The 141,604-nt window shown below is 51.7% G+C and overlaps 3 protein-coding genes and 1 long non-coding RNA gene across 8 annotated transcripts; 2 read left to right on the top strand and 2 right to left on the bottom strand.

Annotated features, from left to right (window-relative positions):
• Nucleotides 1-21,689: 21,689 nt before the first annotated feature.
• Nucleotides 21,690-49,238, top strand: MYBPH (myosin binding protein H). Of its 2 annotated transcripts, none has more exons than XM_005309954.4 (11): nucleotides 21,690-22,368; nucleotides 23,600-23,734; nucleotides 28,429-28,596; nucleotides 33,766-33,854; nucleotides 35,870-36,065; nucleotides 37,151-37,290; nucleotides 42,549-42,708; nucleotides 43,573-43,709; nucleotides 44,655-44,841; nucleotides 48,155-48,196; nucleotides 49,009-49,238. In XM_005309954.4, exons 1-10 carry the CDS (start codon nucleotides 22,197-22,199, stop codon nucleotides 48,163-48,165), a joined length of 1,395 nt encoding a protein of 464 aa, XP_005310011.2. In that variant the 5' UTR covers nucleotides 21,690-22,196; the 3' UTR covers nucleotides 48,166-48,196; nucleotides 49,009-49,238. The 2 variants fall into 2 exon arrangements, with proteins under 2 accessions (XP_005310011.2, XP_042698378.2); XM_042842444.2 differs by lacking the exon at nucleotides 21,690-22,368 and adding an exon at nucleotides 22,832-22,935.
• Nucleotides 28,334-29,798, bottom strand: LOC135983035 (uncharacterized). Its single transcript, XR_010600527.1, has 2 exons — nucleotides 29,320-29,798; nucleotides 28,334-28,651 (listed from the first exon to the last, which is right to left on the bottom strand). It is a non-coding gene; the product is annotated as an uncharacterized LOC135983035 (long non-coding RNA).
• Nucleotides 49,239-59,644: 10,406 nt separating the features above from the next.
• Nucleotides 59,645-136,080, bottom strand: LOC101939990 (adenosine receptor A1). 4 transcript variants are annotated; one of them, XM_005309933.4, is made up of 3 exons: nucleotides 135,792-136,080; nucleotides 134,391-134,771; nucleotides 59,645-62,358 (listed from the first exon to the last, which is right to left on the bottom strand). In XM_005309933.4, the coding sequence occupies exons 2-3, from the start codon at nucleotides 134,729-134,731 to the stop codon at nucleotides 61,665-61,667; spliced, it is 1,035 nt and encodes a 344-aa protein (XP_005309990.1). In that variant the 5' UTR covers nucleotides 134,732-134,771; nucleotides 135,792-136,080; the 3' UTR covers nucleotides 59,645-61,664. The 4 variants fall into 4 exon arrangements, with proteins under 4 accessions (XP_005309990.1, XP_005309991.1, XP_065448394.1 ...); XM_005309934.5 differs by lacking the exon at nucleotides 135,792-136,080 and adding an exon at nucleotides 135,190-135,729; XM_065592322.1 differs by lacking the exon at nucleotides 135,792-136,080 and adding an exon at nucleotides 134,864-134,932.
• Nucleotides 84,776-96,344, top strand: LOC135983034 (golgin subfamily A member 6-like protein 4). Its single transcript, XM_065592321.1, has 2 exons — nucleotides 84,776-84,900; nucleotides 86,713-96,344. The coding sequence occupies exon 2, from the start codon at nucleotides 90,800-90,802 to the stop codon at nucleotides 92,684-92,686; it is 1,887 nt and encodes a 628-aa protein (XP_065448393.1). The 5' UTR covers nucleotides 84,776-84,900; nucleotides 86,713-90,799; the 3' UTR covers nucleotides 92,687-96,344.
• Nucleotides 136,081-141,604: the final 5,524 nt, after the last annotated feature.

The following is a 141,604-nucleotide window of genomic DNA, read 5'->3' as shown; positions in this document are numbered from 1 at the left end:
TGGGCCGGGGGTGCTGAGCCGGGGGCCGGGGCTGGGGCGGTGGTGCTGGGCCGGGGGCCGGCGGTGCTGGGCCGGGGGCCGGGGCCGGGGCTGGGCCGGAGTGCTGGGCTGGGCCAGCGGTGCTGGGCGGGCCGGGGGTGCTCGGCCGGGGGCTGGCCCGGGGCCGGCACCCCAGGACCCGAGCCGACCCAGGCTGGAGACACCGGGGGGGCCAGACTGTGCCGCGCCTCCTCTCCTCCCCACCCCCCCTTACCTGCTTCAGGCTTTCCGCGAATCAAATGTTCGCGGGAAGCAGGGGAGGGGGCGGAGTTGGGGCGGGGACTTTGGGGAAGGGGTGGAGTTGGGGCGTGGGCGTGGGTGGGGCCCCGTGGAGTGTCCTCTTTTTGGACACTCAAAATATGGTAACCCTAGTAATGAGCAAGCACCTGGATTTGAACCAGGGAATCTCTTCAGCTGTCCTCAAATGCTGGATCACTGAACTATAGGCCGTCACTTTAATGGTGTTTGGATTTCATTGCATTGATTGTACTGTCAACAACTGGTTAGAGGCCTAGGTCGGCGTCTTGTTATTATTTTAAATCCACACACCTAAATAAACAGTAAAAGAATGATCAGACTGAACAAGGTAGTGTAAGAACAAGGCCTTTGTTGGCAGCCATATTGTAAGGCCTAAAGCCCCAGGCTTTCGTCTGCAGCCAGATTAAAAGAGCAGCCGAGCAGCAGCCATTAGCTGAGAAGCAGGAAGTCACCTCCTCACATTCCATCTAAATGACACGAAAACAATGGAATATCCGGCTGTTAAGAAGGAGACCCCGTCCTAATGGCCCCACTATCACCAGATAGAGAAACAGATTTTAAAATAGTTAAAGAAAATTTAATTTGACAGCATCCTGTCTGTCAAGAAATCACTTATTAATAGTTGTGGTTGTGAACTCCTCATTTCTTTATTGTTTTTGTCATTATGGTCCCCACTTCTCTATTGTTTATCTGTCTGGTCTCTGTCTGGTTCTTTGATTGTTTCTGTCTGTTCCATAATTAATTTTGCTAGGTGTAAATTAATGAAGGTGGTGGGGTAGGATTGGTTAGAGAATTTTGTTACACTATGTTAGGATTGGTTAGTAAAATGTTAGTATAATGATTGGTTAAGGTACAGCTAAGCAGGACTCAAGCTTCACTATATAAACTGGGGTCCAAAAAGAAGTTCTTTGGGAACCAACTCCAGGACACAGCCCCCAAGATCAGAGCTGCCAGACCTCAACACTCTGCCAATGACACTGTGCAGAAACTGGAGTCCCCCAGATGGACCTGATCCTGACTGGCCTTCAAGAAAAGTTCACCTGTTTTATTGGGAGTGGGGAGCACTGTATGTGTAGCGTGTACATTCTGTTTTTGGTGATTGTTAATAAATAGAGAACATGGATGTGTAAGGCTCTTTCACAGGTAAAAGGTCCTGCAAACCCGCAGGGCTATGCCTGAACCCTAGGAACAGGGTAAGAGTGGGTGCCCCTGAATGTAAGATTACGCCAGAGCCCTAGGAACGGGCTAAGGGTGGGTGCCCCTAGAGTGTGCGAGTTACAGAGAATTTTGTGCAGGGAACATTAGAAAAAAAGAGTTTGGTTACGAACAGAAAAGTTGGCTCTGTGTGTTGACTATATCATTCGTCACCAAGCATTCCCCCTGCTCTAGCAAATACAGATTTAGAAGCTGGTGAGTCAGGGAATGGAGCCTGGATGGCAGGGCCGCCAGGTCTCCTGCTACTTTGCGTAAAGCTTCATTGGCTGGAATCAGAAGACTGTATGATAATCTGAGCTTTTATTTTTTTTGTAAGTAAGTTTCTAGCTGTCGTGGTTGTGGAGAACAGCTTGACAATGTGCCCCCTGGTGTGTGGCCCTAAAGACTCAGAACCCGTAAAGGAAAGAAAAAGATCCCAGCAGTTAGAAAAGCCCACATGAGTTTTAAGCCAAGCTCAGGATTTTGGGCTGCCTTACTCATGATGTTTGAACACGTGCCTTGCCCACACTAGGCTAGCCCCAGGCACTGTTCAATGTCTTCATTAATGATCTGGATGATGGGATGGATTGCACCCTCAGCAAGTTTGTGGATTACACTAAAATGGGGGGAGAGGTAGATACACTGGAGGGTGGGGATAAGGTCCAAAGTGACCTAGACAAATTGGAGGATTGGGCCAAAAGAAATCTGATGAGGTTGAACAAGGACAAGTGCAGAGTCCTGCACTTAGGATGGAAGAATCCCATGCACCGCTACAGGGTGGGGACCAGTTCTGCAGAAAAGGACCTGGGGATTACAGTGGATGAGAAACTGGATATGAGTCAGCAGTGTGCCCTTGTTGCCAAGAAGGCTAATAGCATATTGGGCTGTATTAGTAGGAGCATTGTCAGCAGATCGAGGGAATGGGTTACGTAGGGAGGTGGTGGAATCTCCGGCCTAGTCTTCACTTACCGGCTGGTCCGGCGGCACGCCATCGATGTTCTGGGATCGATTTATCGCGTCTGGTTAAGACGCGATAAATCGATCCCGGATCGATCCCGGAAGTGCTCACAGTCGGCGCCAGTACTCCAGCTCGCCGAGAGGAGTACGCGGCGTCGACGGGGGGAGACTTCCGGCCGCGTCTGGACCGCGGTAAGTCCGGACTAAGGTACTTCGAATTCAGCTACGTTATTAACGTAGCTGAATTTGCGTACCTTAGTCCGAAGTCCGGACTAAGTGGGGACCAGCCCTAAATCCTTAGAGGTTTTTAAGGCCCAGCTTGACAAAGCCCTGGCTGGGATGCTTTAGTTGGGGTTGGTCCTGCTTTGAGCAGGGGGTTGGACTAGATGACCTCCGGAGGTCTCTTCCAACCGTAATCTTCTATGATTCTTGATTGATTGAATCATATGGGCCGTAAGCCTCTTTGCTGCCACATCACAGGTTCAGATCTAGCGTTGTGCTGTCATGAGTGAAGGCTGTTAGCAGACGGAGCTGGCAGTCTGAGCAGAGAGACCACGGACGGGGGCTGGACTCTTCCAGCTGCGTGCTGATCAGAGGCTCATAGAGTTTAAGGTTAGAAGGTACCATTAGATCCTCTAGTCCGCCCTCCTGCGTAATCCAGGCCCAAGAATTTCACCCACCTACCCCAGCACGGAGCCCAGTAACTTGTATTTGACTGACACATCTTCCAGAAAGGCACTCAGCCTTGATTGGAAAATATCAAGAGATGGAGAATCTCCAGTTTGCTCCAGTGGTTACTCACCCTCACTGTTTACCTGTGTGCCTCATTTCAAATTAGAATGTCTCTGACTTTAACGTCCAGCCCTTGGTTCTTGGTCTGCCTTTTTCCATTGGATTACAAAGCTTTTTAGTACCAATATTTTCTCCTCTTATTCTAGTCAATGACTCAGGGCACTATGACATTGCAGGGAGCAAGCCAGACCAGTGAGGGGCTGTGCCACCACTTGCTCTGTAACCTGGGGAGTCTCCCAATGCACCACTGCTGCAGCTCCCAACCAGGGCTCCTCACGAACAGCCAAACAGCATGCAGGTCCCATCCTGAGTGTCTGTATCCACAGCTCTGGTCAAGCAGCTGTCAGCAAATACCAGCCACACTTTGGTTCCCACCAGCCTGGGTTACTACCTGCAGGGTGATCCCAACACACTCCCATGCCCGGATTTCCCCCCAAAATCATGTGTTCTGCTCCGTCCAGCCCTCTCCTGGACAGTTCAGGTATATTAGGTCTGTTGCTCCTCTAAGGGGATCAACATATAACAGTCTGATGACTTAAGTGGAGTTCCCCAAACAGTTCACAACCCTGGATTAGTTTGAATTACAGAATAAAGCAAGTTTATTGAACTACAAAGAGAGAGATTTTCAGCGAGTACAACTAATGAGGCATTAAAGTCCGAAATGGTTACAAGACAAATGAAGATAAAATGCTTTCTAAACGTAACAAACTAGTCTCGGTTCAAAGTGAAGTCCCTTACTGCGTGTTTTCAGCACGTTGCTGGCCAAACTCTCAGGCCAGGATCGACTCCCAGTGGCTGTTTCTTTGTCGTCTTAGGTGAAAAAGAGAGAGATTAATCGGGAGTGATGACTTGGGGTGTTTTTGCCCCTTGCTTTTATAGTTCAATTACCCTTTGAAATGCATTGGCTTGAGGGCTACCCCTAATTGAAGTTCATTCAAACAGCAAAGAAGGTGACCTGGTGTCTGGTGGTGAAATAGGGTACAAGCTGTTTCTTCTCTCATCTGTTTTCTGGAATGCAGATTTTCCTTGTCTCCTGTCTTCCCCATCTTGACGTCTGGGGATCCTGTTTACAACTTAAATGTAAAGTGAGGTAAACACACATTCCTTTGTTTAGACCCTGCTTGACCAGACCTGCCTAATTGGGGCTATGTGGGTTTGAACATGTGCCACCAACATCATTCAGTGGGAATTTGTAACTTTACATTGAATGTTGCTACCCATGACATTATTGACCAGGCAGTTATTAGTTTTCAAATGATACCTCATGAGGCATATTTTATACAAGGATGATTACACTGGCGTATAGGGTGTGAACACCAGGGTGCGTTTGGCCACAGGCGCTAGTTCTCCTCTACAACTGCGCAAATCTTCTATCACCCAATAATTAGAGTGGAAAAACAGGTGGGCGCTGAGGAGCGTTGTGTCAACCTTTGACCCTTGAGAGAGACCATGAGGCAAGTTGGGGATGATTTGCGTCACACGGCGAATGCCGGAGGAAAAGGAGGCGTCATGGGAGTGGTGTGATGGGGACTGCGTGCTTCTGCGGGGCCACCACCTTCTCCCCTTTCACCAGCACGAAATTCCCATGGAAATATGAAGGAAAAAATACGGAGGACGCAACGGGGAATAAAGCAGCATTCCTGCTCCATCATGGGCCCACGGTGCCTCTGTTGCCTGACATGTTCTGCTCGACTGTTAGTCTGTATCTATGGGGTTTGGTTGGACATTCTGGGGTCCACCATCTTCCCCAGTTACCTTCAAGCTGGAAGGAATAAAGAGCAGTTACAATAAGGGCCCATGTTAGGGACTGTTCCCCATGGTGCCCTGGGCCGAGATGAAGGGATCAGCTGGGTAGTCCTCTGCCTGGGTTAGTTGTGGGAGGCTGAATCAGCCCCCAATCAGCTCCACGCTTCCCGCTGAGCCATTCCATACATTTTGATAATCCCTAAGTATTTGTTGGCATTCGGAGCACTGATTTACTGTGCATTTTGCCACAGCAAGTACTTTGCGAAAGGCCAGGCTAAGTTTACCCTGGAGCTGGGACAGGCTCAGATATCTGGCTGCGCCGGCTGCATTCACTCCTGAGCCTCAAAACAACACAACTTCCCAGAAACAGGGAGTGAGGAAGCAGCCCTGAGCTTCAGCCAGCAGCGCTCGGGAAAGAGGGGAAAGCAAAAGCCATGTCACACAATAGTGTGTGTGTGGTGGGGGGGGAGGGCTTTCAGTTTTATTCATAAATCATTAACAGCCATTCAGGAAAATATTAACACAGCATGCGGCCTTCACCTCCCTCTGCGAGTCACAGAACCTGGCACAGAAAATGAACCAGCCCCTCCCATTCCTCAGCAGCTGTGGCCCCACGGGAGCCTGATGGGCTGGATAGGCTGGGAAATGAAACTGGCTTCTCACGTTCTGTGGCCCTTCTCACCCCCTGGATCCTGCAGCGTCTCTAGGCTGGAGAGTCACCCAACTCCCTCCCGTTTCCACTGCGCTTCTCTCCCCCACAGGGTCCCTCAGGCTGCCTAATTCGACAGATCTCTTTCTGCCTCCAGCACCCTGCTCCCCAGAGAGCTTTGTAGTCTGGATAATAATTGCATCTGTCAAGTTCCACGTCCGGCTTGTAGGGGAGAAGTCATTGCCAGTTTGAGTCTGTAGATCCCTGCCTTGGACAGACACAGTCCCTGGGGTCTCTGGGTCCGGTGACGGCAGCGTATCCTCAGCTCCTTGCGGAAGTCTTCGCCCACATTGACTGGGAGGGGGAGGGAGTACAACCTGGAGGCCTGCAGGACTCGCTGAGGGGGAAGTTGGAATTTCACAGACAGGGAGGCGCAAACCTCCTATAGATTCATTCCTCCAGCCCCCAGGTCAGGAAACAGCACGGCATGGTCAGTTTTATCAAAAGCCATGACAGACCCTGCGGTGTCAGTGTGGCCACCTCGCTCTTGTCCATCCGTAGAAAGAGATCATGGGTCATCAATATCCACACAGCCTCTGCTTCCTCCCCAGCTGATAGAGACACCTGTTCACCGAGCCCCCAGAAGTGTGCTGAGAGCCAGGCAGAGCTCACAATTTGAATGACATTGTTGGATGCAGGGTCGCAGTCGCTGTGTCGATCCCAGGAGATTAGAGAGACGAGGTGGGTGAGGTGATATCTTTTATTGGACCAACTTCTGTTGATGAGAGAGACAAACTTTCCAGCTTACACAGACCCAAAGAAGAGCTCTGTGTAACCTCAAAAGCTTGTGTCTCTCACCGACAGAAGTTGGTCCAATAAAAGATATTACCTCACCCACCTTGTCAGTCTGAACTACAGACACTCAGACCTGTGTACTATCATCAGTCAGTGGGGTAGAGCTGGGGGGGGGGGGCGATGGGGGGTGGACACACACTACCAATCTAAGATCATGTAGCTACTTAGATGGTTAGGGTCCCTCTAAATAACAATATGCAAAAAGACACGTGCACGCGCACTGTGTGTCCGTGTGTGTGTAACAGAGGTGACAGCATACAGAAGGTAAAAAACAGTTGGAACTGGTTGCACCTACTTCCTCTCCCATTGCTGTTTCTCTGTAGGACTTCAAGGGAAGATAGACCAAAATAAATCTGGGATCTCTAAGTGTAGCTGGATCACCACTTCCCAGCAACCTTCCCTAGACAGGGAAGTTCAGCCCAAGGTGATGAGGGCAGAGTCTGTTCACCGCTAGATCTGTATATTAAGTCAGGGTTTAATTCCCACTTACTGTCCCTGTTCTCCCAAAGAAGGTATTAACCAGTTGTCAGTAATATCCACCCCCAAATCTCTCCATTTGCTTTAATCGGCATGAAGGACAGTCCGTTTGATAGGCCATGGGTGACAACTCCCCAAACGGACTGAAAACCAGGAAAGAAAATGCAGTTCTCCCCACGTTTTGCCCCGACACTGGTCAAAGCAGTCGGGATCCAATCACTCATAGCTTCTGTGCTTGGTCCAAAGCCACCCAGGTTAATGAGGCTGCCCGCAGATTGGACCAGTTCTTCTTCCCTTCAGGGATATGAATCAGCCTTTCTTCCTGAAATCCCAGAGAAGAATGTTGCCCGTTGTGCCTGGGTTTCACATCAGACAGGAGTGGTGCTGCTCTCTGCTTTTACCCACATCTCCCATACTATCAATGCTCACCCCCAGCAGTTCTCAACATTGTGTCATCCCCATACCCTGCAGTTCTTTGATGCCTTCGGGTTTGGCAATGCTTGTGGAGGGAGACTCTGAGTGTTCCAGATGGTTCTGTGTTCCAGATGGTTCTGTGTTCCAGCAATTCATGGGGCAGGGAGTTAGAGCAGCAGGCACGTGATCTACCCAGGTTGCATGTAATTGAACGACTGCTGGAACTCAACTGAACTGCCGTAATAGAACAGGCAAATTCTGAGTAGATCTGTAGATCCAGGAGACAGATTCCCCCATGACAAGTGAATCTTCTGGCGGCATAGAGGCACTAGAGTCGCTCCTACGGCCCCTGCCCCATGCATCCAGGCAAAGAGGGCATGGCTGGGACATAGCAGCATCTGGCTGAGACCCCTTGGAGCCATGGGCACCATTCTTCTGCGGCCAAAGGAGTCTTAAAGCGACCTTTGCTTTCCTCGGGCTCACGCCAAGCACAGCTCGGCTGGCCTAGAAGCTCTAGACCTGTGTGTAACACGCTGCTCATGCAGTTGCTGAAAATCAGGCCTTGTATCTCAGTGAAGGTTTTGGTTGATCCTTCTCCATCATAGGTCACATCCCTTGCCTCTGTTTGGAGGTGAATTCCTTTTGCAGCATGAGCCAAGCACTGACTGAAAAGAAGGAGCTTCCCTTAAGGGTATAGTCCATTGTTCTGCACCTTCCCCTGAAGCAGCTGGTGTTGGCTGCTGTCAGAGACAGGAGCCTGTGCTAGATATACTCCCAATCTGGCAACTCCTCCGTTCCCAGTGTAAGATGATTACACCCAGTGAATCCTACTCACTGCCCGTGAAATGGGTTACTGGGTAGATTGCCGAGAGAGAGAGAGCGTGGGGGTCGAAGAGGAGATGCAGATTAGTAACACCCCAGGGTATACAGTCCAATCAAGTGCCCAAATCACCCCTTTCCTGAGCATCCCTCCCCACACATGGAGGAAGAGCTCTCCATCCCCACATCCCTTCCAAAACAGGGCGAGGTGCCTGGGGATCTGCCAGGAACCAGTCTCTGGTTACTGCATGTTGATTCACCCTGAGCATTTCCAGGTGTCCTTGCCCCAATTCAGGAGGTCTCTAATTAGCTGTCCTCAGCCTTTCCCCTGGGACAGTCTGCTGTTTACAAATCCCCAACCACAAGACCCTGCAGTGGAGATTTCCTGGTGGAGAAGGGACGGTGATTTACTCTATCTGGGCTTCTCCTTGTTTCTGCAGACCCTGCTCTACCCTCCAGCCTCCTCTGCTTCTTTGGAGTGTTTTAAATAGTTAAAAGTGGAGGGGAGCAGAGAGGGGCTTAGTGTCTGGTCCCCTGCATAGCAGTGGTTGGTCTGAGGTTCACAGGGCAAGCCCCACAATGGTTGTACAGCTTGGAGCGTGTGCTGAGACCCAAGAGCCACTGCAAATTGCTCTGCAGAAGCAATATATCTAGGCTGAGATTTTCCAAATTGCTTAAGAGACTCAGAAGCACATGACCCATGGAGGGAGATCTCCAGTTTCTAGTAAGTATCCTTGTACCTTCCTTTCCCCTTGGACTTATTGCTTGGAACAGCTTGCAAAGGAGCACCCTGGATATGAGGATGGGTCATTGCCAAGTGAGTGTTTAGACTAGAGGGCAATGGCTAAGGAATCTGTGATTCTTGGATGCTGTGGTTGCTGATGCTGTTGCATTGATCCTTCCAGCCAGGACTGGACCGGTGTTGCTGTGTCTACTTCTTCAGATCTGACCTTGGGCACTAGGGAGCAGCTCAGCTGCTTAAGGGGAAATGATAGGGTCTCTCTGTCTTCAGGGTCCTTTAACTCATCTGCTCCTCCTTCTTCTTGTAACACCACCAAAAATGTACTTGTCGCTCTATGGGCAGAGTTCAAAGAGCTAGAGGCTGGCCACCTGCTGAGCTGACAGCTGTCCCATCCACACCAACATCATATATCAGGACTACCCAGCAGGCTCAGTCCCCAGGAGGAACAAAGCCAAGGAAGCTCGCTATGTCTTGGAGACATCCAGATGTGTCACTGACAGTGTTCCTGTGCAGGCAGAAATATTGTTAATGGGATCCAATGGCGGGAAGCTGAAGTGAGACAAATTCCTACCAGAAATAAAGTGCAAATTTGTAACAGTCAGTAATTAACCAAGGGAACAACCAAGAGGCGTGATGGATTCTCCATCGCTTGGAGTCTAAATCAAGACTAGAGCCAGACCTTCAAAGGCACTTAGACTCCTAACTCCCATGATTTAAATTGGAATTAGGGGCCTAAATACCTTTAAAAATCCGGGCCAAGTTAGTTGTCTAAAAGCTCTGCTCTAGCTCAGCCATGAGCTATGGGCTGGATGCTGAAATACCTGAGTGAGGTCCTCTGGGCAGCGCTATGTGGGAGGTCAAAATGGTCACAATTATGAACACAATCATGCCCGGGTGGTCACTGACAGTGAAAAACACCAGGAGCCAACACTGACCTATCTCAGCAGCCAAATAGGAACTGCTCTGAGAACAAGGGGCTAAATTCTCTGCTGAAGTAGTACAGCAGAGAAACTGGCCCAGCTAGCAACTAATAGAGTCCCCAGCTGCTATTTCAGGCTGGGAAGCCTTCAGGGCCTTAAATTTCAGCCTCTGGACTATATCAGGAGGGCAGGCCAGAGACTGAGAGGAACTGGCATAGGGCCCAAACACTACAGGCAGTGTGTGAAGATGTCACTTTCGCTAGGAAGGACCTTATGGGAAACCTTTGGAATTAGGGTGTCAGGAGCCCAATTTTCCGCTCACTTTCAAGGAGAGCCAGGTACCACACTCCCTTAGGAACTTTTTGAAAAACCCTCCCTAATGCACTAAAATTCAGTGCTGGAGGAACTACGTGGTAAATTCCTTTATCAGTAAATATACAAAACTAAATAACCAGAGTTAAAATTACATTATTTCGCCTGAAGAAGAGCTCCGTGAAGCTCAAAAGCTTGTCCCTTCTACCAACAGAAGTTGGCCCAATAAAAGATATTTCCTCACCTAACGTGTCTTTCTCGTTATTTCTTCATTAGCTCATCAGGCGCCTCTTTCACACTGTGCATCATCAGGGAGGGCAATTGTGAAGGTGTAACTGATTTTGGGAGCAGGATTAATCTTGTGTTTTTAAGTTTTGTCTTTTAAAAACCGTGTATCCATTTTACTGAGCTGTGCTGATTCTAAAGCATGTCTTTATTTTATATGCGGTATAGCCTAAGGCAAGGATGCAACATTAATAAACATTTGCTTTGATTTATCAATAAAGATCATCTTTGATATGTGAGCATCTGCCCAGCAATCACTAAAACTCCCCATTCTCCACTGTAATCCTAGGCTAGATTCATCAGTGGGCATCTCTTCTTCATCTGTGTCAAAGGCCAGGCCAGGATTCGAGAGGGGATATTCCCAGGAAGTTACAGTCCCCTCCCTATAGCTGTTTGGATAGCGCTGGCGGAAACTTGGAATTTCCAGTTCATGGAAAATCTCAACATTTCGAAATTTGGGTTCATTTCAGTTTGGACTGAAACCAACATTCTTTAAATTTCCTGCGAACCGGAAATGCTGAAAAGTTTTCATTTGGGAAACACCGACCCCTGGTGTTTCTGAAACAAAAAATGCAGAGCCTGTCAGCTTCTGAGTGAAATCGAGATGAGTCTCGTCAGTTTCACCGCTGCCAGACACTGCGTAGCCAGGATTCTTAGGGTTTCCTGGGAACCTGGAAACCTGGGGGTTCCCCCCATCCTTGGGGAGTCCACCAGTTGGGCTGCCCTGAGCCACGGGCCCTGGAAGCCCCGGCTACCCAGGAGTCTGCCAGGAAACCAGGCAGGGTTCGCACTCAAGATGTTTCCACAAAACATTTTGGGTTTGACAAATCAGCATTTTCCAGCTAAACTGTTTTGTCAGAAAGTTCCCGGCCTGCTCCAGCTTGGGCTGATCTGATTTCTGAAGGTCCCACAGTCTGTGCTGGTGTAACCAACTGGGCAGTGTGTATAATATGTCCCACTGGTGTCAGCTAACTTGGCATTTATCATACTGGGATGCTGGGAATAACTGTTCGCTGGACTGTTTTCTCTAATTCTCTTAACATGCCAGCCCAGGTGTGAGTTGTTCTGTTCTGTGGGTGGATCTTGGGGCCATTTCTACCTGAAGTTGCCAATTCCAGAAATGAAAAGCTGTGTTTTGTTTTTAGTGCTCTGGAAAGCTCAAATTGGGAGCTTTATCCAGGGCTGACCTCAGCAGGGCTGGCTCCAGGCACCAGCTTAACAAGCAGGTGCTTGGGGCGGCCAAAGGAGAGGGGCGGCACCTGCGGCAATTCGGGGGCGGCAGGTCCCTCACTCCCTCTAGGAGCAAAGGACTTGCCGCTGAACTGCCGCCGCCGATCGCAGCTTTTTTTTCCCCCCCCAATTGCCACCGCTGGTCGCGATCACGGCTTTTTTTGTTTGTTTTTTTTTGTTTTTTGTTTTGCTTGGGGCGGCAGAAATGCTGGAGCCGGCCCTGGACCTCAAACAGCTCTGCAAAAGTGACTGGTGATTTTGGGTACCTCACTCAAGGCCCCTGATTCTGATTATCAGAAAGCGCTGAGCACCCTCTCTCCTTCTGTCTGAAAATCAGCCTCCTTTCAGGTCCCTTAAATTGGGCATCCAAAATGATAAGTCACTTTTGAAAATCTAGGCCTCCCCCCCCCCATAGTCTCCATCTGCTGGCAGAAGGACTCATAGCAACTGTTGAAGCCAGTGTACAAAGGAGCTTGGAGATATGGAGCTGAGCATGTGAAATGGGTCCTTCTTTTTGACTGGATGCATTGTTCAGAAATAAAGGATCTATCCATAAAATTATAGAAGTAAACAAAACCAACGACTGTCCCAGATGAACGAATGCTGAGGGTGGACCTGGGTGCGCTGCACCACTGAGGTGCTGAAGAATAGGGCACAACAGAGAGGGACAAAGGTCAGGCAGAACCCTGATTCGTTGCTCACTCTCAAGAGGGCATGCCTGCCATCATTGCTTACAACTGAGGTAAATGTCTGTGCATGACGCACAAAATGGGAAGCTTCTCTGTGTACAAGTCCACCTGCTGTGTATCCAAGGGATTTGACTCAGCCTGCTGTGAATATCCTGATGATGTTAAGCCGGGAAATGCCTCTTCTGAGAGCCCAGGGAAACATGAAATGACAGGCACTTTGTTTGCCTTTAAGGGGCTTCTCTGAAGTGACAGTCGCTGCCAATCTCTGTGAGCCTTCTCCTTCCCCATGATCTCTCCATATGCGTGTAACCCTTCTGCCAGGCGGAGCCGGCAGCAACCAGGCCTGGGTTCAATATCTAGGGGTTCCTTTCCATCGATAAAACACAGAACTGGCTCACGCCCCCACCCAGTAACCTGGGAAAATTACACACCACCCCTGGGCGCCTCTGAGAGGCAATACTTCCCCCTCGTAAGCACAGAGTCTGAGTGTAGAAAAGAAACTTTTAATATATGGAGGAAAGTAACTCAGTGTTAATTTGGGAAAACACCACAGACAGGGTTCATAAACATAAACCATGAGCAACAGACCCACCCCCAAGTAAGTTGGGCAGTGTCCTTTTCCCCTCAGGTTCTTAAGTCCAGCAACCCCAAAGTCCCTTTAATGTGCCTGTCCTTTCTCTGCAACCCACTCACAGTTGCTGTTCTTGGTCAGTGCAGACCCAGAGTTCAGAGGTGCATCTGCAGAGTTCAGCTCTCACCCTGGGTAAAGGTAAGGAGGCCCCTTACTCGCTCCACTGCTCAGGCACTTGCTTGCCGCCCCTCTCCACCAGCCGCCCTGCTGGCCACTCACTGTGCCACCTGGCCACCCCGCCAACCGCTCGCTGTGCCACCTCACCAGCCACTTGTTCGCCAGCCGATTGTCAATCACCTTCTGCTGCTACCTGCCTCTCTGCTGTGACCTCTGTACATCAGTCTCAGTGATTTTCAGCTCCTTGCAGGCTGGGCAGAAACCCTGTCCCATCTTGAGTGATTTCAGCTCTCAGTCATTTTTAGCTCTTAGCAGGCATGGTAGAAACACCCTTTTACAACCACTGCTTTCAGCTCTGATTGAGATTTAAAGTAACCAAAAGACTCCTAATAAAGCCTATTTAGTTCTTTCTTGGAGAGTGGGGGGGTGGAGAGAGAGAAGAGAAGAGAAATGGGAAACAGGTTCCACCACTCCAGGGAAAACCGTTATGGAACATTCAGAGCCTTCTGGCTAACACTTGATCTTAGCCAAAAGGCCGAGAAGCAAAATTCTAATCTCACTCCCTTTACTTTCATAGGCCTCTTAACAAGGTTATTTCAACCGAGGGTGACCCCTGTATTTGGGACAGATTAAGCCCAGTCCTGCTTCCCTGTATTCCTACTATAATTACAACATTGGTAACCATATTTCATTACCCCTGCATTCAGTACTAAAGTGATTTATAACCAAACACCAGCCAAAGTTGATCATTTTGGCACCACTCTGTCTACTGAATATCTAACCAGAGCAGTAGCAAACTGTATTTACATAAACACACCCAAAGTCTCTCCCCCTCCCAGCTAGCTGTCAGGGGAGCATTCATTCAGCCCCTGCTTACATGTGTATAGCTCTGACTTGATCACTGATTATAAGAAAACACTAGCCAGAGTGGGGAATAAGCAATCAGAGTGAGGTGACTTTGAAGGTGTGCAGACTAAAGATATCAAGCTGCAAATATTCTCTGAACCTTCCCATCAGCTATCTGGGAATATCAGATTTCTACAGAACCATGCTTTGGTATTACACCTCCCATGGCCCTTAGTGAGATTGTGAACACTGGATTTAGACACGGGGTGCAAGTTGCGGATGACTTCTCTGTGTTGCAGATTGAAGTTAAACTCATCAGAACAGGACTGTGTTTTCGGCACACTTTACAGCTCCATGCACGGTGTCAATGTTTAACTAATAATAATCCCTCAGAACAACCCTACTTTCATAAGCCTCTCCCACAAGGACAAGAAAAGAGTCCTGAATTTATTTTGGGCCTTTGGTGTCACCACTTTGCTCCATGACATGAGGACACAAAGTCCTCCAGCATTTACATAATGTTATCATGACTGGTTGTCTAATTCTGGATCCATGTCAAGGTGCTGGTCTTAATCTCAGGAGCCTCCGGCTACAGCCCAGCTGTCTCAGAGATAGCTTCTATCTCCATGCACCAAGACAACAGCTGTGGTTAACAGAGATCTAAGTGCCTGATGGTCCTCAGAGTGAAAGTGCTGGTGGGCCCGGGCCAGATCTGGGGGAAGATCCTTTTCTATGTAATTTCCTATTGCTGAAAATCTGGATGAGCCTGAGTTTTACCACGTATAGGGTGCAGTTGGACTCATCCATTTGCGCGAGCCTTCTCTCAATACAGCGCTTTTGAAGACAAATTCTAAGGGCCTGGGAAAGTGGCAACGATGGGTGAAAAGTGAGGACTCTGATCCATTAAGAAAGGATTGGTGCTCTCCTTAATCATGCATCTGGCATCCAGCTGCTCTGGTGATAAGCGACATATATATGGACTGAGAGATAACACAAGTGTCACAATACTGGGTCACCATGTGATTATTTTATCTCATATGACAAATAGGAACGGTGATTTGTCCCCATAAGTGAAGGTCTTCAGAGGTATTTAGGTTTGGTATTTGGTTTCAATGGGAGTTAGGCACCTAAATACCTTTGAGGATCTGGGCCTAAGCACCTTAGGAAAAACTGAACCGCAGGAAACAATTTTCCCCCATTCTGCCCTAGTCCACTCTTGCCACCCTCTTAAATGAAGGGAAAATAGGAAAGCCAGAGTCGGTAGGTCATTTCCAAGATGTATTCCAGAGATTCTACCTGAGGGTGCTGTGAATTAGAGTGATATCTTATCAGTTAGATGGCACCTTTCATCTGAGACTTTCAAAGCAATTTCCAAGCAATAATTAATGAAGCCTCAAAACCTCCCTGGGAGGCAGGTATATATTGTTCTTAGGCCTGGCTGAAAAATTTCTTCCTAAACCATTTTTGTGAAAAATGTCCACAAGCCACAGAAAAGTACAATTTTTCATCAATAAACGGAATGCCTGAAAACTGAAATATTTCAAAATGTTTCAGTTTTCAGTCAAAATTTTTATTGCTTGACCCTACTTTGGTTTGTTATGAAATATACTTAAGCGAAAGAACCAACGTTAGTCAGGTTTATGAATATGGTACAGGAAAATGGGTTTATATTGTACCAGTCTCTGAAGAGCAGTTCTGTGCAGCGATGTTACATTTACCTCGTGCAGAAGGTGTGCTTCCCAAGTTACTCATTTTAGCTGGTATTATTTATATGATTTTACAAGTTACACATTTCTTTACATGTCACTAAAATTCAATCCATCAGCTTGTCCCAGTTGCCTAACTTGTTGTTCTGGTCTTTCCTTATCTTTGTTTTGGATACTAGCATTCCAGGTACTGATCCACGAAGGTCCTTCTCTAGCTTGTACTAAGACATAGAACGAATGTATCTTGATTTTGACAAGTTTCCTATCTGCTTATGTGATAAGCTTACTTCAGCAAATCTACGGTGTTATGGGATACTTAGCATAAGTGAATGGGATTTTGATATAGGCCGGTTTATGCTATATCACTGTTAGAATATTTGTGATTAATGTTGTTGGTGCTTAATGCATACTAATATGTATATATATGGTGCGGATAATATGTATTATTGATATCTATTTATAAGTTAGGCAGCATATATTAGTCAACAGGTCCCCTACTTGTCGCCTTGTTTGTTGTAGTCAAAGTGATACTTTTGCCAAATTAATATATGAATTAGTGGTGAGAACCCTTTATATGTGATTTAAAGTGTTTTAACAAACAGTGTAAGCGGCAATACATAATTACCACAGCTAAAACTAATCCACCTTGTAACACAAGCAAAGCCTTAAATGCAACTTCATCCAAATGCAAGAAATCAGCATGTCGAGATCCCCACTATGGACCAAGTTACTCAAGGCTTGTTTTGCCTTGTGCATGTTATTGCTAATGTGAATAATGTGTGTGGCTTTTTTGTCTAGAAATGTTTTAAAGTGATTAATATGCACATTAAAACTGGTAGGTAAGTGTTAACTTTGTTTTGGTATTGAGCTTACTTTGGATAACAGATTTGTTTTGAAAAACTGGGATAGGCGTTATTACAATGTGTTCCACAGTGCTATGCACATGAGGAGTAAAACAGCAATCTGGAGTAATGACATTACAAGTGACATTTCTTGTAATTAGTTACTACACAGTACTGTCCATTCATGTATCGGAGAAAAACCCAGAGTGCGAACTGTGTTTTTCTCCGACACATGTTATAGGTCACCTTCCTGCAGATTTTTACCATTTGGTAAGTTTTATTGGGCAGGAGACTGGAGCGGCTAGCTTCTCTGTCTCTGATGCTGGGCTGAGCCATTCTGGAGTTGTGATGTTAAAACATCCCTGGCATAAGAAACTGTGTGGGGTGTTTATCAGGTGCTCATTGCTGAATGATACACCAATAGTTGACGTAGATTCAGCTGTTTTTTGCCTTCAAGTTCAGTGTAGATACTGCTGAATGGACAGTAACCAATTTACCGGTATTAAATATTGTGGTGTTAGGATCCAATATTGGTAGTGATACACTGATACCATAAGAGAAGTGTACATGAAACCAGATCCTAAGCAAGATTGTTTTGAATAACATGTGCCTCAATTAGGATGTTGTGTTACTGACCTCAAATGGTTCTTAAAGGGACTTTGGTTACATACTTTAACACACTGCCAGCTAGCTATAGTTTTTGTTACCAGTTAGTTAACTGTTAATAAGGTTGGGCAATTTTCCTTTTTCAGTGTTTTCTAATGAGTTGGTTATGGGAGTTACCTGTAAGTGGTACATATAATTTTCCTACCAACATGATTTCCCCTTGCTTTTAGGTTGTTTACTGTAAATAATTTATTAATTTGTATGTGTGTTTTTACAGTTTAGCAATGGTATGCATATTGTAAATGGTGTACGGTTTCTTAGCGGCCAGGCCCTCAATACTATAATTTAGAAATGGTTTCCACTGCCTGGTGGTCAAAATAGTTCATGTGGTCTTTTTATATATATTACCCCTGTTTCAAGAAGATGTTTAGATTTAGATCATCTTGAAATGTAGCCAAGAATTTCATCTAGATTTTTGGAGTGTTCTTCAGTATTTTGAAAGATTCCAGACTGTGAAATAGTTTTTCGACCAGCCCTTGAGTTTTGTGGACATTCCTGAAAAGATGCCATCATATTAATTAACCAAGAAGTATGCAGTAATGATACATTTGTTTTTACACAGTAACCAAATTTCACCATATTTAATGAGAAAGATTTAAAACCACAGGTATATGCGTGAACTTACTTTGCTTAATAATATACAGTTTAAATAACAGTTAGACCTGGCCCGGCTAGTGGTTTTTATGTTTCTATTGTTCATTGCATACTCGTTTGTCCATGTATAGGAGGCAGAAGTGTAGTGGACCAGTCTGTTATTTATAACACACTTTAAAAAAATATTTTCAACATGGCGGTTTTTTCCACTGTGTACTGATATTTTCTGGTGTTTGTGGTCTGTGGGATGCACGCTTAAATAGCTTACGTTGATTAACAGTAAAAATTTTTTGTTTGTTTGGTGTTACATTTCCCCTGTTTTTAGTAACCCGCATGTATACATAGATTACCTTCGTTTATTTACAATACAATACGGATCAAGTCATTTGTAACACAAGCTGTGCTTTGGTACAGCATATGACAGAAAAATGACCTGGTTTTTCACTCTTTATCACCCCCCCCTTTGTTAAAATACATTTTTGCTTTTTGTCTGGTTTTTCAATTCTTTAGCATAACTATACATGTTTTAGGTGCTTTTGCAGTTTTTGCAAAGACATGTATTTTTACTTTTTTAACTTGTGCATTACTAGTGTTCCATAATAAACAGGGGTGCACTCTTCTTGGACATGATTTTGAGTTGTAGTCAAGGGAGGGGCACCAACCACCCTCAACAGCACCTTCTGTCCCAGCACTGGTACCCTAATCCTAGCCTGGTGAGCTGGGAGGCCCTGGGTGATGGTGGTGCTGGTCTGGAGAGCTAGCCCACTCCTCACTCACCCCACAGCAGCAGCTCCTGTCCCATGGGTCTAGGCTTAGCTCCCTGCACCCGGCGTTCTGACCAGGTGCATGGAGTCACAGCACCACTCAAGTTTGGCACCCTTGGTTTCATGATTTCTGAGTGGAAAGGGACCCATACTAAATCCACACTTGCATTTAACACAGAGAAAAATAGCAGAAATGCTGAAGGAAATCTGAGTCAGGCCCAGAGCCTCAATGGACATTATGAGCCTAAATACCCTTGAGGATCTATCTGGGCCTCAGACCCACATCCTTCCTAGCTTATGAAAGTGACTTGACAACAGCTAGGACTACTACTAACAGATATTGTCAATACCACTTTTCAGACGGGACTGTGTATGAGGTATCCAACTGGTACCCAAGAAGCCATCTCTTGATTTAACAGACATTACCTGCTACTGCCTGGTATCCTTCTACTTTTGAATATAGTAATAGAAAAACCAGCAAAGAGCCATTTACAATGACACCTGTGTCCTAGATCCCTCCAGGCTGGGGTGTGCAGTGAAAATAATGCTGGCCATGCTGCTGAATGGACAGAAGGAGAATGTCCCTGGACTGTGGCCAGAATGTCCATATCCATATTACTATATCTCTCGGTGGTTTTGGATGCTAATGATCAGGGCCGGCTCCAGGCACCAGCTTAACAAGCAGGTGCTTGGGGTGGCCAAGGGAGAGGGGCGGCACCTGAGGCAATTCGGGGGCGGCAGGTCCCTCACTCCCTCTAGGAGCGAAGGACCTGCCGCTGAACTGCTGCCCCCGATCGCGGCTTTTTTTTTTTTTCTAATTGCCGCCGCCAATCACGATCATTTTTTTTGTTTTGTTTTGCTTGGGGCGGCAGAAATGCTGGAGCCGGCCCTGCTAATGATCATGGTCAATTACTCTCCTGGCATGAAGCTATAGCAGGAGTTAACAGAAAAGTGCTGAGATGGGACCAACCCTTTCTTTCTGCAGTTCCTAGAGAATAGTGAATACCTTGTGGAGTTCCACCTGGTTCTGTTCTTTCCCTCATCCTATTTAACATCTCCATAAGGCCATGGGGGGGGGGGGTCTGGGATCACAAGAAATCATGGACTCATTGGCAGGTGAGCGCTGTACTTAAGAATGCAAATACTGGAAGTACTGGAAGTGCCGGCAGAACTGTTCCGGCTCTCCATAAAAGTGCCAGAATGACGTGCTGGAGGGTTTTGGCAGGACTCAAGGGTTGAGTCTCAAGTGCTGGCAACATGCAGATTACTCGTCGTTTAACATATCATTTACAGCTGCCACTGCGAATGCTACTATCTCTCAGCAGGCCCAGTGCCTGGTTGACATTGGCACCTGGATGGTCGCCGCTTGGCTGAAACTAAACCTGGTGACTGAAGAGGGAAACATTCGGAAGATCTGGCCACCCCTATAACTTTGCCCTGTATTGAGTCTGCTTTCAGATGGTCAGATCAATGTGCAGCCTGGGGCTTCTGGACCTTGCGCTGCTGATGTTGGATACTCAGATGACTACAGTGGCTAAAAATGTCTCCTCCACTGCGCAGTTCCTTGTTCCGCTCCTCGCAGACACTGACTAGGCCACGGTGTTCTACGCTTTCATGCCCTCCTCGTTGGATTACGGCAGCTCGCCCCACCTAGCAATGAGCACACCAACATTAAAAACGCTTTCATTAGTCCAGCATGCAGCAGCCCATCTCCTCAACCAGATGGGCGGCTGCAAGTACATCACCTTGGTGCACTGCTTACAGCAGTAGCCCCCTATACCCCAGAGTGGCCTAGATTCAGGCTGAGCACTAATCTTTAAAGCCCTCTAGGTAACTGGCCCAACCTGCCTCTCTGCAGCGATGAGCTCCCTAGGCAGGCAAGTTTCTCAGGAACTATGAAATCGTCTGCTCCAAGGGCAAAGCCCACCAGGGCAGCAGACAGAGCTTTCTCTGCAGCTGGCCTATGAGGATGGAAACAGACACCATACAACTTTTCCCTGGCCACAACATAAAGAACTACAAATGTGGAGAAAGAGGAGAAAACTTTCTGGCTGCCTCCGGGAAAGGTAGGGAGGAAAAGAGACCACATGGGGCCTTTATACAGTGGTGATGACACTTCTATTAGGCACTGGCATGCAGAGATGAGTGTGGTAAAAATGGAGAGAGAGAGAGAGAGAGAGAGAGCGAGAACCAAGAGTGCTTAATCCTTCAGTGCTATTCTTGCTTTGTGGGTGAATTTGATATAACCTGAGTGCACTTTATTCCTGTTAAAAGAACAAAGCCTCCTCCCCTCTTGGCCCAGGCAGCTGGACAGAGTAACCCCTGCTCCCATGTCCACTAGACCCTGTTGGGAAGGGGGGGGGGGGAAGGGAACGACACCTGCTCACCTTGTTTGCAACCAGGGTGACCAGACAGCAAGTGTGAAAAATTGGGACAGGGGTGTGGGGGGTAATAGGAGCCTATATAAGAAAAAGACCCAAAAATCGGAATTGTCCCTATAAATTCGGGACATCTGGTCACCCTATTTGCAACCCAAGATGACTAATATGGATGCCAGGGACCCAGGAAGTGCCAGGCGGGAGCAGATTAGTGACTCATGGAATTCAGTGTCCTGGAGTATGGCAGGTGACTCAGTGAGTGGTGGGGGTCGGGGGTGGGGGGAAATCACCAACTGGGTTAGTGAGTGGGGGGAATTAAGGGTAGGTCGGGGGGGGGGAAGTGGAGGGTGTTGGTGAGTGTGTCAGTGAATGGAGGCCAGGGGAGGTCAGGGGGGTGAGTCAGGGAGTGGGGGTCAGGGGGGGGTGACTCAGGGAGTGGCGGTCAGGGGAGATCATGGGGGATGGGTCAGGGAGAGGGGGTCAGGGAGGTCAGGGGGGTGGGTCAGGGAGTGGAGGCCAGGGGAGGTCAGGGGGGTGACTCAGGGAGTGGCAGTCAGGGGGGTCACAGGGGGTGACTCAGGGAATGGGGGTCAGGGGAGGTCAGGAGGTGACTCAGGGAGTGGGGGTCAGGGGAGCGGTACCCACAGCGGCTCAGTTTAGGAGACTCTGTGGCCATCGGGTTTGCGGAGCGCCCCGCTCTGCCCTGCCCTGGAGGCGCTGGGGGCCCGCTGCGGGGCGGCGGCGCACGGGGCCGGTCCCGGGCGGACGGAGTCAGGAGCCCCGCAGCTCCCGGCCTGGCCGGGGTGGCCGGGTGGGGGGAGTCGGGGACGCGCAGCTCTCGGGAGGCTATTCCTGGCGGCGGCCCCCGCCCGCGGCAGGGGGCTGCGGGGAGGTGACAGGTGGCAGCCGGAGCCTATAAAAATTCCCGAGCCTCCAGCGACTCACAGACCCGGTCCCTTCCCGCGGAGCCCCCCTGATCCGGAGCAGAGACCCGGTTCCAGCCGGAGCGGAGCCCCCCAGATCCGGAGCAAAGAGACACGGTCCCATCCGGAGCGGAGCCCCCCAGATCCGGAGCAGAGAGACCCGGTCCCATCCGGAGCGGTGCCCCCAGTTCCGGATCAAAGACCCGGTCCCATCCGGAGCGGTGCCCCCAGTTCCGGATCAAAGACCCGGTCCCATCCGGAGCGGTGCCCCCCAGATCCGGAGCAGAAACACGGTCCCATCCGGAGCAGAGCCCTCCTCCCCCTAGAGCGGAGCCCCCAGACCTTGCAGTCATGCCCGGCAAAGAACCAGACGGAGACCCAGAGCTGGCCCAGGCGACCCCAGCAGCCGAACCGGCGGAAGCCCGGGCAGCAGAAGCGGTTCCAGCCTCGCCAGCAGAGGGCGCCCTGCAGCCTGAGCCCCAGCCCCCGGCCGCTGCTCCGGAGCGCGGGGAGCCTAAAGCAGGTGAAGGGGAGGGGGGGGGGCGGACCATGAATCTGGTCAGAGAGGAGCGTCCGTGCACGGGGAGCCAGGCGGACCCGGGAGCCCATCCTCGGGGTTAGGGGTGGGCAGGGGGAGGCTGGAGGTGCATAGAGGGGAGGGGGCTAGGCTGGCGGGGGGAGGGGTGTATTTAGGGGAATGGAGTGGGCAGAGGGAGGCTGGGGGGGCATAAGGAGGGGAGAGGGTTAGTCTGACGGGTGGGGGAGGGGTGTATTTAGGGGATGAAGTGGACAATGGAAGGCTGAACTGGCCAAAAGTATGACAGGGTTCAAAAAGGAGCTAGATAAGTCCATGGAGGACAGGTCCATCAATGGCTATTAGCCAAGATTGTGAGGGATGCACTCCATGCTCTGGGTGTCCCAAAACCTCCAACTGGACAAACAGGGGATGGGTCACTCAGTAATTGCCCTGTTCTGCTCATTCTCTTTGAAGCACCTGCCCCTGTCTGCCAGAGACAGGATACTGGGCTAGATGGACCATTGGTCTGACCTGCTATGGCCGTTCTTATGTTGGGTATCTGGGAGTATGGAGGTGGGCAGTGTAGGCTGGGGTGGGTGTATTTGGGTCTGGGGGTGGGTGGAGAGGCTGGGGGTGTATCGGGAGGATGGGATAGGCTGGGATGTGTGTATCTGGGTGCATGGGTGTGGGCAAGGGGGCTGAGGAGGGTGTTTTGGGGGGCTGGGGTGGGCGGAGGGAATGGGGTGAGTGTTTGGGGCTGGGCTGGGTGTGTTTTGGGGCATGGGGAGGCTGGTGGGTGCATTTAGGAGGGAACAGATTGGGCAGAGGAGACTTGGGTAGATGTATTTGGGTGGATGGGGTGGGCAGGGGAGGCTGGAGTGAGTGTCTTGTGGGGGGTGTGCAGGGGAGGCTGGGGTGGGTGTCTGTGGGTGCATGGGGGCCAGGGGAGGCTGGGGTGGGTGTCTTGTGGGGGTATGAGTGGGGGAGGCTGGGGAGGGTGTCTGTGGGTGGATGGGGGCCAGGGGAGGCTGGGGTGGGTGTCTTGTGGGGGTATGAGTGGGGGAGGCTGAGGTGGGTGTCTGTGGGTGCATGGGGTGGGTGGGGGAGGCTGGGGTGGGAGCGTGGTAGGCCCTTGGGAAATGCATTGAGAGGCTGTGTGTGGCGAACAGGCCTAGCCGGAGGGGTTATGTCAGTGGGGGGGTTCTGTGTATTTCTAACGTGTCTATGTTTGTTACAGAGCCGCCCAGCTGCCCATTGCACCTGGCAGTGGGGGACGTGAATGATAACTCGGTGTCCCTGACATGGAAGGCCCCAGAGCAGGCGAGCTCCGCTGGCCTGGATGGATACCTGGTGGAGTGCTGCAAAGATGGAAGTAGGCTTGAGCTTTTCTCCTTTCTAAGCATGAAGAGCTGTGTCTTAATGGGGAAGATCATGTAACACACTAGCTGAGTGTGTCATGTCCCTGACTCGTGGCCAGGCCACACAGGGGAAGAGCTGGTTGAAAACCAGCTAAACATTTTTGTGTAAAATTTCTTTTTTCTTTGAAAGTTCCAAATAAATAAAAATTGACCAGCTCACCATAGAGGCTAGGAGCTTACTATTGCTGCCAGAGAATGGGTTGACTCCAATAACTCAACGGGAAGGGGGCCATAATTTTGGTGCTGAAGGCCACAGGTTTAATCTCCAGTGACGACCTGTGGTGGACACGTTGTTCCCATGGGATAAAAGGACTTGATTATGTCAATAAGTAGCTACACAGGGAACACATTTTTAATAATGGGCTCTTCAGTCTAGCAGAGGAAGGTCTAACATGATCCAATGGCTAGAAGTTGAAGCTAGACAAATTCAATTTGGAAATTAGGTGTATAGTTTTAATGGCAAGGGTAATTAAGCATTGGGACAATTTACTGAGGGTTGTGGTGGATTCTGCATCGCTGACCATTTTAAAATCACGATGGGATGTCTTTCTAAAAGCTCTGCTCTATGAATTATATTGGGGTCTCTGGCCTGTGTTTTACTGGAGGTCAGACAAGATGATCACAGTGGTCCCTTCTGGCCTTGAAATCTGTGACTATGAACCCAAGTCTCTCTTCCTGAGCCACTAGAGTTGGGAGACGGTGGTGGGAACAGCAGGGTGGCTCCTTGTCCTATGTTGGGGTCTCTGAACATCTGAATCACTACATATGAATGTAGATCTGGATGCCAGAAAGTCATAAAAACATCAGGAGGAGGAAAAAGTTTGCAGAGGAACAGCGGAGGGGTGGGGGGTTAGGGACAAACAGACAGGCACTAAGAAGGTCAGTCCCAAATTTTCAAACTTGTGTGCCGCACTTCAGGGCCCTGTGGCCCAAATCCTCCAAGGTGTTTAGGCATCTGACTCTCATTGATTTCAATGGACATTAGGTGCCTAAATCCTTTTGAGGCTCTAGGTCTGTGTTTCTATTTTGTCTCCTAAATAAGTGACCTGATTTTCAGCGGTCTATTGAAATCAGCAGGTATTGTGGCTGTTCAGTGCCTCAGAAAAGCAGTCCATATATTTAAGTGCCTATATAGAAATAGGCAACCAATTTTGAACATGTTGACGTTATGGTTGATTGGCAGGTGCAATATATTTTGGCTTCGGACTCAGGATGATTGGTGAGGGGGTGGAGCTGGGCAGGGAGAGGAGAAATATTTAATCCTCATGGACCTGAAAGGAAATGTAAGGATTAGGAAGAGACGGTTGGGGAGAGCTGGCAAGCCATGCTTGGCTGAAGCTGTAGGCATTGGTTCCTGGGTTGAGGACAGGTGGTGAGTTGGATGGTGGCAAACTGGATTGGACTAGGCTAGTGAAACTTGGTGGGCTGGTGGCAGCTGGCAGGTTCTGGTTGGCAAGTTGATGGTCTCTGATTAGTCCACTGGCTGCTTTGCTGGTTGATGGAACAGGGCAGGCGAGGGAGGGAGACCTTATTGGCTGGTGGCATTTGGCAAGTTCTCATTGGTGCCACTGGCAGGCATTGGTTGGCTGATTCTTTGGGGCTGATCCCTGGCTGCTGGCAGGATTTGCCCCATCGTGTTTTTCAGACTGGTGTTTGGGGGATGTCCTGTCTGCATTTGTTGGTGGGCTGAGGTTTGGAGGATGCTGGGGAGCTCTGGCTGGGTTTGTTGGTGGGAGATGAATGTTAGCTGGATGTGTGGGGTGATTCATGAGCCTGGCAGGGCTGCGTGGGCAGGATGCCATGTGAACCTTTGGTTGTTTAGTTGGATAATGGGGGTCCATGAGGTCAGGTTGCAGCAGGCCCACGGACTCTGGTTGGTGGGTTTGGGGCAGAGTGCTACTCGTGGCTGGCTGATAGGGAGAGGTTTAGGGGCACTGGCTGGCTTGGGGTAGACCATGAGCCTTGGTAGGATGGGACGCTGCCTTCATGTAGGTTACATCGCCACCAGCAGGCACCTAACACTGAACTGTGTAGTGAAGGAGGCAAAAGCGCTTCACAGCCTGACACTTCCAAGTCTGGTGCTAAACCAAGCACCTGTTTGGAGAGAGCTGGGCTAATATCCAGTCTGTTATGATCCTTGATTGTGTAGGGCCTGGTTAGTTGGTAAAGGAGCCCTGGCCATCTGGCAGTGGGTAGCTGTTGAGCCCTGGCTAGCTGGTTGGAGCTGGGCTGTTGGTTGGTTGGGGCCGGCATGAGGGTTTTGCCTGGTTGGAAAGTTTTGGCTGATGCACAAACCTTGCTGGTGGTTGGGGGTGGAAGGGGGCTTGTGACCCTTGCTTGTTTGGGTGCTGAGGCAAGCTTGTTCTGGGGGGCTGCTTTGGGGGGGACGGACTGGTGGATCTTGAGGGCTTCTTCCAAGGTGTGGATGTTTCTGGTTGGATGGCCTGGCTGGCAATCCTTACTTTGATTGGCTTTTGGAGGCTCCCAAGCCTTGGCCGTCTAGCATAGGTTAGGGGTTTAGACATAGGTTAGGGGTTTATGACATTAGTGGGTGGGTGAGATTCTGTGGCCTGCGTTGTGCAGGAGGTCAGACTAGACCATCATAATGGTCCCTTCTGACCTTAAAGTCTATGACTCTACGTTAGAGGCATTGTGCTCCCAAGCTGTGGCCGGTTGAAGGCAGCTTTTTAGCTCTGGCTGAGACTGGCCAGCAAGCCCTAGCTCGTGTTTAGCGGATGGTAGAGGAGTCCTAGCCCATTGCTTGTTTTGGGGCGGCTGTGATGCCCTGGTTAGTTGGCTTGGGGAGGCAAGGGCATGTAGATTGGTTTGTTGGGGTGGATGACAAGCCCTGCTATGTGGCTGTCAACTCACCAGCAACTAGTGGTGTTGCCTGCTACGCTACTGACTCCCCAGAGGCTCAGTGGAAATTCACAAAGCGGAGTAGGATGGAGCCTGAGGCTTGCAGCAGGATGGCTCCGTGGGGGAAGCAGCAATGCCCTAGATTCTGTGCAGCACCTGAATGTGCAAAGTTCCCCACTTGTGGGCCATTCCCCTTTTGGATGCTGAACAGCACACTAGTTTTCTTTCTGAGAGGTTGATAAGTACGAGTGAGCTGGCTGGTGGGGATGGCTAACGAGCCCTGGTTGGTTGGTGGATCCGAGGGGGTGGTGAGTGTTGGTTTGCTGGGGGCAAGCCCTGGATGAACATAGGGTGATCAGATGTCCCAATAAAATCAGGTGTACGATCGGGACCCCATTTGTCCTGATATTTGGGTAAGGAAGCAAGCGGGAGGGAGGCGCCGACTCCGTGGCTGTGGGTGCTCTGCACCCATTGGCAGCCAAGTTCCCCCTTCCTCGCCTCCTTCCCCCGCACTGCGCCGCGTCCCTGCTCCTCCCCCTCCCTTGCAGCGCTTCCCACCGCCTAACAGCTGTTTGGTGGCGCTTAGGACTTTCCGGGAGAGAGGGGGAGGAGTGGGGATGCGGCACGCTCAGGGGAGGAGGCGGAGAAGAGGCAGGGCAGGGGTGGGGACTTGTGGAAGGGGTGGAATGGGGGTGGGGCGAGGGCACTGCAGGGGTGGGAAGAGGCAGGGGACGGGCAGAGGGGAGGTCAGCACCGTAGTTTCAGGCATGTGGCGGGTGGGGTGTGTGTGAAGAGGCAAGCGGTGGGTGGGGGACTGAGGAGGGATGCAGCAAGCCAGTGGTGGGCCAGGGGATGAGGAAGGGCGCAGTGGCAGGGGGGCCCGAGCAGGGAGGGGGCGGGACCTGAGGCAGAGTGGGGGCGGAGCCTGGGAGGAGCAGGAGTGGACTGTGGGCAGGGCTGACAGCACCCCAATGTGTCCCAATATTTTACCGTTGTGATCTGGTCACCCTAGGTAAACAGTTCAGAATGAGCAATTTATTCAGTGAGTTTTGCCCCTTTTTCCGGTTTGCAAGTTGTTTGCTATTCCAGATTGTTTGATGGATATTTTATGTAGCAAATTTCAGCCTGCGCGAGCACTCCTTCGCGTATCTGATATTCACCAATCCATAGTCACGCTGTGCAAATGGTCCCCTCTAGCCGCATGGCATTGTTTCTGTTCCCTGACTGGATAACCTGACCTTTAGAACCTTCTGCTGCCTTTGCCTGAATCAAAGCTGGTGTTGCAAAGCAGTGGCTCTTGGCTCTGAGTCCAGCTCTGAGAAAGTTGCTCTCTGGGAACATTAGTCCAGTCACGAATGCTCAGGAAAAGTGAGGGAAAGAGAAAGTGAGCAGAGTCACACTGAAAGTCTGATCATAACTCACCAAACCAGCATTACTCACTCCTTAGCCAGCTGCGCTGGGGATGGAGGAGGCTGCACAGAGGTCTTTTGGGTTGCATTCTACTGGGAATGAAATTGACAACTTGCTAGCTAGGGATTTGATCGGTGGCACAGGCACAGTTCATGAGGGCTTGGCTGTGCATTGAAGTAGTTTTGGGAAACTCCCATATGGAGAGAGTTAGATTCTGTAGATGGGTGCATTGCACTACCACAAAACTGGTCCCATGTTGGGCCTATGAACGTTGTCAGAATCCATTTAACTTCCGTCCTTTACTTTATTTGGCAGTTAGCTTTTTTCCGCTTGTAACCTGCTGTCTTATTAAGGAAGATCTTTTGTTTGTTTGTTCCAGCTGCAGACTGGGTAGCTGCTAATAAAGAACTCTTTCTTTCTACCCGGTACACAATCCGCAACCTGACATCAGGAGATAGACTTCAGATTCGTGTGAAGGCAGTGAATGCTGGGGGCATGAGTGTTCCAGCTGTCTTGGAGCAGCCTGTTGTCATCAGAGAGATACTCGGTACGGTATTGTCCTCACTCTATGCAGCCTATACAGAAGCGACATGGGTGCAACACTATGGTAGAACAAAGAAGCACACAAGTCAGTATGTGCTCAGCTAAGGTTGAACTCTCACTAACCCTTAACTCTGTCCACTGATCCATTACAGTATGGCTTTCAATTGTGAGCAAATGCTATTTCTCAAATAATAGTTATTGGGTCAAATTCAGCCCTGATGTAAATGGGTGCAACATCCATTGATTTCAGGGCACTCTGTTTGGATGTCCCTGACCTTTGTCTAGACACTTCCTCTCATGGAATGCCCATGTATCACCAACCTCCAGCAAAAGGCGTTCATTTGAACATTCTAATAATTGAAATAAACATTTGCTGTGTTATTTCAGTGTGTGCACTTACACTCCTCTAGTTATACACTCATCATCTGTTGGCTCACTTGTCCTTTGCACACTCATGTGTTGTTGCACATTCACACACATGAATGCGACTGTCTGTGTGCTGGAATGATGCCTGCTTATTTTGCTCAGAAGAGGTAAGCACTGTCTGTGTGCAACATGGGAACGTGACTCACTTCAAACTGGCTAAAGAATCGTTATCCCCACACTTAGCAAGGCTCCCGTTCCTCTTGGAGGGCTATGAACACATCACTTGTGACACGGGAATACAAAGCTGTCCAAGAGCAGAAAGGACTAAGAAATTGTTAACTGTAGCAGGGCGAGGACTCACCGCTGCGGCGCCTCCTGTCAGTCGTCCTGGGAATTAGCTCTTCAGCTCCGGAGTGCCCTCTGCAGGCTGGTGCCTCGCTGCTGCTGGCCCCTGTGTCCCTCCCGGCCCTGGTGCCCCCTGTCCTCGGGCGCTGCCCCTGGTAGTACACCCGCCCTCAGGGTCTCCCTACCCAGGGGAACCCCCACCCAGCCTCAGTGGCTACTGCCAGTCACCATCTAGCTCCCTTTCACTGGGGCTGACTGCAGTCTGTATAAGCCAATCATCACAGGCCAGGGGGTTTTGGACCGGCTGCTTCTGCCTACCCTGGGCTGCACCCTGGCACCCTAGTACCTTTCTGGCCTTTGACAAGGCCACAGCCTGGGGCTTTTCTGGGCAGGAACTCCCCTCTCCCTTGCCCTATCCCCCAGCCCTGCTCCACTCAGGTACCCTATTCAGCTTCCCCGCAGCCAGGCCCTTCTCCGTCTAGACACAGAGAGACTGACTGCTCCTGCCCCACTGCCCTCTTATAAGGGCCAGCTGTGGCCTGATTGGGGCGTGGCCCAGCTGTGGCTGCTTCCCCAATCAGCCCAGGCTCGCTGCTTTGCCCTGCCACAGCCCTCTCCCAGGGCTGTTTTTAAGCCCTTCAGGGCAGGAGCGGGGTTCCTGCCCCGCTACATTAACCTGTACATTTTCATGTTTCTGTAACTCAAAGAGCTCAGTGGATTTTCTTTAAACACTCCCCCTGCTAAAAAATAAATAAAATAAATCGCTTCTGAGAAACGTTAACCCCGTAGGAAAACTCCAGTAAAGCTATCTGCAGCAGAAAAAAGGGATATAAAGCTTGAATGGCCATTGCTACTCCTGTCCTGCAGTATCGCCTGTGGGGTGTGGAATGCTGAGGCCCTGTACACCGTTAGCAGCAGGACTGTGCTTCCCATCAGCTCACATGGTTACAGCTCTCATGGTTTCTATGATCACTGTGGCGAGGGATTAGGATTAGACAGTTGTGCTGGTGGATGATGTTCTCTCGATGAGCCCCCCCTCCAGCATCGCAGTTGACAGCAGATGTAATGCAATTTGTAATCCCGTCAGGCAGGAGCACAAACTGTGTCTGTGTTCACACATCAGAGGGGTAGCCGTCACGCGTCTGACGAAGTGGGTATTCACTTCTGCTCCAATACATCTGTTAGTCTGTAAGGTGCCACAGGACTCTTTGTTGTGTTCACATGAGCATTCTTTGACGTATTTGACTGGATTTGAGGTATTTTGATGGCTACTGCTATCTTAGCTCCAGTGTGTTATTAGCATACACAGGGCTTCTGGCCTCTGCCAGGATGTTGCAGGCAGTGTTGTCTAAACCTGCTCAGAGCAAGTGTACACAAACCAATGTTTAATATGCCTGCAGCCATCAGCTCCTTGTCAACACTTGTGCTCCCAGAAGCAGATAATTTTAGCTGATGTCCTAGTACAGAGAAGGCCTGTCTTAGTTCACTCTGCAAGTGAATTAAATTAAATCGAATTAAGGCCATTTATTTCCAAATGAGTGTCCACATAGGCGTTTAATGTGGTGTCACTAATCCACTGTAAATTCATACCTTTAGTTAGTTCAGATTAATTTTCCTGAGTGTCCCTATGTAGACATGCCAGGGCTCATCTACATGGTGAGTTGCTGGCTGGGAAGCCAGGCATGTGAATCTAGAGCACGCCAATTTCCATGCGAACTAAGCCGCACTCTGGAACTTTCACTGCACTGTAGCAATGTGCAAATGATGAGTTACTGCACGGCAAGCTAGTGCGCTATAGAGTCACATGCCTGGCTTGCCACGCAGTAACTTCCTGTGCAGCCGAGCCCACAGAGTTTAAGGTCAGAAGAGATCAACATCTAGTCTGAACTCCTGTATCTCACAGGCCACTAACCGTCACCCAGCTGCTTTCTGAAAACACCGTCTCTTCCGAAAACACATGCTAAATGCAGAACACTGCACGACCGTGGGCAAATGTTTGAAATCAGGCAATTCAAAGATGGGTCCCGAATAGAGCAGGGTGAAATTTTGTTGGCGAATCAAGCCATTCTTTTGCTTTGGTTTTTGCTGAAAAATGCATTTTTCGGGGTCCGAAACATTTGTCCAATTTGAATTCGATGAATAGTTTCAACTGGAAATTATGTTTTCAAAAGAGGTGACGTTTTTTATTTCGACTGTTTTGTTTCAAAACATTTTGTTTGGATTTTTTTCATTCAAAACAGTGTTTCAGTTTTAAATCTGTCCAGTTTAAACACACACACACACACACACACACACACACACACACACACACACACACACACACCCAAAAGGCCAAAATTAGAATGAAAAACTAAAAAAATAGAATTTTGTTTTGAGTCGACCAACATTTTGATTCCAAATGAAATTTTTCCAAGTTATTTGATTAAAACATTTATTTCAGGATTTTTTGGTTCAGCCGCCAAGCCGAAAAATCCATTATTTGCTGAATGCTGCTCCTGAGCAAACTGTAACTTGGCCACCTTGCATGGTATTTTATTTTTCTGACTCTATGGTATGTTGGCCAGTTTGATGCCTTCATGCTTATGCCATGGGGCCAAGTTACAGTTTTGAGCTTCCTGGTTTCTGTTAAGCTAAAATCTCAACCAGAAAGTGGCATTAACCTAATTTTTGCATTTCATTCTAAATGTGCACCTGTCAGTGCTTTCCTCGCTGTGCTAGGAACAAAATACTGTGTATGGCTTATTAATGGTGCATGTTTGTTCTGCTAAACCCTACTGTGTGTACTTCACACTGCTCCATCTGTTATCTTCCATTTTCACTTATTTATTGATACAGTTTACTTGTTTCAACAAATCATGTGGAGTGCTCCGAAGAGATTTTAAATAGCCGCAGACCCCTAGACAGACGGTTAAAAGCAGGAATGGGGAATTGTGATGTATCTGTTGGACAGTCAACACAATGCACATTTCACATGTAACTAGGGCAGGAAGAAGGGTTTCACACCTGGGGAAACAATTATCATGAGGTCTGTACAAGGGTGAGTTACATCTGAAGATGTGTGTGTGTATAGGCGCTGAGACGGATACACATGAATTAACATTCTTTCGGGGGTGGGAGGGGTGAGATTTCTTTGTTCCACCAAGATTGATAAGTGCAAGCGTGGGCATCAGGAAAAGATTCCAGGACCAAATAGAAGCGTGCGAGGAGGAGATGCTAGCTCAGCTGTTGGGCACAGGCCATCTGGGAATGTCAGGCATTCCTTCACTACCCGCCCTACACTGCCTGTGTTTTACTCTCACAGCTGTTTAGGCATCATTCAACTCAGATTTAACTCTAGACACGGCCCCCGCATACAATATCCCTCCTAGAGGTAAGCTCCTGCATGGTTAATCCTGGGAGAGGCATACGCTTCTTTTATTATGTACTAGCATAAACCTTTTGCCTCCAAAGGAACTGCCAACAAATGCAGCCGTGGTAGAGTTACCCTGCTGCTATTTTGACTCTGGTAAAGGAGACAGAAAGTCCGTATACACTTGCAAACATTTTCTGCTTCTCTCTGTTATGTTCCCCAGGGAACACAGAAGTAAGTTTCCAGCACATGGTGTTAGCGCCAGAGGTCCCAGTTGGTACCCCTCATCATCCAGCCCATCTTCTCTCAGCTCACAGTCAAGCAGGGAACCCCAGCTGCGGCAGAAAATGGTGCTGCATGACTTTTAGACGTGCTCTCTCCCCTGAGTCAGTACAGAACCAATTTCCCCACTAGGAGGCGCTGTGCTACAGGGAAGGGTGTTGGATGACTCTGTAGGGGGCACTCTCTCCAGTGAGTTAGCACTGACCCCAATGACCCAGTGTGGTGCTAGGGGGTGCTGTGCTGCAGGGAGCAGCAAGGGTGACTCAGTAGGGGGCGCACTCTGCGGAGCGAGTTCCTGTCCCAGCAATAGAATCATAGAATATCAGGGTTGGAAGGGACCTCAGGAGGTCATCTAATCCAACCCCCTGCTCAAAGCAGGACCAATCCCCAACTGAATCAGTTTTTAGAGTTACTTAGTACTATGCTGCAGGAGGCACAGCCATTAAGATGCAATAAAAAACCAACACCACGACCACCTGTGGGCAGTAACAGCTCCGCAGCCCCTGTTCATTAGAGACGGGATGTTCTGGCCCAACAGCAGCCTGCCCAAGCTTCTGCTGGAGAAGTAATTCCCCGCTTGCTCCGTAATCCCTTTGTGTTGTGTTACTGGTGTGAGGTGGCAGCCATGCTCCAGCCAAGAGGTGGCTGCATTTCAGTGCCAAGTCAGCCAATCCTGTGCTGCCCAGGCAGGGAGTGGATGGGGATACCTGGGACAAGAAGTGCTCTGGAAGGCCCGAGAGCCTGCCGTAGGAACTCCCACTGAGAGTGCGGGGCGGTGATTTCCCGAAGCGCTCATGAAAATGACGGGTGTGTGACGTCTGCTTTGTCTAGAGCATCCGAAGATCCGAGTGCCGCGCCACCTGCGGCAGACGTACATCCGGCCCGCTGGGGAGGCGGTAAACCTGCTAATCCCTTTCCAGGTAGGCGGTCGATGTTTCCAGTGAATGGCTCTTGGGCTTGGCCTCTGTCTATACAACAAACCCCCTCACATGTGCGGAGATGCTGGGGGGGCCTCCTCCCTTGCAGCAGGGGGCTCAAGGGAGACCCCCCAGAACAGACAGTAGCAGACAAGTGGGGAGGAGACAGGAAGCTTGAACTTGGTGTGGTGAAACAGGGGGTGCTAGTGGAGGGCTCCGAGGGGCATGAGGAGAGCAAAGGGAAAAGAGTGGTTAGCCTGCAACTCAAGCGCCCCTGGTTCAATGCCTGGCTCTGCCACAGAGTCCCTGTGCGACCTTGGGCATGTCCCTTAGTATCTCTGTGCCTCAGTTCCCCAGCTGGCCAATGGGGACCAGCAGTGCCCTGCCTCCCAGGCCTGTGTGAGAGTAAGTATGGTAAAAGTCAGCAGATGCTCAGAGGCATAAGGTGAGGAGAGCCAGGAAAGCACCATAGAGAGGTGTCAGCAGCTGGGGGTCATGGCTGCAGTGACCCAGGTAGGAGACCTGGAGGGGAGTTTAGGCCCCCGAGACAGATCGGAAAGGACTCATGCTGGAGGAAGACGAGATGAGAATGGGATGCTGCCTGGCTCTGGAGGGTTGACGAGGGGGCCTGGGTGAGAGCCCAGGTGATGGGCTTGGGCGGTCAGCTGGGCCCATGCTACCCAGGAGAGGACAGAAAGCTGGGTGGAGATATAGGACAGGCTGGAGGGAGAAAGGAGCTCTGCCAATTACAAGGCATGGGGAAATGCCCTTTCTCCCCTCAGTCAAAGCCATTCACCCCTCCCCCAGCTCCTTGGCACCAGGTCTTGGGGGCAGCCCCCAGTGGGATTTTACCCCCAACCACATGGGAGGCACTGGGAACATATTTACTGCCCATTGACTGGGTGGGAGGGGCTACAGCTATGCTATTGGGGTCTCCACACCTGGCAGGAGTAGGGAGGATGATGCATCCCCAGGGCTATCCTCCATGCCCCCCCATCCCTACCCCACGGCAGAGAGAGGGGTTGGTGGGATCCCCTTGATCACCCTGCAGGGTGTGGGAGGGGGTTCCTGCCTGCTCCCAGGAGTGTGACTTGGGGGCTTGGATGCCACGTGCACCAGTGACTGGTTAGGAGAGGGCATCCTCCAACTCTCTTTGGCCCCAACGGTAGCTGTTGGCCCCAGGCCCCAATGCCACGTGACCAGCCTAGGGGCCCCAACGAGGGCCTAGGGTCCGCCCTGTCTGTTTACCTAACCAAGCAGCTGCAAAGGTCTATTCCGCATACCCTGCGATCCTCCCTCTCTGACTCTTGCTGGCAAGTAGGTGCCTGCAAAGTGCTGTGCATTCTCCAGCCAGGTGCCTGGTGCTGTGATCTGGGTATCATGCCAATTAAATCACGTAATTAACTGTCAGTGCCCTTCAGTAGGTGACACTCACTGCAAACACTGAGTGCTCCAGAGCGGCAAACCCCGCTGTCTGCACATTCTGGTCTCTCTAGCAAAGGCAAGAGAAAATGAGAATTTGACACTGCTGCAGCCAATTAGACTAGACTGTAAGAGCGAGTGGCCAGAGCCAGGGAAGTGGGGGGTGGGGATGGAGATGATCCTCTGTGGCCCCCACTGGAGGATCAGGCCACAGGCTATACGCTTTCTGATGGATGCTGTATTTTGATGTCACAGCTGATGCGCTAGCCGTAGTCTTAGCATGCGTGGGCCCAGCTGGCATTGTCCTCTTGAGGCTGTTGACTAGCAGCGACTGCTCCCAGATACCACAGCTGCAGGGGAAATAAGAAGACGGGCATTGGAAATGGAATCACAGCCAAGCCACAGATTCACCCACTAGGCAAAGCCACCCGCCCTCTAAAAATCTAACATCTCAAAGGTGCTCTCAAAAGGCGCGTCTCTGCATCGCCAGTAAAGACCGCACAAGGACCACTGGCATAGAGCTGGCTGGGCGGTGCTCGGCTGGTGGAATGGACCTGAACTGCTCTCCTGAGCTTTCTCCTCCGCCTTTGTCCTAGGGAAAGCCGAGGCCCCAGGTGAGCTGGAGCAAAGACGGCCAGCCTCTGGATCCCAAGAGGGTGACCGTGCGCAGTGGTGACAGGGACACCATTTTCTTCATTCGCAAGGCAGAGCGCAGTGACTCTGGCCAGTACCAGCTGAGCGTCAAGATAGACAGGCTGGAGGACAAAGCTACCATTGACATCCGCGTGATCGGTGAGAACGGTGCAAGCACTGGGCGCGGGTCATTGCCTGGATGGAGCTTTGCAGCCTCTGCCGGCTCTCATGGGCCTGCGGCCATCAAGCAAGATTCCCTGCAGCATGGGGCCCCTAGAATTCACTTCTGCCCCATGGCAGCTCCAGCTGGGATAGCCAAGCCCTGGTGTGGCTGGGGATGGAGTTGCCAGCCAAACTCCCTGCTGGCCAGCACTCAGCAATGGGGGGAGATCCCAGGGCAGAGCGGTGTGTGTGTTGTCCTTATGTGTGAGACGTTGGAAGCTCCTGCAGCACCTCCCAGAGCAGGGTGCTCGGCCCGCTGCATTAGGTGTGGTCAGGAGGAAAGGTCCGCATGAGGAGCACTGCAGGGTTTGGGAGCTTGCTACTGGGCATAAGGCTAAGATGCCCTAAAGGGATGAATTAGAGGGTACAAAATGGATGGAGAGTAGGGACAGTGGGAGGGTCATTATGGGCTCGGGAGCAGAACTGATGGGGGGGCTGGGGGACAGGGTGCATATTCTTTCCAGACTCCTGGATGCTGCTGTAGGCTCATGCAAACATGAATAACCCATGAAATCAGCCAGATGCACATGCACAGCTCTCCCTGCTCTGACACCATGGTGATGGACGCTATTAGGAAACACTATTTTGCTAGGAGGGTGGTGAAGCACTGGAATGGGTTACCTAGGTAGGTGGTGGAATCTCCATTCTTAGAGGTTTTAAGGCCCGGCTTGACAAAGCCCTGGCTGGGATGATTTAGTTGGTGTTGGTCCTGCTTTGAGCAGGGGGTTGGACTAGATGATCTCCTGAGGTCTCTTCCAACCCTGATCTTCTATGATTCTACTGATTCATAAGAGATGGGGCAGATTCTGGGTGAGAGACCACCAAGGGTTCCCCTAGTTACTCCCACCCTATACTGATCCACAGTGCCACACACAACCCATGGACTCAGCAAAGCAGCTGCCGTCTCTGCAGGCAGGTGGCTGCGTGAGCTCTCTGTCCACCGTTGTGAGCTGCCGTGCCTGCCCTGTACCTGCCAGGGGATGGCCTCAGTGGCTGGAATGAGCCTCTGGTTGTCATTGCAGAGCAACCGGGCCCTCCAGAGAACCTGAAGCTGGTTGACGTGTGGGGGTTTAACGTGGCGCTGGAGTGGAGCCCGCCGAAGGACAATGGGAACGCAGCACTCAAAGGGTACATGGTCCAGAAATCGGACAGGAAGAGTGGGGTGAGTCTGCGGCGTCTGCCCCGAGTACCTCTCTGAGCAGCAGGACCTGGGATGAGTGTGCAGCTTGAGCTGAGTCAGACGCTGTGGACTGTGATACAGTGCTTATGGCAGCAGGGTGTGGGGGGTTGGTGTCGATAGCCTCATAACCTCCCCCAGCAGGCAGAGCCATGGAGATGGAGCCCTCTCCTGACGTCCATTTGCACGGTGTAGGGAAGTCCTCACGTCGTGGTGCAGGAGAGGTTTGCACGGGACGTTCTTGGGTGCCCCCAAAATGGTTTGGTTCCCAGCTCTGCATGTGTTCGGTTATTTGCACAACAGCCCCAGGCGGGATCTGGGTCCCGTTGGGCCGGGTGCTGCACGGACAGGGCTTGTGGGCGAAGGCAAGACAAAGCAAGTGGCTGTAACAGACAGCTGGAAAGAATGGGGCGGGGGGTGGCTCAGGCCTTTACCCAGGCCAGATTTGTTTACAGTGAGGTGGTTTGAAATCAGCTATTTCTAAAAAAATAACAAAGCGAGCGAGAAATCAGGTCCCAGGTCCCTACAGACCCGACAGACTCAGCTGGGAGTCGCCCATAGGTGGCCCAGTGGGGTGAGCCTCGGAGAGGGGCTTGAAAGAGGTGAGGGCAGAGGTCGCTCCAGGGGGACGTTGCCCACCCCAGGGGGTGCGCCGAAGAAGATGCACTGGTGGGTTTGGGAGTGGAGGTTGGCGCTGTAGGGGCAGCAGAGGGGGGGAAGTCAGGGCCGTGTGGTGTGGATAAGCAGGGAGGCTCTAAGCAGTGTAGGACCTGAAAGGAAAGGAGCAGAAGCTTGTGTGTGATGAGATGGAGAAGGGGGAGCTGGTGGTGGGGAGTGGGGCTCGGGGGAGTGATGTGGTCAGAACCACCTGCCATGGAGATGGTCCGACAAGCAGAGTTTTCCCGGGGAAGCACTCTGAACCGGACACAGAGGTGCCGTGCCTATAGCAGTGAGTAGCCCGGCCCTGGGCCTAGGGCTGAGCAAGAGGTGGGTGCGCTTCCGATGTGAGCAGAGAGTCATGGCCAGGCCCCTCGCTACCCAGTGCTCAAGCCTCACGGTGCAACGGGGTGCAGACCCAGGCCATAAACTGTCTCAGTCGGGCACATAGTTAGTACCACTTGGGGACTGCCCCCAATTGGCTGCTTTCCCCATTTATCCACCTCCTGGGGAACAGCAGTCAATCAGATCTGTGCAGGTGGTAGACAGGGTTCTGTTCTCCCTCCCAATGACGTGACACCTTGTCAAGGGGGGTGAGGAGAGCAGAGAGCCCCCAGCAGCTCAGCGCAGCTCCACTTCTCCCATCCCCTCTTCCCTTTGTAAACAACGGGCTCTCCTTCTCTGCCCTTCCTGCATGCAACATCCTACCTGGAGCGGGGCCCCCACTGCAGCCCCTCCCCAGCCTTGGGAGAAGGGGGTGAAGAACCCCAGGAGCTGCAGGAGGAGAGATGTGGCAGAACAGATGCAGAGGTAGAGTTGATGGGGGGACAGGATTGATTTGGGTGTTGCGGGGTGGAATTAATTGCAGGGGAATGGGCAGATGTAGGGGTGATGGCAGCTCCCGCCACTTTTCCCCCAGACCTTTAAACACTGTTGCAGCTGGAGGAGGTCACAGAGGGACTGGTCCGAGGAGGCGTTTGGGGATACAGAAGAGGAAGGCAGGTGGGGTGGGAGGTGCGGAGGAGGCATGCCAGTTTCAGCACCTCTTGCTTTTCAGCCTTTAAAGTAGTGAGAGCCCCCTTGCCCATCCCCCACAGGCACCTGTTGAAAGCCCAGTCACTGCTGAATGATACTTGGGCGCAGGCGAAAGGGAGAAGGTCATGCAGGCAAGACCTGCTGAGCCAGGCACAAGGGCAACTGTTCTCTGTTGTGTCAACAACTGCAGCCTCTCCATGACCAAACTGCTTACCCTGTGCATTAAAGGCTCACGTCGGCTGAGGGCCGGCTGCCATGCCTCGTCTGTCTTGCTTGGGATGTTCAGGGGCTCGTACTTTTTGCAGCAGAGGGAAGATTCTCCACCACCACAACATCAAGGAGCAAGTCATTAGGCCGTGTAATGGGGCAATGCTCACCTCCAGGGCACCTCCTGCTGGCCTCCCAGGGAATTAGCTTACCAGCCTCCGCAACGCCCTCTGCTGGCTGGTGTCTCGCCTTTCATTGGCCCCCCGTGTCCCTCCCGGACCCCCTTTCTCTTGGAGGTTGCCCCCTGGTAGTACCCCTGCAGTATCTGGGAACCCCCACCCACTATCTCCACCTCGCCTCAGTATCAGGCTACTGCCAGTCATCATCTAGCCCCCGTTCACTGGGGCAGACTGCAGTGTACGAGCCACTCATCACAGGAAAGGGGGGTTTGGACCTGCTGCCTTGGCCTACCCCTGCCCTCTGCAACCCCAGTACCCTTCTGGGTCTTTACCAAGGCCTGTAGCCTGGGAGGTTTCCCAGCCCTGCTCCACTCTAGGTACCCTGTGAGCTCCTAAGCAGCCAGGCCCTTCCCTCTCTAGAGGCAGAGAAAGACTGACTCTGCGCCTGGCCCACTGCCCTCTTATAAGGGACAGCTGAGCCCTGATTGGGGCATGGCCACAGCTGAGCCTGCTTCCCCAATCAGCCTGGGAGCTGCTTGCTCCCAGCCACAGCCCTCTCCTGGGCTATTTTAAGCCCTTTACGGCTGGAGCGGGTGACCATCCCGCTACAGGCTGGTATCTCAGTAACTACCTAAGCTATCAAGAATGGCATCTTCTGTCAGTGCATTTTTTTCTGCAGCTCACCCAGCAAAATGCAGGGCCGCCCCGGGGGGGCAAGTGGGGCAATTTTCCCCGGGCCCCGCAGTGGCCCCCACGAGAGTTTTTCGGGGCCCCTGGAGCAGGGTCCTTCACCCGCTCAGGGGACCCCGGAAAACTCTCACGGGGCCCAGGCCCCCGGGGCTTCTTCCGCTCCGGGTCTTCGGCGGCAGTTTGGCGGTGGGGGGTCCTTCCACTCCGGGACCCGCCGCCAAAGTGCCCTGAAGACCCGCGGCGGGGGGTCCTTACGCCCCGGGACCCGCCACCAAAGTGCCAGGTCTTCGGCAGCGGGGGCCCCCTGCCGCCGAAGACCCCAGGCCCCCTGAATCCTCTGGGCGGCCCTGGCAAAACGTCCCCAAGTCGTTCTCGAGGTTATCCCAAGGGGAGGCAAATCTGCCCAGCTGTGTACCAGAGGTTTGCACAGAGAAGTCACCCACATGTCGCCTCCTGGCGGAAATCAGAGTTGTGGCCTGTGTTGGTTTTTGTTTTTCACCTGCCCTACGTGTAATTAATAGGCTAAAATAACAGTCGAGGGGGAAGGTATCAGGGTCCACCCACTTCAGAGTTGCCCAGATGAGGAATCTCTTTCAGTTCGTAGCGGGTGTCTACACTGCAGCTAGTCCCTCCCTGTTGCTCCCATTGCTTTGGCTACATGGCTTATTTTTGGCTGTAAGGGTGGTCCCAAGGCCTGAGTAATGGGACAAGCCCTGGATTCTCTACTGGGTGAGATAAACTGGCCATCAACAAGTTTAGGCTTGAAATTAGGCGAAGGTTTCTAACCATCAGAGGAGGGAAGTTCTGGAGCAGCCTCCCAAGCGGGGGGTGGGGGGGGAAGGCTGATAAGTTTCTGGTGGGGATGGTGTGAGGAGTCTGCTTAGAGTCGCATGGTGCTGATCTGTGACTGCTAGCAGCCAATATCTCCAAGGGCTGGAGATGGGCCACCAGATGGGAAAGGCTCTGAGTTACTACAGAGAATTCCTTCCCAGGTGTCTGGCTGGTGGGTCTTGCCCACATGCTCAGGGTCTAATCACCATGTTTGGGGTTGGGAAGGAATTTCCCCCCCAGGTCAGATCAGCCGAGACCCTGGGGGGTTTTCGCCTTCCTCTGCAGCGTGCGGCATGGGTCATTTGCAGGTTTAAACTAGTGTCAGTGGTGGATTCTCTTTAAGTTATGATTTGAGGACTCCAGTAACTCAGCCAGAAGTGATAGGACTATTGCAGGGGTGGGCGGGTGAGGGTTTGTGGCCTGCGGTGTGCAGGAGGTCAGATGAAATGATGGACCCTTTTGGCTTTTAAGTCCATGAGCTCTGTCTTTGCCATGCTGCCCTCCAGCTGGGGCACTGGAGCCGGGGCAGACATGACCCTGAATGGATGGGCTGAGGGAGCTTTGAGAAACGTCTGGGAGATGGCAGCTGAAGCCATCAGAGCACATAAGGTCACCCAGGACGAAGGGGGAAGAGGAGGAGCCCCAAGGAGAAGCCCCTAAGGGACACTCATGGACGGCGGTTGGGGGGAGACACAATAGGCGACACTGAGGGAGTGGCCAGAGAGGCGGGGGGAGAACCAGACATGCCTGGGGAGAGACAGCTGAGACGGGTGGTGCAATCAACAGGATCAGAGACGATGGGAAGGTCCAGGGAGATGAGGCTGGAGAAGGGGCCAGGTGGCCATTGGATGGCTGGTGTGAGATGTTAAAGCCGGACTGCCAAGGCTGTGTGTCTGAAGATCTTGGCTGTGAGGGACGGGTGGGGAGGCTCAAGGGAGGGATTATGAGAGGGGAGATGGAGTGATGTTAAAATCCGGAAAAAAAGAGCCCGTGGAGAGCGACAGGCTGATGGAGGGTGTCAGGAAGGTCTGGAGGGGCTGATATCAAGGGGCCAGCAGAGGTCTGAGGAGAGCAGAAGGGCCAGGCCACCATCAGGCCCTGGGGTGAGGAGAATTCGCTGAGGGAGGGAGGGATGGAGGGCAGGGGAGGGGGCTCACACTGAGTGGGGGACGATGCGAGTGGGTTTGAGGAGAGGGTGAAGGTGGAGCAGGACGATGGCTAGGAGTGGCGTCAAGCAGGGAGAGAGCTGTTAATGCAGAGATGAGGAGAAGAGAACAGATGGGGCAGCGCATCCATCTAAGGAACCTCAGCTCCTGCCTGGCGCCTCATGGGAGGGTGAAGGCCTCGGCCAAGCTGGGTTCGGCTCCTCAAGGCAGAGGGGCTGCAGTGGGGACGCTGCGCGGATGCAGGTGCGGAAAGACCGACTCGGAGCCTGGGTAGAGCCCGGTCCTATAGCTGGAGCGCCAGGGCCCAGGGCTCCCCCCAGGGTCTGGGCTGAGAGGCTGCCTGCCAACCTGTGCTGTAACCGTGGCGGGAGGTTGACCCCACTCTCCCAGCACTGGGGCTTGCAATGGGAAGAACGCCGGGGGCTAGGTGGTGTTCACCATGCCCCGCACTAACAGCCTGGCTCCCCTTGGCTTTCAGCAATGGTTCACCGTGCTGGAGCGCTGCCCCCGGCCCAGCTGCACCGTCTCCGACCTCATCATCGGCAACAGCTACTCCTTCCGGGTGTTCTCGGAGAACGCCTGCGGGCACAGCGCCACAGCGGCCTTCACCACGGAGCTGGCCCACATCCGGAAACCAGGTTGGTGCTGGGGATGCCCAACAGGGAGCAGCGGCCGGGCGGGGAGGAGGCGCTCTCCCTAAGAGGTGGCCAATGGCCAATGGGGGGCCAAACAGGTTGGCTGGGAAAGCTGCTGCTGGCGGCAGCTCTGCAAGGCTGATGTGAGTGACAGGAGGAGGCCCAGGGTTTTCTAGACATCGAAAGGTTGCAGCATTCGGGTCCAACGGCTCGTGCCCTGCCAGGCTCGAAACGGGAGCGCTCTCCCGTTAGAACAGGGGGAGTCTTAGCGCAGCCCTTGTTCCTGACCCCCAAGAGCCTGTGGTAGCGGACTGTACAGTGTGAAAGGCACATAGCTAGCTTAGAGCACTTTGGGGAGGCTCTGGGGCCCGATTTGGGGTCTGTAACATTGGATTCAGCCTCTAGCTTCAAAGGCGGAAGGATATGAAAAATTGTCCCAATAAATATTCTCTTAAACCTGTCTAAAATAGCTTTTTTCCCCAGGAGGGATGGTCTCCCTTGTAATTTCTCCCCCATCCGTAGCTTTCTCTCCTGTGATCTCCTGCCAGGTAGCATGGGGTGGCATGGCCTCAGAGCTCTCTCCCAGCATGTGATGTTGGTCGCCTGAGACAACACTGGTGGCTGTTGCGGTGGGGGGGGGGGGGGGGGGGGGGAAGGGGTTCTCCTGGGCTGGTACAGAGCACGGGGCGGGGACACATTCCAGTGACCAATTCTTGGCTGAGGCTCAGGGTTTGCTTCTGGTCCTGGGAGGAGGGTGTTCTGGAGTATTCAGTGCTTCTCTGCTAAGGACGCCCGAGCCCCACCGCTGCCTGGCCCGAGCGCCAGGGCACAGGCAGCCGCTGTTGTGACCTGCTGTTTGTTTCCTAGAAATTGCTTACAAGCCCGAGAAGTACTCGGGCTGGGACTTCTCCGAACCTCCCAAATTCACCCAGCCCTTGGCGGACAGGTCTACCACCAGAGGCTACAACACCCAGCTCTTCTGCTGCGTCCGGGCCTTCCCCAAGGTGAGACTCCACCCTTTCCTCACCCCGTCTTTCCTCTGCCCTCCCTCACACGTCTCTTCATGGAGTGGGTGCCTGAATGGCCGCCAGATCCTGCAGCGTTACTGTGCAGGGTGCTGGGTGGCACCAGGCGGCCAGGAAGGAGCGGGCTCGGAGGCTGCTCCATGAGTGGGGTCGGTGTCTGAATGGGCTGGAGGAGTTATCTGAGAGCATTGGGAATGCAGCGCCCCATTTTGGCAGGTCAGGGGAGTGTGCCAAGCCTGTGGGGGGGTGCAGAAACTCTGCCTGGGCTCTCCAGGCACATGCACCACCCTCCTTGCATAGACTTTCCTACTGCCTTAAAGAAGCAGCAACTGGACCGTAAGGCTACCAGCTAGGGGACCTGGGTTCTAATCCTGCTGGTGCTGTTTATTTACCATACAGCCTCAGGCAAGTCACGTCACCTCAGCCTTGATTTTTCCATCTCTTAAATGAGGCTAGTAATACTTGCCTGCTTGCCAGTGGGGCTGCAGAGGGCAAGTGTGTTAGTATCTAGGGTGTCCCTCTCCATGGCATCAGGGTGTTTTACCACCGCAAAGGGAATGGTGCCACCTGTGTGGTTAACCCAATCATCTGCTGCGCCAAAGCCCCATTACATGCACACACGGGGAGCTACCCCATTGCCCCATCAGCGATGGGCATGGGGCCCTGGATGGCTGTTCCCCCAAAGGCCCTGCTGCATGCCCTGAGCGTCCTATCTAGAAACTGACAGATCACACCAGCTGGGTGGCTTCTAATTCACCACGGCATAGGGGCTCTTCAAAGGTCTCACTGTCAGGACCAGTGCAGAAAAGCCATGAAGACGACCAGAGGCAGAGCACTGGCTACAGGAAGAAGCTTTGGGCTAGTGGGGTGCCTCCAGCTGCCCCGAGCTCATTTCTACAGCTAACGAAACCCTCTGACTTTCAGCCCAAAATTATCTGGCTGAAAAACCAGACGGAGATTCGGGAAGACCCCAAGTACATCGCAGTGATCAATGAGGGGGTTTGCTCGCTGGAAATCCGGAAACCCAGCCCCTTCGACGGCGGCGTGTACACCTGCAAAGCGGTCAATCCCCTCGGGGAAGCCTCAGTGGACTGTAGGCTTGATGTGAAAGGTAAGGCTGGCGGGCTGGCGGCCCTTGATGCTCTGTTCCTTGTCCCAGCACTGGGGTTGCTTGTCTTTGAAAATCACAGCCTGAGCTGTCCAGGTGCCTGGGTCCCACTCAGGGCCGGCTCCAGGCACCAGCCTGGCAAGCAGGTGCTTGGGGCGGCCACTCTGGAGGGGGGCGGCACATCCAGCTATTCGGCGGCAATTCGGCGGACGGTCCCTCACTCCTGCTCGGAGCGAAGGACCTCCCGCCGAATTGCCGCCGCAGATCGCGATTACGATCACGGCTTTTTTTTTTTTTTTTTGGCTGCTTGGGGCGGCCAAAACCCTGGAGCCGGCCCTGGTCCCACTGAGATCTGGGGCGTTAGACTTCTTTAAATCTCAACCCTGCATGTTTTACTGAAGCCCACTGCACTTCATTGGAATCTCCTCCTGCCTCACTGTATGTAGGGGACGTCTGACAGCTGCCATCTTGGGGGACAGCAGGGATTGAACTGGCACCCTCCAGAGCTAAAAGCATGAATGGCTCTAGTCTGAGCTACAGTCAAACCTCCCTGCCCCTCTACCAGTTTGGCACAGTGGGAGACCTGTAATACCCACTCCTCAGTGGGTGGCATGAATGTGTCATGGGGGAAGGGCTGTATCTGCCCCAGATTTAGGAAGATAGGCAGCAGGCTCTAGTTAGGACATTCCCAGCACCTTCTACAGCCCTAGAGACAGATGCTACCCTCGGTGCAGCACAGGCGGTGGATGAGCACCCCATGCCCATAGGGAAGGGGCCCCGGGCCAGCCCTTCATTAGTACTTTGGGACTGAGGGGGGCCATATAAGCACCTAGATGGGTTGGGTGGGGCATGCATCTTCCAGAGCCCATCGGGTGGAGACTGCTGGGTGGAGACGGTTAATAGGAGAGCCAGCGAGAGCCCATTCCCAAGGGCTCAGCATACTCAGCTGTGCCCTGGTTTTCCAAAGCGCTCAGCACCCCCCATGACCACGTGGCCAGAACTGTTGTGATGTGAAACCTGTCCACCAAAGTGGGGCCTAGGTCCCTTACTGAGCAGCTGCCAGTTGGTTGTGGCTCTCCGGGCCATGATCTCATTGCCATTCCCAGCTCGCTGCCCAGGGCGGGTAAGAGGGGAGTGCTCAGGCTGGAAGGCCTCAGGGTTTCCAGTAGAACATCCCTTTCCATCTCACGTTGCCTTTGTGCACAAGGCCCAGCGCCCAGATGCTACCGTGATGGGCGCCCCACGGCCGCGGCAACTGGGCCGGTTTTGTGCCTGGCTCCCCCAGACGCCGCTGGCTGGAATGAGGAATGGTCCCGTGGTGATCCCGATCATGTGCCCTCCCTCGGGAGTGCTGCAGCCTCGCCGTATTTCCCCACTGTGACCTCTTTAAGCTGAGCTCTGCGGCTGGGATATTAGGCTCCAGGGGTGGCAAAGAGCCTCCTGCTATACTGGGCTTTGTAACAGCTGCGCTAGGGCTTCAGGCAGGCGTGGTGACCAGCCAGCCAGAGCCCATCTGCTGAGCTGTTCCAGCGTGCAGGGAACCAGGAGCGCTGTCTGGAGACCAGGCAGTGGCACACTCGGGCATCTCCGTTGGGAAGGCTGAAAGTAGGAAGCTACTAGCCAGTTAGCCAGATCGCTGCTCTAGGCACCCCTCCTCCCCACCATATAAACTAGCAATCCAGCTGCTGGCCACACCCCTGCCCCCCCCCCCCCCAAGCAGCCCCCTAAGCCGCTAGCCTGGACAGACACACCTGGCTCTGTGGCCAAGGAGTCACCAAACTTGGCCTCTGCCGGGCCACGAGGGGGAGCGGTTTCAGGGCTGAGAGCCTGGTACCTTACCAGTGCCCCCAGGAGGTGAGCAAGCGCATTGCAGCTGTTCACAATGGAGTGGCAGTGAGGACAGGTGAAAGCAGCAAAGAGTCCTGTGGCACCTTATAGACTAACAGACGTATTGGAGCATGAGCTTTCGTGGGTGAATACTCACTTCATCAGATGCAGTGAGGACAGGTCGTCCTAGAGGGCTCTATTATTAACAGCTTGAATCACACCCGAGAGTGAAGCCTGGGTGGGCCTTGGGCACAGGTGTTAGGCGTTCCCACTGGCTTGCCCTGCCGACATCGGGCAGCCGTGCTGCACAACCTGCAGCTTTTGACGAGCCCTGCAGGGTAGCGCCAAGGGACGTGCATGACATAACCCTCCTGCACGGAGGTATGGGGCCTAGGACCCAGCAGTGCAGGGGTCAGCGGGGAAGAGGGACACAGCGTCTGGCCCAGTTGAAGATGGTAGAAGGCACCTGGGGACCTGCTATCGCCTGCGAATGGCTCTGCTAGTGAACCACCGCGGGGGGCTTAATCCCTTTCCTGGAATGAGCCGGCACAGCCCATCAGCCCCCCCTGGAGCTTGCCCTGCTGCCTGCTCTGGGGTGACCTCAAAACGGGTGCCATCCCCCAGCACTCTGGCTCAGCCCAGCACCAGCACCCACAGTCTATGAGACGACAACGGAGCCCGTCCTCATCAGTTGCCAGCTGGCGTAGGGATGCATATGCCCAGTAGCTGGCTGGCTCCCACCTGAGAGGACTCAGCGGAGACACCAGCCCTGGCAGGCCTCACAGCTGAGGGACGGTTCATGCCCCCTCAGTCCCCATCCACTATAGTGGCTCAGCATCACTGTAGCTGCAGCCTTGCTGGGCTAAGGGTAGTAATTCTGTTGGCGTAAATGCACCCGCAGAGACAGGACCCCAGTGAGCTGAGCCGGTGCGGACACTGTAGAAGAAGCTGGTACTAGTGACCGATCTATGCACGCTGCAGGGTGGGGGAGTCACACGCACCCTAGAGGAGCCAAGCCCTCAGGTGGGACCAGGCTGTTCAGGCTGGAAAAACTAGAGCACCACAAAGACAGGCAAGGAGATGACACCTGGGTTAGTGACTAGGAGCTGAGCGTACAGTCCAGCAAAGCAGAGAGACCATGAGTGCAGCCGCCAATACCTTCAGGGTAAGAGTAGAACCAACAGGAGAGCGCACAGCCTGGGAAGAGGGCCAGGGACCGATGGTGGTAGGGCAACAGGTGGTGGCTTGCAGCCAAGGCTGAGTGGACAGGGAAACATTCCTACATCAGACTAGTGGGTCTGGGTACTAGATTCCCTGAGGGTGGGGTTTGTGGCCTCCCCCCATGATGGCAGAGATTGAGGGGCAGGGCAAAGAAGACGTTGGTGGGAATGAGGGCTGGAGTCATCCTGCAGCACGAGTGGGAACGGCCCAAGGGGCGTTTTCCTGACTCCGCTATGGGATTGTTACAGGCTCTTGTGCTTTTTCACAGTACCCCAGTGAGGGCTGTGTGGCGGATCTGATGAAGAACAAGGTAGGTTGGCATCTAGCTGGGGCTATAATCAGGCCAGTTGGGGCAGGGGCATCTGTCCCCAAGGACCTAGACACGGTTGCTACATTTTAGGTTGCGTGATCAGTACCATCCCAGCTCACCCCATGTGGGCTGCCTGCTGGTGGTGAGAGGGCTGTTTGAGCGGTCGCGTGTATTCTGGCCAGAGCAGTGGGGGGGAACGGGGAGCAGAGACCCGGGCCTTGCTGTCACTGAGTGAGTCTGGTGACAAGACAAGCCCTGCGAGAGAAGCCACTTGTAATCCCGGGGCCTTGCTGGGCATGAGACAGGGGGTGAGGGTGGAGGTGTGTGGAGAGTCCTGTGTCATTAGTGGGCATGTGGGTGAGGGGAGCTCTGGCATGTCGGGGAGCACAGAATCTTTGGGAGATGTCAGTGGTCACAAACAGGGAAACGAGTATAGCATGACACATGGAGGGTAGGGGTGGGCATATACGGGGAGAGCCAAAGCACCGGTCGGATTCTGGGTTGGGAGCATCAGTATATGGGAGCCCAGGCCTGGGCCCTTGGTGCACATGCAGGGGGAATGGGCCGGGGCCAGCGGGGAGACAGATGAGTGGAGCTGGAGCCTGGACATACAGTGAGAGGGGTAAGGGGCAGGACATGTCTGTAGGAAGAGAGCTGCCTAGGCCAAAGCATGGGAGGACCCTAGGGGGGCGTCGGGAAGCAGCTCTGTGCCAGGATTTCCCTCTGCGGTTAGACAGATGGGCTGCACAGCCTCTCCTTGCCTGGAGGCTCCGTTCCCAGCAAGGCGCTGTCCTGATCTCTTTGCTCCCTAGACGGACGCTGCGGCTTGGAGTGAAGTTGCCACTGGGTAGCGTAGGCAGCAGAAATGCAGCGGACCGTGAAGCCTGCTGGCTTTGGCCCTGTCCCCAGATCTGTCAACGTCTTCAGCTCTGTCCCCCTCTGAAGCAACGTCCTGTGGTGGCAGCCCTGCCCCAGTGCTACAGTCCCCCAACGTGCCTTTCGCTGTGACAATAAAAAGATTCCCACGGAGCGTGCGTGAGGCGCTGCTGCTGCTGTGTGGTCTCTGTGGGTGAGGGAGGGTGGGGGCTGAGCCAGAGCCAGGCTCTCAGTGGGCAGGAGCCCAAGGGAGCTCAGTGGCCGTGTCCCCCCATTTCTGCACCCGGGAAGGAGGGGGTCCGTACTGGTCAGGGAGGGGTTAGCACTGGGCTGAGCCTAAGGGTCAGGCTGGAGAGAGCACAGGTCTGTTTAGGTTGTCGGGATTCTGGACCAGCCTCACAAGCTGGCAATTTGAGGTAGAGGGGTGTGTGTGTGTGTGTGTGTGTGTGTGTGTGTGTGACGAGAGTCTTTCCACCATGCATGGCAGTTGGGGGGCCCCCAGGAGCATCTGGTGCTGCAAGGGGGCAATTTGGGGGCAGGAACTGTGTGATAGGGAATGCAGCGCTTCTGGGCTCCGCCTTAGCGACTGGAACTGAGCACCCCTGCCCGTGGGACCAGGCAGGGCTTGGACTGTGTGTGGGCCCCCGGAAGGGCCCGTCACCCTCCTCTGGGGGAAGCTGCTGCTGGGTCCCTGTGCAAGGAGCGGCACGAGCAGGCAGCCAGGGTGCAGCGCGCAGGCGTTAGCAAAGCCATGAGGCAGAGGAAGTGCTGTGGGGCAGCTGATGAAATGGGATCCATGAGGATGATGGGGAGTGGACAGGGGACAGTCAGATGGGTGGGGGGAACCAGGGGTCGGCACCATCATGTTGCGCGATGGACGCTTGACAAAATTACCGGACTTAGTGACGGACATCGGGAGGGTTATGTCGTTCATTACCACGGACCTCAACATGTTTACCACGGACACTTGTGTCTTTGTACGGACACATTGCTGACCCCTGGGGGGAACGGGAGGGCAAGCACATGGGAGCAGATTTGCTAAAGATTTCAGCATGCAATGTGCCGTTTTACGGCCTTAGTCTTGGCTGCAGAGCAGTGGGGGGTCCGGTCCCGCTGTGCTGCAGGAAGTGGCCCGGCTGGCTCAGCTGATGCCGCTGTTCCTTAACTAGCTAACACCCCAACTGCGAGCTGGGGGCCACGCTGCTGCTTTCTTTCTGCAGAGCTGGGAAGCCGAGGGCCGGAGCATCTCAAGGCACGTTTTCAGGCACTGAAGGCCCACCTCCGGGGTCCGATTTTCCAAAGAACTCAGCACCCAACTGGCATCGATTGCACTGAGCGCTGGTGAAACGCTGGCCCTGGCCTGGTGGAAATGGAGTGTGTGGCAGGAGCAGGGCTGTCGACTGGTGACGCTGCTGCCTTCCCCTCCAAACTGCCCCTTCTGCACCCACCCTCACTGCAGAGAGAATTCCCTTTCCCCACCTCAGCCCTGCAGTCTCAGTGCAGAGCACGGCTGCCTCTCCACCCTCTGCCCCTTACCCGCTCTGCCCCCACCCCAGCTGCGTACAGCGTTATTCTTCACGTCCTACCCTACACTGTGGCGTAGCCTTGCTGGGCACTTTAAACCAGCAGCTGCCTCTTACCCTGGAGGGGTGCATTGCCCTGCTGTAGCTGGCTGGGGTCTCACACAGAGTCCAGCCCTGAACACTGATCTCTATACCCCTAACCCATCTCCAGGGGCTCCTAGACTCACCAAACATCTGCAACCCACCCGTGAAAGGCACAAAGCCTGGGAAGCAGAGACATTAGCTGGGTAACTCAGGGCTTGGTCTCACACAGACCCCTTCCTTCTGCCAGCTTCCCCCCATGCCTCCACTGATCTGCAGGGCCTCCTACCTCTGACCCCACCCTTCGTGATGGGACACTATGATACGATGATCACTCCCTCCCAGAACCTGGCAGCAGACGCTGCTGCTTCCCCCGGGTCTCAAGGAAGGATACCCAAGTACCCCATGCGCCACAGAGGTATTGCTCCCTTGAAGCGCTGTTGTGCCCTGGGATATCATGTTTGATATACAATAAGCGGCATTTCTAGGCGGCTGCTTTATGGTGCCCTAGAGGGGACGGGCCCCCCAGGGCAAAGGAAAGCCAGCAGACAGTGACACCTTTGGAGCGAGCGTAGGGCTGGGCGTCAGGAATCCTGGAAAGGGGAATGCGGCCGCAGATTTTACCTGAGCCCTCTTTCCATGCACGGGGGTCGATCGGTGGTGATGGCGGGGTCTCCTCCACGTCGGGATCTTGGGGGCACCATGTAGCCCAAGAGCATGGGGTTCACATTATGCTGCGGGTTTAATTCATAAAGGTCTCAGCAACATAAGCTATTGAACGTGATCCAAGCTGACTTTCCAAAGCAACCGAGCTCCCTGACACATTCATCATAGAATATCAGGGTTGGAAGGGACCTCAGGAGGTCATCTAATCCAACCCCCTGCTCAAAGCAGGACCAATCCCCAGACAGATTTTTGCTCAAACTCCTGAGCTATCCCTTCCCCAACTGCAATTGCTTCCTTCTAGTTTTAAAATTCCCAGCGGAATGAAACACAAAGGGTGCCCCTGCAGAAGCCAACTGGGTTCAGACATCAGCATCGCTGGGGCCAGGAACTCACCCCAAATCATTGCAAAGCTCATCCTGAACCCAGAGTAAGCTAGCATTTCCCTGCAGCGTGTCCTGCCTCCTAGAAATCCGAGAGCTGCGCATTCCCCTGTATTAAAAGTATATTTGCGGGCACCTCAGTTGTTATCTCTTGCAGGCTGCGTGGCTAATCCCTGAACCCGGATAGAATAACGCACAGCAGCGTCCCAAATGTTCTGTACCTTGAATAACACAAAATCCCCAGCAGAGTGCTCACTAAGCGGGTGCTGAAAAGGGCGATTCACATATGGCACAATATATAAAAGGAAAATAATATCCCTGCTACACAACAACTGGTGGCCCATAGCCCCTTTGTGAGTTAACAAGCCCCATCTATTCTTAGTAGCAAGAAGTGGGTATGATAAAATGCATCAATATGCTACAGGGAGATGGAATAAAACCCTTTAACTAACAATAACTCAATAACAGTGAGGAAGCTTCATTACTTACAGATCGGAGACTGCTCAGGTCAGATGTTGTTTATTAACATAAACCCTAGACTGATCCATCAGGTTAAAAAAAAATACTGGTAACTGCATGGCAGTGAAAGGGCTTTAATCTCCTTATGCAGTCGTCTCAACCCAATCATTTTTTCCCCATTCAGTCATTCAACAATCAAGCCAAGTCAGTGGTCACAGCCCTGCAGCCACACAGGCTGTATGTCAAGTCTCCGTTAACAATGGCTTGTGCCAGACACAAATCCACCAGACAGCGAAGCATGAATTCCTCTTGCTTACAGGAGAGTCACTGCATGCAGGCAGACAGAAACAATGGCCCTCCGGCCTTGTCCGAATAACGCAGGGAGGGAATCTGCTTGCATTGCACCTAGTGCCCTGGGTCCTGGTCCCTGACTGGGGCTGGTTGGTGTAAATCAGCAGCGTCAGCTGGCCAAACCAGCTCAGATATTTCAAACAGAATCGGGAGCAAACCTTGGATATTAGGTAATAATGTGGCAAAGCCGAGGAGTAATGCTCAGCATTTCTAGCACACTACACAGGTTCCGACATACCGAATCCCCACCACACATCAGACAAGCTGGGGATTAGTTTTCTTTCCGCCTGCTAAAATATGGTCTTGGTAGCAGGTTTGTGCAATGGCGCCGACAGCAGATCAAAGCTCACCTGTGTAGAGACTGTCTGTCTGAGGCTGGGGACAAATCACAAAGCAGCTGTCCGCTCCCCCCTCCCCTCCGGGTCAGTTTAATACCCGTTCAAGGCACACTGCCCCCCCAGGGGCAAGGTCAGCTTTACAGGCTGCTTTATCATGCACCCCTGCTGCCGTGTCCCTACAGGCTGCAGCACTGCAGAGGAGCTGGGGTTTAGGCATGTCCCAGCCCGGTCCCCAGCACACCTCCTGCAGGGGTTGTGTGGGACTGGTGGCATCAGCTCTGTCCCTGGCAGCGAGTCCATGCATGTGGGGAATCTCCCAGGGCAGGGACAGCTGGACAGCTGTTCTGGGGCTGCTTGGCGCTGGCATAGCTGCCATGAAGGGGCCGTATGGCACTGTTGAATTCCCGCATCTGTGGGAGCACTGGGGAATTGGGCTGCAGGCTCTTTCTAACCCTGGGTGTGTGGGAATGGCTGAAAGGCGCAGACTGAAGAGCTGGAGGACACGTCTGAACAAGGACCTTCCCCAGGGGCAAGTGCACTAGGGTGCCAGGCTGCTGGGCCGGACAGCTAGCCCTGACCCTGCCGCTCTGCCCCCGGCCTGCCACTGGAACATGGCCTCCCCAGGCCCAGCTGCATCCCTGGGATACACGCTAGGAAAGGGTTACAGCTAAGGGGCATCCTACTCCACCACCCTAAGCTCAGCAACGCCAGCCTCCAAGCTCAGCCCTGCTGTCCTGGGAAGGACTCGCAGCAGGACCCCAGCTAGGCTGTGTTGAAGACACCCCTCTTCACTGCTGTGGTCCATCCCACTGTCCTTGCAGCCCACCCCGATATAGGGGACCCCACTTCTGCTGACCCCCCCTTCCCACTGCCCCATTCCCAATGTCCACAGGCACCCTGGGAGCTGGGAACTGGCACAGGCAGCCTTCAGCCCTAGCCTGAGCATTCACCACCCTCACCAGCCCCACCCTGCACTCCAGAGCAGCGGTCACAGGGCAGGTCCCTCACGTTACTTCACCCACCAGAGGGCGCCATTGCACCAATTTCCCTCCCCCCATATCTGCAGGCAGGTGCATTAAACAGCTCGGATGACTGCCAGCGAGTGATGCCAGTGGAGCTGGGTGCATCAGCCACCTGGGCAGCACATTCGGGGGCCCCAGTGCCAAAGGGCATGGAGAGCACGCCTCTCCCTTGGCCATTTGTACTTGGCCTCTGATGCTGAACAGGGGAGCCAGGCCCGGGAGAATCTCCCCAGCCCACAGGCGCACAGTTCTGGGTGATGCACCCCACAGCCCGTGTCCCCAGGGTGGGCAGAGCAGGACAGCGAGGGGCTTGGTAGCTATACGCACTTGTCGGCCACATGCCATGGCCATCGGGTTCAGCGTCACCAACCTGGCAAGGTCAAAGCATCAGGCCCCCAGATATCCTGGGACTGGCTGAAAAATCATGAGCTGTTTTGTTTTTAAATGAACTCCTGGTTAGTTTGTGTTTTGTCTGCCTTCACCCTCGCCCACGATGTGTGCGCGCCAAACACGGTGTCGCCAGCTCTCGCCAGGCAGAGCGAGCCAGGTGATTTCAGCCCCCACTGCAGGAGCACTCATGAAATGACCCATCTTCAGTCAGAGTCATACCACACTGCAATCAAGGGATGTGACTGCAGCACGTGTAGACATCCCCGAGCTTTAATCTAGCTAAGCTCGGGTACCGATAGCGGGGAAGCTGCTTCATCCAGGGCTGTAGACACCTGCCTAGAATCCTGGGTACGTATTGATTAGCCTGTGCTGTCACGGACTCTCAGCACCCGAACTAGCTAGAGTAAAGCTGGCGTGAGTGTATCTACATTTGCTGCAGTGCAGACGTCACCTAAATCTAGTGGAAAGCCTGGAGGTGGGTTTGGGATGTGAACTGGGACCCACCAAACTCACATCATCATCATGACGGCAATCCCCAGGGGATGGCCACCTTGCAGCCCGAGCGCCACCCACATCGATCTATGCAAAGCACTTTGTATAGGAGCCACCAACTAGCTCTTAGATGAGAACAAAGAAATATAATTCCTGATGGTGCAGTCAAGCGCTGGGGGGGAACAGGGGTGTTGGATTCAGACTGGCGCCCTGCAGGTGAAAGGCTCTACTGCTCACTAGCAATGCCCTGTGCATCCAGCCTCGGCCCCGGTGCCTGTGTTGCACCTTCGGGAACACAGCTCCTTTCGGGAAAAAGCAAGATTAACAACTCACGTCCTGCCCCTTTAGAGCTCACATGGGCCGGGTCTCTCTTCTCCACCTCCCACGGGCTGCTCTCCATCTCAAACACACTGTCCGGCTGCGGCCTCCTGTGCTTAGCGGGGCAGCTCCTGTTCAGCACATACAAGTGCAGAAAATTCAACAGTAAAACCAGCCCACCCCTCCCCACAGTTCTAAAATCACCCCAGTAATTACACCAAGGCCCTTACCCTACTTTTGATACAGATCAGTATTCCCCATGGCACAGCTGTGTCCATGGATTGCCACTCGCACAAGAAAGAGGTGTATGGCATTGAGTGTATGGTGCTGTGTGTGGTCATCATCACACCTATCACCAAAGCCCCCTCACCATCCCCAAGTGTTCAGGAGCTGGGTGACCGTGTATCCTGCGTCCCGTGTGGAACCTTCCCCGTCATGGTAGCGTTGCTGGTTCTCACACTTATTTTAGCACAAGTCTCCTGACGTTAAAGCCCCAGCTCCTGGAGTCAGGGATTACATGGGAGGCTCATATTTCAGTTGTAAAACATTTCTAACCCCTTTTACCTAGGAGGCAGAAAAGCTGGAAAATGTGATCCCGAAAGGTTCCAACACCAGAAGGCAAAAGAAGAACCCCCCGGTCATTACTGTGTTTAATATACCATGATTTTTTTTGAACCAGTCTGATGGTTTTTGGGAGGGAGGGGCTGATTCATGAATTTTGAACATTATGATCCCTAGTTTTTTTACAGGACCTTTCATCATTACATCTCTAAGCACTTTACCAAAGAGGTCAGTATCATTATCTCCATTTTACAGATGGGAAAACTGAAGCACAGAGAAGGGCGGTGATGCGTCCAAGGTCACCCAGTAGCAGAGCCGGGGATAGAATCAAGGACTCCCGAGTCCCATTTCACTGCTGTATCCACTGGATCACCCAGCTTCCTCATTGTGCTTTAAAGATGAATACCACATTTTAGGAGCATAACTTTGATCTAGTTGCTATTATTGAAACCTATGACTGGTATCTTAAAATCAATTATTATAACCTATTTAGGAAGGATTGAGCAGGCAAAAGTGGCACTGTATGCCAAAAATGGCATTATCTGTTTCTGAGTCACAGATAGCTCAGAAAAAGATTATCCTGAATGCTTATGGATCAACGTCCTAAAGCACAAGATGGGATATTAGTTGGTGTCGGCACATGACCATCACATCACACTAGGGAGCAGGATAACTGGCTCCTTAAGCACCTATCTGTAGTGTGTAGGGAAAAAAGACTGCCTGATCATGGGGGACTTCAATTTGAGTGACATCTGCTGGAGGTCACATGCTGCCCGTGTTCAAACAGCCTCAGAATTTCTAAAAATTATAGATGACAAATTTCTAACTCACAGTGTAGCATTCAATCCGGGGGGAGGGGGGTGGAGGAGGAAGGGGGTTATATTAGACCTTCTCTTGACAAGTAAAGAGGAATTGATCACAGAACTAAAAATCAGTGCTGGCTTAGGTACAAGTGATCATGACATGCTCGTATTTATGTGCAAATAGAATAACGTCCAAACCAGTAATATATATTTAGTGATTTTAAAGGGCCAGTTGCAGAAAGTTGAAAATATTTATGAACCAAATCATCTGGGGGAAAATGTAATAAGAAAAATATGAAGGATAATTGGAAATTGTTTAAGACCACGTTACTAGATGCCCAAAAGCCACAATCCCACAATCAAGGAAGAAGGTCATACTAGTTTAAAAAAATGACCCGGTTTAGAGGGGAAGTGAAGACAGTTATAAAAAATTATATGTACAAATGGAAGAAAGGAGAAGTTGATAGTAATGAAGGGGGACTCTCAAATAGGTGCCACCGCTGCTGGAATCCTATGTCTGGTTCTGGTGTCCACAATTCGAGATGGATGTTGATCAATTGGAGAGGGGTCAGAGACAAGCCAGGAGAATGATTAAAGGATTAGAAATCATGCCTCAGAGTGATAGACTCCAGGAGCTCAATCTATTCAGCTTAAAAAAGAGACGGTTAACGGGTGACTTGATCACCGTCTAGGGTGACCAGACAGCAAATGTGAAAAACTGGGACGGGGGTGGGGGGTAATAGGAGCCTATATAAGAAAAAGACCCCAAAATCGGGACTGTCCCCATAAAATCGGGACATCTGGTCACTCTATCACCATCTATAAGCACCTACATGGAGAACAGATATTTAATAATGGGCTCTTCAGACTAGTAGACAAAGGTCTAACATGACCCAATGGGTGGAAGTTGAAGCCAGACAAGTTCAGAGTAGAAACAAGGTTTAAATTGTTAACAGGGAGGGTAATTAACCATTGGAACAATTTACCAAGGGTTGAGGTGGATTCTCCATCACTGACTATTTTTAAATCAAGACTGAATGTTTTTCTAAAAGATCTGCTCTAGGAATGATTATGGGGAAGTTCTCAGGCCTATGTTACGTAGGAGGTCAGACTTGACGATCAGAGTGGTGCCTTATGGCCTTGGAATCTATGACTCTGAAGGGTAACCGGTACTAAGTGAGTTCGCTGCAATGTGAGGCCATGGGTGAGGGCACTGACCTGCCTCCTCAAATACAGAGTTCTCTCCAGAGGTCACAGAGTGGAAAAATTTTGCAGAACTCTGCTGAGAACAATCATCAGAGTGGCCTTTCATTTATGAGCCTCCCAGCCCCAGGGCCTCTGGGCACCTTTGCAAGTCCTAGCTAAACACGTTGATTACAGGAACCTGGCCGCTTGGCTGAATATAATTCAAAGTGGGAACGAGACCCCATGATCTACAACGACATCAGCAATAAACTACAAACATCCTAGAGGCTGCCTGATGGGAACACGTCACCCAGTGCAGGTCATGTGCACTCATTCGTGCCACATTTTTGCTAAATTAAAGCCTTGGAAGACAGAGTTATAGAAGTGAATAAAGAGTGCTTGAGTTGAAACAACATTATTAGCATGGTGTTTTACAAACAAAGAGACGTGAAAATGAAGAGATTCTAAAACCAACCTCAAGTCTAACCCTAATTCTCAATTTACCCACTTATCCTGAAGGAGAGCATGTTTGTAGTTTGTGTAACGTTATCATTGAAAGTCAGCCATTTCAAATATTTCTAAAGCTGCAGTGGTTGATGCCAGCGAACCCTCCCACACCAATTAGGCAGACAGTGTGCAGGATTATGGGGGCAGAGTTAAGGTTAATTAACAAAGACTTTTTTAGGTCTGTGTATTTGTTTACTTGGTTATAGAGGCTGCATGGACGTTGAACGTTCTCCAGGTTGTTGGTCACTGGAGATTTTAAAGCAAGTGAGAGCACCGGGAGATAGCACGATATTGGAAGTTTCTGTCAAATACTGTGCTTGTGGAAATGATAACTCCTGGCATCTATGCCAGTGGAGAATGCAGCTACCATTAGGCCAGGCAAAGCCCATAACTGCTTGGAGGGTTCTCTTACAGCTCAAATGGGATAGGAGAGCAAATACAAGCCTAGGGAAATCTTATGTAACCCATTGGTTCGTGTGTTTTAGAGGTACCATTCTGTGCTGGATCCACAGAGGATGTGAGTTTGTTAGACAAGCTTGACCCTTTAACTCAAGGTGGAGCAGAGCATGCTTTTAGCTCTGGAGGTCCCTGGTGTGTCAGCCAAGATGAAAACAACTATGAGCCAAAACGGCTGGGAGAAAGAATTTAAACAGAAAAATGTGAATGATAATTGGGAGCTGGTCTTTACTAAATGCCCCAAAAGCCATAATCTCACAATGGAGAAAGAAGGCTACATTGATTGAAAAACCAAACTTCCTTAGAGGGGAAGTGAAAGCAGCTATAAAATATTATATATTATGTATACAAACAAATGGAAGAAAGGGGAAATTGATAGCAATGAATATAAATTAGAAAGAAGGAACTGTATAAAATTGATAAGGGAAGCAAAAAGATGCAAGGAGAAATCTATGGCCAATGGAGTTAAGGACAATAAGGAGTTTTTGAAATATATAAAGAACAAAAGGAATCCTAACCATGGCACTGGTCCATTACTAAATTAAAATGGTAGAATTATTAATAATAATGCAGAAAAGGCAGAAGTATTTCTGTTTTGTATTTGGGGGAAAAAGACAGATTGAAGTAGTCATATCATATAATGATAATGAAATACTTTCCCTCCCAACAGTAACTCAGGAGGATGTTAAACAGCAGTTACTAAAGTTAGACATTTTAAAATCAGCAGGTCTGGATAACATGCAGCCAAGAATTTTAAGACTCGTTTGAAGACTTTGCTGTACTGTTAATGTTGATTTTTTTCAGCTTGTCTTGGAACTCTGGGGAAGTTCCGGAGGAGTGGAAGAAAGCTAGTGCTGTGCCAATATTGAAAAAGTATAAATGGGACAACCTGGGTAATTATAGGCCTGTCAGTCTGACATCGATCCCGGGCAAGATAATGGGGCGGCTGATACAGGAGTCAATTAATAAAGAACTAAAGGAGGGGAATATAATTAGTACCAATCACCACGGGCTTATGGAAAACAGAGCCTGTCAAAGTAATTGCATATCTTTTTTTTGGATAAGATTACAAGTTTGCTGATAAAGGTAATAGTGTTAATGTAATATAGTTAGACTTCTGTAAGGCATTTGACTTGGTACTGAATGCAATTTCAATTAAGGAACTAGAATAATACAAAATCAACATAGCACATATTAAATGGATTAAAAACTGACTCACAGCTAGCTCTCAAAATGTAATTGTGAGCAGGGAATCATCACTGAGCGGGTCTATTTCCAGTGGGGGTCCCACAGGAATCGGTTCTTGACCCTACGCCATTTAACATCTGGAAGAAAACTTCAAAGAATGAGTGATAAAGTTTGCACAAGATAAAGTGATAAAGGACAGGTCACTGATACGGCACAATCTGGACCATCTAGTAAGCTGGGCGCAAGCAACAATGGCCACGTCTACATTACACACCACTGGCTGCAGCGTACATGTAGCTGCCCGTCACAGTGAAAAGCAGGCTGTGCCCACGCTGTGGTGGGTAGCTACATGTTGGCGAAAAGCCTGCCTGGGGCTGGGGATGTTGCAGCTCCAGGGCGCATGCTCTCCCTCGGGTGTAAGACTTTCATGGGGAGCTCAGAGCTCAGATCAGTGACTCACCATTCAAAGCACGTGAAGAGGCTGCAGCCCCCATGATACAAGCTCCTACCACAATGGAGTCTGGGGGCAGATGGCTTCTGCTTTGGCCAGCGCCACTAAAGGGCAGCCTGAATATCTGCCAGACTACAGATCATGGCCTGCTATGTCCTTCACCTGCCAGCACTGGCTAAGGCTGTCTGTGTATTGACACCATTGCGGCATCTACATACAGGCGCCATCTGGCTCCAGAGCTTCCAGAGCAACCAAGTCAGGCTTACGAACCTGAGGAAGCCAACCTCGCTTACCTCGGGAAGGCCTCCAGCTCAGCACGCAGACCAAGGCACAAGCGAGAGAAGCTGCAGCTAAAAGTAGTCCTGTGTCTCGTCAGGCCCTGTCTTAGCCTGGTTATGAAGCACGGTTAAGGTCTGGGCTAGGCTCCACATCTGTCCCAAGGTGTCCCAACTCCACTAGTGCAGGCAGGACAGGGTGGCCTCTGACACATCCCCAGAATACCAGGCATACCCTGCCGCCATGACCTGACATGAACCATTGTGACCTTGCATGCACTGTGCATATGAGGTTATTCTGCCGGGGGCAGAGCCACATCCGGTACTGGACAGGGACAAACCTTTCCAAAAATACGACTCTCTGGCTTCATACCGGATGCCTGACCTGCTAGACTTGGGCAACTTAGCCCCCGTGTTGTCTACCTAAATCTGGTTGGAAAATAAGGGTTTTTTCCCCTCAGAAAATTAACTTTTCAGCAAAATAATTTGGTCAAATTTTGAAATGTTTCTGTTCAATATGATGCCACGGTGCCTCATGGGAGTAATAGTTTGGATGCCTTATGCTCCCATTCTCTATTACAGACTGGACTCCTTGGTGGGACTACATCTCCCATGATGCACCACTCTCTCCCCCTTGATGATGGGAGGGGCTGCATCACAGGAATCCTTATGGGAGATGTAGGAGAGAGGGACATGGAGATATTTACAACTTGAAGCCACTTCCCCCTTGTCCCACTCTGTGCCCCTCTCTCGTCTCATAATCCTTTTAGTTTTGAGCAGTCTCTGGCTGTCCCAGTTCTAAGAATGAGCACCGCAGTGAGACCCTGGGAGTGAGAATCCGTCCATAATGCTGCAGAGCTGCTGTCTTCCTTTTTTATTTGAGTTAAAGATAAATCACATCCTTGTCTGTACAATTCCCCTTGAATACCTAGATACACTTCGCCCTAAAAAAAAAAGAACAGTGCAGGCTACAATATCAGAACAGTACAATGGCTGTGAATAAATAATGCCCTATGCTAGCTCAGGTAAACATCTGCTTGGTCTGACCATCTCAGGTCTCCTGGGTCACTGCTGCCCCCTCCCCATACTAGTCATTTACAATTGTGTGCGTGTGGAGGGGGTGAAGACAAGTTTGCTCTTTGGACATTAAAGGGACTTTTGTAAATCAAGGTACGGCACATCTGGGATGACCCTCTCTAGCTGCCAGTTGCCTAGCTCGGTGTTGTCCAAGTTGTTAGTGTTCTTGTCGGTTTCACAGCAGATGTACTGGTGCCAGATTTGCAGGAACGTGGTCCTGAATTTTTGGATCCGGAAGGCATAGACGATGGGGTTCATGGCCGAGTTGCCGTGAGTCAGGAAAATAGCAATGTACGTCAGGATGCTGGGAGTCTGGCAGGACGGGCAAAACAAGGTGATGCAGTTAAGCGTGTGCAGCGGGAGCCAGCTCAGTGCAAACAGGAAGAGGACCAATGCCAAGGACTTGGCGATCTTCAGCTCCTTCCCATAATATTTCTGAGGATCCGATGAGTTGGAGGAGACCTTCTTGTCGAGCTGCTTGCGGATCAGGTTGAAGACCTCCAGGTAGATGATGAGCATCAGCAGCAAGGGAGGCAGCACCCAGACAAAGAAGTTGAAATAGACCATGTACTCCATGCTGATGACATTCTCGAACTTGCACCCGATGACGAACGCCGTGTGGCTGGCGTTCGCCTCCTGAGTCCTCCTCATCTTGTTCAGGTTGTTCCAGCCAAACATGGGGGTCAGTCCCACGAGCAGGGAAATGATCCAGCAGCAAGCGATGGCCGCAGCTGCTCGTCTGGGGGTCACTACGCTCTTGTACCTGTGGAGGAGACAGAAAACACCACGCAGCGTTAGATATAGGTGGAATCGCAGCGTGGGTCACTTCTTAGCCCCATACTACAGCAAAAGGGGATTTTGAGAGATCAGCTCCCACAGAGTCACCCAAACAAGTGGCCCAATCTGCAGAAGAGCCCATGATGGGTGCATGCGGGATACTGAACGCTTTGGAAAATCTGGCCTCAGCATCCACCCATACAGTGAATACCTGAGGAGGGTGGTGAGAGTGCACCGGGAGAGGAGCTGAGATGAAATGGAGAGGCAGAGAGGCACTTGCAGGCTGGTCAGAGTCTGCAGAGGAGAAAGCTCCTGCGCTGGGGGTGAGACTTCGTGGGGGCAGAGAGAGGGATGGGGACTGAATCTGGTCTTCCAGCAGTTTTACATTGACCTCAGAGGCCAAAGGCAGTTTTAAGCCCAAAGAGGGTAGGGATCAGAGGGATAGCTCAGGGGTTTGAGCATTGGCCTGCTAAACCCAGGCTTGTGAGTTCAATCCTTGAGGGGGCCATTTAGGGATCTGGGGCAAAAATCTGTCTGGGGATTGGTCCTGCTTTGAGCAGGGGGGTTGGACTAGATGACCTCCTGAGGTCCCTTCCAACCCTGATATTCTATGATTCTAATTGCTATGGGCCATTCACTTCTAGGTTACCTGTTTGCAGCCCAGCCAAGTTAGCAGTGGCTGGAAGCAGAACACTCCACTCCCACCAGTGGGAGCATTTCACACTCACTTTGCACAGGTGTAAATGACACACAAGGGGCAGGGCAGGGCCCTGAGATCCTGTGACAAAGTTATCCCCTTGCTGTAGGTCAGGAGGGATTTTAAAGGGCCAGGACTGTAACTACAGTACAACAGCCTGTTATTTTGCATCACCGTGTGGCATAAATATCGGGTGACGCTGACATGGCAAAGTCAGGGTGTCCCAGCAGAATGACGTTATGGCTTTCTGGGGCTCTGCCCAAGGGAGCTCTCCAGCTCTGTACGGCTGTGTTCAGCTGGTGTGGAGTGACCTGGGAAGCCCCACAGAAAAGAGTCCTGACACCGAGGCAGCAATCATCAAAAAACTTCCTTCCGTACCAGCTGGTGGCTGGAGGAGAAATCAATCCGCCCCCTGCTGCCAGTAAGAGAAGCTTCTGGACAAGGGCTTTTTCATTTCCTAATGTGTCAGTTCCCCAGGACCACGCCTGCCTCTTCTTGTAGGCCTGGGCTGAGGGGCAGGAGAGACAGAGCATTGTCTAGGCTTAGGTGGTGCTCTGCACGGCGCAGCTCCCAGCACCTCTGTTTGTTCAGCTCTCCAACGCACCCACCTGCCACAGGAAAACATTCTGGGGTTGTTCCCCTTTTCAAAGTATCATCATGACTAATCAATAAAGCCTGGAAGGTTTTATTTCACCCCCCTAACAAAAGTTTTAGCATCAGAACAGCAGGCCTTGCCTTCCCTGCTTTTGCAGAAGATCTCCCAGGAGGGTGTGGAGGCGAGGAGCAAAAGTTTTAACAGTGCTTAACTGAAGGGATGGAGGTGTTGAAACTTTAACCAAGAATGCCTTTCTACCTACTGTTTGTTGGGCATTTCAATTGCATAGGTGTGAACACCAACAAACTAGAACGTAGCTCAGTCTGACTAAACCTCCCTCCCTCACCCATTGCTCAGGTTTCACTTCTGTGGTGCTGGTGGTATCATAATCCTGCCAGGTCTCCATAGAGTCTCCAAAGAAAAACTGGGGAGACAAGCCCAGTAGCTCGGATGCAAAAACCAAACCGAAAGGAATTGTACCACCCCGTCACTTCAGGGGGGGTTATACACGACAAAGCCAAGTAAGGGCTCAAACCCAATCTTTCCCCATTGCAGGTCACCTTGAACGTCAGCTCTCTGGGCTTTTGCTGTCCTAATACGCAGGATGTCAGAGGGTGGAGTGAGCCTAATGGAGTGTGTCATGGCCCACCAGAGCAGCGTGAGGATGGAAGGTGCGGAAGGAAAGGCTGCTAATCTCATTAGAGCACTGAGCATAAATTATTCAGTAACCATAAGCGCGCTCTGGTGTATCTACCATTGGAGAAGGGTTTGCTGCAGTCAATCCCCATTTGTTTCCCCTGCTAAGCACCTCTTGTCTGGGAAATGATTCCCATCAACCAGAGGGGCAGGCTGGCTCCCACGGGAAGGACGGCGGGCCTGAGAATTGCTCGCTGTTCCCTTTGTGAGCTGAGCCCGTGTTCTGAGTCGGTGATTTATACTCCAGGAAGGGAGCAGCCTCTGGGAAGCAGCGGGTGACTCAGGAGAAAGGCGCCATGTGGCTTGAACAGCGAGACAGGGGCCCCGGGAGCAGAGGGGACAAGGAAGGGCTGGCTGGTGGCAAGCACAGGGGAGCTTGGGCAGCATCGCTCTCTACTCGGAGTGGTCCTGTGAATTTGGACAGAGCAGGGAAAAGGGGGATATTCCTCACTCAGAGCGATGGGGGGGCAGGAGCCTCCAGGGCTAGAGAGAACTCCAGGGGATGGGAGCCCCTGGAAGGGCTGTGGACTGGAGGGGCAGTGAAGCTGGGATAGAGAGCTCCTTCAGGGAGCCAGGCAGGGGGCTGGGATGGGGAGCCCCTCAGGGGGAGCGGGGTAGGACATGCCCTGTATATGCCACATATTTTACAGATGTCTAAATACTGCCATTGGGACTATTTCTTGTATCCCTCTGCCTGGGAAGGCCAGTGCCCTCACCACCCTGAGTCCGGTGGTGCCAAGCTCAGGGGAAAGGGGAATTATAACTGACCGGTTTCAACCCCTCTCACAAGCACCTACCTACAGCCATGCCCACATGCAGCCTATTCTCTCCGGCCCTCGCCGGGCTAGGAGCGAGCCACTGGGAACCCCCGATCCAACGAGCTGCAGCTCCCATTTCTCAGCGCTAGACAGTGGATTTTCTGGGAGTGGAGTGCGCAGGCTCCTGTTGATTTGAGTGGGAGCAGAGTGGGCTCCGTACCAGTCCCTGGTGCAGGCCCCTCAGACCAGCGTCACTTTGCGGGGAGGGAATGGTGAGGAGGGGCTGAATCTCTGGCGAGGGGGATAGCTCAGAGATTGGGGCTCCTTTAATCTGCTGTGGGGCTTGGGGGGCGGGGCTGGAGGTAGTTGGGGAGCCGGGCCAGTGCGGCGAGCAGGGGGGTGGGGTGGGCAGAGGGCGTGATGCATTGACCGCCTCCGCATACTGTATTTTACAGCAGGAATTGGTGCTGTCTCGGTCTGATGAATGCGTCTCCAGTGCCCAGAGGCCCCTGGTGAGGAGCCCTTTCTGGGCTCGGACCCGGGACAGCAGCCAGGCAGCTGCTCAGATAGCATCTCTGCCATCTCCTGTTGAGAGCTTAGATATTTACAGCTTGTGTATTTGAACCCCAGCGGAGAGTGTGTCTATGGAAGGGAGCTCTGGCTGTGTCGCTCCTGCTTTCCACTAACCAGTGGCCATCTGGCTGGCATGGTATCCCAGAGGAGGGAGGGTGTTGGGTGGGGGGGGGGGGGGAGCTGCAGGGAACCTGCCTTTGCTGGATGCCTTCCCCACCCTGCACCAGAGCACTTTAGACAGCAGGAAATGATAATCACCTTGCAAAGCTCCGGGGTGTGTGTAAGCTAGTGCTGCCCAGAAGTGATGGGCCTCTATCCCCCTAGGCTCCCCTGTGTAACGGTTCACACAGCATGCACCCTAGCAGCACGCACAGACGCCCCCCCCTCTCACCCCCATGCCACCAAACCCCATTCCTTGTGCTCCCCTGTCTGTCTGTATCCACTTGGGGTCTTGTCTTCTCCTTAGATTGGAAGCTCCTTGGCGCGGGGGCTGTTATTTTGTTCCGTGTTTGTACAGCGCCTGGCACAACGGGGGCTGGGCCATGACAGGGGGTTCCTACGGGCTATGCTAACACAAATAACACCTAGCCCCATGGTCCCCCCTGTACTCCACTACACCGTCCCAGTGCCCACACCCCCACTTCCCCACATGGCCCAGCCACGTCATGCCCAGCTTGCTAAACCCACCCCCTCCGCATCCCACATCCCATTGGCGACACCCTCAGCACCCTCCCTACCTGTTGACACACCTAGATCACGCCCAGCCTCTCCATCCCCACCAACACAAAGATCCCGCCACACCCACTACCTATGCCCCAGGGAGACACCCCACCATACACCTTCTCCTGCCTGCACCTCCTCCCGACTCACACAGGTCCCTTGCACACCATCTCCCCTGATCACACACACAGAGTGTAACCACCCCTCCGCCCAACCCTCCCACAATCCTACCTCCAAAACCCCCCACCCACATACATCCTGCCCTAAAGCCCCCATCAGCCCTCCACACAACCCGTCTGATCCATCTTGGGCATTTGTAACGGCCACGCATCTGCACATCACCCACCATCCTGCCTGCTCCCCTGTCTCTGCATGTGCCCACAATTCAGTTCCCGGTACTGTACGGGTTTCACAAGCCATAGAGCACTCCCCTCCCTAAATTGCACTGGGGGAGAACAGACCTCAGGCTCAGGGACCCTCAGACAGCTCCTCCCCACAGCCTGTGGGTGGGAATACAAAAAAGTCGGCAGTGGCCTATGTCAGAGATGGGATCAGAATGTGCGTGTGTGCGTTTGCGTGTTTCTGTGTCTATGTGCGCACATGCATAGGCATGCGCGTGCCTGTGCGTAGGTGTGTGTGCGCGCTTCCCTCCCCTTTGTTACCATTATTGCTTTGTGCCTGAGAATGACACATTGTACCATGGATAATGGTGCACACGCCTCCCAAAGAGCATGCAAGAAGAGGCAGGAGGAGTCAGCGACACTGGGAGAAGGGTAGGACAAGACTTAGAACAGCACTAGTGTGAGCTCACTTGGGAGACACTAATGCCTTAGGCTGGGGTCGGTAAAGTTTATTTCCACCATAAGAACGATACACCCCACCCAGGTAGTGCCATCTACCGAACCCCTGACTTATCCAGATAAACAAACAAAGTTAAATAGTGGAATTAATAACACCTAACCAAATCAGAACCAAACATCCTACCCCAAGGATTGTCCCTGAAAACAGAGAAGCGTCAGAGATTCCAGAAAGTCCACTAGGGACTTGACTATTTTACATGGAAGGTGCCCAGGTCCTATTGTGATGGGCAACAGCATAAAACTCTGACAGATAGATAGATGTCATCCCCTTTTATGTCATCCCCTCAAGCCCTCTCTGCTCTGCCAATGCCCCCCGGGTACCCCTTTTGTCTTCTTCCTCATGCTTCTTCCATCTCCATGCCACTCCCTCACCTCATTGAAATCCCACCCAACACTCAACTCCAGCCCCGGAGCCCATGAGAAGTGAGGGACCATCGGGGTGTGAATGGACCTTCATCCTCCTTTGTCCTCCATCCATCTCCAGGACTGTTTTTATCTTCATTTATGTCATCCTGAAATTAGTCGTCCTCAGGGCAGGACTGTGGCTTTATGTGGTACCCGGCACTTGTTCAGGTGCTTGAAAAATCATATTAATAGCAAATACATTTGTTATTGTTATGCCTCATGGTTAGAAGTGGAGAACGGCAGAATAAGGAGAGACGGCTGGGAGTTAAAACCAGACTGATTCAAATTAGAAATCAGGGACAAATGTTTAACTGTGAGGATGACTGATCCTTGGAACAAACTCCCCAGGGAAGTGGCAGATTCTCCATCTCTTGATGTCTTCAGACCCAGACTGGAGCCTTTCTGGAAGAGAGACTTTAGCCAAACACACGTTATTGGGCTCAATACAGAGATAACTGGGTGAAATTTAATGGCCCGTGTTATGCTGGAAGCAAGACTAGCTGATGTAATGGTCCCTTCTGGCCTTCAACTCTATGAATTTACACTTTTATTACATCCCCTTCAGTATCTCATCATTGTGCTAATGGGTTTTTCTTCTCTCTTGGTTCTCAGCTCCACCTATCACCATGATAGGGGAGCTTCACACGGAACAGCACAACACTCAAGTTACAATTACAGTATTTTTTCAAAACAACGTCTGCTTTAAAGCTTAGCCTGATTCCATTTCCAGCAGCCGCCTCTTATTGCGAGTCGGAGTCGATGGCTGAGCGTGGCCCTGTTGACATTAGAGAAATTTGTACTCATGTATTATCTATAATGATTCCATTCTCCAGGGCAAACCACGAATGGAGCTGGAAGACATGTTTCTTCATCCGAAAGGGTTTTATTTCTTACAAAAAATGTTTTTCGAGCAGTACAAACGTTTTTACACAAAATGTCCAGGTCGTTTAGAATTTTTCAGTTTTATTTGGGTTTCATTTGAAACAAAATATTTTCAGGTTTTGGGCCCTTCCCATCCTTTTCCAGTGGAAAAAGGAGGGGGAGGGAGTGATGGGGGGAAATACCCTCAAAACTGCCCCCCCCCCAAATTATTAATTTAGATTCAAATCAAAATGAAATGTTTCCATTTTGTTTTGACAAAAAATGAAAAATTTCAGAGAAAATTTTCACATGAAACAAACATTTTTGGTTTCTTTGGATTTTTTGTTTGTAGAAAATAGCTATAATTTTCCAAGTAGCCCTAGCAGAGGCGCTGGACTCAAATAAAGTAATTCTTACAATGGTACATCTTAGTCCAGTAAGATCCCCACGGAAATAAATCAGTGAAAAGTTCTCTAAAGAAAACAGGGCTCAGCTAATCACATGAAGCTGGACAAAGTGAGTGGGAACGGGAAAGTACAACTGAAATGCGGCTTATCTGAGTTATGATTACGCAGAAATAAAAGCCAGAATGGCTGCTGATCTCACGGAACCTCCCCTGACAAAAAGGCTTTGATCTCTGGCGGTTTAGGTTTCTGTTCCTTTTTCCCTTGCCTATCTGTGCTTCAGATCTTGCAGACTCCTGGAGGCCGCTGCACAGAGACATGGAGGATGAGCGCTATGAAGAATTGTGAAACCTCAGATGTTTCTCCAGGAAGCGTTTAAAGGACACTTTGTAAAAAAGATAAACATTTATGAGGCTGAAGTTGGATACTTATTCCCAGCTGCTTGCTCACTGACTAGAGATAATCACTTATCACCAGAGGGAGTCATAACGTAAACTTGTTAATTTATCACTGTTCTTTTACTTCTATGGTGGCAGCCCCCAAAAGGGTTACTGGGTGCAGTCCACATACACTGGAAGTGAGCCCCGGGCCCAGGGCTATGTCTTATGTTCCTAAAAGCTCACGCTTCAAGGTTTCAACCAGCCACTCACAGGGGTCAGAAAGGGATGTCCCCCTGCAATGCGTTCTGTTTTTGGTTTTTTAAATCTCCTTTCTCTGAAGCATCCGGGATGGCCCCAGCTGGAGATGGGACATAGGACGAGGAGCGCCAGGGCTCTGTGGTGGCACTGAGCGGTCGCTCTCTCAGGTGCTTGGCTGGCTGTTTCTTGCTCACATGCCCCGGGTCTAACTGATCGCCAGATGTGGGGTTGGCAAGGAATTTCCCCCCAGGTCAGAGTGGCCGGGGCTCTGGGTTTTTTTTGCCTTCCTCCACAGCTAGGGTTGCCAACTTTCAATCACACAAAACCAAGCACCTTTGCCCTGCCCCCTCCCTGAGGCCCCGCCACCATTCACTCCATCCCTCCTTCACTGGGTTGGGGCAGGGGGTTGGGGTGCAGGAGGGAGTGAGGGCTCCAGTTGGGGGTTCAAGCTCTGCGGTGGGGCTGGGGATGGGGGGTTTGGGGTGTAGGAGGGGGTGAGGGATCTGGCTGGGGGTTCAAGCTCTGGGGTGGGGCCTGGGATAAGGGGTTTGGGGTACAGGAGGGGGTTCCGGGCTGGAGCCGAGGGGTGCGGGAGCAGGCTCAGGGCTGGGGCAGGGGGTTGGTGTATGGGTGGGGGTGCAGGCTCTGGGGGGGCAGGGATGAGGGGTTGGGGGTGCAGGAGAGGGCTCAGGGCTGGGGTAGGTGGTTGGGGTGCGGGAGGGGGTGTGGGTGCGGGTGGGGGCTCAGATGGGTGTGGGGTGTGGGAGGGGGTGCGGGGTGTGGGGTCTGGCTGGGTAGCGCTTACCTCAGGTGGTTCCCAGTCGGCAGTGCAATGGGGCTAAGACAGGTTCCCTGCCTGCCCTGGCTCCACGCAGCTCCGGGAAGCGGCCAGCATGTCTGGCTCCTAGGCACAGGGACAGCCAGGCAGCTCTGTGCAATGCGTGCTGCCTGTGCCCGCTGGCGCTGCCCCCGCAGCTTCCATTGTCCATAGTTCTCGGCCAATGGGAGCTGCGGAGCCGGCTCTTGGGCAGTGCGTGGAGCTTCCCTGATCACCTCTGCACTGCAGGGACATGCCGTCCGCTTCCGGGAGTTGTGCAGAGCCGGGCAGGGAGCCTGCCTTAGCCCCACTGCGCCGCTGACTGGACTTCTAGTAAAAAAACGGATGCCTGGCAATCCTATCTGCAGCATGTGGGGCGGGTCACTTGCCAGGATTATATGGGTCTCTCTCACGTAATCATTTCTTTGCCGTTGTGGGGGCCTTGGGCACTGGTGCACATCAGACCCTCCTTTTCTCTGCCTGTGGCCCACAATAGTCTAGTCTCCTGTGGGCTGTAAGACTTTGGTCTCATTTCAGTTGTGTGGTTTAGTATGTGGGTGCTGGGTGGGGTTGGTGTCCTGTGCAGGGCCGGTTCTACCTTTTTTGCCGCCCCAGGCAAAAAAAAAAAAGGCTGCTGAAGCAAAAAAAAACAAAAAAACAAAAAAAAACGGCAGCCGCAGGGAGCATGTGGAGGGCGGTCAAGGCGGCTCGGCGGCTCGCAAGGGGGTGAAGGGCAGCACCCGCCCACTCCCTCCGCCCATGGGCAGTCAGGCGCTGCAGCCTGCTTGCAGCCGGGCAAGAGTGGCTCTCCCCTCCGGCCTTGGGGTGCCTCTCCCGGCCGAGCAGGCAGAGCCCCCAGGGGCTGCAAGAGGTGCTGGCTCAGCCGCTCCTTTAAAGGCGGCAGCTGGGCCGGGCTCAGAGCGGTGCGGGAGGCAGAGGCCGGTGCAGGTGGCGGGGAGTGGTGCGTCGTGGGGAGCCCGGTGGCATGGTGAGCGGCGGGGATCACTAGTTCCTGCCCCCCCGGGTCGGGGTACGTGCCCCTTCAGGGCTGGGCTGGCCGCCCCAAGATTGGCCGGAATGCCGCCCCTTACAATGTGCCGCCCCGGGCACGTGCTTTCTCGTCTGGTGCCTGGAGCCGGCCCTGATCCTGTGATACATGAGAGGGCAGGCTGGATGATCTGCTGGTTCCTTCTGGCCTTAAACTCTGTAACTCCAGAAACCACAGCTCCTGCCCCAGAGAGCTCATGTGACGGCTGCCATCTTGGCTAGCCCCAGGGATTGATTCAGGGATCTCCACAGTTGATGAGTCAGCTCTCTATCTTAGAGCTGTAACAGACTCGCACCCTCTGGATTAGGCACAGAGGAGTACACAGCACACACCTCCAGAGGGTTCTGGGCCAAGGATGCTCATTTCAAATGTCTGAGAGCAGCAACCGTTCAGACCCTGGCTGAAACCCCCTACATGAGAGCCCTCATCAGGGCTAGCAGCCGGGGACCTCCAGAGCTAAAAGCACGAGCTGCTACAGCTTGAGCTCCAGAGGCTACCTCACTAGGTGGGACTGTACCAGACTACCAGCCCCTGCGGATAAGACACAGAAAGGGCTCTAACCCGGGAGTCACCCTTACAGACCTATGGCAGAAAACATGGGAAAGAAGAGAACTCGAGCTTGACTGATGGACAAGACAGTCTGGTACAGAGAGTCTCAGACACAAAGAATGTCTCCGAACTGACACCATTGCCAAGAAGGTGGGAAGAGTTCCAACTTCTCCACCAGACAGTCTGCAAAAACACAACCCACAGAACTCTGCATAAACTCAGCCACAGAGTCCAGCACCTCCTGCTGTCTTCTCACTTTGTAGAGAAGATCTGTTACATCGGGGACAGCTGCATGGGACACCGAGAGCAAGACCAGGTGCACAGCACCCTCCTCTGAAGCATTCATCCCAGTCACGCAATGAGTCCTGGATGTACTGATGGCAACCCGGGCCACCAGCTGTGACGCTGACCCCAGGCGTGTCTGGGTGGTATGGAGAACAGAGAACAGCTGGGACCCTGCTTCTAAAGAACCGTCAACATCTCCCATGAGTGGAATCTACCACCTACGCTACAGCATGCGGAAGCTTCACCTTAGACTTTGCAAATTACCCGGGTCTACACTCCCTCTTCTAAGCAAGCTTATAGAAAATCTAGCAAACAGTGTGCAGTGCTAACTGCCAGTATCCTGAATCTCTGTCAAGCTTCAGGTCAGGGGATGGTATGGAGACAGCACCTGTTGCTCTGGTGGGTGGCCTCCTCCTGTCCGTAGGCATGGGATGTCCATCCACACTCATCCTGCTGGGCCCCTCTGCAGCTTTTGATTCTAAATCCTCCTGTCTCACCTGTGGAATGGAAACTCCCAGAAATGGCTCAGGTCCTTCCTCTCAGGGTGAACCTGGACAATGTAAGTGAGGCGCCAGGGTGGTGAGCAGGGCTCAGGGACGCGACTGGCAGTGGGAGTAACACAACTAAGTGGATAGCTCCCAAGCAGTCAGGTCAGCACCACGGTGAAGCAGAAACATCCACAGATACAATGAGAGGTGTCGTTTCTTGGGTCAGTGTCCTTGTTTGTTTCATCACAGTGGATGACGAGGACAGGAAAGGGCTCTGCACATGCACATACAATGTTTCTTCTCCTGCCTTTTTTTAAATCTTAGGCCTGGCCTGCACTTCAAAGTTCAGCGGGAAGAACTCTGTCGGTCAGGGTGTAATTTTATTTACCAGTCTTGTCATACCAGGACCAGCTCCATTGTGGATGCAGTTACACCAGTGCCTTATCCTGGTACACATATGCCCTTCCCATGCAGAACTGCTGTACCAGCATAAAGCTTCTTTATACTGTTGTAAGTGAGCCCACACTAGGGTGTGGATGTGGGCGGTGGTACTGCTTTAGCTATACCAGTAGAGTTAACTCAGTGCAACTTACTAGTAGAGATAAGGCTCTAGCAGTGCCAGGAAGGTCAGCCTGAGCGTCCCCACTCTGTTGGATATGGAGAGGCTCCTGGCTATTTAATCTTAAACACAAAAGCTTTCCTTTCAGCTCTTTATTCAGGCGTTTGAGCATTAGCAAAAGCAACCTGAAACCACAGGCCCTGACCCCGGCCAGTATCCGAGCAGCTCAGGGGGCTGCAGCAGAGGTGGCTTTCAGTCCCTTTGCAGCTCCTTGATTCGTGGGCTGTCCAGGGCCCATCTTGCTACCTTATATAAGCTAGAGCAGTCGAGGGGGAAAAGGGCTCACCCACTTTCATAGAATCATAGAATATCAGGGTTGGAAGGGACCTCAGGAGGTCATCTAGTCCAACCCCCTGCTCAAAGCAGGACCAATTCCCAACTAAATCATCCCAGCCAGGGCTTTGTCAAGCCGGGCCTTAAAAACCTCTAAGGATGGCGATTCCACCACCTCCTTAGGTAACCCATTCCAGTGCTTCACCACCCTCCTAGTGAAAACGTTTTTCCTAATATCCAACCTAAACCTCCCCCACTGCAACTTGAGACCATTATTCCTTGCTCTGTCATCAGGTACCACTGAGAACAGTCTAGATCCATCCTCTTTAGAACTCCCTTTCAGGTAGTTGAAAGCAGCTATCAAATCCCCCCTCATTCTTCTCTTCTGTAGACTAAATAATCCCAGTTCCCTCAGCCTCTCCTCATAAGTCATGTGCTCCAGCCCCCTAATCATTTTTGTTGTCATCTGCTGGACTCTTTCCAATTTTTCCACATCCTTCTTGTAGTGTGGGGCCCAAAACTGGACACAGTACTCCAGATGAGGCCTCACCAATGTTGAATAGAGGGGAATGATCATGTCCCTCGATCTGCTGGTAATGCCCCTACTTATACAGTCCAAAATGCCGTTAGCCTTCTTGGCAACAAGGGCACACTGTCAACTCATATCCAGCTTCTCATCCACTGTAACCCCTAGGCCCTTTTCTGCAGAACTGCTTCCTAGCCATTCGGTCCCTAGTCTGTAGCCGTGCATGGGATTCTTCCGTCCTAAGTGCAGGACTCTGCACTTGTCCTTGTTGAACCTCATCAGGTTTCTTTTGGCCCAATCCTCTAATTTGTCTAGGTCCCTCTGTATCCTATCCCTACCCTCCAGCATATCTACCACTTCTCCCAGTTTAGTGTCATCTGCAAACTTGCTGAGAGTGCAGTCCACGCCAGCCTCCAGATCATTAAAGAAGATATTGAACAAAACCAGCCCCAGGACCGACCCTTGGGGCACTCAGCTTGAAACCGGCTGCCAACTAGACATGGAGCCATTGATCACTACCCGTTGAGCCCGACGATCTAGCCAGCTTTCTATCCACCTTGTAGTCCATTCATCCAGCCCATACTTCTTTAACTTGGCGGCAAGAATACTGTGGGAGACCGTATCAAAAGCTTTGCTAAAGTCAAGGAATAACACATCCACTGCTTTCCCCTCATCCACAAACCCAGTTATCTCCTCATAGAAGGCAATTAGGTTAGTCAGGCATGACTTGCCCATGGTGAATCCATGCTGACTGTTCCTGATCACTTTCCTCTCCTCTAAGTGCTTCAGAATTGATTCCTTGAGGACCTGCTCCATGATTTTTCCAGGGATTGAAGTGCGGCTGACTGGCCTGTAGTTCCCCGGATCCTCCTTCTTCCCTTTTTTAAAGATGGGCACTACATTAGCCTTTTCCCAGTCATCCGGGACCTCCCCCGATTGCCATGAGTTTTCAAAGACAATGGCTAATGGCTCTGCAATCACATCCGCCAACTCCTTTAGCACCCTCGGATGCAGCGCATCCAGCCCGATGGACTTGTGCTCGTCCAGTTTTTCTAAATAGTCCAGAACCACTTCTTTCTCCACAGAGAGCTGGTCACCTTCTCCCCATACTGTGCTGCCAAGTGCAGCAGTCTGGGAGCTGACCTTGTTTGTGAAGACAGAGGCAAAAAAAGCATTGAGTACATTTGCTTTTTCCACATCCTCTGTCACTAGGTTGCCTCCTTCATTCAGTAAGGGGCCCACACTTTCCTTGACTTTCTTCTTGTTGCTAACATATCTGAAGAAACCCTTCTTGTTACTCTTAACATCTCTTGCTAGCTGCAACTCCAAGTGTGATTTGGCCTTCCTGATTTCACTCCTGCATGCCTGAGCAATATTTTTATACTCCTCCCTGGTCATTTGTCCAATCTTCCACTTCTTGTAAGCTTCTTTTTTGCGTTTAAGATCAGCAAGGATTTCACTGATAAGCCAAGCTGGTCGCCTGCCATATTTACTGTTCTTTCTACACATTGGGATGTTTTTTTCCTGCAACCTCAATAAGGATTCTTTAAAATACAGCCAGCTCTCCTGGACTCCTTTCCCCCTCATGTTATTCTCCCAGGGGATCCTGCCCATCAGTTCCCTGAGGGAGTCAAAGTCTGCTTTTCTGAAGTCCAGGGTCCGTATTCTGCTGCTCTCCTTTTTTCCTTGTGTCAGGATCCTGAACTCGACCATCTCATGGTCACTGCCTCCCAGGTTCCCATCCACTTTTGCTTCCCCTACTAATTCTTCCCAGTTTGTGAGCAGCAGGTCTAGAAGAGCTCTGCCCCTAGTTGGTTCCTCCAGCACTTGCACCAGGAAGTTGTCCCCTACACTTTCCAAAAACTTCCTAAAAAAAACCTTTCTCTTACCTTAACCCCATCTCTGCTGCACAGATCCCCAGAGAGAAATGCTCTCGGGCCTTGTCTACACATAGGGGAACAATGCTGCTGGTTTTCAGGATCTCTGGGCATGTGCTCAAGTGGCTAATCCAGATTGGCATAACTTCCCTGCTCCTGGTGCAAACTAGCCAGATTAAAGCTGGCTCGAGCACATCTACACACGCAGGGGCGGCCAGTGGAGAAGAATGCCCTGTGGTTGCTACTAAATATGAATCGCGAACACAGCAAATTGCTAGCAGCCTGCCCTCTGTACACAAGCCGCCAACTGTACACGTGCTGCTATCACACTTTTACCTGCAGTGTAAACCCTTACATCCAGGGCCGCCCAGAGGATTCAGGGGGCATGGGGGCAAAGCAATTTTGGGGGCCCCTTCCATAAAAAAAAGTTGCAATATTATAGAATACTAGATTCTCGTGGGGGCCCTTCTGGGGCCAGGGGCACATTGCCCCACTTGCCCCTCCTCCCCCGGGCGGCCCTGCTTACACCAAGCAACATCCTGCTTCCTAGTCCTGCACTGCCCACTGATGCTGCATTGGCTTTACAGACACAAGCTGAACTAATTGAAGGCCACTGGAAACCAGGATTTTGTGTCCCCACCCTGGGTTTACTCTGGTTTAACTAAATTGTTTTTTAAACCGATTCTAGCAAAACCAATACAAGTCTGGTGTGTGTCCAGGGCCAGGAGTACAGCGTGTTATATTAATAAAGACACTCAGATGTTTACTGGTAGCTCTGCTGGCAGCAGTGTTCACGACCCCAGAAGTCACTGATTGCCAGTTTTGATGGAAATGTCCTAGCGACAGCGACGAAAAGGAATACAAGAGAAAAAAAATCCACGTTGCAGAAATTGACCAGTCCTTCCTTTTCCTGTCCACAGTGCCCTTTCAGCTTGTCAACTCGCTGTTTGTGTGTTTTCTTAGCGGCTCAATGAGTGGAGTCGGATCTGACTAGCATCCTTGTTGGAAAAGCACTAAACGTTGGATAAACAACAAACGGCGGCAAAAAATAAAAAATCAGCAGAAACATGACCGGTTCTGTGCTTCCAGCCTTGTCAAAGCGATGGGGAGAAACCGGGTCCAGGGAAAGCAAAATGCAAATGTGACAGCTGCATTTGCGTAGGCCTGATAATTAAAGCAGGAGAATGACCCTTCGGGACACCTGTATGGAAATGACTATGCCCAGGGGGGGAGGAGGAAAAGGCAGGGGTGAGAGGGAGAGAATTTATGAAGGCAAATGGGCCAAGTCGGCTGGAGAATAAATGGGTAAGTGAATCTGTCCTACTGTAGTGAGAGCAGGCAACATAAGACGAGCAAGAAAATGACAGTTTTGCAGAAAGCGCCCAGTAAGGGTAAATTAGGATGGCATAGTGGCTAACATTTTCAAAAGCATCTTGCCTACACATAGAAGTTATATCCCTTTAATTATACCTGTACAGTGAAAGCTGGGCAGATTCCCTGGGGCGGATGAAGTTATCTGGGTATAAAAGCAGACACCAGTGTAGATGATTCCCGTACAGGATGATCAAATTTACACTAGCCAGCACTAGGCTAACAGTGCCACTCCCCCCTCCCACCCCAACACTGGTACAATATCTGTGCGTAGTCCCAGCCTAATTGAATCCCAGCTGGCTTCTCTAACGAGGTGTTCCCCCACCTATCTCGCCTGTGGGGCCCAAGCCAGCCGTAATGCTCAGAGCAAGCTACTGGAGTTGGGTCCTGCACAAAAGGCAGCCCAGGGGGACCAGGTCAGGAATTCTTTGGTGCGGATTGCCGTGTATGTCCCATTATACCCAATAGTCCAGTGTTCTACCAAAATCTGCACAAATTCCAGGGAAAACAGGATACTTCCGAACTCATATCCCATCCAAGAGGCCATTCCTACAATATTTACGGTACATGCCCAAACTGCTCCAGCTTTCAGGCTGCAGGGGTCTGACTTTTCACCAGCTTTGCACCTTGTGTGTCATTGACAGGGTATGTTTACACTTCGAGCTGGAGATGTAGTTTCTCCCACATCTGGTACAGGGACAAAACCAGATGTGCTTTTGTCCAGTGTTAGACAGGAGACACCATTTTCAATAGTGCGCCGCTCTTTCTCCTCTGGCACGAACTGGAAAGCACCATGCGTGTGAGGTCATGCTGCTGGGGGCTGGGCAGTGCGCCCTTAAAGATGGTGCCCCCTCCAGCAGCATGTCGTCACACGCACTGTGCGTGCGAGGTCACGCCAGCAGGGGTGAGGCAGTGCACTCCTCAAAATGGCATCCCTTGCGGGGCGTGACCTCACACGCACTGCGCATGAGAAGTCACGCCGGCGAGGGCCGGCCCACGCTGCTTCCGGAAGTAATGTCCGGTGTTCTGGCAATGTATGTGAGGCTGCCGTAGTGTAGACGTATCCAGAGTGGTACACACCTTTCTGTTCTGATTTGGGTGCATTTCACGGATGTAAATGACGCATGGCTCAGGGCGGGGTTGACCCAGGCTCAGCTGCCCAGGGAGGCTCAACTGCACCTGCTCTAGGATCTTCAGTCTCCAGGCAGATGCTTTCAAGCAGGGCCGGCGCAACCCATTAGGCGACCTAGGCGGTCACCTAGGGCGCTACAATTTGGGGGGTGGCGACCGCGGCGGTATTTCGGTGGCGGGACCTTCCGCCGCCTCTGTGGGGGCAGCATTTCGGGGCAGGACCTTCTGCCGCCTAGGGCGGCAGAAAAGCTGGCAGCGCTCCTGCTTTCAAGTCAGCACTGAACCATGTATTAGGGTCCTTAATACAGAACGCCTATTTCCCCATCCCCTGTATGGCTCAGAGTGGAAAGCCCTGGGAATTAGGAAACACAATGCCCTCATAGCATGGATGGAGAGGAACCTGCCCGGCCTTCTCCCTGTTCCTCACACACCCACACCTGCCCAGCTGTGGGCTCGGAGAGTCACAGGGACCACGACAGGGACTCTGACTCCCTGTACAGGCCTGTCACCAAAGCAGAGCTTGCTGCGGATGTTAGCAAGTTCTCCTGGCTGTCTTTGCATGGCTGCCACGCATGGACATACGGCATTGATTCAAAGCCAGACCAAGCAGAGCAAGGCCGAGCAAATCAAGGTGAATCCCAGCACACGAGGCCAACAGATCTCCCCCGATAGATAAATGAGAGCGACAACAAACAGGGAGCCATCCGCACGAATTCGCTTTGTTCTACACTTGCTCCGTCACTTCGCCTAAGGCTTGAAGAGGAAGGGGATGAGAACGCTGCTCCCAGCGTTATCACAGCACAGCGCGTTTCATGTGCAAAGAGCAAGGCTGCTTGCAGGTGACGCTGAACCAGTGTGACTCCATTAACTCTGTGCACTGTTCTGTCCGTGTGGCTGAGCTGCTTCCAGTCTAACTCACCCGGTTCCCTGTGCATCTGGTGTCCCCACTCCTCCAGTCACAGTCCCTCCAGGGAACACGGGCCCTCTGACTCCAATTCCACCGACACAGCCTCAGTGCAGGGACTGGGGAGAAATGGGTCAGAACTGTCTGGGAAAAAATTCTGGGGCCAGGTCATGTTGTCAGTTGGGCACACTCAACTTGCAGCGTGACAGGGCCCAGGCTCAACTGGCTACTCCAGACTAGCCACAGCCATGGCCTGGCTTGGCCTGGTTTCCACTCCTTGCTGGGACTGTGGGTGAAGACACTTGTGTGGTAGAAGGGTGCCCAGCTAGAGATCTGGAGGGTGTTTTACAATGCCTGGCCTCCCTTTAGAGAGAGTCACCGGAATCATACAGAGTTGGCACTGCTCCCTGACTGGTTAACTGAAGTTGTTTAATCCGTTAGGACAATGAATGAGTAGTGAATACAAATCGGGGACCACTCTATGCAAACAAAAGCTCAGATGTCTAACAAGGGATATTGGCACAGTTAGACTGCACACCTGTTTGGACGCTGAACAAGTGTTCACAAGCACTGTGACTGCAGGCTCAGGCCAGCTCTAATGCATGTTAAGTAGAAGACACATTTAGCCCAGAACCTTCATAGATTCCAAGGCCAGAAGGGCCCACTGTGACCATCTGGCCGGACCTCCTGCATGGCACAGGCCAGAGACCTGCCCTGAGTTAATTCCTGTTGGAACTAGAGCAGATCTTCTAGAAAAACACCCAGTCTTGATTTAAAATGTCCCAGCGATGGCAAATCCACCTCAGCCCTTGGCAAGTTGGTCCAATGGTTAATTATCCTCACTTTAAAAACTGCGTCTTATTTCTTGTCTAACCCAGTCCAGCCATTGGAACTTGTTATACCTTTGCCTGCTAAACTGAAGAGCCCTCTCTTCGGACACTGCTGTTCCCCAGGACCTTAGAAATAGTCACAACAATACCCTGATTGGGGCGTGTTAATTGAGAGTTGATATTAGGCTCAGTGTAGGACGGCCTGTGTTATATAGGTAGGGCCCTACCAAATTCATAGCCATGAAAAATGTGCCATGGACCATGAAATCTGGTCTCCCCCTGTGAAATCTGGTCTTCTGTGTGCTTTTACTCTCTACTATACGGATTTCACGGGGCAGACCAGCGTTTCTCAAATTGGGGGTCCTGACCCAAAAGGGAGTTGCAGGGGCATCACGAGGTTATTTTAGGGGTTGATCATGGTATTGCCACCCTTACTTCTGTGCTGCCTTCAGAGCTGGGCAGCCGGAGAGCCAGGGCCGGCTCCAGGTCTTCTGCTGCCCCAAGCGGCGAAAAAAAAAAAAAAGCCGATCGGCGGCACTTCGGCAACAGCTCAATCGCGCCGCTCCATTCTTCGGTGACAGTTCGGCGGCGGGTCCTTCACTCCCTCTCTTCCTCTTCAGCGGCACTTCAGTGGCAGCTCAAAGAGAAAGAGAGGGACTGAGGGACCCGCCGCCGAATTCCTGCCGAAGACCCGGACTTGCCATCCCAATAGCGGATGGAGTGCCTCCCTTTTGTATTGGCCTTCTGAGCTGGGCGGCTGGAGAACTGTGGCTGCAGACAATGGTGGCTGCTGACAGCTCTGCAGGCAGCAGTGCAGAAGTAAGGGTGGCAATACCATACTATGCCATCCTTACTTCTTCACTGCTGCTGGCTGTGGCTCTGCCTTCAGAGCTGGGCTCCCGGCCAGCAGCCGCCGCTCTCCAGCTGCCCAGCTCTGAAGACAGCGCAGCTGCCAGCAGCAGCGCAGAAGTAAGGGAAGCAGTACTGCAACCCCCCTACAATAATCTTCCAAACCCCCCCACAAGTCCTTTTTGGGTCAGGACCCCTACAATTACAATAACGGGAAATTTCAGATTTAAGTAGCTGAAATCATGAAATTTACTCTTTTAAAAATCCTGTGAAATTGACCAAAATGGACTATGAATTTGGTAGGGCTCTATATATAGGAAGTCAAACTAGACGATCTGAAGGATTGTTCTGGCTTTAATGTAGGAATTTATGAAGAAAGGTCCACATTCCATCCTCCAGAAGCAAGCCACAGTCTTCCAGGAAGCTACAGCTCCCCTGCTAGGTGCCCTGCCCTCATCCAGTAGTACAGCAAAGTAACATTAGCACCAGATCCACCACAGACAACTTCCTACTCTCTACGACAACTGAACGGAACCAGCTAGCGAAAACAGAGAACAAAGAAGAAGTGCTGCAAATTACCGAGGCCTTTAGGAAATAACCACTGGGATGTGGGAAGTAAGGAGTAGGTGGGATCGCTATGTAAGATGTGTGGCGTGCATGGCAACCTCTCACCCCTTCTGCGTCTTTCGTACCATACGGCACTGCACAGGATGTAATGGATGTTGTCCAAAGAAGACAAAGAAATGGAAGTCACCAGTGATCAGTGTGTGGTATGTGCACATTCTCACATATTTCATGAAGTGTCCTTCAGCCAAGCAGTAAAAACAGTGATTTAATGTACATAAAGTTGATCCTCATCCTCTGTGAATGTTTTACCCACTGACTGACCCTCTTTGATTTGTCGCATTCAATCTGTTCCCGATGGGTTTAAAATAAACTCTCAAGTTATGAGCAATGATACCTCAGGAGGGCTGGGCTTACTGTCTCCAACATGCAGCGCTCGGGTGCTGTGAGGCGCGGCTCCAAACAGAATGGGGACGTTATCTCAGCGATATAATGCTGTTATTTAATAACGTGGACGGTGCAAACGAAATCCAGAAGGCCAGAAATGTATGGCTGGCGTCAGGAAAGTGCCGTGTGCTTTTCAAACAGCCTGTTTCCAATCAAAATTATTATTATTATTACTACTAATTATTTTTTTTTAGTCCTGCGGCTCCTAGGAGCCACTGTCATGGACCACGACTCTGTGGTGATAGGCTATGTACAACATACAGCAAAACGATGGTCCCTGGTTCAAAGAGCTTTTGTTGAACCCATCCACTCAAGCAAAGCCATGCTAGGAGGCAGCAGTGGCCCCGTCTACCAAAGCCAACTGCTAGCGTGGCATCAGCGGGGGTCCCTAAACCCCCAGGTTTGATCTGTCATGTCAGGCTCTATCCAGAGTCGGGCAGACGTCACTGCATGGCTTTCAAAGAGACCTCTGGGGAAAAAGCTAGAGACACCTTGTCATTGCTACGTTATTGTTCTATGCAAATCTTTTAGTGATCTAATTTGCATAAATGCATACACTGCATGTTTGCATCTGACCATAAACTTCAGTTTTAAAACACCGTGTCGTGGATTTAAGGCAGGTGATAGGTCTCGGATTGATACCCCTGGTGTTATACATAATCCATTTATCTACAGGGCAGCAGTAGGGGAAGCTACCCACACATATGGCCCTGCCAGCAGGCATCAACCCTGATCTGGGGGATTCCTCAGAGATAGCTCAGTCTTTATGGCCCATTCTATTCTTGGCCTCTCTGCTGAACCCGTCCATTAGTGAATGCCTGCCTGGGTCAGACCACTCCACGCTGCAGCCTTTATTCCCTGGATTTTCAGTGTGCTGCACTGTTTTTTTCTGCCCAGAGACCACAAGATCTTGCAAGGGACAATTTCACCATATTGCCAACCCAGAGCATTCACAAATAATAGCTGAGCCATGAAACAATGCAATTAGCTTAAAAATCTTAAGACAGTGAAAAATAAAAGTTGGGTTTTTGTTTGTTTGTTTGTTTTCTGGTTACTGAGCCTTTGGGTCCCACCCTGGTCACATTTTCAAGCTATTCTCTGCAACCACAAGGGTTAGAAACTTGCTTTCTTTAAAATGAAAGCCAAGGTTCTCACATAATAGCATGACTCCAGGAGCTGGGGCTTTAAGTAAAACACCAAATATCATGAGACTAGCAATAGTTGGCTACACTGATTTTTCTCACCAAGCCCTTGTGCATTACAAGACAAAAGAAAATATCTAGATAAAAGCCATTTCCAGCCTCACAACTGAACATCTGCTGTTTTGGTAAAGAACAGTACATTTTACTTACACTTTTGAGACTACAGACCAATATCATGATGATTGGCCACCCCTTCCTAGATTAAATCCGGACACGGGATGCTTTCTTTAAAATCTGTACTAACAATGAATTGGGGAAGGTGACTCTCCTATGATCTCACTCGACTCAAGCTTTTCTTCACAGCCATGAAGGCTAAAAACATAATTTTTTTAACTGAAAACTGAGATTCCGTCATTACCACCTGACACCAGAATCTGGAACTAGAAACATCCCAGTGTTGCCAGCTCTCATGGCTTTATCACGAGTCCCATGATATATTGCACTTTTCTTGAAGCCTCATCTCCTGGCATCACTCGATTAGAGAAGAATCTCAGCTTTCCTTTAAGAAAGAAAGTTCCCAGCCCTCCCGGTTGTGGAGAAGAGCTGGAAAATGTGACTCCTAATGATTTAGGACCCAGAAAGTGAAGAACAAGAACCCAACATTTATTATTTTTATAATCTCCTGACTTTTAAGTCAATCTTACCATTTTTTGGGAGGGTTACTCATGATTGTGAACGTTTGCGAATGGTATGGCTGAATTTTCTAGGTTTAACGCTGGTGAGAGGTCCAGTAAACTCCAACCTGAACATTCCCATCACAGTTCCTGGGACTGGCTGGGGTGGCAGTCCCCTGGTGCTCACCATAATTACCTCCACAGGGCTGACCTGGGCTCAGAACCTGCAGTTCTATTCCCTTCTCCAGGAGCAGTGCCAGTGGCTAGCAGGGACCAAACAGCCTTCTTCCCGCAAAGTATTACTGATCAGACCCACACGCTCCTGCTGCAGTGCCTCCCTCTGTGTCAGCCTATCTCCTTAGCCAGCGGCTGACCCCTGACCCCTTTCCACTCCTGACAACAGCTGGTTTAACCCTGGGGTGCTCTTTTGATCTCCAAGCTCCCAGCCTTGGCAACACTTGCAGCTTGTTGAAGATAAGATACAGGATCCTTGACACTAACTTGCCCCACTGTCTTTCAAGTGTGTGCTGGCATGTCCTTATCTAAACCGGTTGTGTGGCTTTCCTGTTTGCTCTTCCCCTATAAAGTCAAATGCATACATTGATAGAGGACATTCTAATCACACACCCACATTATACAGTAACCTTGTCTTGCTAGCCAGGTCATAATAGTCACACCAATATATGGGAGCTCCTTGTCTCTCACGTAATGATTAGCTGGTAGATGATGACACGGGCATGACTCATCAGCCAATCCAACCACTCACTTTCAGCAACCAATTGTATAATAAGGGGAAATGTAGTTCTGTGCCCAGGAAATACTAGAGGCCAGGGGTGAGACCAGGGTGCTCTGAGTTACCCCAGTGTAAATCCACGGACTGCAGGGGAATTGCTCTCGATAACGGAGAGAAGAATCTTAGACCTCAAGGTGAGCGCAATGGATGCTGGCGATGGAATGAACATTGTGTCATTCATTGTAAGCCATCAGCCTACTGATGATGCTGGCAATGAGGCCTGCACCAGGAACAATGGACAGACTTGACCTACAGGGGCCGGTTTTCCTCCGAGATGTAGCTGCTTCCCTACACATTTCCCTGTGATGCTCACGGGGCTGCCAGGGCTGCAGGCAGAAGAAGAGTGGAAGCAGGGCTGGTCTACAGGTAGAAATGTCACAGCATTACTATGGGTATAATTATACAGCTATAGATATACCAGTATAACTCCCCCGTGGGAATAAGAGTGACCCTGGTGGAGCAAGACAAGTATAACTATAGCCGTCTAGTTATCCTGCAAGAGTAATGCTAGGGCATTTCCCCGTGTAGACCAGTCCTAAATCTGCAAGGGCTGCTCCTCCCACTGCTGCTTCTGGACTGTGGGAAGGGAACATGTGGGGAGAAGCAGGAGGAAGAGTGGGAGGGCCACAGAGATGTCCAGCTAGTGATGGAGAAGAGGCACCGTGGGAGACACAGGGCTGCCCATTCTCAACCCCTCCCGCTGTGGAAGCATTCCCACTGCTGCCACCACGCCGAGGAGAGAGGAAAGCAGGCGGCGGCCCCTTGCATAGCCAGGGCCGGCTCTAGCTTTTTTGCTGCCCCAAGCAGCAAAAAAAAGCGCCGCGCCCAGCCCCCCCGCCGAGCACCGGAGCCCGTCCCCCCCCCTGCGCCGAGTGCCGCCAGACACCCCCCCCCCGAGCGCCGAGCCCCGCGCCGCCCCCCCCAGCGCCGCGCCGCTGGAGCCCGCCCCCGCCCCCAGCCGAGCGCCGCCAGAACCCCCCTCCAGCGCCGCGCCCGCGCCGCCCCCCTCGCCGAGCCCCTCACAACCGGAGCCCGCCCCCCCAGCGCCGCGCCGCCAGAGCGCCCCCCCCGCCGCCCCTTACCAGGTGCCGCTCCAAGCATGTGCCTGGGTGCCTGGTGCCTGGAGCCTGCCCTGTGCACAGCTGAGCACCTGCCTCTGAACGCTGCCACTCATTCACCGGCGATGTTGATTCAAACCGGGGGCAGTGAGTGAGTCCTCAGGCAGATTCTCCAGCACCAGTCAGGCTGGTATCGGAGCAGAAAACGAACACCACGAAAATAAAACCAGTGCCAAAATGGTTCTGAAGTGCCCGTTCTGGAGAGAGCACAGGACAGGGCTGGGACTTCCAGGGACACAGATGAGTCTCTCCTGCCAACTCCTCACAGAGCCAGGACAGCTCTCCTCTGTCTCACTATGGCGCTGCTCTCTGGCAGCGAGGCGTCCCGCTCAGGCAGAGCTGTCCTCGAGACAGATTGGGTCTGGCGCGGCACAGGTAACCAGCATGGGGGCACAGCATGCCCAGTCTCTGAGCACTAGAACTGGGATATGTGGGCCAGAAAAGGCCAGGGCTTGGGCCAGCTCCTCCTCAGGCTGGTGAAGCAAGGCTTGCATGGGAGGAGTGCCCTCGAAGCCCCATTCACTTTGGTCCATGCCAGCCTTAGACACGAAGCGCTTCTCCTCTGCCCTGTGCTTTGGGTGGCAAGTCACACCAGCGCAGGGCAAGGGCTGGGTCAATAGGGGTAGGTACAATGGACTGCTCTGCCTGGGAAGGTTTTGCTCCAGATTACCCAACAGATCAAGATGAATCAAACCACAAGAATTCGTGTCTTATGTGACTCACTAGCATCTTCCTGGTTTAAACTCTCAGCCAGGAGGGTCACAAAATAGTCACAGTTTCTCCTTGAAGGAAAAGCAGATGTTGATGCGGGTAAATATTCTCTCCCAGCGCAGGCACAGATGTCAAGCCAAAGACAGGAAGAAAGGAGAATGCAAACAACAGTGAGAACCCTCGCCGAAGCTGCACCCAGCTAGGAGCCCTGCAGGACACTTCTCCTTCAGCACCTCTGCAGTTGCTACGCTCATTTACCCAGGATGATTTCAAAGCTCCCACTCAACCCACCATCACAATCCATTGCCAGAACATCCCATATCTGCTCTGGTAATGCCAAAGAAAGGCTCTCTTTGTACAAGATATGGAGTCACACGGGTGAAATTCACCCCTAAGCAAAGGCCTGTGCATTAGTGAAGGGCGTTAAGGGAGGGGAGGACTTTTGCTGGCCCTCTGCATGGAGGGAATTCCACCCACACTAAACACTCTCTTTCTTTAATCTCTCCTCCCCGTCACATTCACTAGTCAGTTTTGCTGTCCTTCACCAGACCTTTCGTCTTTCTGCTCAATCACGGATAAGATGAGGTCTCCAGTAGTCAGGCAGGATTGCCCAGTGGCAAGAGCACTAGCCTAGGATTTGGAAGACCCGTGTTCAAGTCCCTGCTCTACCAGACTTCCTGTGTGACCCTGGTCATATCACTTTGCCTTTCTAAAGCTCAGTCGGCATGTGTCAATCAGGATAATAGCACTGCCTAGCCTCCTGGGGGTGTGATGAGGGTCAATCCATTGAAGACTGTGAGGTGCTCAGACAAAATGGCAGGGGAGTACCTTAGACAGCAGCGGGGTCAGTTGCACCATTTGGCTCTAGACTGACAGTGGCATTACTGTGCAGTTGTGCAGGCAAGCTACATATTTGCCCTGTGTGTCTTTCTGTTCCAGTCAGGGTCTCACTCTGTGCTCATTCCAGTAGTAGCTGGGCACGTTTGTCTGGATCTTGCAGTTTACAGCTAGGAAGTCAACTTTGCCTGATGGCAGGAGACAGCGGTTGGGGAAGATGGCTTTGGTTATCCAAAGAATAGACAGCAGCAGCCAGGAAGGGACTGGGGAAGAGGAGGGTGACAACTCCAGCGAGTCAGGAGGAAGAGGAGGAGGTGGGTCTGTGGAGGAATAGGTGAGGGACAGGCAGAGGAGAAGCAGGAGACAGCGTAAATGTTTGATCTGGTGAACAAAAGCACTGCCCTGTGACCTAAAGAAGAAACTCCATTAGCTGGTAGCAGTAGAAGGCTGTTGTACTCTCCGAGGCAGACACAATACATGTTGCCTGTGCTTTGCGGCAGCTCCAGATACTGTGGGAAGGTAGGTAGGAAGAGACTGGCCTGGGAGAGGAACTAGTTCCAGAGGGGCAGGGGTGGTGGGCGGGGCCTCCAGTTAACGAGTGAAGGCAATTTCCTCTGTTCTTTCATTTATGCTGCAGGCTTCTCAAACAGGTGAGTGCCGGGCATGTTAATGAGGACGGATTCACGGGCTCTGGGAATTTTCCACCTCCTTCTCCAGCTCCTATTTGCATAAAGATTTCATTAAAATAATCAAAAGTGCCAGCCAGCCACAAAGAAACTGGAGTTGGGTGCAGCATGCCCCAATTCTGTCAGCGGAGGGAATTGGGCTCTTGTTCACAGCTCCCTGGGAAACAAAAGCTAAGGGAGAGAAAAGGGAAGAGGAAGAGCTGGTGGGAGGCCGGGACTGATGCAGCATCTCGCATCACTACGAGTGGTTTAAGGATCCTGACCCCATTGGACCCAATGGCAAAAGTCCCATTGATTTTGATGGAGTCAGGATTTCACCCTACATGTACTGTGTCATTGCAATTTCATACACTTCTAAGGGAAAGCCACTCCCATGCTGATGGCCAGCACCCATAGCCACTCAAATCCCACCACTAGAGTCCCCTCCACTAAAATGGCACATAAGTAAGGCTACGAACCTATCACGGCGTCTGCGATTTTATGAGATCTCTGTGACTTCTTGAGAATTCCAATAACTCAGCCCAGGGCAGCAGGGCTCAGGCTCGGGCCAATAAATCCGTGATTTATTATTTCCGGGTCCTGTCCGTGACTTTTAATAAAAATACTTGTGCCAAAACCGTAGCCCTACACATAAGTGATGCGTGGACCATCTCTGCGCAAGGGAGATTTTCACCGCCTACGAGTTTATTTCAGCTCAGTGCCAATGATTTTTTTAAACCAGGATGCTGTCAGTTCAAAGCTGGCACTGGTATCTGAACACGGCTACGTGCCCCCAAGCAGGCTAAGGAGGGGGGGCGGGGCTGGCTGGCTGGCTAGCGTGGTGCATTTGGCTCACAGCTGTTCAGGAAGGGACCCTGAGTGCTGTGTGGCTCTTTGTGACTGCTCTGGACTTTGTCAATCGTTCTTTCTTGTGATCAGGTGTCCTGTGGGAGAGCCCGGGGCTCACCACAAACAGCTCAGGGAGTCACCCACCCTACCAGCACCCAACGAGGGTGCTGTGCACAATTAGCACGCGTGTTTCCGACCAGCTAGCCTCCTTCTTTGGCGTGCCACTCCAAGTGATGCTCAGCTCTGAGCACAGAGAGGGGCCTAGGCCGGGTGATAAGAAGACTTCAATTCAATTCAAAGCCCATGTACCTTAGAAACCAGCCTGGGTGTACAGGGTGGGTCTCCCGATCATCCTTCCTCAACCACTGTGCGCCCCTTCCCACCCCCATCCTCTCCACCATGCTCCCCTCCAATTTATCCGATGAAATGTAAAGCTCCCCTCCCCAAGCAGGATCCCCAGGGAAAGACAACAGCTGTTTTCAGGGATAAATTGCTACTGTTGGTAGCAGCTCAGCTGTGCTGGCTGTCGTTCCCACTGGAGATGCCATTCGCTCCTGGGGATTTATCGCTGTTTAACCTCTCAGATTGTCCCATCGTCTCTCGATGCCTCTCTCACTCCAACACAGCTTGCTCTTTGCTACCTCTAATGAGTCACCCTGGGGGAGCTGGTTCCCCAAGCATCCTGTGGGGAAAGCTCACACATGGTGCTCATTTAGCTGTGCTGCAATTGCTTTGACAGCCCCTTCACTCCCTGCCAGTCTAGTGGCCTTGAGGATTCTCCACTGGGATTCCTCCTTCTTACTGATCAGATTTCAAAGGTTACAGTATTTCTCTTTTTACCTGATGTATCTACACAATGGACAAGAGTGGTTGTCATCCTGCTTCCTGTGAACTGCGCCTTTAAAAGCAGAGAAATTCCCCTGCCATTCTGTGGCTCGTTTCAGATGCAGATTGTTACCGAGTGAATTACCCTGTGCTCTCTCTCTTTCTCTCAACCATAAGACATTATACTGGTTCTTTCTTTCTCTGTGGTTTTCCTTATGTGACGAACTGGGCCTGTTCTTACTGTGGTCTGTGAATGCTGACAGGGGAGTGTGGCTAGGATAGTCTGCATTGGGGGATGGGTTTGGGAGTCTGCCCGAAGGTGAATACCTGAGCGTGTAACATGAGAACCCAGGAAGGGGTTGGAGGCCAGGTGACACCTTGGCCCGGGAAACTGAACAAAGGCGGTGGGAGGGGTCGCTGAAGGCAGAGTGCTGGAAGCGGGCTGGAGAGATGGCTGGGAGGCAGAGATGGCTCTGACCCCCCAAAGGGGGGTGGGCTGGGATGCCCTGGGACCCCAAGCTGGACCTAACTGAAGGGGGGGGCCCTGTTGTCTGTGCCTGCAAGACCTGTCTTGGACTGTATTCCTGTCATCCAAATAAACCTTCTGCTTTACTGGCTGGCTGAGAGTCATGGTGAATCACAGGAAGCCGGGGGTGCAGGGCCCTGAGTTCCCCAATACTCCGTGACAACTGGTGGCAGCGGCGGGATCTACTGCACCCCGTGGACGGCACTTCCTGCAGTAAGTGACTGGGGAGCAGTAAAACGAAGGGGGATTGACGGGGACCAGGCGTGCTGAAGAGTGAGAGAGAGACGGTTATTACCCCTGGGAGTGTGTGACCAGCGAGAAGGACTTTTGCAGTAACAGGGTCCCCCGGGGGGATCGCAGCGAGTGGTCCCAGGGGCGGAGGAGTCTGCAGCTCGACCCTGGCAGAGAGGTGGTGACCTCGAGAAGGGCTGGCACACTAGGGGTCTCCCTGGGAACTGTGGGGAGCTGTGAGCACACAGGCCGGTGAGTGGCCAGCAGGAAGATGTATGCCAAGCGGCTTAAGAGCGACCTGGTGGAGCTGTGCAAGCAGAGGGGGCTGCGCAGTGGGAGGCTCACCAAAGAACAGCTCATTGCCCGGCTGGAGGCGGAAGATCGCGCGAATGAACTGCTCCCTGTGTCTCAGGGAAGCAGCCTGGCAAATGCAGCGCAGGCACCAGAGTCTGTCCCAGCTGGGAGTGGTCAGCCGGCTGCTGAGGGCTTCCCGAGACCCCTCCTTCCTATGCCTAGGAGAAGGGTGGGGAGGAGCCCAGCAAATACCGAAGGCGCCGTGACCCCCCCGGCCAGCAGGGGATCCTCCCGGCGAAGCTCGCCAGCCAGCAGAGGATCCTCCCGGCGACGTTCGGCATCCGTGGAGCGGAATTGGCTGGAATGGGAGAAAGAGCTAAAACTGAGAGAGCTGGAGGATCGTGAACAACAGAGACAGCGTCAGCATGAACGGGAGGAGAAAGAGAGACAGAGACAGCATGAACGGGAGGAGAAAGAGAGACAGAGACAACATGAAGAGAGACAGCATCAGCATGAACGGGAGGAGAAAGAGAGACAGAGACAGCATGAAGAGAGACAGCGTCAGCATGAACTGGAACTGGCGAGATTGAAGGGCAGCGAACCCCCGGCTGCGGTGAGTGAGGGGGGACCCAGGACTGCACGGAGCTTTGATAAGTGCATCCTGGCCCCACGCAAGGAGGGGGAGGACATGGATGACTTCCTGGAGGCCTTTGAGACGGCCTGCGAGCTGCACCGGGTTGATCCCGCAGACAGACTCCGGGTCCTCACCCCCTTACTGGACCCCAAAGCCGTGGCATTGTACCGCCAACTGGAAGAGGCAGAGAAAGGGGACTACGAACTATTCAAAAAGGCCCTGCTACGTGAGTTTGGGCTGACTCCTGAGATGTACCGGGAAAGGTTCCGGAGTCAGGATAAAACCCCTGAGATCTCATATCTGCAACTAGCCGTCCGCATGGAAGGATACGCCAGCAAGTGGGCTGATCGGGCCCAGACGAAGGAGGACCTGGTCAAACTGCTGGTACTGGAGCAACTGTATGAGTGGTGCCCATCCGACCTGAGGCTGTGGTTGGTGGACAGAAAGCCCGAGAACCCGCGACATGCAGGCCGGCTGGCCGATGAGTTTGTAAAGAGCCGGTCAGGAGATAACAGGGAGGAGTCCCAAAGGAACAGTCCCACCACAACGCAGAGAGAGAGTCACCATGGGACCTCCCCGTGGGAAAATACAGAAAAACCCCATCAAAGGGGAACATCCGGCGTCAGGACCATCCGACCCACTCGGGGGGACCCATGGGACATGGGCTGCTACCACTGTGGCCAAAAAGGCCACATACGGGCCCAGTGCCCCAGGCTCAGGGACAGACTGAGCAGGCCGAACCCACAGAGGGTTGACTGGGTAGAGACCCAGCCCGGCGAGAGGCAGCATTCCCAGGGAAGGGGGGCTGGCAGAGTACCACCTGCTAAGGAGGGAGGAGAGCTCCAGGCCAGCTCCTCTAGGGGGCTGGATGCTCCAGACTCAGGGTTTTTGGTTTATACGGTGGGCGCAGGGCTGTCCCTCCGGAGAGAGTACCTTGTTCCCCTGGAGGTGGATGGGAGGAAGGTCAATGGATACTGGGATACGGGTGCAGAGGTGACGCTGGCCCGGCCCGAGGTGGTGGCCCCAGATCAGGTGGTGCTCAACACCTACCTGACCCTGACGGGGGTGGGCAGAACACCAGTCAAAGTGCCCGTGGCAAGGGTACACCTGAAGTGGGGGGCCAAGGAGGGCCCCAAGGATGTGGGGGTACACCCGTATTTGCCCACTGAGGTATTGATGGGGGGGACCTGGAGAACTGGCCAAGCAACCCCCAAAGGGCACTGGTTGTGACCCGCAGTCAGAGCCGGCGAGGGGCACTGCGCCCTGGCCTTGGGGGGGGTGCCTTGCCTGAGGCGCAGGACCCTAACCTGGTGGGGAGGGAACGCCCAGGGACACGGCTCAGGGAGGCTGCAGCTTCAAACCCAGCGGGCGAGAAAGAGCAGGTGGCCATCCCTGTCCCAGCTGCTGAGTTCCAGGCCGAGTTACAGAGAGATCCCTCCTTGCGGAAGATAAGGGACCTGGCCGACCTCAATGCGGTACAGACCATGGGACGAGGTGGCCGGAAAAGGTTCCTGTGGGAGAAGGGGTTCCTGTACCGAGAATGGGCCCCCCCAGGGAAAATGGAGTCAGGGGGGATCAGGAGGCAGCTGGTGGTATCCCAGAAGTATCGCCGCCAGCTGCTGTGCCGGGCCCATGACATTCCCCTCTCAGGGCACCAGGGAACCTGGCGTACCCAGCAGAGGCTGCTACGGAGATTTTACTGGCCTGGGGTCTTTGTTACTGTCCGACAGTACTGCGGATCCTGTGACCCCTGTCAGAGGGGGAGGAAGGCCTGGGACAAGGGGAAAACAGCTTTAGGACCCTTGCCCAGCATAAAGGATCCTTTCCGAAGGGTGGCCAAGGTTAAAAGGGCGGCTCTAAACCAAGAGAGCCCAAAGCACAGACCTCCAGACTGGAGCGCTGGGAGAAGACCACAGCCCAGTTGGAACCCCAGAGGTATGGGGGTGGGAAAAGGGCACAGGCCGCATAAACCTTCCCACATGCGAACTGCGAGGGCCATCAAGCACCCCCAACCTAAGGGGGGGCGTGAAACTGGAGAGGCCTGGTGTAATTCTCACCAAGGAATGGGAGGGATGCGGGGGCATCCATGGGAACGGGGGGTAGGTTCGAACTTCCCCGGGTCACTGGCTAAAGTGACCCTGCTCAGTTCGGTCTCGAAGGGGGGAGATGTGACGAACTGGGCCTGTTCTTACTGTGGTCTGTGAATGCTGACAGGGGAGTGTGGCTAGGATAGTCTGCATTGGGGGATGGGTTTGGGAGTCTGCCCGAAGGCGAATACCTGAGCGTGTAACATGAGAACCCAGGAAGGGGTTGGAGGCCAGGTGACACCTTGGCCCGGGAAACTGAACAAAGGCGGTGGGAGGGGTCGCTGAAGGCAGAGTGCTGGAAGCGGGCTGGAGAGATGGCTGGGAGGCAGAGATGGCTCTGACCCCCCAAAGGGGGGTGGGCTGGGATGCCCTGGGACCCCAAGCTGGACCTAACTGAAGGGGGGGGCCCTGTTGTCTGTGCCTGCAAGACCTGTCTTGGACTGTATTCCTGTCATCCAAATAAACCTTCTGCTTTACTGGCTGGCTGAGAGTCATGGTGAATCGCAGGAAGCCGGGGGTGCAGGGCCCTGAGTTCCCCAATACTCCGTGACACCTTAATTTGAAGCAGGGCCGGCTCCAGGCACCAGGCACCCAAGCACATGCTTGGGGCGGCACCTGGTAAGGGGCGGCGGGGGGGAGCGCGGCGCGGCATTCCGCGGGGAGGGGGATGCGCTCCGGCGGCGCGGCAGTCGGCGGGGGCGGGCTCTGGCGGCGCGGGGGCGGGCTCCGGTGGCGCTGTGCGGCTCTCGGTGGGGGGGGGGGCAGCGCGGGGCTCAGCGCTCGGGGGGGGGGGTCTGGCGGCACTCGGCATGGGGGGCGGGCTCCGGCATGCAGCGCTCGGCGGGGGGGTGGCGCGGCGCTGGAGGGGAGTTCCGGCGGCGCTCGGCAGGGGGTGGGGGCGGGCTCCGGCGGCGCGGCGCTCGGGGGGGGGGGGTTCCGGCGGTGCTTGGCGCCGGGGGGGTGGCGCGGGGGGGCGGCACTCTGGGGGGGGTTCTGGCGGCGCTCGGCGGGGGGGCGGCGCGGTGCTCGGCTGGGGGGGCGGCGCGGCGCTTGGCTGGGGGGCTTGGGAGGCGGCGCTTTTTTTTGCTGCTTGGGGCAGTAAAAAAGCTAGAGCTGGCCCTGATTTGAACTAAAGGTCACCTCAAGTGACAGACACATGATTTGCTCTTTGGGCATTGAAAAGATAGATTGTTATTTTCTTTTAACAACAGCTATAACCCTTCAAGCTTCTAGGCAGAAAGCAAAGTTTCATTAGGCAGATGCTTCCCCTGTAGGCAGGTTATTCCATAATTGCCCACTAGGGGGTTCTTGTCTTGCACCTTCCCCTGGCCACGGTTGGAGGCGGTATACATTGCTTTGATCTGTTATGGCAATTCCTATGACCCTAAGTTATAGTGGTGTGAATCAGGAGTAACTCCACCGCTCTCAGTTCACACTAGTGTACCTTAGATCAGCAGTTCTCAAACTGTGGGTAACGACCCCGTTCTAGTGGGGTCACCAGGGCTGGTGTTAAAGTGGCTGGGACCCAGGGCATGGGGCACGGGCTTCGGATTCAGCCCTGGGCGGAAGGGCCCAGGTTACAGACCCCCCCTCCCGGGGATGAAGCCCTTGGGTGGGTGGGGGGCTCGAGCAGGCTCAGGCTTCTGTGCCCCCACTCCTGGAGCCGTAGTAATTTTTGTTGTCAGAAGAGGGTGGGGGGTTGCAATGAAGTTTGGGAACCGCTGCCTTAGACCAAGATCTGTCCCTTATATTTCTTCATACAGCCACTCTGGCTGTCTCCATTTCTCAGGGCAGAGTTTCTCTTCCATTGCATAAGCCTCAGCGACAGAGAGCGCTCACCGCTGGTGCACCCCCTAGTGGCTGGGCTAGCACAGCGGGCACTTCTCCTCTAGCGCCCCCTGTCGGAGTCAGCCCATTGAGCGTGTGACAATAACCTTTGCCTTTTGCTCTCATATCCCGCACTCCATTCCTGTTGCTCTGTGCATAATGCCAGGGTCATCCCTGCAGTGCTGCGCTCGCGCCAGCCTGCTAGATTTCTAAATTTCGGCCACTTTGCATTGGTCTCTGTTGGTGCTCGTGTTACTGCTCACTGTAGTACTAGGATTTTATGTGTTATGTAAAGCAGAAATGTTATGAAAGCAGAAAGGAATGGCCTAGTGTGCCATTGGTAAAGATGCATCAGCCAGAATCGTGTGTCTGAAGCTGATGTCAAGGCAGTAATAGACCTTTAGGGTCACCGCTTTGTTGTAGGTTTAAAATTAGCATTTTGAAATAAGTAAAAGAATGCAAGGATTGTTTTCTCCTGCATTGCAATTTGATATTCCTGTTCAAATGTTCTATGTAAATCAATCCTATTTTGTGTGTGAATGAGGAATGTGTGTGTTAGAAGATACGTGTGAAGGCCATCACCGGACCAGATGTTCTAGGGAGGAACCAAGGACAGACGTAAAGGCGCCAGGAGATTGCAACACGCCCCATTGAGATGTCAAAGGAGGGTAGATTGACGATTCTAAAAATGAGGGAGGCACCTATCAATGGGGACAAGATAGGTGTGCTCAAAACTAGCATGGAGTAACTCCCCGAGAGACTGATGAAGGAACAAGATAAAGGATGAGAAAAACAATTTAAGAAAACAAACACTCGTCAAACAGCGATTGTTTACAACATGACGGTGCAAAACTCATTGGTCCCCTATGAAGGAAGATTACTGTATAAACAGGGGGCCTTGCCATGAAACTTTGGGTTCGTCCTGCCAAGACTTCCCCGGAGCATTGTGTTGTTTCTGACAGAACCTGGCTCCTCCATACCCGTGATCAACTTAGCTGGTCACTAGGTTGCTCTGGACTCTGGACCGGTAACTATAACGTTGACTGGCGGGACAGCGTGTGTGTGTGATTGAATGCATATGCTAATTGTTGTATCTCCAATAAACGAGGCGTATTGCCTTTTCCCTTGAAGAAGATCCCATTGCTTCTTATCACTCTCCATCATCCTAAGCTCGGCGAGTTTCCTTCTGCCTCGGTCTTCCTCTTCTACAGGAGATGCTAACAGAGCTAGTTGAAAATTTTCCAACAAAACTTCTTCCCTGTTGGGAAATCCTATTTCATCAAAACCAAACTGTTTCACGGGAACGTGTTGGCTTTGATGGAAATTTTGTTGGAAAAAGGAAGTCTGAATGTCCAGAATAACCCAGTGGACTATCCCAGTCTCTACACTGTCTGCTTCAGTTATGTGGAATAGGGACTCGAACCCGGGTCTCCCCCATCCCACTGGGCTAGTGGATATTCAAGCAGGAGGGGTCTCTCTCTGCATTCTGACAAGGGACAAAACGAATTTCAAAATTGGTCGCAAAACAAAACTGTGGCTCTTCGGCCAGTCCCAGCTGCGAACCCTCCCAGCTCTCTATGACCTGGGTCATTGTCGGTCCCTCCTGGTTATTAACAGCCACATGAAACCGCCTTTGTTCTACCATATTTCGCGCCTTTAATAATTAAGCGACTGCATTCAGCTTTTAACTGATTCTGTCCCTGTCTGACACTAGTCCGGGCGAGCCCTGATGCTGCAGGGGACCCGTACAAGGTGTTAAACCGCTTTTGAAAGAAACAAGATGCTTCTCGAGTTCCCATTGTCTCTAATGTCAAGTGTGACAAGAGCGGCTGCAAGGGGTTCCTTCCTCACATGCTCAGGCAGGTGGTGGTTTCACCTCACCCTTGTTATACAAGTGAGCTGTGCTAAGACTTTTAAAGCTACACATCATCAGAGGAGGAGATGGAAAAGCCCCTGGGGATCCTGCTCTCTTGGCCAGCTGCCTTGGCTGCAGGACTGATTCATGGATGCATGGCACAAAGCTGATGGAAAGGGCTCTAGACATGTGTCCAGGCTCATTTAAACTCGCTGGGCAGTGGGGTTAACAGCACTTCACTTGAACTGAAGTCACAGATTGATCTATGGTTTCTGGCATCACCTGCCTTTCCCCAGTCACCAAGGGCTGCTCAGAGGAGACAGTGGCTGGTTCCTTCCCCACTCCCAGGAGTGTTTCATTCTGCCAACTGATTTCAAAGGGTCAATTTGGTCCAGCAAGGAAGGGCTCTTGGAAAACACCACAGGCCTGATTCTCTCCTGCTCACTATACTTGGTACTTATCACCACAGGATCTGGGCACCTCCACATGATGTATTTACCCTCACAACATCCCTGGAGATCCAGGCCCAGAAAGGCTAAGTGACTTGCCCAAGGTCACACAGAGAGTCAGTGGCAGAACAGGGTCTTGAACCCACATCTCCATAGCCCAGGCTAGCTCCCCTGGGCTAGCCCCCTTTCTTTCACCTGGTGTGCCATGTGCACCTGTTCAGAGTGGCTGCCCCACATGAGTGGGAAATGTGGATGTGGAGCACTTTACACCCACGTTGCACTGTCCTGTGGGGCGATCCCACAGCACAGATTGTGCCAAAGGCCTCGGTGGCCTGCTGTTGGCTTTGCTTTCTCCCATTGGGCTACGGGCCCACACCCAGTCCTAATGGGATTCAGGACCAGGATACGGCCCTGCATGAACAGCTGCCAACAGCTCCTTTTCCCGTCTTCCTTCAAACAAACAGCCCTGAAAACTTCTTTCATGGATGCTCAGGCCAAATTATTATGCCACTTAGAAGAGTGTATCAAAATAAAGTATAAAGTTACTGGGAAAGCGCTGCTTGTGGCTGCAGAGTTATGGGTGAGTTGTGCTTTGCACCTAAACTCAGAAAGGCGCTCAGATACTGCGGGGATGACTGCGGCATAAAAACCTATGTAGCCCAGAACAGACCAGGGATCCAATCCCTCTGCTTTGTATGTGTATATACAGGCTGATTACTTTTAACCACTTGTGCATACAAGTTTACTGCCCCTTAGGGTTAGCAGATGTCAGTAGCGCAGAACAGAGCTGAGAGAATAATTGATTTCTCAGTTCAGGGGCCAAACAACACACACTGAAAATAAAACCAAAACTGATTTATTTATTTTACCCAGATCTGGAGGAAAATTTTCATTTCAACTCAAACAAAACATTTTGTTTAACCCAAAACATTTTTTCCCCATTTTTGTATTTTTGGGGGCATTTTTCCAGGTGTTTTTTCACCTTTGTGTGTGTGCGTGTGTGTGTGCTTTTAAAAAAAAATAATGAAATTTTGAAATGAAAGGCTGTTTTGAAACAAAAAATCAAAATGTTTGAAGTGGCAAAAACAAAATGGTTCTAAATGAAAAACTGAAACAAAACATTTCGACTTTATATCTATTTGTTTTGCTCAAACTCTTTGCCAGATTCAACCCCAATTCACAAATAGTTTCTGTGCTCTGAAAAATGCATTTTCCAGTTAATTTACTAGTCAATGAAAAAATTCCTCTCTGCTCTGGTGCAGAATGAACTCTCTGGAAGTGGACCTTGCCTGGGAGTTCAGGCATTGACTAATGTAGTCAATGATTTCAGGATAGCATGTTAGCTAAAGCTACATCGGACTTCAAAACACTGAACAGTTCAACAGAGAAAGCATCAGCCTCTGCCGGCATGAATGATCCAATATCTCTGCAGATCAGTGTTCTGAGGGCTGCTGTTTAATACCTATTAAAACAGACTGATTTCAACATTAAAATTAATGAGATATGCCAGTTCAGTGCAGCATATTTTAAATTGCATTTCCACCTAGATTTCCTTAGGTGCAGAAAATATTGTGAATTATTAATAACGTAACAAAAGCAGGCTAATGCTGTCAGAAATGTCCTAGCTCTGCCACTGACCTGCAGGGTGCCCTTGGGCAAGTTAGTTCCCAGCTCTGTGCCTCAGTTTCCCCATCTGTAAAGTGGGGAAGTGCTGTGGCGAGGTATTATCATCTCACAGTATGCCTCATGAGCTATTTATAACCCAGTCTCATTGTCAAAGTATGGCTCACGTTGGGTTTCTTTGGGATTACTCCCCTTTCTGGGTCTGACTGGGCCACTCTTACTTATGCCGGGGAGCAGTTACTCGTGTGATTGGTCCCACTGCGCCTGGTCTCCTCTGTCAGGAGTCAATGGGACAGACGTAAGGGCTGTGCAGCTGGACGGTCTGTACCCCAGGACGGAGGTCACGCAAGCACAGTGGTGGGCTGCCCGTGGCATCCCTTGTGGGCAAACACCGTGGCAAGCGTTACGTAAGAGATGCATCAGTGAGATGCAAACTCAGCCCTGCTTTCCTGGGAGTCTCCAGCAACTTGTAAAAGGTTTGGGCTGGTTCTGTTCTCCCTCCCTGACAGACAATGTTCAACAGCTGCAAAATCATAGACACTCTTCCACGGCCAGCGAGGTTTCTTGCAAGCCGGCCTTCAACGCTGGGTACCAATAGGGTTACCATATTTAGTGCCTCCGAAAGGAGGACACTCCACGGGGCCCCACCCCCGGCCCCCGGCACCGCAGGTCCCCAGCCCGTCCCCCGTCCCGTCCCCCGAGCCCCCGGCCCGGCCCGGCCCCGCCGGCCGAGCCCCCGGCCAGGCCCCCTGAGCCCCCGGCCCGGCCCGGCACCGCCGGCCGGGCCCCCGAGCCCCCGGCCCGGCCGGCCCAGCCCCCGGCCCGGCACCGCCGGCCGAGCCCCCGAGCCCCCGGCCCGGCACCGCCGGCCGAGCCCCCGGCCCCGCACCGCCGGCCGAGCCCCCGAGCCCCCGGCCCGGCACCGCCGGCCAGGCCCCCGAACCCCCGGCCCGGCCCAGCCCCCGGCCAGGCCCCCCGAGCCCCCGGCCCGGCCCGGCACCGCTGGCCGAGCCCCCGAGCCCCCGGCCCAGCACCGCTCCGCCGGCCTGGCACCGCATGTCCGATTTTCCCGGACATGTCCGGCTTTTTGGGATTTCCCCCCGGACGGGGATTTGGAGCCCAAAAAGCCGGACATGTCCGGGAAAATCCAGACGTATGGTAACCCTAGGTACCAAGCCCTTCCCAAACACGACAACAACGTGAAGGTCACCCCCCTTCCTAAGCACCTCTTCTACACGTCCTTCACACCAACTCCTGGGCTCTGCCGAGCCCTTCCTGTTCCCTGCTCTTTTAGCCAAGCCCACAGCTGTAGCTCTGAAGGCCCTTTTCCCCAGCAGGTTCCCCCTGCCACCCCTCCTAAGGGGCTCTGGCAGCCTTTCCCAGGGGCCACCTGACTGCTCCTGCCTCCTGTTCCCCCTCCCAAAGGAGGGCCCTGCTCTCTGTAGGAAACACCTGTTTCCTTCTGCCTCTGATTAACAACCAGGGCAAGCTGGCCCCAGGCTCCAGGCCCTTGAACAGGGGCTTGGCAGCTTGGAGTTTGTGCTTTTGGCTTTCCCTGCCTCCTCCTGTTTTCTTGCATCACTTTCCCTTTTCCCCCCCAGTAACTTTGACAACAAGACTTGTGGGAACCTGAACAATCTCTCCCCAAATTCCAAGGAGCTTCCAGCTGGTTTTACTCTAACTCCACAAACCGGAGTTAGAGCCGACGTCTCCCACACACAAAATTACAGTGACCCCCTCACTGTCCTTTTGTCCCTGCAAGGCCCATTACATCCCCTCCCAACAATCGTCACACACACGGTGGCTGCGAGGTCTGTGGCTTCATTTCCTTATAGGAGCACAAGGGCTTCACAACTGTCGGTTGCTTAGTGCAGGGCTGGATTTTCACGTGAGCTCTGCACCCAACCTGCTGAGCGCTTTGGAAAACACGGCCCAGAGTGACCGCGCAGGTCTGAGGCGTCTTACAGCGTCCTCCGAACCTTGTGGTGCATTTTCATGAGCACAGAAAAATGAATTTTCATGATCCCTTGGTCCTCGCGGATCATGCACCAGCCTGGCACTGAGGGCTTGTTCCCTGGGACAGACTGATTTGGATTCACAGGTCAAAGCAGAGAACGTGACTCTCGCTGCAAACAGCACCATCAGGAGCATATTGATTCAATGACGTCCGATCCTCCTCGCATCTCTGAACTCTGCCAGACAGGTGACCCTGGACCCTGTGCTCCTGAGGAAATCTCCATTCCACCTCTAGCTCTCGGCTCCTCCTCGCTACCGAGCAGGGTCAGCTTCTCGTACTTTGAAATCGAGACCAGGGCTTAGCTTAGCAGCTGTTTCCAAACACACCTCAGGGACATCCTGTCTTTGCAAACTCCCTTTTGGAGGCCTCTGTGGGGCTGAAACTAAAAACAGGAACACTCTCCCCCTCCAACTCCTCTTTAAGGGCCTGAGCCAGCTCCCACTGAATTCAATGGGCCTTAATCCCTCACAGATGGGAGTTTCAGTTAGTCCTCATGGCCAGAGCGCCTCCTCATGCCAGTCTGTGGCATTGCAGGGGTTCGTCTGGTCTACCACTCCCAGCTGTCAGACGCTTCCTCCCGTCCCAGTGGGTCACCTTTCAGTTCCGTCTTTTCTGGGGAAATAGAAAAGCCCGAAGTCTAATGGTCTTTAGGTCAGGCCGTTGGACCCCCTCTCAGACTTGCCAGTCTCTGCCTCTCTTAGGCCTGAGGCTTGTGTTTCCCGTCATGCCGGGGAACCCAGGTCTGCCCTCTCCCCTGGGTCCAAGACCAGGGACTCTGTGTTGGGCAGCTAAGGACCTCATCCCTTCTCTGGGCTGCTCCTACCCTTCCTGTTTGTCGCGTCTCCACTACTCCCACACTAGACTTCTGTCTCCTCGCCTCCTCGAGGCCATGCTTAGCCTCTCTGGCAGCCTCACATCTCTGTCTAAGCTGCAGCCCTTTATGCCAGCTGCTGCTAATTTGCCCAGAGTCACAGCTGGTGGGTAACTGGTCTGTCTATTAACTCCTTCCTGGCTGTCATAGGTGGGGAAAGGGGGGGCTATCCATTCCCGTCACACACACACCCCCAGCGACATGTGGGGAGCACTCACATCACCCAGAACCTGGGCGGGCCTAGAGTCTGTCTGATCAGGGAAAAGCCTCTTCTCTCCTCACTCACGACGTGTGAGCTCCTTGTGACGTACGCAGGCAGAGCTGGGAGTGTGGACTGGGAGAGATGACGGCATTTCGGGCTCTCTCCCAGCATACATCCATTTTCAGCTGAATATGTGTGTGTGAGTGGCTTAGCCAAGGGCGAGGTGTTTCTCTTAGAACGGGGCTGCTGAGGTCAGATTCCCATCCTGCTGCAATGCTGAGAACAGCTTTCTTTCTGCATAGCTCTCTCTGTTCGCCTGGATTTAGGGGGGGGGTTGTTTAGAAACCGGCAGAAATTTCAGACACAACTTGATGTTACACTCCTGTGTTCTTTATGGAAATATGTTTATGAGATGGATATGACAAAACTGAGATGTACTTTATGCAAGATGGCTCATGTAAATAGCATTGGAAAGGTTCTGATTCATAGATTCATAGATTCTAGGACTGGAAGGGACCTCGAGAGGTCATCGAGTCCAGTCCCCTGCCCGCATGGCAGGACCAAATACTGTCTAGACCATCCCTGATAGACATTTATCTAACCTACTCTTAAATATCTCCAGAGATGGAGATTCCACAACCTCCCTAGGCAATTTATTCCAGTGTTTAACCACCCTGACAGTTAGGAACTTTTTCCTAATGTCCAACCTAGACCTCCCTTGCTGCAGTTTAAACCCATTGCTTCTTGTTCTATCCTTAGAGGCTAAGGTGAACAAGTTTTCTCCCTCCTCCTTATGACACCCTTTTAGATACCTGAAAACTGCTATCATGTCCCCTCTCAGTCTTCTCTTTTCCAAACTAAACAAACCCAGTTCTTTCAGCCTTCCTTCATAGGTCATGTTCTCAAAACCTTTAATCATTCTTGTTGCTCTTCTCTGGACCCTTTCCAATTTCTCCACATCTTTTTAAAAATGCGATGCCCAGAACTGGACACAATACTCCAGCTGAGGCCTAACCAGAGCAGAGTAGAGCGGAAGAATGACTTCTCGTGTCTTGCTCACAACACACCTGTTAATACATCCCAGAATCATGTTTGCTTTTTTTGCAACAGCATCACACTGTTGACTCATATTTAGCTTGTGGTCCACTATAACCCCTAGATCCCTTTCTGCCGTACTCCTTCCTAGACAGTCTCTTCCCATTCTGTATGTGTGAAACTGATTTTTTCTTCCTAAGTGGAGCATTTTGCATTTGTCTTTGTTAAACTTCATCCTGTTTACCTCAGACCATTTCTCCAATTTGTCCAGATCACTTTGAATTATGACCCTGTCCTCCAAAGCAGTTGCAATCCCTCCCAGTTTGGTATCATCCGCAAACTTAATAAGCGTACTTTCTATGCCAATATCTAAGTCGTTGATGAAGATATTGAACAGAGCCGGTCCCAAAACAGACCCCTGCGGTACCCCACTCGTTATGCCTTTCCAGCAGGATTGGGAACCATTAATAACAACTCTCTGAGTACGGTTATCCAGCCAGTTATGCACCCACCTTATAGTAGCCCCATCTAAATTGTATTTGCCTAGTTTATCGATAAGAATATCATGTGAGACCGTATCAAATGCCTTACTAAATTTACTGAATGTGATTATCCAATTTGTATGCCTGTATCATTTCTGTATCTGAAGTTAGGAATATTGACCATGTATCTGTATCTGTATTTCAAATGGGTTACTCCCAAGCAGCCCTTCAGGTACAACAATGAGAAAGCCAGACAGTGCTAATGGCCCATTTGCAGAGACAATGGTCTGTAAAAGAGCTTAGTCTTCCTGCGGACGCTGGAGACAGCCTACGAGTAATGGCTGCCACAGCCCTGCAGAGATACGGGTCTGAGTCACCCCTGGACACCCCTCCTCCCCTTTTGGAATGCCAGTGTTTTTCCACTGGAAGACAAAGGGTTCCCGCCTTACACAAGAGCTATATAAGGCAGGAGAGTGGTTCTCCTCTGCCTCCCCACCCAAAAAGACCTGGAAGCAAGAACTGAACTGGGGGGAGAAGGGTTGAGCCCAAGCTGGAAGGGGGTCTATCTTGTGAGTAATAATACCTGAGATCTCAAGGTGCAGACCAGTGCAGGCTGCCTTTCAAGACTTTCTCTAATCTGCCTGTAACAATATCTAGGGCGAGAATTTCTTTAGTGAAACAAGCTTAGTATGTGTGTTTTGTTTTATTTGCTTAGTAATCTGCTTTGTTCTGTTTGCTATCTCTTTAGCCACTTAAAATTCACCTTTTGTAGTTAATAAACTTATTTCTTGTTTACAATATAACCTCGTTTGTACAATTCATAATGGGGAGAGGTGTAAGAGGCAGTGCACACCTTCCTCCACATTGATGGAGGAGGCGGATTTCATAATCATAGAACCATAGAATATCAGGGTTGGAAGGGACCTCAGGAGGTCATCTAGTCCAACCCCCTGCTCAAAGCAGGACCATTGGGTCTGCACTCCAAGGGAGGTGGACGCCTGAGTGCTGGGGCAAGTCCCTTAAGCTGAGTCTTACAGGAGCTGATCTCAGTGTCTGTGTCGTTCTGGAGTTGGGTGTGGCCCTGCCTCGGTGTGTGCTGGAGGAGGCTTAATAGCCTGGCTCTGCAAGATGGGTAAAGGGTGCCCAAGCTGGCAGAGCAGGTGGGCTCAGTGGTATCTCAGCACATCAGGTGGCATCTTCACTTGTCACAATAAACAATGAAAATCTTTCCAATCAAATCTTCCCCCACCGCCCAACTCGAGGGGAAAGGAGAGCAGAGCACCCTGCAAAGAGAGATTGTTAACGACTCACATGCCCTTGAATGTGCAGAAGGGCGTAACCCCCTGCTAGCGGGCCTCAGGAGGAGGATGACCCTATGTGGACGTTATCCATAATTGCTATGGCAGAGTTTCTCGCACTGCCCTCTGCAGCTGGTGTGATCAGCCACTGTCAGCAAGAGGAGCCTGAGTACGGTGAGTCACTGCTCTGAGCCGCTCTGTCAATGGGTACGCGGCTCAGGTCAAGGGGGCAAATTGCCTTGTTTCCACAACCCCGTCTGCTCTCTCTCGTCTGAGCACACCGTCTGCGTCACGCTGTCATCTTGAAACCCTTGTTGATGCTTCACACATGCTGCAGCCACCGTGAGCGCCTCATGGACGGGGCCCTAGAACCACGACAGTCGTGCACCAATGTGTAATCGGTGTGCCCCACTGCACGATTCACTCGCACGGCTCATGTGCCTCCTCTTCGAATTTTAGTCCTAAAAATCCAGGAATTGACACTCCTGAAAATGCCAGGAAGCCCCTTTATACCCCTCTGGGGAATGAGCAAGATTCAGTGCCCTACCCACTTCTTATTGCTGGGATGAAGTGCCCTGTTACCTGCCCTACTGGTTTATGGACCCCCCCACCATGCCCTGCTTCCATCACAGGGAGGGTTGCTGATGCCGTGGGAAATCCAGGCACTTGCAACAGGGATACAGCAGCAGACTCAATGATTAGAGCCCAGGTTAATCCCTTTCTGACTGGCTTGGTGGATCCGTGGCTTATTGAAGTGACCTGATTGTGTATGTGACTGTCAACAAACGTCCCATGGCGGGGGAGCGGCAGCTGTGCGCCCTTCGAGAGCAGAATGTGCCGTGTAATCCGGACTTCCGCCTGCCCTGCCAAGGGAAGCCCCCTGCTGAGCAGAGCTAGCTTTGATCTCTGGCTTAATGAAGACTGAGCTACAGAATGCCTGAACGGATCGCGCTAGCCACACTTAGGGCTTGTTTACATGGGGAAATTTACTGGCAATACTATACCCATGTAGACAAACCTGGCGCCCCAAGACACCTGTCCTCTTCAAAGGGCTTTGAATGCTGATTCAGAGCAAACACTGTCTAAATCAGCTTTCTCCTGAACTCTCAGGAGTAGAGTTGGAGGCATTATTTGGGTGAACAGATTTTTCTCCAGAAAAATGCATTTTTCAGGGCTCCAAAATTACTTGTGAATTCACATGGAATTCGGCATATAGTTTTGGCTGAAAAAAATCAGTTTTTTTTTTTACGTTTAAATGTTTTGTTTCAGCTATTTTGTTTTCAAAAACCAAATACAAAAACAGGGTGAAACACACCTGAAAATGACTGAATCTTAATGAAAATCTTGACCAAAAAATTGTTTTGAGCCAACCAAATGGTTTGGTCAATTCCGAACAAATTGAAAACCTGAAAAATATTTGTTGCTAATCGACCCAAAATGTTCGGGTCAATTTGAAACAAAATCTCTTTGAGTCGATGAAAAATAACAACAACAAAGTTTCAGTTCGAATCAAAACAGTTCCTGTACTGAAAAATGCATTATTCACTCAACTCTGCTGTGGAGTCTCCTCTCATGCTCAAGTCCTGTCCCTGCTTCCTGACCTGGGATACAATCAGCTTCTTTTCCCTGATGCCACCCAGCAAGCACAGTGGTGAGCTCAGAGGATGCCTAACATGAGAAAGCTCAGAGGATCTGTCTACACTGCAGTGTAAGCCCAGGGTTAGTAGAACTCGAGTTAGCAGAGCATCTACACTCATTTGTAACACCAGGTTGAAAATCATTGAACCCTGGGTCCCAACATGGGGCTCCAGTGTCTACACTGCATTACGTGGGTCTGAGTCCAACCACCCATATCCCAGATTTCCTAGCTCCCTCCCAAAATGTGGCTGCTCTGGCCCTTTGTTCGTGGTGCAGTGTGGGAAAACATGACTGTTCAGAGCAGGGCCGGCTCTAGGATTTTTGCCGCCCCAAGCGAAAACAATTTTGGCCGCCCCCCCCACACCCGTTTTTTTCTTACTCCACCCCCGGCCCCGCCTCAACTCTGCCCCTTCCCCAAATCCCAGCCCTGCCTCCTCCCCCCAGGCTCTCAAGCCTAAGAGGGAGGGAGGGAGAGAGAGGGAGAAGCAGCGCATGCGCCGCGGCCACTCAGGGTCTCCCCCTCCCTCCCAGGCTCTCAAACCCGGGAGGGAGGGGGAGATCCCGAGCGGCCGCGGCACGCGAATCAGCTGTTTCCCTCCAGGTTTGAGAGCCTGGGAGGGAGGGCGAGCAGCGGCGCTGGAGCGGCAGCAGCGGAGGTGAGTTAGGGCAGCCGGGGCACATTTTTAGGGGCAGCATGGCCCGCGCCAGAATGCCGCCCCTAAAAATGTGCCGCCCCAAGCACCAGCTTGTTTTGCTGGTGCCTAGAGCCGGCCCTGGTTCAGAGGACAAAGAAAGCGAGCCTGGGGGATTGTGGGATACTTTTGTCTGACTCCTGGAGCACAAGTCCAGTGGGATTGTGTCTACACTGCAAAGCAACAGGGCTTGAACCCTGGGTCCAGCTTGACTCAGGCTTGGACCCCCCAAAGTGGTGGGGTCTTGAAACCTGGTCTGAGCCCTGGGTTAGCGTGATTTGTGTGTGAACAGAAGAGGGGATAAGCTTGAGCCTGAGTTTGAACCCTTGGTTTACACTGCAGTGTTGACATACCTCAGGAGACAAGGATGTGGCTGTAATAGAGAGAGAGAGAGAGAGAGAGAGAGCCTGGAGCACTGGGCTGGGTGCAAACCTGAGGCCTGAACCAAAGTTAGCAAAAGCCATGCTCTGAGCAGACGTCAGGCCCTGTCAGAAAGCAGGCGCTTGTTTGCAAGTTCCCTGTCTGGTACATGAACTTTGCAAAAGCACAGCTGGTGTTGCTAAAACACAGGCACTCCCAAGAAGTACTAGGCACGGGGTATTCATGTAAACACATTCCAGAAGGCTAGTACAGGTCCGCACCAATACAGAGATATGGCATAAACACAATCCCCGGAGATGGTAAAAGGACACAGCGACCCTGAGCAAAGACAAAGACAGGAGGCCAGGATGAACAGGGATGTTTTGTTTGAAGCAACAGGTTAGGGTGACCAGATGTCCTGATTTTATAGGGACAGTCCCGATTTTGGGGTCTTTTTCTTATATAGTCTCTTATTACCCTCCACCCCCTGTCCTGATTTTTCACACTTGCTGTCTGACCACCCTACTGCAGGTACAAGGGGTTGGTAACTACCCATGTCAGGAGTGTAATATGTATCAATGTCTAAAAGAGAAATCCTAGGAGGGGCACCTTTGTCCAGTCTAGGGGCAGCAGAAAGTCCCGCTGCTAACTACACTGGTCCTTGCCACCGCACACTTGTGCGACTGGCCCTGTAGAGTCTATGGGATGTTAGTACTGTGTGCTGAGGGTGATAAACCTCGCCCTGGCTGGTGCCTTTGCCACCGAACCGAGTCTGGTCTTTCTGGGCAGTTCCCTCAAGATCTGCTGAGAGCTGAGCCAGCACACGGAGAGAACACATACACAGCAAACTGACAGCAGTGGCTAGCGGGGGACAGTGGATTATCCCAGTTCCCACTGAGCCCTCACAATCTAGGTAGCTTGACATACTTGTTTGTTCCCAGATTTGCAGAAATTACATTGGTACGGAGCCTTTGAGGATGAACCCAAACCTCAGGGGTTGCACTGTTGGTCAGTATATTATGTACATTGTCAGCGCGTTGGGACAGGGAATGTCTTTTTGTTCTGTTTGAGCAGCATCCAGCCTAGGGGTGGCCCGGTCCAGGACTGCGGCTCCTGGACATTACTGCAATACAAATCATATCTGGGTCTCCCTGACATCAAATTGCACCTGGGGAGCATCTGACCCTTGGCACCTGGGTGGTCAGATGCTCACAAATCGCTATCCACCCTGAAGACTAAAAATCTAGGGCACTAGAGATAGAAAGAAGTTTTTCCTCAGAAAAAGGATTGTGGAGGCAGATGCCTGAATGGCCCATCCGTGGCTTTGAAACACTGAGGGCCAGGGTCTGAGAATCGCTCGGCTCCTGAAAACTCAAATCGGAGCATTTAAAAATGTGACCTTGAGGGAGTCAAAAGTTTCTGGCTGCAGCTTAACCAGATTCTGGACTTTGATCTATCTCCTGATCTTTTATTCTTTGTCCTCGGTGACAATGGAGTTTTCAATGGATTTTACCTATTTCCTGGGAATAAAGGTGCCCTCTGGGCACCCTCGGTTGCTAAAAATATCATTCTGCAGCAGTGGGCAGCAAGAGAAGAGACTGAAATTGCTCTGGGGGAGGGCCCACTGATAGAGTGAGCAGGTTGTAAAAGAGCCCCCCAGCTCTGGAAAATGGAGATCTTCCTTAGAAGTACAGCCTGTATTTTCAGACACACGAACTAAAGCTCCAGGAGCTATAACTAGATACCAGCCTGGATTACAATTGGATTCATCAGAGCAGCGTTCTTTCTTTCTTGCAGGTTTTGCTCTGCACTGCAGGAGAAATACAGCTCTGTGCGATTTCTGGAGGGATCCAATTCCTCCAGTTTTCATCCCTTTCCTCTTTTCAAACAGCATGGGAAATCAGCTTCCCCCCGCCTTCGCTCACACGCCAGTAAGAATGGTGTGAGATTCTAATAATGGTATCAGGTACATTTTTCAAAAGCACATAATTAACATAGGATCTTAAGTCCCATTGATTTCCAGGGAAATTAAGGCTCCTAAATGCCCAAGTCACTTTTGGAAATGAGATTTAGATGCTTAAGGCCAGATTTTAAAAACTATTTAGGTGCCTAACTCCATCTGATTTCAAATATCTTCACAAACCTGGCCCTTAGGCACTCTCGAAAATTTTACCCATGTACTAAAAATAAGCAGTGAAAGAGCCATTCAGTAGTTTATTCAATTGGCTGAGCAGAATTGCTCCCAATTGTATTTGCATGGTATCTGGAACTCTGTCCAGCCTACATCTCAATACCCTCAGTGTCTAGGCTTCCAGCCGTAACCACGGGGTGTTCCCAGCCAGCTACAGCTCACTGCAAGGAAGATTTTCCTTATATTCGACATACAATTCCCTTTCTTAATGTCACCCCCCTATTCTTAGCCAAACCCATGTGCCACCCTAACCAACTTCTCTTGATGGTTCCCCCTTCAGATATACACAATTATTCTAATTCTCCTTGCATTCACGCCCAGCTCACCCACTCTCTGCACGGTGAAGATGGGAAGGTACCCCTCAGCCAAGCCACTCACACTTACTAATTTTAATTCTCTTCCCAACTCAATCCACTTGTTCTCTTGGAGCCAAAGATCGCCCAGACAGATTTCCACACACTCAGCACCCAACATATCCACTGGAGGTGGGACAAGAAGTAATGGGCTTAATCTGCAGCCAGGGAGATTTAGGTTAGAGATTAGGGAAAACTAACTCTAAGGATAGTTAGGAGGTAGAACAGGTTTCCAAGGGAGGTTGTAGAACCCGTGACACTGGAGGCTTTTAAGAACAGGCTGGACAAACACCTGGCAGGGGTGGTCTAGGTTTACATGATCCTGCCTCAGCACAGGGGGCTGGACTAGACGATCTCTTGAGGGCCCTTCCTGCCCTATGTTTCTATGATTCTATGTACCCAGCTCTTTGAAAATCTGTCCACTACCTTTGGGAGCTGAGCCCTCCCGGAAATTGTGGCGCTAATGATTTTGGTCACTGCTTTCTGAACTCCTTCCACTTGATCTTTCTCTTCCTGGTGCGGTGGTGCTCTGAACAGATTGCAGGATTGTAGGCTTGGCCTCCTCAGAACCATGGGAACTCTAGCACCCCCTAACCCCTCGCTCCATGATGTGATCCTTCTGCACGTGTGTTGCCTAAAAACACAAGTCTCTTTTGCTGCCATATCACGTTGCAAACTCACATCTAATTGGCTGTGGTCTCTCTGCCCTCGGTCTCTTGCGACATTACAGCTTCCTTCTCTGGTGCGCTACCATCGCTTGCATCTGCCAGGTTGAATCGTCCCTCACGTCAAACCCAGGTCTCAAGCAAGGATGGCCAAGCCTCCTGGTGTCTGTGCTTTCCCAAAATTCACAAAGGACTTTATGGGTCTGCAGGAGTCCTAGAAGTAGTTCCAGCTGGGGAGTTCCTCTCACTGCTCCCCCGTTATTGGAATCCACGGTTTTTCAAGGCGGATTCATAAGCCTCTTTCTACCTAAGGAGAAGCCTGTGCTGTGTATCGGAACAGGAGCTAGAACGGCATATGCCAGTAGGGCAGCCCTACATCGATCAGGAATAATTGCTGTTACTAGAGAATGAGCGTCCTGGCACCTGCTGTCAGGCTGGCTTTGACCTTGTTCGTGGTGCTTTTTGGTCACTGGCAACAGGACATGTCATTTAGTATTGTCATCACAGGGAGCAATACATGTCAGTGTAACCCACCCCTATCAGTGTGATGCTCTGTCCCCCTCCAATGCTGGCTGGGCCACTTACAGATCTCAATGATCCTGTTACGTGCTTGGCTGACAGAGCCGGGCCTTTTACCGCAAGCAGCGGAAACTGATGCTTGGAGACTCAGAAGTTCCAGGTTCAATCCATCCGGCTGATGATCCACCCAGGGGCTCAGCATGGCATTACCCTGCTTGTAAGAACACCTCCCATTCATGGCGTAGCCAGTCTGATGCCCGGCTCTCAGGAGTTGGTGAACCACTTTGAATCAGGGCTGGTGGAAGGATGTTTCACGCCCTAGGCAAAACTTCCACCTTGCGCCCCCCCCCATCCCCGAGCCCCTGCCCTGAGGCACCCCCCTCCCGCAGCAGATCCCCCCCCCGAGGCACCCCCCCGCCCCAGCTCACCCCTGCCCCACCTCCTCCCTGAGCACACCGTCGCTGCTTCACTTCTCCCGCCTCCCAGGCTTGCGGCGCCAATCAGCTTAGGCGCCGTAAGCCTGGGAGGCGGGAGATGTGAAGCAGCCACGGCGTGCTCGGGGAGGAGGGCAGCAGGGGTAAACTGGGGGGGGGGAGTTTCCCTGCGTGCCGCGCCCCCTCCCCCGTTGCTGCAGGCGGCCCTCCCCGCGCTCCACTGCCCCAGCTCCCTCCGCCTAAATGCTGATGGTGACCAGGGCGGCCGAAGATCCGGCCACCGTGGTCGCTGCCGAAGAAAATGGCACCCCCCAAATCCTAGCGCCCGGTCCCTAGGCGACCGCCTAGGTCGCCTAAATGGTTGCACCGGCCCTGCTTGGAATAGCCGCAGCAGAGCTCGCAGTGCAAAGCACTTGCGGGGGCCAGGACACAAATAAAGCAGCACTCAGATTGTCAAGCAAAGCAGAAGGCAGTTTCTTTCCCTGCTATAACTCATTCCAATGCCCACCATTTCCACAGCCTCAGACTGGTCGATGCACATACAGCTAACCAGGGTGAGAGCTCCCCTGGGCTTCAGGCTCATTGCTGGCAGAGGGGTGTTGGAAAATCACAGTGTGATGGTGACTGTTTTATGGGAAAGTTACTCCAGAATAAGGCAGGCTGTGGATTTACAGTGCTATAGCTATTGCGGAATAGGTCCCCGTGGGGACACACTTATAGACTCAAAAAAATGGGGAGTGGGAAGGTCATCTAGCCCATCCCTCAGGGCCAAGTAAACCTAGACCAGCCCTGAAAGGGGTTTGTCCAACCTGTTCTTAAAAACCTCCAGTGATGGGGATTTGTAGCGGGGTGGTCACCTGCTCCAGCCCAGAAAGGGTTAAAGCCAGCCCTGGGAGAGGGCTGAGGCTGGGAAGGAAAGCCAGGGCTGATTGGGGAAGGCAGTAACAGCTGGGGCCATGCCCCAATCAGGCCCAGCTAGCCCCTATAAGAGGCTGTGGGCCAGAAGCGCAAGCTGACTCTAGCTGTAGAGGGAGACGTGCCTGGCTGCAGGGAGCTAGAGACAGGGTACCTGAGTGGAGCAGGCAGAGCTGGCTCCAAGCACCAGCCGACCAAGCACGTGCTTGGAGCGGCACCTGGATGGGGGCGGCACTCCCGCCGGCCGGGGAGAGCGAGGCCGCGGCGGGCTCACCACCCTCCCCCGGCGCTCCGGCCAGCCAGGGAGAGCGGGCCGCCCTACCCCCGGTGCTCCGGCCGGCTAGGGAGAGCAGAGCCATGGTGGGCTCGCCACCCTCCCCGCAGCGCTCCGGCCGGCCGGGGAGAGCGGGGCTGCGGCCGAGCTCGGCCCCCTCCCCTGCCGGGCTCCCCACCGGGGGGCCAGGGGCGGCGAGAGGCTTTTTTGCCTGGGGCGGCAAAAATGCCAGAGCCGGCCCTGGGAGCAGGGCTGGGAGGTCCAGCCTGGAAAGCCCCAGGCTGCGACCTAGCAGAAGGCCAATGGGTACTGGAGGTTGCAGGGGGCAGCCCGGGGTAGGCAAAGGCAGCAGGTTCAACCCCCCCTTGCCAGTGATGAGTAGGCTGATACTGCAATCTGCTGGGCATGGGGGCTAGACAATGACTGGCAGTAGCCGGATACTGAGGTGAGGTGGGGATAGTGGGTGGGGGTTCCTCTGGGAGGGGGAGATCCTGAGACTGAGGAGTTCTGCAAGGGGGGCAGAAACCTAGTGAAGGGGCACCGGGTCCTGGGAGGGACACGGGGCCAGAGTGAGATAAGGCGGATCACTGGCCTGCAGAGGGCGCTCCAGAGGGCTGGTGAGCTAATTCCCGGAGACGACCAGCAGGAGGCACCGCAGGGGTGAGTCTGCACTGCTACAGGATTCCACAACCTCCCTAAGTCCAGCACTGAACTACCCTGAGAGTTAGAAAGTTTTTCCTAAAAATCCAACCAAATCTCTTTTGCTATAAACTAAGCTGATTCCTTCTGGTCTACCCTTGGTAGCCATGGTGAGCCACTGATCACTGTCCTCTTTCTAAGAACCTTTCTATATTTGAAAACTATTATGTCGCCCCTCAGCTTTCTCATCTCTAGACTAAGACCAAAGGGGATTAAGGTAAATCAGAAAAAGGCACTTGTGTTCTGGAAGAAGAATGCCCGCACTGAGAGCTACTCAGCAACAGTTATTGCAGCCAATTTCCCCAGGCTGGGTGCCCGTAAAATGGAGTAGTAGCAAGAGGAGAGGACACGAGTTCACACCAATAGTTTGTGCTGTGGGTCTGCAGTGGCATCCCTGCCTCGGCACAAAATCCCAGACTCAGCAACCTCTTCACTAACTTGATGAAAATACAGTTCCAGGATTGTCCCATAGGGCTCACAAACAGAGTGCACAATACTGGAGCAGCTACCCGTGAACCAGCCACCTTTGCAGTCACTGGACTTGCAGTGAAACTCCTCCACATGTCCCCAGGGTTGTCTTAAATTAGATGTCTCTTTCCATGTGCTCTGCTGTAGCTCAACCACAAGCTATGGGCTGGATGCAGGAGTTCCTGGCCAAGGTTCTCTGGCTTCTGTGATACAGGAGGGGAGACTACAGAATCAGAACGGTCCCTTCTAGCCTCAACTATGAGGTTACACCTTACCCCAAAGGGGCAGGCGTCAGCAGTATTGTGGCCACACCAACCATATACTCAGTCTGTTCTGCTGTCACCTGCACCAATGTACATCTCCTCCTCGGTCTTTAGGCCTCATCTTGTGTGCTCCTGACCATTGTCCTGGGTGACACACCTCCCAGGACAGGGCATTTGACCAAAATCCTTGTCAAGGTTGAGGCTACAGAAAGTCTTTAACCTTCTCTATGTGTTTGGAGAGCTGAGGGGTTCTCGTCTTTTGGGGGTGGATGTGGTGAAATTACCTCAGACTTCAATAGTCACCTTAAAAACATGATTTATTTTAAAAAGAGGGAGAAAACATGGAAGAAGTGGTTTGCTTCACATCTCTGGATTGACCCATCTCTCACACTAAACTAGATACAGCCTTGTTAACTTGTGCGAATGTATTGCGACTCTGACAATATTTGGTGTTTTTCTTAGAGCCCCACCTTCTGGAGTCATGTCGTTATTGTGGGGAATCTCAGCCATCATGTAAAAAACAAAACAAACAAAAAAACAACAGTTTCTGGCCTTCATAGTTGCAGAGAAAAGCTGGAAAACATGACTCCTAAAGTTTCAAAACCCAGAAGGGAAGCAACAAAAACCCGAGAATTATTCATTGTTTAAATCTCATGATTTTGGGGGGGATCTTAACATGATTTTTGAACACGTGAGGTTTTCAGTGCTGCTTCCATGACAGCAACGTTCCCCTCTGATCACTCCTGGCTCAGCTTGCCACAGCCTCATAGGCTCATAGACTTGAAGGCTGGAAGGGACCATCGTGATCATCTAATCTGACCTGCACATCGCAGGCCACAGAACTTCCCCTGGCTGTCTGAGATAGCGCCTCAAAAGGGGTGAGGGAGGAAACGGAGCTCCAGCCTCATCAACCCCACCCCAGCTTGCAATGAACCTCTTGCAGCTCTCTCCTGCTATCCTGGATTTTGGGGGTCACAGTGACGCTCTTCATTCACCTGAGCTCCATGGGATCTACTGCTCAGAAGCAGCTCCACATTTTTTATTGCCCTTGAAGGCAACTAGGGTCTGCTGGCCCAAAGCTGCAGACTGGTTGGCTAGAATCATTCCCATGCCTTAGCTAGAATTGGTGTCTTGCCAGAAGGATGTCTCGAATTCTCCCTACTTCTGGCTGTCGTAGGCCAGAAGCCTCCCTGTAGCCCGTGACAGGGCTTATCAGGAAGATTTATGCCCCTGGTTTAGCTCAGCTGTTTTATCTTGGAAGGCTCAGCTTAACGCACAGCTCAGCGTCTGAAAGGTGCTGGCATTACCATACATAGAACTGTTCCTCTGCAGCCCCCTTGGATCCGTCACGTAGCGCCTGTATCGTCAACTCCCGCGAGCTCCCTTCACTTAGCCAGACAGGCATTTACACCTTTCTCTTCCCCACGGAGTGGCTGTCCAGTTTGCACCTCTGAGCGACATTTCAGCCTCGCTTGAGGCGATCACATGAAATGGATTCATGAGCTGTGCCCCGTCGCTACACCACAGGCTAGATGGCAGCAGCCTTGCCACTCACCCGCTTCCCCCGCCCCAAGCCACAACCTAAAACTCCTTTTGATATGCAAACTGTCAGACAGGAAGGAAATGGTTTGTGTGTCAGGGCTCTGGAGATTGAACCCGTCTGATTCCCTACAAATGTGTCTTCTCTTCTCCCGCATGCTCTGCCTGTTAGGAGAACAAGCACCCAGGGGAGACGCTCACAGAGCAACAATGAGGTGCGGCGCTTTGCATTTTCAACCACCAGCCCCGGGCTGCTCTGTCCCATGTTAAAACCCACTGTAGCATCTTGGCTTCCCCTCCATGCAGCATCCCCTGGGGGCCTCCCTCGGACTCTGCATGTTGCATGGCCTCTGCTGAGGAGTATATATAGCCTTAGCCTTCACCACACAGAGCTTCAGGATACAGAACAACCTCCTCACCCTGCTTGGACTCCTGCCCGAAAACTCCCCTTGGTCACGATGCCTGCACAAAATATTGGCAAGGGCTAGCCTGCCAGTGTGCCAAGACCACTGCCTCCCATGCTGACCAATATTCTCTCATTCTTTCCTTGTGCTCCCCAGTCTGTCTGTGTCCACCTGTTGTCTCTTGTTTTATACTTGAATTGTAACCTCTCAGACGGAGGGGCTGTCTTTTTGTTCTGTGTTTGTACAGCGCCTAGCACTGTGGAGTCCTGATCCGTGACTAGGGCTGCTAGGTGCTACATTAATACAAATAATAATAGTACTAATATATGTAATGAGTGGTGTGGGAGAAGTCAGCCAGGAGCTCCCAGTTACCCTTTCTCACACTACAAGATTGACCTGTCAGATCAGAGCAGGGGGTCCATCTTGTCCAGTGTCTGATCTCCAACAATGGCCAGTGCTAGATGTTGCAAAGGAAAGTGCAAGAAAGCCCCCAGTGGACGATTATGGAATCACCTGCCCTCAAGGGAAAGTTCCTTCAATTTCTGTCACATAGCGGTTGGTTTATAAGGGCTCACACCCCGTATGTTATTTTCCCCCTAGCTAATGTGATTGGAGATGTTCTCATTATAATAATAGATTATTTTAATCCCCCCCCAATAGATCTCAAAGTGATTTACAAAGGACGTCAGTATCATTATCCCCATTTTACAGACGGGGGAAATTGAGGCACAAGGCAGTTCTAAGTGACTTGCCAGAGGTCACCCAGCAGGCCAGTGGCAGGGCCAGGAATCCAACTCAGGTCTTCTGAGTCCCACTCTGGTACTCTATCCACTAGGCCACTCTTCCTCCCCTATACATGTCTATTTCTTTTTCAAATCAAGCTAAGCCTCCATGACATCCTGTGGGAGAGAGTGCCACTGGGTAATCAGAGTTCCACTGGCTGCATCTGAAGAAGTGGGATTTTTACCCACGAAAGCTTATGCCCAAATAAATTTGTTAGTCTTTAAGGTGCCACCGGACTCCTTGTTGTTTTTGTGGCTACAGACTAACACGGCTACCCCCGGATACTTGCCACTGGGTAACGATGCACCGTGTGAAAAAGTGTTTCCTTATAGACATTTTGAATTTTCTGTCCGTTTCAAGAGATGTTCAGACCAAAAAGGGATCGACATGACCACCCAGTCTGAGCTCCTGCACAGCACAGGCCAGAGAACCATCCCCAGGGATTCCTGCATCCAACCCAGAGCTCACGGCTAAGATGAAGCAGAGCTTTCAGAAAGACACTCCGCATGGTAGCAAGGAGGCATGCGAAGCCATCCAGAAGAAGACTCATGGCAGGTCTGGGTGGGCTTCTGCCAGTAAGACCATTTAGATCTCAGGTTTGCATTTATCACAGAGCAGGAGTTTTATTCTCCCTGAAAACAGGGTTACTGGTCCCTGGTAGTTCACAGGTACTGCCACCCCACCAAGCATATCCCTGCAGACTGCAAGTCTTAGGGGGAGGTGGGAAGACCCTATCAGATCAGATTCCTGACCCATTTGGCCATTGCCTTGTCTCTCACAGGGGCTAGCAGCAAAGTAAAGTGGGTAAGGGACCCAAGGTTTGTAAGTGCCAATACAAAGCCCTGTAGGACAACAGTAAGATCCTTCAGGCTTTCCAGAGCTGGAGGGGTGATGGCTCTTCGCCCTGCAACACCGGCTATGCGGTTTTGTTTGCTGTTCACTCAGGATTCACCAGGTTCTGCCGGGGAGCAGCTTCCTCCATGAGTAGCTCCAGCAAAACCAATAGGGCCACTTGCAGTGGAAGACAGTACTCAGCATGAATAAAGGGTGACACGCCCTGGTCCTACGGGGCTGCTGTGGACACAGGAGTTGAGGGAATCACTGTGTTTTTGGTTCAGTGACTATCCTGAAAAATCCCGCCAATTTCCGTTTGCTTCACACCACAACTGAATTTTTTCAGTTTTTGGTGCCAAAACCAAACCATCGCAAAACTTTTGTTCGGGTCAAACAGAACGTTTTCAAACCTGGTTTCGAAACAACATTTTGAAAGCGAAAAGTCCAAATGATTTGTTTAAAAAAAAATATCGGAATGAACCATTTCAAAGTCCTTGTTTTTACTGGGCTGAACCTATTTGCCACACTTGCAGATAATTTTGGTCGCCTCAAAACTGCATTTCCAGGTGAATTTCCTATTCTCCTAAAACATTTAAACTTGCTCTGCTGGCCTCTGCTGAGCGAAGGGTGGGATTCACTAGCCAGCGGCGTCCAGAGAGCTTTTTGCCAATCCAGGGCTGGTGATTACGATTTACTATTTGCATTACAGTATCACCTAGGAGCCCCAACCATGGACCAGGTCCCACGGTGCTAGGGGCTGTACAAACGCAAAATCAAAAGACAGTCCTTACCCCAGGGAACTTACAGTATCAGCAGTGCTTAATTTGTAACGAAAGAGGTGCTGGGGCTCAAGCCATTTTTTTTACATTCATAACCAATGCAGCAAGCCCAGAAGTGCCGCGGCTCTGACCTGCCAAGCTAGAGGTGCCGGGACTCAGCCCTAGCAAGCCAGGCACAAATTAAGCACCGAGTATCAGACAAAAGATAACAGCTGGATTTGGATACAGACAGATGGGGGAGCCCAACAGTGAGACAACACTAATCCGTGCCTTCCCCCAGGCTGATTGCAATTGCTGGTGTTGTTTATGAAAGTCCGTCTCCCAGCAGCCTGTTGGTTCAGATGGGTCACATCCCTGGTGGGCACTGACCCCTCCATATCAAGGCTCACTCTGCAAACAGGTGCAGAGGCCAGCAGCAACTTTGGGTGCTCACCTGGAGGACAACTTTAAGGCAGCAGACTGGCCTCAGAGCTCTGCCTTTGGGGCATTGTGCCGTAAGAGTATCAGGCCTGAAGCAGTTTCTCAGATCAAAGATGCAGGCTCTCTGCAGACATGCCTTCACAGCTTGCCTCCACCATGTGATTTCCCCCCAGGAATCCTGCAGGGAAGTCAAGACTTTGGTAAAGACACAGAGGAGGGAGCCAGTCCCACCCGCCGTTTCCCTCCGCTGATATCTCTACCAGCATCCTGGATAGGGGAGCCTATGGGCGGAAGTGGCCCTCGGCGGGGTTCTGTTCCTGACAGATGCTCCCTTTCATTCGTTTCCGGCCCCTTTGAACTTGTTCCGGCTTCCCAGTAGTTAGCACAATGAGTCGAGAGAGTGGCTGCAGGGCAGGAAGTGCAGGCCTGCGTGTCAGGGGGTCGGATGCATTGCAGATGGGGTGTGGGAAGAGTCCCTGCTCAGTTCTTCTAGGTATAGCTGGGGCTCCTGAAGTGTCCTTTGCTTCCATGCTGCTGTGGCATGCAAGGCACAGTATGGGAGCGAAAGGAGACACGTTACCCCCGCCTCTCCCCGCTGCCTTTAGGAACATTGCGATTTTCCTGCAAGATTCCTCCAGCAAACTCACATCACATGGTATCTCTCTGGCCCCCTTCATCATATAACAGGATCTGGGCAGTTCAGTCATTACCATTTTTACCCTTATCCCTCCGCTCTCCAGTAGGCAGGGCAGTGCTATTATCCCCATTGTACAGATGGGGAACTGAGGCCCGAAGAGACTAAAGGACTTGCCCAAGGTTATAAAGCCACTTGTGGAAGAGCAGGGAATTGAACCCAGCTCTCCCAAACACTAGGCTGGCACCCAACCACTGGACCATCCCTCCTCTCACACGTGACACCCAGTGAGCATCATCAACAACCCCATTTGACAGGCAACGAAGGCTCAGACAGAGGAAGTGACTTGCCCAAAAGCAGGGCCAGGATCCTAGTCTGGGGCTTCCAGCCTTGGGCTCCACCCTCCAGACTGTGCTGCCTGCCTCCCCCTTACAGAATTACACCTCACACTTTCAGACAATATTGGGCGGTGTTGCCCAGGTTGCTGCTGTGGAGATGGCAGCGTGCGAAGGGGAGGAATCTCTGAAAGAGAGAGGGGTGGTGGGTATCAAGTCAGAGCAAATAAGAAGCCTCGCGCATCCCTAAAACCCGCAGCAAGCTGAGCCTGCTCGGAGATCAGAGACATTTCGTTAAAACCCTTTTGCGGTACCTACACTTTTGGTCCAAGGAACCTGCAAAAGGCTTTTCCTGTGATATTTCCTGTCTTGGCATCTCCTGGGCACAGCTTGCACAGACAAGGGAGGGAAGCTCCATTTTCAGGTGCAGACCAGCTGAGCTCCTCATTCCACTGCCCTGGGGAAAAGGTTGGGTGGACGTGGGAGGAGGGAGCTAAGACATTGCCCTCAGCAGTGCTATGACTGGCAAGCAAGCGGGTAGCATAAAAATCAATGATTTTTTGGGGGAAAAAAATTAAATTGGATTTTTTTTAATTTAAATCAGATTTTGGATTGTTATTTAAATGAGTAAACCTGACATTCATATAAAATATGTGACAACTGGTCTGTAATTTTTGCCTGCTTAGGAATTTACCATGGAAAGTAGGTCACTTTCTTTCAATAAAGAACATTATAAATAGGTGCAAGAGAACATCAATAAGAGGAGGCCTCCAGATAGAATTCCAGGGCTGAGCTAAAATTATGCACGGTGGAAACAGGAGATGTGGAGCCGGAAGTTAATGAATCAAAATTGATGTGTCAGACAGTAGGCCTAATTGGTGGACAAAATAACAAAGAGAATGGGCTATTCCACCCACTGTTCCCCTTTGTGGGTCTTTAAAGAAAGGAATTTTACTGAAGAACAGAGAAAAGGACGGGAGGGAGGAACAGACAGAGGCTACTAGAGCAAAAGCTTCACCATCACAGCTGCTGCCCGCACCCTTTCCTGAGACCCAGGCCTTTGTCATCCTGATCTTGAGAAATGTCCTGACCAAACCAGGCTAGAGAGAGGGACGCAGATGACGCTACCAGTTCCGGGTTGATCCCAACCACCAACTGAGATGAGATGGGATCGGATTTTAACAACAGCTCCAGCCCTGCTCAAATAACTTCTCTTTTCCCTCAAACAACAATTATATCAGCTTGGATACCAGCTAAGAGACTGTCAAACAAGGGATGGTCTTCTCTCTAAAACCTCTCTCCAGCTAAAGGGAACAAAGGATGTTAGAATTAAACCCTTATTTAATACTTTGCATTGCAAAGGCTTTAACTGTTTTTCCTTCTTTTCTGCAATTTTAATAAAAGGTGAAAAGGCTGTTTAATGGTGTGTTTGCCATGGCACTAAGCAGGCGGAGGTCTCTGTAGACCAAACCTCAAACCTTGTTTAACGCTATTTAATGTTGGACAGTGACTTGGTTATGCTAACACTCTCGGCCTATATGTTCATAGATCCATAGATATTAAGGTCAGGAGGGACAATTGTGATCATCTAGTCTGAGCACAGGCCAGAGAACTTCCCCGATATAATTCCTAGAGCAGAGCTTTTAGAAAAACATCCAATCTTGATTTAAAGATGGTCAGTGATGGAGAATCCACCACGATCTTTGATAAACTGTTCCAGTGGCTGCTCTCACCGTTAAAGCTGTACGCCTTATTTCCAGTCTGAATTTGTCTAGCTTCAACTTCCAGCCACTGGATTGTGTTAGACCTTCCTCTGCTAGACTGAAGAGCCCATTATTAAATTTGTTCCCCATGTAGGCTGTGGTCAAGACTCCCTTTAATCTTTTCTTCATTACGATGAATAAATTGAGCTCTTTGAGGCTATCACTCTAATCTTTCAATCATTCTCGTGACTCTTCTCTGACTCCTCTCCAATTCATCAACATCCTTCTTGAATTATGGGCACAGAACTGGACACTGTATTCCAGCAGTGATCACACCATTGCCAGTGGTCAAGTTAAAGTTAGTTTTGATCTCTAAGTACGTTAGAAAAGTTTCTTTACTGAATAGCTGGCCAACCATCTGTATTCCATGGCCGTCCCAGTCTTTGAAGCTCTCTGGTTTGCAGTTTGGGTTAAGAGCTGGATTATGTGCAATGGGTGTCACTGGTGAGGGAAAAGAATTGATCTTATCTCTAGTTCTACCCCAAACCCCTAGAGAAGCCTTTGCTAAAGGATTTGTGTAAATTTCTGGCAGGCGTGATTTTTTCATTAATCCATGGCAGCCTAGCGATGTTTACACTGTAGCAATTTTCTTGTTCAATAGGATCCCCTGTTGGGCTGGGTTACAGCGCCCCCAGTCCACTTCTGCTGTGAGCTGGTTGGCTTGCTAGCACCATAGAATATTTGAAGCAGTTAGTCTACCCTGTTTACTGGGTCTATACAAAGTATCTGCTCTCACTCTTGATCTTTTTTTATTCCGTATAAATTCTAAACAAGCGCTTCTATATTTCTGCTGGGGTTTTATCTGGGATAATCACAGAAAGATTTTGAAACAAGACAGATCCTTAGCAGAATATTCATTTTGACTATTCTTCCCAACCAAAAAATTGCATGCTGTCCCCAGCACGCCAGAGCTTGGTTCATTGGCTGACGGAGTGGTTTGACATTTAATCTTAGAGCTCTTCGAGGTAGTTTGAGATTTGAATTTCCAGGTACCTTATAGAACTTGTTACCTGTTTGTACGCAAATGTTTTCTGAAGGAGTGACTTTTCAGAGTCTGGCAAATTTACAGCTAGCATTTCAGATTTGGCATAAATTATGTTAAATCCGGGCACTTTCCCAAAGCTCTCATTTCTTCAGAAACTAATTTTAGGAAAACTTTTGGGTTAGATAAAAATAATATTACATCATCAGCATATAAGGCTCTTTTCTAGGGTGTCAGTACCAGGTTTTAAGCTAGAGCAACTGTTGCTGCTGCTGTGTTTATCTCAACTTCTCTCTTCCCCAAAAGAACAGTTACCATCATCTTGGATTCCAGCTAAAAGACTGTCAAACAAGAGGGGTTTTCCAAAAAACTCTCTCCACCGAAAGGGAGCAAGGGATGTTAGAATGAAAGCCTGATTTAATCATTTACATTGCAAAGGCTTTAGCTGTTTTTTCTCCTTTTCTGTCTCTTTATTAGAAGGTTAAAAGGAGTTTTCATGGTGTGTTTGCCATGGTACTGAGCAGGTGGAGGTCGCTATATGCCAAAGCTTATTTAACATTGTTTATTGTTGGACAGTGACTGGATTATGTTAACACCTTTAGCCCATATATTCCATCTAAATTAATATCATAGGGCTAAACTAATTATAATCTATTACAACATTTAAATAAAAAATAAATATTAGAACATAAGAATGGCCATACTGGGTGAGACCAATGGTCTATCTAGTCCAGTATCCTGTCTTCTGACAATGGCCAATGCCAGGTGCTTCAGAGGGAATGAACAGAACAGGTAATCATCAAGTGATCCATCCCCTGTTGCCTAGACCCAGCTTCTGGCAAACAGAGGCTAGGGACACCATCCCTGTCCATCCTAGCTAATAGCCATTGATGGACCTATCCTCCATGAATTTATCTAGCTCTGTTTTGAACCCTGCCATAGTCTTGGCCTTCACAACATCCTCTGGCAAGGAAATCCACAGGTTCACTGTGCATTGTGTGAAAAAATATTTCCTTTTGTATGCACTGAATCCGTGAGCCTCTAGCAATAACTCTGCTTTTCTATATAAAGAGTCAGGGGCAAAACATCTAGCTTTTGAGGTAACGCTTTATAAATATTACCCAACAACAGTAAATAAGCAATGTATCATTCATCATTTTCTGCCATTTTAAAAATGTATAATTAATAAGAATCTGAAAATATTAAGCTATTCATTGATTTAAGCAATTATATATAGTTACAGCGTTCCCCCTCGGAAGCAAAAAAGATGAACCAAATCTAGTGTAAAGGTTTTATTTAGTTGTAAATCAACACATTTTAAATGGTTATGTCAAGCAGTAAAAAGGCACCGTTCTTTAGAAAATAACTGACGTACACATGGGGAAGTTGATTAAAACACAATTTAAATCGAGGCTTGCCACTCGGTGATTTAAGTCATGATTTAAAATCACTGATTTAAAGGGCCTTGATTTAATTCAATCCAGCCTGCAAGTAGGGACGCTGAGAGTCAGGACAGAAAGCAGAGGGTTTTAAAAAGGAATGAAGGATTAGGAGAGGAGATCACTGTGGTTAACCTGCTGAAGCAGCAGCAGCAGCAAGAGCAGATTTCTCCTTGCACTTGTGCGTGTGTGTGTGTGTGTGTGTGTGCGCGTGTGCATGCATGAGAGAGAGAGACCAGTGCAGCTGCCCCACCATTATTTCTGAGATGACCCAGCAGAGGAAGGTGCCTGGGTTGGTACCTACTGGTTTTCAGTGGTGACATCCCATACACTGTTCTCCCAGAAACAGGGAACAGATATACAGGGTGCTGCAGCACAACCCAACCCAGTCCAGCTGTGCTCAGATTCTTATTATTTTTTTGTATTGTGATGATAGCCCCTGCCCCAACGAGCCTACAATCTTCTCTGCATGGACATCAAAGAAAGCCACTTACAGGCCGTTTTATTTTTCTTTCCTTCTGCCTGTTGACATGTATCTATTTATTAACTGACAGGGTCAGTTATTTAAGCAGTTTACCCCCTCTTTCACTGGGAAGATAGATGCAGAACAATTGGTGATGCAGCTTTAGACAAAACCAGGTACATTCATTCAGGGGAGTCCTAGGGCTGGTGTTAGACAGGAGCTGTGGCTACATGATCATAATGGTCCCTTCCGGCCTTAACCTCTATAAATGTAGGAAGGTCTCTAAAAAGACTAAATCTCCTGTTTGCCACACAAAAAAACAAAGTATAATGTCACCTGGGCCTGCTGGCGTCTCAGCCTCCTGTGCATTAGAGCCTGAACACATAATCTTAAGAGTCACCAGGCTCTCCCCAAACCAGGCACTCACTAGCATTGCTTGGCAGTCACTTTCCAAGACAGCCTATTCTCAGTCAGACACCTCTACGAGCAGTAAGAGCTTGCCAAGAGCTCAGCACGCTGGGTGCACATTGGGTGCTGAGTTCTTTGGAACATCTGGTCCTGGCTATGCTTGGGAACCTTGCCCTGAGCTGTATTGAAAATCATGGTCGGGGGAGTGCTTAGAAACCACGAGGGAAGGTTATTCCCCTGTTGTGAACCATGCATTCCATTCCCGAGCAAAGTGTTCTTTTCCACGCTGATTTGGCCTTGTATTTGTGAATGCAAACTTCGGAGTGAGACATGCACCCAGCCTAGCAGAGACAGAAGCCGGGCGTTTTACCGTGAGCAGCCAAGCCGCTGCTGATCCCTGCCCACCAGTTCCATGGGTCAGCTCTGCCGGCAGCACAGAGCGTGTCCATGCTGCGAGTATCTCCTGTTTGTCTTGCAGGCACGAGGTTCAGAACGTTCCAAAGCGGCCGAGGCATCTGATTAACATTTGGATCACTTCACACGTGGCTTCTTACATAGCAAAAAAACGGGAGCCAGGCAAGGAAAGCACTCAGCACTCTGGGTTCCCTCACATCTGTTGCTCTGCTCCTTGACTTAATTTGATCATGCAGGTTTCTGGAAAAGTGCACTGCGGGGGAGGAGGGGCACAGAGTTGAAGCAGGAGCTTTAGCTTTAATCACTGGGTTAATGCTCAGGAGTCTCTTGCTAGGATGCAAAACAAAGCGTTTCCCAGTGAGCCAGCCTGCCTATTTTATAGCGGTAACTGCAAAGTCTGCTTGCCCTGCTAGGTGAGCACTAGATTGCAGAACAGAAAATACTAGTAATTGTGGGTAGCGATAATACGGTGCCTTGCCGTGGGGCTTCCATGTGAGGAGCTTTTGTGAAATAACCCTGTGAGCTAGCTGGGTGTTATCCCCATTTTGCAGGTGCGGACAACAGAGGCAGAGAAGGTCAAGTCAAACTGTTCAAACGCGGGGCCAAATTCAGTCCATTCACGTTGTTCTCTCATCTGGCCAGTGGTCCCTACTGGAGCATAACTTCCCCATTGCCAGTAAATGGCTGAATGTGAAGAGCCCTCCTGAAGCCAAGTGACCCCACTACTCTGGGGTCTGAAAAACAAGCAAGACCCTGAGACAGAAGTCCCAGAACTCAGGCGGATACTGATTTTGGCTGAAGACCAGCGTGGCTGCTTGCACAAAGATGGAGCTAAGGTGCTGGCCAAGGACCCATTGCTCCTGCTCCACTCACAGGGAGCCAGCAGCATCAGACAAGCATTCCCCCATCTGCTACCGGCACGCCTGCCCTGCCAACAAACACAGAGCCAGTGCTTGCTGTGGGAGCTACTGATAGGAGATGGGGCCCTGGGACAATTTAAGAGCAAACAGAACAGCTGAAAGGGTTGGCCTTATTGCCCTTCAGCAGACAAGGTGGCAGCTGCTTGTCAGAGCCCCACCTTGCCACTGGTCTCCACCAAGCAACTGTCCTGCCTTGGGCGGTCAGCGACAGTGGTCCATGTTGGGAACCTCCCTTCCTCAGAGCTACTCTGCTTAACTTATCTTCAGTACTTCTATGCAGTGGCCAATTTAGAGTTAGTGGGGCCCTGTGCTTAGCTTCATTTTTGGGGGCCCTCCTTGGGACCCAGCCAAGAAAAAGAACATTCTCTCATCTCTCCCTGCCCCCGTTTTTCATTATTTTTTTCCCCCTTCATCCTCCTCCTATAAGTAATAGGAAGTAAATGAAAATAAAGTAAGGTACCTTGATTGTTTTTGTAGTCTAACTTATTTTTCCACAGACCACTTGAAAAATCGCTGACCACTTAATGATCTTTCCAAATACTGTTTGTACCGTTAGCTAACTATTGTAAAGCGCTTTGGATAAGAGCGCTTTATTAAAAAAAAAAATGTAAAAAAACATTGGGGTCTAGCCAGGACTTAGGGTGTGAGATGGAGCTCAGAATGGGGGTGCAGAGTCTGGGAGGAAGTTAGGGTGCAGGAGCAGGCTGGGAGTTGGGGTGCAGAGTCTGGTTAGGAGTTAGGGTGTGGGAAGGGGCTCAGGGCTGGGGCAGGGGGTTGGAGTGTGGAACGCTTACCTGGGGCAGCTCCTGTTTGGTGTGAGGGGTGCAGGTTGGGATGTGGGGTGTGTATAAAGGAGTCAGGGAGGGCAGGGGGTTGGGGGTGTAGGCTGGGGTCGTGGGGGTGCTCCCAGTCCCCTGCCCTGAGTGGCTCATGGCAGGGGGTTGGGAGGGGTATGTGTAGAGGGAGTGTGGAAATCCTGCCTTTGCTCCGCCTTGCCCCGATTCCACCTACTTCCCCAAGGCCCTGCCCCCACCTCTTCTCCGCCTCCTCCCCCTCCCTCCCGGATTGACCTGAGCACCAGCAAACAGCTGTTTGGTGGCGGGGGAAGCACTGGGAGGGAGAGGGAGAGGGAGGGGCGGGAATGCGGCACACTCAGGGGAGGAGGTTTGGGAGTGGAGAGCTTAGTTGTCGGTGAGTGCGGAGCCTGCAGCAGGAGCCCCAGGAGCTGGCAGGACCAAGCTTCTGCCCCCGCAGCTGCCCAGCCCTGGGGCCCCCTGTCATTGGGGGGCCCGTGCCAGGACACCCTGTGTTTCACTGTAAATCCACCTCTGCTTATATGGCCCCTACTGCTGTAGTATCTGAGCCCCACCCAGTCTGGAACAATATTAGGTGCTATTATCCCCTCTGTACAGATGGAGAAGCGAGGCAGAGAGAAACTACGTGACTTTCCCAAGGTCACCCAGGAAGGCTGTGGTGGAGCAAAGAATTAAACCCAGGTCTCCAAGTTCCCAGACTAGCTCCCATATCACTTGGCCATCCTTCCAGCACAGCCAACAGCCTGATCGTGGCTAAAAGCCTGATCCAGCGAGGGCTGGTTTATCAGCCCACTGTGCCACGCTCATGCTGGCAGACAGCCTGCTTTCTCTGCCTGGAAGGCAATGCCTGCTTGCACTGCGTGCTCTGCCTTTGAGCTGTCAGGCCCTAGTCCTCCCCAGCCCAATGGGACAGAGGTGAAAGAGGCGAGAAACGGCTGGTGCAGAGAAGGTCAGAGCAGATCCCACGCTGCTGCGTGACAGGGTGGCGGCATGTCTCACTCTCTCTCTATGTAAATCTCTTCTGCGGTTGCTGACAGATTCCAGAATCCTATCACAGCCCGGTTCTCTGCACTCTAGTGTCTTGGTGCCTGAACTGCCAGACACAGGACCCTGGGCTAGCAGCCCTCCCTGGGGTTTCCCAAACGCCAGCTGGGAGATAGAGGCGTGGGGCTTACGCTCTAGATGTCTCCAAACTGCTCTTCCTGACTCACCACCCCCTTTAAAAGGCACCTATTCCTCTGCCCTATCCCACCAGCCAATCACAGCCCGCTCATCCCTGGCACTGTGCGAGCCAGGCTACGTAGGGCAGGGACACTGCCCGGCACTTTATCACCATACTTCCCCCAAGCAGCCTGATCTGCAGAGATGCCGAGCACCCAGGTGTGCCGATCAACTCCGTTGACCCAGGGGTCAAGCTGGGCAGCTGTGCCACTGCAGCCGCTGACTGCCGCGACAGGAAGGGTTCTTCCATCAGCAGAGTTCATCCACCGCTCCGAGAGGCGGTAGAATTCTTCCATCGACCTCGTACTGTCTGCAATGGGTTGGCTTAACAACATTGCTGAGGTGTGTGGATTTTTCATACCCCTCCCTGAGCACTGTAGCTGGGTCAACCTGGCCTTAGCGTCATCCTGATCAATGGTGCTTAAAGGTGCAAGCTCCAGACCCAGTAAGCATATTTTTGGAGTAATTTTAACACCCGGGGGTGGGGGTTACACAGAGATAAACCAGGTATAAAATTATAGCTGGTTCTAGCTTGGAAAAAATCCTTTATAAACATTGTCTGTCCCAGCCTTGAACTACGATATTGTACCACTGCAGCCTTAACTACTACACTAATGAGCTGTGTAGGGATGCGACCTGCTTTGCTATTAGTTTACTATGGCAAATACACATAAAAGCAAAGAAATTCCCACAGCAAGACATTTGTTAGAAATGTAAGGTTTAGTCTGTAAAACAAGGGAAACACCAGACAATTCTCAGTCAGGAGCCCGGCTAACTACTCCCTGGTTGCCTCACTAGCCCTGCCCATACAGATGGGAGATTCCTTCGGCTTCCACCCCTTGAGTCACCCTCTTGAGAAGGCCTAGAGATCTCTGAACGACAATCCTTCCGGCACGCGTGGGCTGGGAGAGATCGTCTTTTAGTTCTGTGTTTGTGCAGCGCCTTGCACAATGGGCTCCTGGTCATTATTGGGGTTCCTAAGTGCTAACGCAATAGAAATTAATAATAATAAGGAATAATAACGGTCATATCATCATGTATCCAAAAGTGCAGTCAGAGCTCAGTTTGGTGGAGGGGGGAGTACAGCTCTCATGGGTGCATGGATACTGCCTTAGGAGCACCGGAAAACAGCTGTTTGGTGGCAGGGGAAGCACTGGGAGGGAAAGGGAGGGGCGGTGCATGGATATTGCCTTAGGAAGGCTGTTAGATAGGAGATGGGCAAGCTGCAGGGACAAACCTGGTGCTGGAATTTCAACTGTGCATCCCCCCGCTGCTGTGTTTAAATTCTTACCTCCTGGCCAAACTGACACTGTTGTTTTTTTTTTTTAAATGTGGGATAAATAGAATATTCTAATAAAAGGAGAAAGCCAGTCTGGACTAATCAGGCCATCACGCTCACCTCAAGAGCTGGGGAGTGGGGGTGGGGGCTGTCGCTCGCAGAGGGGATGGTAGCCCTGCCAGGACACCCTGTCTAAACAGTCCAAAAAAGCAAACTCTGGTTGTTCAGCTGGGTTGTGGCCACAGCAGGTCCATGCAGTGTAGAGATAAGTTTGCGGAAGATTATAATTTAGAGACGCTCCCTCATAAGGGACAGTATGATGAATATAGGAGTTTAGAGCTGTGCCCAGCGAGCGGGGAAGGGGGGTGGAGAACCCAGTATAACTGTGCAGAGCGGTTCACCACAGACGCTCTCTAGTTTGTTTTATTAAAAGTTTTATTCCTTCCTCATTCACCGCTTTGTTGCTTAATGAACCCCAAGATCATTACTTGCTGTCACAAGTGCCGAACGAGAAGGAAACCGCAACTAATAAGAGGAAAAACAGAGAAAGATGAATCATCGGGGATCCTTAAAGAAGTGATCATTAAAGGGTGGCCTGTAGACAGGGGCGGCTCCAGGCACCAGTGCACCAAGCGCATGCCTGGGGCGGCAAGCCACGGGGGGGGCCTGCTGGTCGCTGTGAGGGCGGCAGTCAGGCTGCCTTCGGTGGCATGCCTGCGGGAGGTCCGCCAGTCCCGCAGTTACGGCGGCGGGTACGCCGAAGGCATGGGACCAGTGGACCTCCCGCAGGCACGCCGCCGAATCTGTGTTACCAGCAGATCTCCCGCAGGCATGCCGCCGAAGGCTGCCTGACTGCCGTGCTTGGGGTGGCAAAATACATAGAGCTGCCCCTGCCTGTAGAAATAAGCAGTTGCTGCCCAAGTAGAAGAGACCATTGGAACTGCAGACCTGAGCTTGCTGTGATAGATGGGGTGATTTTCCCGGGCAGTAAGGTTGTACAGAAGGTCCACGAGGGTCATTTAGGAATTGAGAAGTCCAAACAATGAGCACGAGAGGTGCTGTATTGGCTGCGGAGCAACCACAACATTACTAATGTGGTAGGAAACTGCTTTTCATGCTTGAAATACAAGCCATGCCAAGAGACAGAGCCGCTGAGAACTCACCCAGTTCCACAAAGGCCTTATGAGAAGGTCGGCACTGACTTATCTACCTGGCAATCAAAGGATTCTTTAATAGTCACAGCTTATTATTCTCTGTATCCAGAAATTTGCACACTGCACAGTACTAATAGCAAGTCAGTGATAGGCGGCATGAAGGGAATCTTCTCCAAACATGGAATTGCAGATGAAGTCTTTAGTGCTAATGGGTCTAGGGTGACCAGATGTCCCAATTTTACAGGGACAGTCCTGATATTTGGGGCTTTTTCCTATATAGGCTCCTATTACCTCCCACCCCCGTCTTGATTTTTCACACTTGCTGTCTGGTCACCCTAAATGGGTCACAATTTTACAGTGCAGATTTAGGCAATTTGCCATAGATTGGGATTTTCATCACAAAACATCAAGCCCAAATTACCCCCAATTGAATGGGCTTGTGGAAAGGTCAATACGGACAGTAACAGACACTTTAAAAAGATTTTTGACAGTGGAGGTGATTTGTATAAAGCATTAGTGGTTTACCAAAGTACACCCCTGGAGAATGGCTTTTCTCCAACTCATCTGGTAATGGGAAGAAGGATCAGATCTAATGTACCAATCACTAATAACTTGCTGAAATCTCATGACAATGAAACCATGCAGAAGATGAAAGAAAATCAGAAGTGGAAGCAGAATTATTTTGACAAAAGGGCCCAGGATCTCCCATCTCTTAACCCAGGTGATAGAGCAGGGGTAGGCAACCTATGGCACGTGTGCCGAAGGCGGCACGTGAGCTGATTTTCAGTGGCACTCACACTGCCCGGGTCCTGGCCACCGATCTGGGGGGTTCTGCATTTTAATTTTAAATGAAGCTTCTTAAACATTTTAAAACCTTTATTTACTTTACATACAACAATAGTTTAGGTATATATTATAGACTTATAGAAAGAGACCTTCTAAAAATGTTAAAATGTATTACTGGCACGCGAAACCTTAAATTAGAGTGAATAAATGAAGACTCGGCACACCACTTCTGAAAGGTTGCCTCCCCATGATAGAGTGTGCCGGAGGAATCACACGTCTAATATTTGGGGCCAAAGGGGTACCATTAAAGAACAGCTGCATCCAAGGTTTTACGTAGTCCAGACAGACAAGGGGGACACATTTTAATCAAAGGGATCTATGAGTAATCCCAGAAAGTTCCAACACGTTGACAGCTGATGTGGACTCTGGCATTTCCCAACTGGCTAATCCTTTATCATCAACATACAAAGAAGAAACTGGCAAGGAACAAGAGAACAACTAATGAAAGGCTGATACTGAGAAGATCAGAGAGGGAGATAAAACATCCTGAAAGACTCAGAGAGACTTGCTAACCTGGAGAAAGGGAAAGTGAGTGGTAAAGACTCACTCCAGAGAGATATTAGATGGTTGTTAGCTGTTTATTTATATATGTGTGTATTTAAGAACTAATTGGTTTTTCTTTAAGAGGGAAGATGCAGAGAGATGTTTGTGGAAGATTATAATGTAGAGATGCTCCCTCATGAGTATGATGAATCTAGGAGTTTAGAGATATGCCCTGGAAGCTGGGTGGAGAACCCAGAGTAGCTGTGCACAGCAGTTCACCACAGATGCTCTCTAGTTTGTTTTATTCAAAGTTTTATTCTTTTCTCATTCACTGCTTTGTTGCTAAATGAACCCCAAGATCACTATGTGCAGCCTGGTCTGGGGGTGCCACCCCTCTCCCTCTGCCATGGAGCCCTGGGAAAAAGCAGCAGAGAGGAGCCAGCCAGGGACTCCAGTCAGTAGGAGCAGAAGCAGCCAAAGCAGGAACCTCAGGACATTCAGAGAACTTCCTACAGTACATATGCATCTAGAAGCCACACATCTATGCACCACATCTATGAAACAATGCAGCTCCAGCACCACCACATCTAGCAACCATGCAGATCCCCACCCCCTTGCCATGCATAGCCAGCGCCTCTACCCAGCTCCCACGGCACCATGTGTTTCAGGGTCTCTGCTGGGAAAAGGCCACGAAGCCTGGCAGCCCAAGAGCACCAGGGGAGCAGCGGAGAAGTGAAGGGGTTAAACATTTCCTATCAGCGCTACAGAGTTCAAACAAAGGGCATTCCCCCGCCGCCCGCATTCTGCCCAGGCACAACATGATGGCAATTAGACATCACTTACTATGGGCTTGGCTTTGTCAGCAAACATAATAGCCAGGAGGAAAAGGGTCTCAGAATTTCCTAACTTCTGGAGCATCTCCCTAGCCAGTGCTTCCTCTGGGAAGGCAGTTCTGCCCCAGGACGGAGAGGGGAGCAGGTGGCAAGTGTTGATTAGAACACTGGCTCCCTCTCTGCTCCAAGGCAGCACCAGCACTGGCCCCTCAGGAGCCCCCGCGTAGCACGGGCACCAGACTCGCTGGGGGCTTTGGATGCCCCAGAGCCATTATAATCAGACACTGGGTTTCCAGGCCCCACTCTGAGCCAGGAGTCAGGCCGGGGCTGTCTTCACATTCCTGCTGTCTGAAGCATGCCACTGTCATGCAGCTAATCCTCTCTCTAGTGGTGCTCAGCTCCAGGGCATACTTCTTTGTTCTGTGCCGGCCTGGGAGTGTGTAGGGCAGTGGGGGTGGAGGGGTTACATAGCCACGTGGCGCAAGGCACATGGCAACAGGAGCACAATTCACAGGCACATTCTAAATAAACACATCCCGGGAGGAAGTGTTGAAGCAGTGTTAAGTGTGTGGGCAGGCCAGAGTAGAGCAAGCAGCTCTGTATCAGGTACAGCTTCTGGGCCTCTTCTCCCCATAGCATCTAGGGCAGCCGGTCACTGTCTACCAGCACCCCTTGTGGAGCTGGACACATTCACTGCCATCATGATCACTACGGGCTGGCCTGTCAATGTGGCAGGTGTGTACAGCATGGCAGATGGATAGACCCTCTGGCCATCCAGCCCTCTAAGCAGGATGGAGACACGAGGGGGTTGGAGACATGAGTGTGGCCCTGCTGCTGCAGAGGGAGGTGGGGTGTTCCTGATCTCAGCCAGGATTATAGATGGACCTGTCTTCATGCTGCCAGCAGCAGCGTCCTGGCTCTGTCACAAGGTGACAGCAGAGGCTCTGCTGCACCCAGGGGATTTCCTACCTTAGGGGGATCTTCACCCGCAGGTAGCGATCCACAGCGATGGCCAGCAGAGCCAGGATGGAGCTTTCAGTGAGGATGAGGACAGGGCAGGCCACCATCAGGCAGGTGTAGAACTCCATCTGCGGCCCAATGTTGATAACGATGGCGAGTGGGATGACCAGGGTGCCCACCGCCACATCAGCCACGGCCAGCGAGACAATGAAGCTGAAGGTGGCATCCTGCAGAGCCTGGTTCTTTTTGACAGCCCAGATCACCAGGATGTTCCCTGGCACAGACACCAAGGCAATCAGCACTTCGATGGTGATGTAGGCAGCCTGGAAGGCAGAGACGGACTGTGCCATAGTGCCCTGATCCCCGCTGGAGACAGGGCCCGTCGGTCACCTGCAAACACATGGGGAAGACAGTTACCCCTGGCATTGGCATTATGCCTAGCCCACCAACTGGAGAGCAGCTGTGAGGACAGCAACCCTCACCTGTCCGTCCCCTTGCTGGCCATCTCCCTCACTGGCTCATCCCCGAACCGGCCACCACCCTGCTGGCCACACCTCCCCCACTGTACACCCACCCTCCAGCCAGCCACTTGTCCACCTCTCTCAGCAGCCCAGCCCACCCCACCCCTCAACTGGCCACCCCGTCCCACCTGGCCACTCCCCTTCCACCTGTCCACCCTCCATCCGGCCACCTCCTCTCACCTGTCCACCCCTCTCCCACCTGTTCACCCCGCCTCCCTCGGCAGCCCACCCAAGCCGGTCACCAACTCCCACCTGTCCACCACCACCCAGCCGGCCACCCCCCTCACCTAGGCAGGTCCCTGCCCCCCGGAGCAGCGGGCGCCTCCCAGCCGCGCTGGCCCGGCTCCGAAGTGGCTGCGTCCCGCACGCCCGTGCGCTTCTCTCTGGCAGGCAACGCGCGACTCCCGGCGGGGCAGCGGCGGACTCAGCCCGTGCGAGCGGCCGCCCGGGCTATTGGGTCTCCGCCATCCCGCGCCCGCAGCCGGCTCCTTGCCCTTGGCAGCCCGGGCTCGGGCTCAGCAGCCCCGGCGGCGCTCAGCAGCCGACACCGCGCCCCCAGCCCGGCTCCACTCGCCGCCTGCAGCCTCCCCGGCAATCACATGGCCACACGCGCCGCGCTCAGCCCCTGCAACATTTTAAAGAGCTAGCGGCGGCTCCGCACCACTGGACCGGGCAGGGGGCGGCGGCCAGGGGCTCGGAGCCCTTCGGCTGCACTGGCGCCTAGCTCAGGATCAGGCCCAGAACCAGCCCCAGGATCCGGATCAGCCCCAGAACCAGCGCCCGAGGCAGCAGCAGACTCAGCCCCCCACCCCACAGCGAGCTCCAGCACGAGCCCCATCTCCAGGACCGCCCCACCCAGAACCACACCCTGGCTCCACCCGAGCCTCACCCCTCGCTGCGCGGTTTGCTTTGCAGAGTGATAGATTAGTGGGTCCAACGGCGGCGTCCGCCCTCAGGCTCTGATGAAGTGCCAGGCACGGGCTGTGCCGGCATCACCCTCTGTCCTTGCCGCGGTGAAAAGTGCCTGCAGCTCCCGTTTGCCAAGGGACCCGGCGCAGCCCGACAGTGGGACTGTCAGCCCGGGCAGAACTCCCAGGAGGACGGCATGTAAACACCGCCTGCGTTGTGGGGATGAATTCCCCCAGCACCTCCTGGGCCCTGTCCAAATCAAGCCCCCAAGGAGCTTGGCTGGAAGTGCCTGTGAACAGAAGAGATGCAGAAGGCACACTCATGGTCTCACCTGCACACTTATGTTTAATTCACCAGAGCCAGATTCGGACCCCCTTACTCATGCTGGAGAGAGTCTGGCGGAGAGAGTCCAGCGGAGGGCAACAAAAATGATTAGGGGGCTGGGGCACATAGCTTAGGAGGAGAGGCTGAGGGCACTGGAGTTATTTAGTCTACAGAAGAGAAGAGTGAGGAGAGATTTAATAGCAGCCTTCAACTACCTGAAGGGGGGTTCCAAAGAGGATGGAGCTCGGCTCTTCGCAATCCTGGCAGATGACAGAACAAGGAGCAATGGTCTCTAGTTGCAGTGGGGGAGGTCTAGGTTGGATATTAGGAAACACTATTTCACTAGGAGAGTGGTGAAGCACTGGAATGAGTTATTTAGGGAGGTGGTGGAATCTCCACCCTTAGAGGTTTTTAAGGCCTGGCTTAACAAAGCCCTGTCTGGGATGATTTAGTTGGTGTTGGTCCTGCTTTGAGCAGGGGGTTGGATTAGATGACCTCCTGAGGTCTCTTCCAACCCTAATATTCTATCATTCTATATTTGGGAGCACCACTAAGAGCTCCTCTGACATCAGCAGGGCTAGGCACAGACTCAGGAACTATTCCGTGTTAGGGGAGTTGGGTCAGGACCTAGGTTTGGAGGCAGAACTGGGTCTGAAGAGATGCCAACAACATTCAAGGCCACACCTGTGCCATATGCCCCAGAAGAAGCTGGTTAGCTGTGCTATCCTGCTACCTGTGGAATTTCCTGCCCCCCTCCCCCCCCGGTATTCCCCAATAGCAATGCACTGTCTGCATTTGCAAGGCTACTGAATAACTATGAACGCCTGCCTGGACCAATATCCAGCCCCTTCAGTCCTAAAATCAACATGCACAATTAGCAGAGACCGGGAAGTTTACATAACTAGATTTGTCTTAGATTAATTATTAGGTGTAGTTCAAGCAAGAGTCTCCAAAATATCAGGGACCACGTGTAGCTATGAAACTGTACTGCCTTTCGCTTTGTGTCCCAAACCCTTAAAGGGTGGAGCTCACGCAGGTCAGTAGCCATTATGTTCCCAGGATTCAGCAGGGATACACACTGTGCTCTCTCTAGGGGGAGTTGACTTTTGTTCTTTCTTGTTCAGCTGGTCTCATAAACCTAAATGAAAGGCCATTTGGATTTAGAACAGTGGTTTTCAACCTGTGGTCCATGCACCCCTGGGGGTCCACAGACTATGGCTAAGATTTCCAGAGGGACTTGCATCTCCATTTGAAATTTTTTAGGGGTCTGCAAATGAAACAAGGTTGAAAACCACTGATTTAGAAGATCTGTTTGCTCTTTCTGGACAGCAAGTATAATAACCATTGTAAGGAGGAAGGATGGGTTGGCAGAAACAATCATTTGGTACTTCTCTGGCCCTCAGAATAGCTGAGAGCATCCTCACACACGCCTGTTAGGCAGGGCAATTCTATTATCCCAGTTAGACAGATGAGGAACTAAGGCTCAGAGGGACTCGGGGAGACAGCTGCTGGGAGATGTAACTCCCAGCACAGGCAGACACATATGCTAGCTCTGCTCCAACTAGCACCTAAAAATAGCAACGTGGCTGTGGTGTCACCTTGGGCTAGCCACCCAAGTTCAGTCTGCCCTGACCCCTGGGTATGTACTCAGCAGGCAGCTAGCCCATGCCACTAGACTGCGATTTTTAGGTGATAGCCCATGTGCTACCCATTCTGGGAATCACACCTCTCAGCTGCCATGTGCACATACCTTCAGTGACTTGTCCGAGGTCATGCAGGGCAGGCAAAAAAGCAAGCAGGATGTTAGAAATAATTAAAAAGGGGATAGAGAATAAGACGGAGAATATCTTATTGCCCTTATATAAATCAATGGTACGCCCACATCTTGAATACTGCGTACAGATGTGGTCTCCTCATCTCAAAAAAGATATACTGGCACTAGAAAGATATACTGGGGGGAGGGATAGCTCAGTGGTTTGAGCATTGGCCTGCTAAACCCAGGGATGTGAGTTCAATCCTTGAGGGGGGGGCATTTAGGGGACTGGGGTAAAAATCTGTTTGGGGATTAGTCCTGCTTTGAGCAGGGGGTTGGACTAGATGACCTCCTGAGATCCCTTCCAACCCTAATATCTATGATTCTAGAAAAGTTCAGAGAAGGGCAACTAAAATGATTAGGGGGTTGGAATGGGGGTCCCATATGAGGAGAGATAAAAGAGGCTAGGACTTTTCAGCTTGGAAAAGAGGAGACTAAGGGCGGATATGATAGAGGTATATAAAATCGTGAGTGATGTGGAGAAAGTAGATAAGGAAAAGTTATTTACTTATTCCCATAATACAAGAACTAGGGGCCACCAAATGAAATTAATGGGCAGCAGGTTTAAAACAAATACAAGGAAGTTCTTCTTCACACAGCGCACGGTCAACTTGTGGAACTCCTTGCCTGAGGCGGTTGTGAAGGCTAGGACTATAACAGGGTTTAAAAGAGAACTAGATAAATTCATAGAGGTTAAATCCATTAACGGCTATTAGCCAGGATGGGTAAGAAATGGTGTCCCTAGCCTCTCTTTGTCAGAGGGTGGAGATGGATGGCAGGAGAGAGATCATTTGATCATTACCTATTAGGTTCACTCCCTCTGGGGCACCTGGCATTGGCCACTGTCAGTAGACAGGATACTGGACTAGATGGACCTTTGGTCTGACCCAGTATCGCCGTTCTTATGTAGGGCCTCTGTGGCAGAGCGGGGAATTGAACCAGCTCTCCAAAGACCCAGGCTAGTGCACTAACCCCTGGCCAGCCTTCCTCCAAGGGAGGAGCTCCAAGACAGCAAAGGAGCAACAAACCTGCCTCCTGGTTAAAACAAACAAACAAACAAACAGAAAATCTAATAGGACAACTATGGAAATATGGGACTGTTTCCAGTTTCACTAAAAGGAGGAACAAGGCGGATTTTATGTCTGCGGGTTCAAAGTGTGTTGTGAAGGATATTGATTAAAAAGATCATTTTTCTAATGTTGTAGGGCCAACTGGCATTTGCAGGATTTAGGTTTTCCACTGGGACTAAGTGACTTCCAGTAGAAAGTCTTGCCAGAGGTTCTTAAAAAGCAGGAGATGCCCAAAACTAACCTTGTAGCTGAAAGATCTAAGTTCCATCTAAGGGCACAAATGGAAGGAGAAAATATCTCTGGATTTCTAGCCAGTCTGCCAAAGCTTTCACTGGGTTCTGGCAAAGACTGCACATTCATTTTGCAGAAAAGAATAAGTTGTGATTGATGCTTAATTCGAGGTGGCAATAGGAAGAACACTTCTTTGGCCAGGCCCTGTGACGCATTGCATCATGTTTGCCACTTCTAGGTCACCTGACCAGATCACGTCAACTAATGATTTCCCGTTTGCGTCTGAGGAATTTCAAATATTCCTCAGGATAGTAAAGCACTCTGATCATCATCCAGCAGCGAACGGATCAGCAGAGAGCTGTGGGCAGACACTTGGATTGGGAATGAAAGTGTAACTAACATTAGAATGGACCAACAAGTTCCTGCAGAACAGTGTTAGAACATTCAGGTGCCACCGTCTTAGCATGATCATTTATCATTGCTGGCTGGATCTATACAGAACATCGGGACCATGTCCCAAGGAAAATATAGACAATACAGACAACTGAAACCCAGAGCAGTGGGACCATCTCTTGACAATGAAGTGGGGGGGTTTGATCACAGGCGCCGACTTTCCAAAGTGCCAGGGGGGTGCTTTAACCCCCGGCTGTGCCCCAGACTCTGTCTCCATCCACCCCTTCCCCCAAGGCCCCACCCCTGCCCTGCCTCTGCTCTCCCCAGCCCCTTCCCGCCCAGTTCCAACCCCAACCTTGAGCATGCCCTGTCCCTGCTCCTCCCCCCTCACCTCATGGGAGGCACAGGGAGGGAGAGGGAGACACTGATCCCCGGGCCCACCGGCGGGTGGGAGGTTCTGGGGCGGGGGAGCTGATAGGGGGGCTTCCAATGGGTGCTCGCATGCCTCCTGACTGCAAGATGTCAATGTGGCTGTATTATTTATTATTGGTATTATGGTAGTGTAAGGGAGCAGGGCTCCAGTGTGCTTGGTGCTGTACAAACAGAACGAGGATGGCCTCTTCTCTGAAGAGCTCACAATGGAAGTACAAGACAACGCAAGTATATAACGAGCGATTACAACACACAGATGGGGGCAGGCGCAAGGTAATAATGAGGCCACTAGGAGCGGCATGACAAGCTGCGCTCTCGGCACACCAGCGGCCACTCTGTTGTCAAGTTCTTTGTCTGCATGCCAGCAGCAGAGAGTGTTCAGAGGCAGGTGACTAGCAGAGGTTTATGGGGCACCAGGAGAGGAAGCACGGAGGTGCTGGTTGGACAATTTGACCAATGAGCACTGGAGGATGGCACCATTGGCAGAGCGGCGGCAGGAGTGAGCATCTCTGTAGTGTGGATGAGATAACAGGTAGGGTGGTGATAGGCCATGATGAGCCTTAAAAGCGAAGAGGAGTAGCTAGCATCTGATGTGGCAGGGAAGGGGGGGGGCAGCCGAGGGACATGCAGAGAGGGGTGATATGGCCAAAGCAGCAAGCCCAAAACAGCAGTTTGTTGAATGGATGCAAGTGGATTTATACAGGCTGGGAAGGGTGTGTGTGTTTGTGTGTGTGTGGCCGGGGGAAGGGTGAGGAGACATAGTAGTGAAGATGTGAGATGACGAGAGGTTTAGCTATGTGGACAGCGGACAGGCCAATCTCACAACTGTCCTGAAGGAAGAAGTGACAGGATTTTGACATGGCCATGGCAGAAAAGCCATTTGCTCTCACATCCAGAGCTTCAACTAAAGCAGAGGGAAACTCTGCTCTGGCAGTAGAGGACAATGGGGATGCGTGTGTGCGTGGAGGGAGGAATGTAAGTGAATCAGGAAATCTCCGTGTTGCCCCGTAGGAGGAAGTTTACATTGATTACAGGCCACAAGCCTCTCGTTAAAGTTATGGGGTTTAAAGTGGGACTCCAGGGTCAGCTTTAGCGGCTGCTGCATAATGGAAAATCCAGCCCACGACCTTGGGTAGAAGCCATTTGCTAACGCACCAGCCTCGCCGCCTGCACTTTAGAGTGGGAAAGTCCTTTTGGAGAATCTCTGTTCAGGAATGAATATGAAGAAACCTCCATCAGAGAAAGATAAAACTGCCCAAACTCAGGCCCTGTGCAAGCCTTATAAGTGATGAACTGACCCCACATGGAACCCCAAATCATGCTCTCGTAGCTGTATGATGAAGTTACTTACATGTAGCAGCATTCCTGTGCATGACACCAGAAGCCTTGTGTGATGGGACCAGGAAGCAGTGATGTAGCATCCCACTAGGGTAGGTCTACACTGAAATCACAGGTATGATTGTCTCCGGTGAATGACTGCATTTTTTCAGGTCAGTTCACCTTTTTTGGACTGTTCTGTTTCAAGAATGG

The sequence above is a fragment of the Chrysemys picta genome, chromosome 4 (assembly GCF_011386835.1).
Source record: "Chrysemys picta bellii isolate R12L10 chromosome 4, ASM1138683v2, whole genome shotgun sequence".
NCBI classification, from domain to species: domain Eukaryota; kingdom Metazoa; phylum Chordata; order Testudines; family Emydidae; genus Chrysemys; species Chrysemys picta.
Note: the sequence above shows the minus strand (reverse complement) of the source record. Positions and strands in the feature narration are given on the sequence as shown.

Coding starts and splice junctions, on each gene's coding strand:
- LOC101939990 (XM_005309933.4), bottom strand. CDS start 134,731: ATGGCACAGTCCGTCTCTGCCTTCCAGGCTGCCTACATCACCATCGAA. Junction 62,359..134,390: donor CGGGTGAAGATCCCCCTAAG/GTAGGAAATCCC, acceptor TCTCCTCCACAG/GTACAAGAGCGTAGTGACCC.
- MYBPH (XM_005309954.4), top strand. CDS start 22,197: ATGCCCGGCAAAGAACCAGACGGAGACCCAGAGCTGGCCCAGGCGACC. Junction 42,709..43,572: donor GGCCCACATCCGGAAACCAG/GTTGGTGCTGGG, acceptor TTTGTTTCCTAG/AAATTGCTTACAAGCCCGAG. Junction 43,710..44,654: donor GCGTCCGGGCCTTCCCCAAG/GTGAGACTCCAC, acceptor TCTGACTTTCAG/CCCAAAATTATCTGGCTGAA.
- LOC135983034 (XM_065592321.1), top strand. CDS start 90,800: ATGTATGCCAAGCGGCTTAAGAGCGACCTGGTGGAGCTGTGCAAGCAG.